At 40.9% G+C, this 144,179-nt stretch overlaps 2 protein-coding genes across 3 annotated transcripts; both read right to left on the reverse strand.

Moving 5' to 3' along the window:
* Positions 1-2,709: 2,709 nt before the first annotated feature.
* Positions 2,710-93,884, reverse strand: NLRC5 (NLR family CARD domain containing 5). 2 transcript variants are annotated; one of them, XM_075188970.1, is made up of 45 exons: positions 93,665-93,884; positions 88,073-88,365; positions 85,485-85,550; positions 83,707-85,411; positions 82,482-82,565; positions 78,352-78,435; positions 76,190-76,273; positions 73,191-73,280; positions 73,061-73,108; positions 67,174-67,233; positions 66,465-66,545; positions 65,847-65,930; positions 64,055-64,144; positions 63,093-63,158; positions 61,642-61,725; positions 61,455-61,538; positions 58,926-59,015; positions 58,796-58,843; positions 57,005-57,070; positions 55,202-55,285; positions 53,598-53,681; positions 53,349-53,438; positions 51,882-51,944; positions 48,597-48,680; positions 47,534-47,623; positions 44,027-44,092; positions 42,080-42,163; positions 40,731-40,814; positions 39,440-39,526; positions 38,723-38,782; positions 37,877-37,912; positions 37,412-37,495; positions 33,598-33,681; positions 29,964-30,047; positions 24,525-24,608; positions 23,608-23,694; positions 21,505-21,588; positions 19,609-19,692; positions 17,489-17,572; positions 11,573-11,656; positions 10,411-10,494; positions 8,783-8,866; positions 6,951-7,034; positions 4,816-4,899; positions 2,710-3,137 (listed from the first exon to the last, which is right to left on the reverse strand). In XM_075188970.1, exons 2-45 carry the CDS (start codon positions 88,356-88,358, stop codon positions 3,062-3,064), a joined length of 5,283 nt encoding a protein of 1,760 aa, XP_075045071.1. In that variant the 5' UTR covers positions 88,359-88,365; positions 93,665-93,884; the 3' UTR covers positions 2,710-3,061. The 2 variants fall into 2 exon arrangements, with proteins under 2 accessions (XP_075045071.1, XP_075045070.1); XM_075188969.1 differs by lacking the exon at positions 93,665-93,884 and adding an exon at positions 88,706-88,898.
* A 17,177-nt stretch (positions 93,885-111,061) lies between these two features.
* CETP (cholesteryl ester transfer protein) lies at positions 111,062-140,193 on the reverse strand. The gene is made up of 16 exons (XM_075188971.1): positions 140,006-140,193; positions 135,926-136,040; positions 134,671-134,802; positions 132,537-132,607; positions 131,351-131,438; positions 131,164-131,233; positions 129,038-129,098; positions 128,424-128,515; positions 126,095-126,274; positions 122,328-122,378; positions 120,022-120,174; positions 114,542-114,609; positions 114,359-114,401; positions 113,859-113,928; positions 112,126-112,211; positions 111,062-111,654 (listed from the first exon to the last, which is right to left on the reverse strand). Exons 1-16 carry the CDS (start codon positions 140,127-140,129, stop codon positions 111,580-111,582), a joined length of 1,479 nt encoding a protein of 492 aa, XP_075045072.1. The 5' UTR covers positions 140,130-140,193; the 3' UTR covers positions 111,062-111,579.
* Positions 140,194-144,179: the final 3,986 nt, after the last annotated feature.

Below are 144,179 nucleotides of genomic sequence, written 5' to 3' on the forward strand. Positions count from 1 at the left end.
CTCTATCCCTTCGTGTTAATAATCGCTCCCAGCAAAATAAAAACTCATTTTTGTAAAGGTATGAAAAACTAGGCTCCACTGAGCTCCCCCCTTGTGTGCGCTCCCCCGCAACCAACGCTACCTTGCCATTGCTTATATCACAAACCCATGCCTTTGTACGTATCTCGACGGGCATTGCAAAACAAACAAATGCGACGCCAAAGAGAATTTTGCACCCCGCCTCAGCAGTTTTTCACCTCGTTAAAAGGCCTCCAAAGGTGTCATCAAGTTTCTTTTCAATAACATGGAACAATCAAATAAAGTGCCCGTCTAGCATAATATGAACCTGGCAGACATTTATACTAGAACTGGTAGAAGATTCTGCCAGATAATCTGAGGGGCGTATCAGTTCACTGAATGCAGGGAAGATGGGTTTTTTTTCCACTCCTGTCACAAAAGCCTCTTCAGTATTATCCAACCATAACTTTTGTGCACTGGCTACTGAAGTAAGGGCAACTGTGGCTTTGCAAGATGTCTGAGGTGCGACATAAACCTTCAAGTCTGATTCCAACTTCCTACCCACAATTAAATAAGGAAGAGTCGTGTCTGTCCTGTGCCTTGTCTACCCCCGATGTCTGTGATATTTTTGGGGTTAATGTCACGTATAAAAAGAGTGTATCCCGTGCCACAACAACTGGGGACTTACGCAAGCTCAGTTACAAGAAGAGAGCGGAGAAGGCAGGAGGAGAGCAGAGAAGGCAGGAAGCCACTTGACACGGAACAGTCGAGCACCAAATGAAGCTGTTAGATAACTATCATCATCATCTATTTAAATAGCGCCACTAATTCCGCAGCGCTATACAGAGAACTCACTCACATCAGTCAGACATTTATGGGCCCCACAGCTAAAAGGGTTTGTAAGGGCCCCCATGTACCTTCTAATGGTCAGAAACTCACTTGACACACGGAGCTTTGACATGGAAGGCGGGCCCCCTCAGCTGTGGCCCCATAACAGGTGCACCTATGGTAGCTACACACTTTATGGAGACGTAGTAACTAGAGATGCTCAGGCTCGGTTTTCTGAAAACCGAATCCACCGGAACTTAGGGGATCCCAGTAGGCTCACGAGCCGGCTCGTTACTTTTGCGCATCCCTGGATCTGAATCGAGGCAAAACGTCATTGTTGCATTGTCGGATCTCAGGAGTTTTGGATTCCATAAGTATCCCCCCAGGAGATCCAGTGACATTGCTCAGTGACATTGCTCACACAGAAACAGGGGTAGCAGTGTTCTTGCCACTCTCCAGTGTCATTGCTCAGTGCCATTGCTCACACAGAAACAGGGGTAGCAGTGTTCTTGCCACTCTCCAGTGTCATTGCTCAGTGCCATTGCTCACACAGAAACAGGAGCGGTAGCAGTGTTATTGTCACTTGGCAAAAACTGACTGGAAATGACTGGAAATTAATGTTATTGAGGTTAATAATAATATAGGAACAAAAAAAAAAAAAAAAGAGCCAAATTATGTGATTTTAGCAAAAAATAAATAAATAGGGATTTTAGAAAAAAATAGGGATCCAAAACGAAAACACGGGGGTCAGTGAACATCTCTAGTAGAAACCTTCCAGGTTTTTCATGCATCTTGTACAGCTCAGTAATACACAGCCTTTGATATATATTAATGTAAAATACTGTTTTAACTTTTTCTTTAGGTGCAAAAACAGTATGCAGTTTTGAAAATCAATGGGCTGTTTTATTCCTAATTGGTCACAAATAGCAGGGTGATTGGGCCAAATAAGCAAACAATCAGTAATTAGCCTGCTGCTAATTAGACTATAAAAGCAAGTGCAAATTTTTCCACCTCAATGAAATATTAGTAAAGGAGTCATACTCCGGGGCGGGCTGGGCCGGGGGTCAGGCCGCTCAGTCTGACCCCTGTTTGGGCCGGCCGGCTGCCCCCCCTCCCCCCGGTGCAAGATTTCCTTAACATTAACGGCAGCCGCATCACAAAACACGCAATGCGGCCGGCCGCGTCGCATCGCGTGTCATGTGATGCGGCCGCCTGTGCGCCCCCCCCCGGGCTGAGATTTGCCAGCCCGCGCCTGGTCATACTGTGCGCTAAAACAATAGTCTATAACATGCGTATACAAAAGCTGATCTGACCACAAATCAAAGCATAGATTCTAAAACTACCGCAGGTTCATGTACACAGGAGGATAGCTGCCAATGTTTATAATCTCTATTTAAACACAAAGGGCCTGATTCATTAAGAAAAGTAAAGCAAAATGAGTAACTTTGAACCTTGGCAAATCATGTTGCAGTGGAGGGGAGGTAAACTTATAATGTGAGTACAGATTTATACGAGGGGTAGAGCATGTCCTAGATCAACTTTTAATATCAGTGTAAAAATAAAGCTATCAAGGATTTGCTTTCTACATGAAAAAGCAGCCAGGATTTTCCTTGTGTGCAAAATAATAAACACATTTGCACCCCTTGCATTGTAACATGGTTTTGCCAAGGTTCAAAGTTACTAATTTTTTTTGCTTTACTTTCCTTAATGACTCAGCCCCAATGGCCCTGAGTCATTAAGGAAAGTAAGACAGTAAGACAAAAAAAAAAAAGGAGTAAATGTTCTCCGGGATAAACCATGTTACAATGCAAGGGGTGCAAATTAGTTTATTATTTTGCACGTAAGTTAATACTTGATAGCTTTATTTTTACACTGACATTTAAAGTTGATCTAGGACATTCCCTATCCCAACTATAAATCTGTCCCCACATTTTAAATTTACCTTATCTCCAATGCAACATAGTTTTGCCCAGGTGCAAAGTTACTCCTTTTTTATGCTTTGTTCTGCTTAATGACTCAGCCCCAATATAAGTGTAATCTTGTCACATACAGTTGTACCACAATTGTACATTAAAAGTGCAAATGCTCTGCCTAAAGTACAGTTTGAACAAAACGCATGCTCATTACTATTCAGAAGAGTCTACGTCTTCCCTGAGTTTATATTTAATTTGAATTAAGTTACTATTTATTATTATTATTATTATTATTATTAATTAATTGTTAATTCTTCTACTATTCAATGGAACTTTAGTCTTGGACTTTGGTTCTGCAGCGTCCTTTCGGTCTCTTTTGAGATTGAATTGTTCCACAAACTGAAAAATAAAGAAGAACCATAAAACAATACTGTAATTGATGTTATCAAAGATATACATGGGAGAACACATCAACAAATGGGAAACATTGAGAGATGGAAAAGGATTTAGAACAGTGAGGGGCAATGTAAAAGAGGAGGGGGGGGGGGCACGGGTGAGGCCCTCCAGCCATCAAAGGGGCCGCATAGAGGAAGAAGGGAGAGCACAGCGCACGCCAACCTCCTCCGGGGACGTCATGTGACCTCCCTGCACGGTGCAGGAGAGGTCACGTGACCTTGAAGTCGGCTGCCCGTGTTCTGGTTAGATCAGAAACAGCTGACTGGTGGGTCCGCAGGTGAAGGCTCAGTGGGCTACCTGTTGCCCACTGCTGATTTAGAATTAATAATGATGTTAGCTGAATAGTGGCACTCAATGCCAGGCAGTTGCTGAAAAGGCTAATACAATCTTGAGAGCATCCAGGGTGACATTGGATTGATGTGATGTAAACATAATTTTACTACTGTATTAGCTACTGGTTAGATCACATCTCGTTTATGGGGTAAACTTTTGGGCAACAAGAAGGATATAGGAGATCGTGAGAGAGTCCTGAGGCAGACAACCTTAATTAACGAAGTAATGGAGGCGTTACACTATAGAAACATATTAGACAAATTGGACTTGTTTATATTAATAACAAGGCACATTAGTAAGTTAACTCAATGGTATCCATGGTCAATGCAAGTATTTGTCTAATGAGTATTTCACACCCAGGACTGGCAATGGAATGACAGGAGACAATGGGACATCCACTTTGACTAGAGAAAAGACACAATCAGCACATTGAGGATTTTTGTATCTCAAATATCTTTAGCTCTGATAGGCCCCTAAACGTTGTACATCTGTATTTGTGAATGTTATGGTAGTTCTTTTGTAGAAAACAGTTAACATTTTATGAGTCTTTTAATGGCTCATCCAGACTAGCGGTCACTCTCACCGCATTCCAAAAGGAACACAATGTGAGAAGACCGCAGGTGACACAGGACGTGAGCTGCTTACATCGTTTACATGTACAGCAATGACGTCTCTGCTTCACTTTCTCATGTTCTCTCTGCACAGCAGATGTAAAGACGGATTAAGTGAGCCAGCACTGATCTTTTAGGCTGGGTACACACTACAGAAAATTTCTCCCGATGCAATATCGTTAATGATTTTACCAACGACTGAAAGTCCCGATAAGCACGCTGTCATGTGTACACTACGCATTTTACACGATTTACCTTCAGATCTGCGCTCTTTATCTGTTGTAACCATTGGCTAAAAAGATCGCGACTCTGCAAACTCTATAGAGATCTGCCTACACTGCTGGTCCTGAGTGCATACACACTGCAGAATATGCATCGTTCTATCATTGAACAACATTTTTAGTCCGGTTTAAAAATCAAATGAAACGATACGATGAGCTTTGGACCGATAATCGTTCATCATTGGAGTGTACACACTAATGTGATATCAGGCCGCACGGTCGTTTATCGTGTAATCGGGTGAAAACACTGTAGTGTGTACCCAGCCTTACCTGCCGTAGGAACACACCCCGAGTACTGTGTGATGAGGCGCTGGTCTGGGTGAGCACTATGCTTAACTTACCTCCAGAACTTTACTTTATCATTAACTATAACAATGATCAGCATTAATCACTTACCGAACTTCTTTTATCCAAAGACAAACACTTAGCGCCTCAGCCACTGCTTCAGCACCCGGTGCTCTGATCTGGTTCCTCTCAAGACTTCAAGGAAAAATAAGAATGGCATATAGTACTTAGATGGTCTCCATTCATACTCCTACTACCTTACTGTTCCTATTCCATGTTTAAGCCTCTGCTGACTGTTAGCTACCATGATGCTCGGTCTTTACCCCTTTATTAAAGTTCCTTTACTTAATGTTTTCTGTGTACATAATAAAGAGATGATTGTGTACAATTTAGCCAAGAAATGTCACTGAGTAAACGCTAGCAGGGGGTGATTGTGTGCCGGGGGTGATTGTGTGGTTAGAACAGGCTCAAGGCACAGGCCCCAACAGCTGAAGAACAATACTGACCATATTAATGGGGTTGAGGTCTATCTGGCTAAAGTAGGAACTGACCTTATATGACAAGATCAACTCCTCCATATAGCTAGTTCGTCCATACAGCATTGATCATTATATTTCTGTACACAATCCCATAAAGTAGGGTTACATGTGGTTTAAAAACATATTTGGCTGTATGTATTAGGTAAAATAATAGCAATTTCTTGTACAGTTTACTGAGTCTTACAAAAAGAGGACACCAGGCTTGTAATGGTTTGGCTGGAAGAACACTCTTAGGGGTATGTTTACTAAACTGCGGGTTTGAAAAAGTGAAGCTGTTGCCCATAGCAACCAATCAGATTGTAGTTATCATTTATCTAGTACATTCTACAAAAAGACAGCTGATTTGGTTGCTATAGGCAAAATCTCAACATTTTCAAACCCGCAGTTTAGTAAATATACCCCTTAGAATCAATATCTTTTAGTGCTCTTTAACGTTCCGAAATTGACATTACTAACAAACTTCAGACTTGACACATCTGAAACAAGAGAGTTATGTGGGGGTCTTAGACATGAAAAAATACTATTATGCTTCTTTGTTAAATAGGACTGCACAGGTTTCAAAACATAGTCCACAAACTCTGGGCTTCCATTGAACAATCAGTCTTAGAAGGTGTCCCCTACTTTCTAAGATCCCAAAGAACGTGTTGTAAGGTGAGGGTATGAGCCACGGTGTAAAGTTCTGACAGTCAAGCAGGTAATCTCACCCCTATAAACCAGGTGTAGGAGGTGGCCCATTTAAATGGAATATAACCAGCAAGCTGGCTCATGGGGTATAACCTGTTTAAGTCTTAGGAGTAGATTTATCAAACCTTTATAAAGAGGAAACATCTAGGTGTTACCAATAACAATCAATCAGATTCTATCTATCATTTATCTAGTACATTCTAGAAAAGGATAGCTAGAATCCGATTGGTTGCTATGGCCAATAAATCCTTTAGTATGTAAGATATTACAAGCAGGGTCCTCTTCCCTCCTGTCTCTATACCAATACTTCTCCTCTAACCTCACTGTAATTGCTAAGCTTGGAGCTATTGGAGTCTTGGTATTACTCGGGTTTTGTTCTGTACTGTTTTACTCTGTATGGTCTACTGTTTGTATTCTGTAATCTTGTCGCGCCTTATAAATATATGATAATAATAATAATAATAATAATAATAATAATAATGGGCAACACCTCTACCCTTTTCCTATTTAGAAGTTTTTACCCCTAAGCTTTTTTTGTCTTTTAGGGTGCAGAAAACATGGGCCTTTCTTGTTATATATGGGGTGTATACGGGGGTATGTCATACCACCACTTCTCTGGCTGCCTTCATTGTGAAACTTTTTTCACTTACATTCACATTACTTTTCTCATACTGCCACTTCTAAATTCCCATCTCGACCATTGTTTATACTAGAATATACAGCACATTGGAAGATATCTTTATTTGTGATTGATGTGTAGAGAAACACAGGCTAAAAAGACCCCATCGCCACCCCCCCCCCCCCCCCCCAATATAATATTAAATCCACTATATCAGTTCTGCATGGATCTATAAGTTGTGCTCTGCATGGGAAGCTGTGATTATAGTGACATATATAAACTGCAGTATGACACCACAAAGCATGACATTAATATACTGCATACACAATATAAGTAGCTAAATAAGGCCCTATGTATGTAACAATATCTATACCTAACATGAGTCTGCTAATTGTGCCACTTACTCCAGTGTCTTCAGTTTTCGCATTTGTTTCAAAACAGCAGACAGTGCACACGCCCCAACATCACCGATACTGTTCCAAGATAATCTAAAGTAATAAGATTTTTATTTGAAATCAGTGACTTGAACAACCTAACCAACATAATATTGTCAATAAATAATGCATTCTGTTGTCAGATAGCACACAGAATGTACATTGCAGCAAGGTAAGTAGCTCTTCCTCGCTTCCGGGAGATAGTGGAGGGAGGTGACGAACAAGTCTGGAGGGGGCGGATATCATATAGGCCTCTCCATGTCATGCATTTGCGGCATTTTACTGTGCGGGCGGGGTTGGAGCAAAATGTCGTGATTCACCGCAAATCGTATCATGGAGGCCCCATCCCTCCCACTTCACTAGGAAATGGACAGGATGCGGGAGAACGGCCTACCTAGAATTCAGGATTCTCCAGGACAATAGTAGTTAATCTAATCACTTGATACAACTATATTTTTCAATACCATACAATGGATTAGTCCATGTCAATAAATACTTTTTGGGGTACTTTTACTGTAAGTGTGGTCTAGTGGAACCTCTGGTTTTTTTTTTTGCGGTTTTTAAACTAGTAAATTTACTAAAGGCCAAACCACTCAAAAACCGCCGGTTTTCGAATTGCCACATTGTACATCGCCGTCCCAAGCTTTTTTTTTTATACAGTTTGACAAAACGGAGAAAGCACCAAAAAAGAGAGGCATGTAATCTGAGCTATCTGTCCTTTAGAAGGTTAGAGGGGGCACAATACACTTATTAATTATGAGGACAATCATTATTGATTAATTAAAGGGCCAAAAATGAATAATGATCTTACTGGGTCAAAATTAATGTATGAGAATATTAAGAGTGCAACATTACTGGGGCAATAGTATTTTACAGTTCTGTTATGGGGACAATACTATTTGACTGCTAATAATAATAATTAATTTATGACAGGGGCAAAACTTATTATTTCATGATGTGCCAGTCTATAAGTACTCAATAAACATGTATTACCAACACTCTAATTGGTACAGTTTTACAAGGAAATATGTACAAACCCACCTATACATTGATGTTTTATTAAAAGGTGAGAAACGTGATTTTGCTAAGCTGACACCATCTTGTTGCCTGAGAGCCATTTTGTTCTCTTATAGCTTAAAGCCAGATTAGATACTGCTAGTTTGTAGGAGTAATTCATTATTTTCAAGAACCATGCTTATGACCTTGGATATAGCAGGTGGAGATAAAAACCAACTCCCCCCTGGGGAGTATTCCTGTGTGAAAATGATAGAATGTAACAACATCTGTGTAAAGGGAGCATGAGTGGTTAAAACCTTTTGGGGCGTAGTTTTCCGTAATATGTGATTTTTGCTACATAGATATGGACTTGTAACTAATAAAGCAGAGCTAATTGTACATGCAAACCATGCAGTGTATTTAATTCTCTCCAGCTGATGAGCTCATAACTGAAACTGACACTTACAGGTGAACAATCTGAATTAGAATCGACAGCAAGAAAATCTATACCAATTTGTGATTCAGCTTGAATCCTGGTAGTGTTTTGTGGAACACTTTTTGCTCCATTTTAGTGCACATTTGAAGCAATACAATGATTTATAAAACACTAGTAAAAATGAACATCAATCACGTTTCTAACGTGTATGCATTTTATATCTATATTTTTACCGTTAAAACATATATATAATGCATGCTAGCGGGCACTTGGCCTTATAGAGCCTGTGAATTCAGTACACACCAAGATATGAAAATCGTTTTAAGTAAACAACTTGTTCAATTCTCTGCACACCGTCCTCTACACTTACATGATTTCTTCCAAATTTTGACAGCATACAAACGCCTCTGCCAGAGATTTGCAAACACTGTCAGTTACTCCACATATATTTAAGCTAGGGAGACATAGAAGAAAAGTTACAGTCGATTCAGCAATACATACAAAATAGACTCAGTGAAGCATGTTTAAACACAAGTTCTACTGCCGGCACGTCTGCAACTCTGGAGCGTGAGATAATGTAACTGTCACATGGCTTGTGGGAACCAACCACCCGCTGTTTACACTGCAGCCAATCATGCTGCAATTCTTATATCGCTGTTATTTTGATTACAAACAAACAATGGAAGCAGTAATGTGCTTGCACTGATCAAGGCGAGAGTTACAGCAGTAAGGAATACTCACTCCTAGAACCTAGAAAAGTTTTTTGCGGGAAGTTGGCGATTTAAAAAAAAAAAATAAAAATGGACATCTGCTTGAGTGGTAAATGTGCCCACAATGTGGTTATAATGAGCCAACCCATTATTCAACACCCTTTAACTAAAACTACATTTGTTTTACACCAACATAACTACAATGACTACATGTTCCCAAATACGTGTTTATAGATTCTTGAAACGATAAAGAGATTTGCATTGGACTATGGTTTACGGCAGATGATTTGTTTCTGCACAAACCATACTCCCTATGGTACAGCCTTATAAAAAGCACAACCAAATATAATAGTATCTACTCAGCTAAGACACAACTGCTTCACTTATGCCAGACATCTAGGGCCTGATTCATTAAGGATCTTAACTTGAGAAACTTCTTATTTCAGTCTTCTGGACAAAACCATGTTACAATGCAAGGGGTGCAAATTAGTATTCTGCTTTGCACATAAGTTAAATACTGACTGTTTTTTCATGTAGCACACAAATATCAACTTTAAATTTCAGTGTACAAATAAGCTATCAAGTATTTGTGTGCTACATGAAACAACAGTCAGTATTTAACTTATGTGCAAAACAGAAAACTCATTTCCACCCCTTGCATTGTAACATGGTTTTGTCCAGGAGACTGAAATAATAAGTTTCTCAAGTTAAGATCCTTAATGAATCAGGTCCCTTGTCCTGATATGTAGCATCTACTGTACATATATATTTGTGAATGTTAAAAGAGATCTTGCATATAGGACCAATCTGTGCTTTACATTCATTGGCCTGTGTCTCTTTTATTAATATATTTTTGCTCTCTTTTTAGTGCATGTCATAGTAATCTATGACATGATTAATGGTGCGCCACTATCAAAATTGTGTGTAACATATATTTATGTTTCAACACATCTTAAAGGACTGTATTAATCTATCTGGTGTGATTAATATTTTGCACCAAAGTCTCATTTTAGACCGATGTATTATTGGATTAAGGTGCCCATCATTATACTCTGTGATTTGGATAGCCAATCAGTCTCACTCAAGTAAGCAATGATGGGATTATTTATATGATGATTACATTTGCACAGTATGCCTTTTGCCTCTCATTTTTTCACACACCTTGACGCAGTTTTAGTGCAAGAGCAGATATTAGACACGCACCGCGGGTGGACCATCTAGGCGCACAGGTGGGAAATGAAAGCGTTCTACAGTACAATGACAGTTTAACAAGCGAAAAGGTACTTACTTAATTTTCTTTAACAATTTAAAATGCGGAAGCCCCTCTGTAAGTTTCACTAAGCAGTGTTCTTTAAATTTGTTGTCCGATAAGCTGTGCAGAAAAGTACAAACCGTATTTCTTTACATTAAAAACAAAAATGACAATACACCTTAAAACTAATCTAAGCAATATACAGACTCAATTACACCAGCTATAGTGCCCTGTAGTTGGTGGGGTAGGGGGGCCTAGAGTGTTTACTCGTTGCTAGGCTTTCCATATTTCATGTGCCTATCCAGGCAAGCAGCAACTGAGCTTAAGACACGAGCAGCAGCAGATAGAGAAAGCTGTATGAACAGGTAGGAGAGAGCAGGACAGTCTGCTGACTGTACTCATTCTAGTTAGATAGTCCTGATTTTGGGTGACTTTTCCACTCAGTCAGGACTTTGTTCCGACTGTAGAGGACAGTTGGGAGCTATATGCCATTTCACAGTGCTCTACTCATGAAGGGGAAGCTGCAGACATCTAACAATAGTGGACATAGCCTTGTCCCTGTTTTTGATGTGTATAGGAAGGGGTTGGAGGGCAGCCTAGCATTGTATAAAATGATAGCTTGGTCCTTCCATGCCTACTTTGGAGGCTTGGAGACCCCCCTGTAGAAATCCTACGTTTACTCGAGGGTGGTGCATGTTTAGAGGAGATATTTCTGCCTGACTGTCAGAAGTCAGTGTTGCTATTTAATAGAGGGCTAGGAGTTACAGCGGAGGAGAAAAGTTAGAGCCAGGGCCCTAAGGCTTCCTCAATAACATGCCGCGCAACTAATAGGATGAACTCATAGCAACCAATCGGAGCTTAGCTTTCATCCGTCTTGTACACATTTTATTATACTGTCCAAACAGCGTTATCAACATACTGTAATGAGCTGTATATTCATTTAAACTTCTTCAGGGTGTCCTGTCCCGGAGAAGGGATAGCGCCAGTAGAGGTGAGCGCCTTGAGAACTGCAGAGGTTTCAAATATTGGCCCCCATTGGGAGCTCTACTTTAATAGCGACATGGCTACTTAAATGGCTCCACCAAGGAAAATGTCTCTAATAGCTTTTGAATTATGCATCTCTCAACATATTGGTTTTGTCAGTCTGCTCAATTATGTTTCATAAAATAAAGAAGAAGAAATACTTTGATGCGTTTACCTGATGTCTTCAAGCTGCCGACAGGATACCAGCGCCTCCATAAATGAGCTTTCAGAGCTCTCCCCCAGACCGCAGGACCCCAGGCTGCGTACACATAGTGTTATATAATCTTACAATCCTTGTGACAATGTTATCGTTAATTAAACAGGAACAATCTTTACAAACACAGGATAATCTACAGAGAATTGCGGAAACCGATCCCTCCCATTAAGCTCCAGATAACATACTGGACACCAGCAGCTGACACATAAACACCACAAATGTACAACTTCCAATGTTTAATTCAGCTGTCAGATTTCCATTTACACCCACACAGTTCCATTTTACAAACACTCCATTCATAAATGATTACTTGTACATGGTACACCTGTGCCAATTAACCTTTGGTTCCCCAACTGTTGCGGAATAACAAGTTCCAGCAGGCTCTGTCTGGCATGATGTGACTTGTAGTTCCACAACAGCTGGCTAGCCTAAAGTTGTCCGAACACTTTTATTCAAACATTGTTTGAGTTTTATTAATGCGTAATATACAAATTAACTCGTTAGCATAATACATATATGCATTGTTCTCTGTATTATACAAATACACACCTGTATATAATATTGACATACTGCTGTGTTTAATACAGGTATGTTTGTTGTTCTGCATAAATTACATATAAACACATATATGCATAATACAAATATTGATTACTTTGTGCTTAATACAAATGCAAACAGTTGCATAATCTAAATATACACTGTTCTATATATAATATATAATTTGTGCTCTGTTATATAGATGCACACTGGTGTATAACAAATATACGCAATGCTCTGTGTATTGCACATAATATAAATACATTATATGCGGTGTATAGTACAGACACACACTGTTCTATGTTTAATGCTAGCACAAACGCTGTTATGCTCTGTGAATAATGCCGTACATATAATCACACATCTCTGATTAATACAGCTATACATCTCTGTGCATAATATAGTTACAAACACTGTTCTGTAGATACAGATATATACTTTTGTATAATACATAGACATGTTTGTGCACTGTATGTATACAAAAGATACAAACAGATCTATGTATAATTCTTATAAAACAGCCCCAGAGGACCCCATTTACGCTTTGGTTTTTGCATAGATGTCAGATTCAAATTATCATTTGTTTAGAACATTCTACAAAATGACAGCTAGAATCTGATTGGTTGCTATAGGCAACATCTCCACTTTTTCAAACCCGCATATTAGTAAATATACCCCCAGATGTCAAGTCAAAGTCCGACCTTCTATCACTTTAGAAACCCACATTTTATTACCAAACAACTTTTCTGATTTTCTCCTAAAATATTGCTCATTTCAGTAGCATATATGACTTAAATTATTAATGACAGGACATTGGGACTGTCTTCATCAAATGTGGCACTGTTGTGTATATCACGTGCTCTCTTTACCTTGGGCAAAGTATGCTTCTCACCAACATGCAACGGGAAGCCGCAAAATGCATGTTCTTTAAAGTATAGATCTCCACCTGCAAAATTTAAGGTGCTTTGGGGAATGGAAATGGCTGTGTATCCCCTCCAGCTGTTTTATCTAATTTCATCTCGTCGTTCTTGAACTGCTCCGTAACATTGAACGGTACTTGGCAAGGAATACCCGTGCTCCACCCAACTTCTCCCATCAGCCAATGAAAACTTCTGCTCTCAAGGAAAACACGGCCATATTGCTCCACAAGCCTATGTGCAAGAAATGTAGCTGCACACGTGCAAATTGAGGCACACGGGGCCACCAAATGGGATTTTGTGCCTTGCCCACCTTGTGCACCATAGATGCATTCTGTAGACTGTCTTTATAATACTGGCCCAACACACACTTCTCTTGGATCAGTTAAGTGTGCACACTACTTTCTAATTAAACAAGTATATACACACTCTAATCTTACTTGCCAACTTCTTACAGTTGGCGTCTGGGAGCTGCCGGGGATGGGGGGAGGGTGGCTCAGAAAATTGCGTCATTTTGGCCCCAGTGACGTAATGACGCAAACGCGGCATTTTACAGCAGGGCCTGAGAATTGCAGCATTTTAGATCTAATTCTATCCCCTTCACTAGGAAGCGGGCAGATGCGGGAGGCTGTCATAACCACCCGGAATCCGGGCGTTTCCCGGACATTAAGGGAGAGTTGGGAAGTATGAGTCTAATGCATATTACTCAGATACAGATGGTGTATCAAAGCCCTGTATATAGGACTAATAGACTATGCTGTGTGATCTGTGTGGAGTTTATATGTTCTCCCCGTGTTTGCGTGGGTTTCCTCCGGGTGCTCCGGTTTCCTCCCACACTCCAAAAGCATACTAGTAGGTTAATTGGCTGCTATCAAGTTGACCCTAGTCTCTCTCTCTCTCTCTGTCTGTCTGTCTGTGGGAATTTAGACTGTAAGCTCCAAAGGGGCAGGGACTGATGTGAGCGAGTTCTCTGTACAGCGCTGCGGAATTAGTGGCGCTATATAATTAGCTGCTGATGATGATGATATACACACATTCTGTAATCCAATATACAAAGTGTACACTATGTAATACACACGGCTGCAAGGCTGTGCGGCATAATTCTCAGTGAATCATTTAAGTCACATTGACAGACGCCTGGTGCTGGGTGCAGTCTGCACTTGGCAAAAACATAGGTCAGCACACAGGATATTAGCGCTGGCATGCACAGCTAACAAAATAAAATGTTCTTTTCACTTGCTGCTAAAAAGGAAGTTGCTATGGCAACCTGTCAGTGCCTGGCTGTGTCTACACCTCGCTGGTGATGTCATCACACGCCCCAGGACTACGAGCCCATGAAACAAACAGCAGCTGACAGGGGCGAGCTGCTAGGAAGTGTGTGGGTTGTAGAAGCTGCCCTGCAGTGGCTCTTAGTTCCACTATCGTACACAAGGGGTCACTGGCAGCCCAATTCTGAGCAGGATAATAGTCATGGAATGGAAGCGACGTGTTCATTAATAGCAGCGCTTTTATCCACAATATATATATATATATAAAATTATTTTCTAGGCATTTAAGGGATTAGCTTATACTGTAGTTACCAGCAATATAAAATAACTTGCAGGGACATATCACGTGTGATATGTTCTAGGCAGGCGTGGAGGACTTCTGTGCACATTATGCTTATTTGCATTGTCAATGAGTTATAAAGCCCAGAGAATAGATAGATATAATAATACATGGACAGTGGTATTTGCATTCCGTATACAAAATAACAGAAATTGTACTGTGTGACCCCCCGCAGCTCTGCAATCTTTACTTACTTTTAAACCAAGGCATATTTGAGCGAATGTAGTGTCATGGGCATTTGCTCTGCAGGTTTGCCCTGTTCTCCTAAGTATAGTAACTAAGGTGTCTAGTTATCATTGGTGGATAGTAGATAGTACTGTATGCATCATTATGTATTGTTGTATGCAGCAGTGATGCAAAATATACTGCCGCTGGTATTAACCAGTCCAGGGCTCATTGGCGAGCCATGGCAAACCCCCCTTTCTAAAGTAATTAAAAACTTGCTGTCTGCGAATGGAGGCTCCGACCTGTTATAATGTACCATGCCCGGGCTACTATGGGAGCCCTGGCGTAGACCCCCCTCCGCCACAAAGACTGTTTGCCATTCACCGCCAGCCTAATACCCAGGCACTCTCACAGGAGATGCTCTGCTGGATCCCATTGTAAGATACCAGTAACCCTTTTGTAAATAGAAAAAAGCAGTGAAAGAGCCTACTCCTGGCATACCGCTGGCACTTTGGTTCAGCACCACTACCCATGGGTAACAGAACTCACACAGAGTCACGGAGAATGACTATTTCTCTAAACTTAGAGACGGCGACACTTTCAATTTTTGTTCGACCACCACTGGGAAAACATTTTTTGATAAGGATGCAGCTTCTAGAATTCTTACCATACACCACACAAATACATAATTGTTGAATCATTTTGTAAATGACACTATCTGCACTATATTTTGGATTAAACTCTTTTGAATAGAATGTGCAGATGTGCATTAATTTAAAAAAAAAAAAACCCCAATAAAAGTACTGGATTGACCTAGACGATTCCACAGCACTGCGGTTCCTTCCATGGGAGGAGTCATGTGACAGTGGCTCAACGTGCTCTCTCTACTGTCATTCAGTGCAGGGACAGACTGATCTCTCTGCAGAAATGCAAAGCATCAGATGCAGAGCAGCCCATATGTAGACACCAGGAAATATACATTTCTTGTGGCTCCATAACAAATGCAGTTTTATAGGGAACAGGAACTCCATTCCTGCTTATTTAGTTTATTGCTATTATTCATCCCTTATGGAACAGTACTAGGGTAAATAACCAAATCACTGTGGCATTTAATGATAATTTGGTTGTTTTATCCTGTGCTTTTTTCATAAGGATTTCCATAAGGATTTCTTTATATTGCTATGGCACAAGCCCCATCAAACTGTTCAGGCCGCCTACAAATAGTGTTAAAGGAGTCTCATATCAGTATTCTGTGCTGCTTGGAGACCCTGCATCCTTCTACCATGTAACTCTCAGTCCCCAGCTTCCTGCTTGCTTCCATTCCCCTCCTCACATAATGACACTGACATGCAGCCCTAATCTGACCCACAATCAGCAGACTCATATCATGAAATATTGTGTGCATTATGATGGACCGAGTAGTTACAGGTTGTTCTTGCCCTGTCCACATGAACACTGGTTACAAACGGACTTGTTGTAGGTGGAGAGTGGATACTTCAGGTGCAAAGGCACTTAAACCAATAAAAAAATTACCCAATGGAGCTCATTAACTAACATTGCATTTACGTTCAAACTTTGCACTAAACAACAGCAACCAATCAGACACTTAGAGCTAGATTTACTAAGCTGCGGGTTTGAACAAGTGGGGATGTTGCCTATAGCAACCAATCAGATTCTAAATGTCATTTTGTAGAAAGCACTAAATAAATGAAAGCTAGAATCTGATTGGTTGCTATAGGCAACATCCCCACTTGTTCAAACCCGCAGCTTAGTAAATCTAGCCCTTAGTGACATTGTCTAACTTCTACTAGACTTATAAAAGCTGATTGGCTGCTGTGGCTCAGTGCAATATTTGCACCTAAATGAAATGGTAGTACATGAGTCCCAATGAAACACAACAGAGTATTTGTTAAGTGCGAAGCATCGTAATACCATCATCATCTATTTATTTATATAGCACCACTAATTCTGCAGCGCATCACATCAGTCCCTGCCCCATTGGAGCTTACAGTCTAAATTTCCTAACACACACTCTCAGACAAACAGAGAGAGACTAGGGTCAATTTAATAGCAGCCAATTAACCTACCAGTATGTTTTTAGATTGTGGGAGGAAACTGGAGCACCTGGAGGAAACCCACAGAAACACGGGGAGAACATACAAACTCCACTCAAATAAGGCCATGGTCGGGAGTCGAACTCATGACCCCAGTGCTGTGAGGCAGAAGTGCTACCCACTAAGCCACCTAAACTACAGGTCAGGACCCAAAACATGGGGGCCTTTACAGAATGCAGTGGAGAGATGTAGTGTACATCCTGGGACAGCACATGCAAACAAGAATCAGCAGATGTCGCGAGAGGGGCCCTGCTGAAGCTATGTGTGGCTCGCTATTGAACAAAAAAGTATTGTCTAAAAGTCTCCAACCATTTAATAGTAACACTGTTGGTGGAAAAACAGACCAATTGAATGATCATTGTTTTCAGCTTGAGGACCATAATGCTCTTAAGCACCGTACGGTGCGGTATGTCTCAGTGTGGTACCTCTCTAATACATATATCAATGTATCATCAATCCCTTTAGGAATAACATATTACTGTAGAAGTGTGCATTGTGAGCCAATTGACAGGACATTAATATTGTTGACTTACCTAAGAACCTTTAACTGGGACATTCGGGGGAGAGCTTTTGCTAGAAGAGCAATGGCTTCATTTTCAAACTTAAATCTTAATAAACTGATAAGAGAAATGGAAATATATTAATACATTATTATCATCATTATTTATTTATTTATGCAGCACTGGACAACTGGAAACAATACAGTAAAACACAAGACTGGGTATTACTGATAAAGAGGTAAGAGTTTGATGCATTAGGTTAAGTGCCACCTACTGCATATTGGTCAAGCCAGATTGCAATAGGAAAAAGGTGCTTATTTGATGCAGTTACACAGCAATTTTAGTTTGGGGTAAGAGGGTTGTTTTGAGAATAGAATAGAATAAATATAAGTTTTGAGTGAACTGTGTAGAGAGGTAGTATTCAGGTAGAATAGCCTTGGAGGGTTAAGATGATAGCTCAGGAATTTAATAAGCTTGCCTAAGAAGTCAGTTTTCAAAGAACACTTGAAATTTTGGCAATTAGGGAAAAGGTCTCGTTGTTGAGGGATGGAGGGAATTCCACTGAATGGGCTGCAGGTGTATATGGTAATGAGAGCATACAATCAGGGAGGATAAGAGGCACAGATTTTAGGCAGAGTGGAGGGGTCGAGTTAGGAGATATTTTTAGACACGTGAAGACATGTATGTTAGTGCAGTTTTGTTAATGGCTTTGTAGAAGTATTTATATTGGATTTGGTAAAGTACGGATAGAAGTAGCATAACTTTTTGCAAGTAAATTTAGTCTAGCCACTGCATTCATAATAGAGTGTAGGTGTGAAAGTCTGTTTAGGGGAAGACCAGTAAGAAAGTAATTGCGAGAATACATGCACCAGAGTATGAGTGCATGAATTAAAGCTTTTGCAGTGTCTTTTGTGAGATATTTTCTTGAAATGTTTCTTAGATGCATATAACAGGATCTGGGCACAGATTGCATTTGGGCAACAAAGGCAGTTATGAATCATTGATGACACCTAGGCAGTAAATTGAGGGATAGGGTTTATTGTCGTGTTGTAAACAGAAATAAAAGATATCAGGTAGGTATCTTCTGTTGACTTGTGGAAATACTATCAGCTCATTTGTTTTACAAAATTGTGCCAGGACAGTGATTTTGCAGTGATCATTGAACCCCTTAGTCAGTGCTGTCTATGTGGAGTACAGTGGAGGATCCAGGGGGGGAACGTTCGGGGCAATCACCCATCCCCCTCCAGCAGCACAAATCCTACCTTTAAAATGCATCCTAGATGGCAATCAAAACGGGAGAGGGGCGGGGCCAAACACGGACAGAGCCAACCAGGACCAGTCAATCAGAATAAAGGAGGGGCCTAACTATGCTAAATCGCCCCCCCCCCCTAAAAATATAGTCTAGGTCCGCCCCTGGTGGAGCGTTGAAAACAAAAACCTGACTGACGAAGGTCCAGTAGGTTGTGTGAAGAAAGGAAATGAATGAAGGAAATGTAGGGCAGGCAAATGGAGAGTATTGGTTACTTCTATATTGAACAGAGAGATCACCAACTTTAAATTATTTTGGCCTGTGTTACAAGTTTTACAAATGTATTCTACTTAAAACAATGAACTCAAAGAACAACTATGAAAAAAAGTCCTCCAAGTAGGAATCTCTATCCTACACTGATGAGCTTCAACACAGGTGAAACAGTCTGTCTATATTTGGGAATGTTTCTCAGCATTGGATAGCGTCATACTCTGAATAACACACAGGTAAAACATTGACTCAAAAGTACATCATATACATGGTATACACCGAAATCAGTGACCTATTGATTGCAGCTAAAGTTTTGATACAGGATTTTTGGACTTTGTGTATAGCCTACCTGGCTAAGGTAGAAACATGAGCTGTGTGTCCTTTTGTTTTTTTTTAAAACCAAGGGAATAACGACTGTTGTATGGGGTTTCAGTTTAGTAAAAAGTGGAAATAGGGACAACTGATCCTCAGGAGAAGATGAACGGTCTGTGTAGTCTGGCATGGGGGTAACCAGACAAGTCTGGAAAACTTCAGATGTGGTGAAAACAAAAAGCAAAGTGTCTGATAATCAATGGATTCACAGTATATAAAAACCCAACAGCCAGACAAGATGCTACAACCAAGGCATACTTACTCTATGCTCTCCATGTTGGTATAGTGAGACAAATTCTCTGCCAGGTAATGAACACCTTCATAGGTTAAATTGTTATTGCCAAGCCTGAAAAATAAAGCATAAAAAACAGGAACGCTATATGTGTATTTCATGACTTTTAAATAAAACAAGAATATGCCCACCCCTTAGGCATGTTTTATTCAAAGGAATCACTTTATTAATGCCAAGCACTCTGCCAGTTCAGTAATCTGATCCCTTGGTGCACTGTTCAACTAAAGATGGTTTAAGTCTATCTCTAATGCGCACTTGGAAGCATTTACACACTGCTTCATAAAATACGAAGATCAATAATGTTCCCTGTGTAAATTGCTACCGATTCTTTACAGCGGAACAACATGAAGACACAGCCTTCCTTTGGATGAATTGAGTTGACAGGGTGATATGAGGTGAATGGTTTGCAGGAAAAGAATTTCCCACATGATCCACAGGCCATTTAAATACCAAAGCATATAAGAAAGTGTGAGCATTTTAATATTAAACAGTGGAGGTGTATATTTTGCATATTTTGTGTGCTAAACCAAATGAGGATTCAGCCTATATAATTGTTAGGAACTCCCAAGCCAGTACAGTGAAACTCGGGGACTACTCTGAAGGCCCGGTGTTCGCTGGAGCCCCTAGTGGTGGGGACAGACTGGGCTGCAGGCCGACCGAGGGTCGAGTAACGTATACTGACTTAAAGGAGTTCCCAGAAGTGGAGTGATTGGTGGACTGTAGTATAAGAAGAATCCTAGGTCAAAAGATCACAGGCACAGATGCAATATCCAAAGGCAAGCGAAGGGTCAAACTCACAGGCAGAGAAGCAAAATCCGAATTCCAGGCAAAAGGTCAAGGTCAGAAGAGAAGGGTCACAGGTCCAACAACAAGCAGGGGTCAAAACACGGGTAGTCAAATCCAAGGTAGCAGGAACCAAAATGGATAGCACAAGCAGGCAGCAGAACTGAGGACAGAACGCTATAACCGGCAGTGAGGCTGCAGACCTCACTGCCTTAAATACCAGTAGTGGCCAATCAGAGCCTAGCTCTGACATCACATGGGCAGGCTCAATCCTGCCATATTAATCAGCCCACAGGCTTGTGGGCGCTTCTGCGCATGCGCCCGGCTGTTCCCAGCTGCCGGGATGCAGTGCCCCTGTAAATAGCGTCCGACCGTTGCCCTGGCAACGGTCGGGTAAAAGCAGGAAGTGACGTCCCGTTTGCCATGCAGGAAATAGGTGAGAGTCGCGGCGGTGCCCGCGGCCGCCGCGACTGCTATCAATAATCCCTAGGAACCAATGACATCACTGGTTGCTAGAGAACTATCTCAGTGATATCATTGGCTCCTAGTAAACCAATAAGATGCATTCTCATGAATATTGGAATCAACACACAAAATGGCTGCCTCCAAGCAAATGGTGCACTTTACATCAACCTCTTGGTCAGTAAGGTTAATATGAAGTTCTATCTCCTTATAAATACTTTTGATCTCTGTTTATAAAAAAATTGTTTGTCCAGCTGTATATATTTTTTTCAATACTTTTAAAAAAATCTTCCTTGTGTTCCTTATTGGCATATTAATTGCTTTCGACATGCAAATACAGCCAATGAGCCCAGCTCAGATTATTTTTATATTGGAGTTTCTGCAGCAAAAATGGAATTTTTATAATTCAATGCAATCTGTGTTAGTCAGTGATGGTGTTTCTCTAATGCAGGTCTGTAATATGAAAGAAATAATATGAACACTACCAGTTTTATGGCCTTAAATACAATTAATGAATGATTTAGCTAAAAACGACCTGCCAGCAATTCCTAGCACCTTCCATGATCTTCCATATAATAAAATTCCATCATTTCTACATTAACAGAATTGTGCTGTACTTACATTAACTTCCTTATTGATAACACCTGTGGGAATCCTTGGAACAATGTCAGGAGACAGGCATCGTCCAGCGACATAGATTGTAAGCTGGATGAAATAGAGAAATAGAGAACAGTGTCACAAAATGTTCTGCCACTAGTCTTCACACTGGGGTGAGTCAGCAGGGTTTGATGGGCTATATACACACACACCTATACGCACTTATATTTCCAAATATCTTTCCAAGCAGGGGTTGGCTGGGCTGGGGGGAAAGGGGGCATATGCCACCCGGGCTGGTCACATAGTGGACTACCTTGGGCTGAGTCACCTGCATTTTTTTTCCCTTTAAAATAGGCTGCTGAGTCGAGTATTCCCCCCTACGCTAAGATTTGCCAGCCCTTCCCTGTTTCCAAGCATTAAAACACAGCATTCAGAAAGCAGCCACCTATGGGAAACACAGTATCCATTTCACACTAAGGGGTATATTTAGTAAACTGCGGGTTTCAAAAAGTGGAGATGTTGCCTATAGCAACCAGTCAGATTACAGCTGTCATTTTGTAGAATGTACTAAATAAATGATAACTAGAATGTAATTGGTTGCTATGGGCAACAGCTCCACTTTGTCAAAGCCCCAGTTTACTAAGCTCTTTAGCTTTAAGTATACCTAAGATACTTATATTTAAGTTCTTAATAGCATCCCCTGGTCAGTGTAATATATTGTGCACAATTAACAGAAATCAATGGGGTATTAGCTTAAGTAAAGCAAGTTATTTGCGTCTCTTTGGTCATGCCCCAATAGGCAACACATTGCCGATTTATAGTGCTAAATTTGTGGCCTACAACTACAGGGATGCAAAGACTAGAAAAGTTAGGTCAATTTGGACATCCTACTTCATTCATTTGAAATATGTCTTTGTTCTAATCCGTTGCTCAATTGACCCTTATTTAACGTATTTGTGATTTAGGAAAGAGACGGAACAGAATAAACGTCATTGAGGTTAGAGAACGAGTAGTAGATAATGCCAACTCCGCGCCAGTCTAACAACTCAGGAGCGCCTTCAGGAACGCATTGCCACCGATGCAGCTAATCTGAATATCTTGTCAGCTAATAAAATGTGTGCTTAGCAATTTTGTCTCTTAATGCGGTGCATGAGTTTGAATGTATAGAACACCCTGTTAACACCCGATCTTGCCATCATTCCGGGGATAAAAATTCTCTCCTCTGCAAAAGGGACCATCTTGCTCCATACCTGGAGGTAAGCTACTAGCTGTCATCCTGAACAGGAAATCTAAAAAAATAATTTTTCTACATAAATATATTCCACAAGGAAAAGGGAAAGTTGTGTATATTTGTGTATCCAAAGCACAGGCCATATCCAAGGCCTAGAAAGAACAGTAGTGAACCATGTAGGCATGACACCAGGAGCGAGCACATGCTATGGCTCCACACCCAGTATTTATGACAAGTAGAGGGGTGTGACCAGTGTGGGGAGGAGAGGTAGGTACCATGTGGAGGGAGAGTTGGACTGGAGATTTTCTGGGTGAATGGCTATGATTGGCTTCCTGTGTGTTTAACCAATGGCGCTTAGCCCACCCTCCCATCAAGTCCCTGGCATTAGTGGCCAACCTTGTTTAGACCGCCGATGGCATGGTCACATGGGGTGAGGGCTTATCTATGCATCCATAGTAACAGAAACAAACAACACAATCTGATCAACTATGGAGGCCTAGGGGACTAAAATAGTACAAAAGTCAAAAGCACACAGCATGAAATGACACAGATCCAATATAGCATACTATTTAAGTGAGCTACTCAGACTATGTAGGGATTTTTTTGCTAAATTAACTCATTCCTTATAAAGAGCCATATGACACATGTGTCTGAGTGATTGGCACCACCCAGCACCTATACTGCCCGGAGTATCTGTACCACCTTCTAAGCCCATATTATGCCCCCTACTGGACATTTGAATTGTTTGAAGTTGGATTTTCCCTTTAACACATTAAAACAAATAATTTAACACCACTTCTGTTTTAAAATATTAATTGTAACACATGTACAGGTATCGTACAGTATGTAAGTAAGATATTGCTCCATTATCTATGTGTAACGAGCAACTTTCTTACTGTATCTCCTGTAGCTCCGGACACTTGGATAATTCTGCAATAAATTGTCTTCCTCCATCAGAAGTCACCAAAAAACAACTGGATACACTAAATAAGGAGATGTTATTGAATTATTTTTGCCACAGCCCATATAGGTTTACAGTTAACACTTCATTGTAGAATATAATTATATATAATTAATGAGCACAAAATCCAGGGTTTAGTTCAGGATTCCGATTAATACTAAGGAGCTTTAGTAACATTTGGATTTATCCATCGGAATACACATTCTGAATTCTTTGTTATTTATTAATGTACAAAATACAGAGTTATCACTTCCAAGTGCCAAAATAAGTACAGTAAAATGGTGGTCTTACAAGCCCAACCTGTTTTACTTTAATATACAAATTAAGGGTTGAATTCGGCAGAATATTTGCAGTGAAAAATAACTAAATAAGATAGGGACATTCTTACATAATTAAAAGTAGCAACAAAGAAAAATTTATATTCTTTACATTTTATTTAATTATATTATGTTGTTTCGACTTTTCTTAAAACTTTCTTTGGTTGATTATGACTGGTACTGCCTGGCTGTACAATCTAAGGCACTACACACACTGAGATTGACCATTGAGAAACATGTAGCCAAATTGCATTGATCCAGTTGATGAAGGATTTCCTGAACAACCCAATCACAGTGAAGGCTTGGACTCCTGTATGTCTGGTTCAGACAATGATAACATACACGAAAGTGGGGTCATTGTTTGTTGTTTCTTGGCCATGCATAAACAAATCTGATTGAATTACATACAAGCGCCAATCAGAGAGGACTTTGATCATGTATGACCAGCCCACACATGGTACAATAGCCAAACAATTTAGTGGAATCGTTCACATTGACCTGGAATAAATATCCATGTCCTGTTTCATAAACTCACTTTATGACATTGAGATTCCTCTTCTGAGTAAGCAAATGTGTGAGAGACAATGCTCCCCGTTCACCAACAGGATTACTGGACAAACTGGAGAAGAAAAAGGATTTGAGCATTAAAGCTTATTAATACATACCATTATACTGAATCATATACAACACATGCTATATTTAGGCTAAATCTCAGATTGATTTTTTTAAACAGTGAATGCATGAAAAATGCATAAAATTCATGTCTATAAAACTGTAGCAGCTGACAGGACAGACCTCAGGCCTCAGGGTAAGGTACAGTTACAGACCTGAAGTCTCAGGGTGAGGCACAATTGTGATCAGAGACCAGCTAGTGTTTAGAAAGGGCAGGAAAGGTGCAAGGTCAGAAAACTAGCCAAAGGTCAGGGTCACAGGAAGGCAGGCATGGTCAAAAATAGGTTAGGTCAACAATGGAAAATTAGAGTGACAATTAGACAGCAGGGCACAGGGATATTCATAGACAAGCCAGATCAGTAACAGGTAGCTAATATAAATATAGCTAAACGCAGAAGACTTGATGTTAATGCACGGCAGTGTGACTTGTGCTCTCCTTTATTAATATTTATTTAACTCTGGCACAAGCAGGCACGGGCTGGCACAGTTTAGCCCGGGGGGCACACAGGCGGCCGCATCACATGACACGCGATGCAGCCGCATCATTGATGACGCAGCCGCATCACATGACACGCGATGCAGCCGCCTGTGCGCTGACGCGGACGCATCGCTTGTTTTGTGATGCGGCCGCAGGTAATATTGAAGAAAAACATGCATCTCCGGGGGGGGGGGGGTGGCGGCCCGAACAGGGGTCAGACTGAGCGGCCCGGGGGACCGATGCCCCCTGCCCCAGCCCGCCCCTGGGCACAAGCCTGACCTGAGATCCATAACGTGAGCAATGGCTGAAAAGTGATCAATAATAAATTATCAATAATAATTTGTAAATCCCAGGAAATGTTGTGAAGCTTTCAGAACAGTGGCTAGTGGCCAATTAAGAACTGCTGACACCTAACTATAATTCCTTGAGCGCTGCAAATCCTACCAACAGATTATTTTAATTGACCAATTTAGATAACCCAGTGACTTCACATGTGCCTGAAGTATTGTGCCAAACCCACGTTCTAATTAATATACACTATAGAGACACAAAGGTCCTGAATCGTCTTCAGACTTAAGTCCCGCTGTGCTGTATCTTGCATGAAATTGCTCTGTACATGATCAGAACAGACTTTACATTACACCACTGATGGCAATTGCATCCAAATGCAAATTACACTTCCGATTGGCTACCAGTTGAAGGGTGGAACGGGGGGGGGGGGGGGGGGAGTGGAGGCACGTAGATAATGTACAAAAAGGGCGTCAAGCTTCAATACATGCACATTCGTCCAATTCAAGCTATGCATCTCTTAGGTTATGTTGTTTCACTTGCACCAGCCACAGGGCAGGTGTAAGTGCCGACTGACAGTGATGTCTGACACATAACCGTGTCAGAACGCGTGTTTGCAAAAAACTATAAAAATGCATTTTATGTACTATGCATTAACATCCTGAATTATGTATTTCATGTAAAAGAAAATAAAAACAATTTTTACATATAGTTTTAGCAATAATTATAGTATTAATAGTTGTAAATTAATTTAATGAAATCTTTTTCTTGAAGCATTGTGATGTGACTAAATATTTCAAATATGCATGTGCGTATCTCGGACTGTGTTCTGTCTGCATACGGTAAGTAATGCATAGGCAGAGCGTGTTTATACCTAGATTTAAATGGAAACAATTGTTGAGATCTGCTTGTACTTGAATACGGGCATGTAAGTTACGTCTGATTTTTTAAGATGAAAATTGCCTTCAAATTGTGTTCAAAGATGAATCAGGCCCAAAGTCTCTGACACTGTTAATGTTTAATACTTAAAACGACAATTTTATTAAAGGTAAAAGCTGACGAGTTTTGGCTTTAATAAAATTGGCGTTTTAAAAATGGCAGTCAAAATCGCTGAAAATCTGAGGTTTGACAAACCTATGGGTTAATACATTTACCCCATGGTCTTCGAGAATGGTCTTTCTTCTGTACAAAAAAAATGAAACTAACATCAGGTGAAATAGATTTTTAGATCAATCGCTCCTGCAGATTCTCCTTTACATAATTTGGCATTGATAGGAGAGGCAAATGGGAGAAGAGATACCTGGAAGTTGCTGACACAAAACAAATGGATGGTGGGTAGAGTTTTGGCCATGCATTTACAGAAAACATTGCAAATTCAGAATATTCTCAGGAAACAGAACGTTGAATAACAGCCAAAGGAAGGGAAGGAGTAGATTTTATTTTTTCAAAACATGCACAAAAACATGAAGAACTCTAAGACAGGAATTGACTGGACCACCCTACTTTATAAATTAAGTGGAACAGTTCAAGCCAGATACATCCTCCAGGAATAACTCATCCATCAATGGTTGTAACGAGGAGAGGATTTGAGAGGAAACAGTGGTTTTCATTCAGATCTTCAAGAAACAAACACAGAGAAAAATCCCCCAGCACACTGCTATAGCCTGCAAAGGACCCTATTAGCAAAAGCGCCGTGAAGTGGCGGGTGGCTTAAACATACATTTGCAAATTTGTGCAATTGAGACTTTTGCATTTTTATGTACAAATAGAAATGGAAGCTCCTTTGCTGGCTATAGCAGTGTTCTGGGGGATTTCTCTCTGTGTTTGTTCCTTTTAGGATAACCCCACCCTTTCAAGCACCTGCTATGAGCCTATCGATTGATTGAACAACTTCCACTTTTGTATTGTTCATTCAGATCTTGTCTAACAAAATTACCAGCATTTGCTAAACCTAAGGTGGCCATGAAAATAAATTATAATTCAGAATATAGCATTAAAACTGAAAGAGTAAATTTAGAAAAGAGTCCACTCAATAGTGGTCAATGCTGCCTATGAAGGCCTCTCCTGAACCATCTAGGCTGTGTTAGGATCTATTAAAAGTGTGACTACTACATTTGTATAAAATCCCGATATACTTCTCTCAAGTTGAAATGTTTTTTTATATTTTTTTTTTTTCCATTTTTTGTATTTCCTTTACTTGCTGTTTTATACACTAAATGAGAGAACAATTGTGTTCCTATGAAATGTTTTCTATCGTTTTTTATTGCTATATATTCTATAGTTTTGATTAATTGAATATAAAAACTGTGCTTTAGTTTTACAATACCCAGATGTCTAAAATTAGACCAGTCAGAAATGAAGGAGGGGTATAAATAGTTAAAAAGAAAGGTCTTTAAACATCTATGAAAAAGATAGCCTTAGTGCTGACGAATCGCGTTAGTTGCATGTAATATCTTGTTGCATGCCTGTAACTGCAGACCCAATTGAGCTATAGACCTGATTTTGTACTTACATGGATATTACCAGGATTCTATCTATTTGAGTCTACCAGCCTTAATATCACCTGACCTATCGGAGCGCACCAGACGGAGCTTGATCATCCATTAATACTTATACTGGAGCGCACAAGATGGAGACCGTAACTTTTCTTCCAGCTGTTTGAACCATATGGGAGATCTCTTCTTCCCTAGCAGCCTGGACGCCCACATTGTGTACAAGTAAGGATACACCCTCAAGGGGTGTTATATGTATACCTGCTTCTTATGCTCCTTACAGAGGAACTTTATCTGAATGCTCATCCATTATAAGCCAGGTGCCACGAGAGGGGTGAGACTCTAGGAACCACCCTTTTCTTTTTAATTGACCTAAGTACTTTTATCGCTGGCAGGGCCGGATTAAGGGAATGGAGGCCCCTGGGCTAAAGGGGCCTCCATTCCCCCGTGAGGGCCCCCCCCCCCCGTGATCCGAGCCGCCCTCCCCGGTGAGCTGAGCCACCCACAAGGCACTTACCTCCTTCTTCTGGCATTGTAGTCCTTCCCTGGCGCGCTGTACGCTCTTTACTGAGGAGATCTCGTGAGAGTGAGACTTACGAGATCTCCTCAGTAAGGAGACTACAGCGCGCCGGGGAAGGACCGCAGTGAAAGTGCTCAGCAGCACTGAACGCGCCGGGGGCGCCCCCGCCCCCGACCGATCAATAATGCTGCTGAGCACTTTCAAGGGCCCCCTGGATGCCCGAGGCCCCTGGGCTGTAGCCCAGTTAGCCCTAGGGTTAATCCGGCCCTGATCGCTGGTAATTTTGGCAAACTATAAGACTTTTAAAGAGCTCTAAGATTAGTATACCTAGTGTACTGGCCACACACTCAGTTTACCTTAAATAATTTGCACATTTATTATAGAGTCTTACAACTTCTATTCTTATGATTGGTCGTTTGTTACTAGACATGCATAGTATTATTAGCGTGGAATGTGATGTCTTTAATATACACTATTGACATGATATATGCTAATATTATCCTTATATGATCTGTGTATTTACATTGTATTTTGGAAGAAGCCATCCATCTCTCTTTTTTTTCCTTTTCCTTATGAAATGTTTGGTCTTCTTGGCGCACCTAATCTTTCAGATATTGTACCATCCAGGCTTCTGACTTTCCCGGTTTCAGAGTTTTTGGTTGACAAAAGTGGATAAAGACTAAAATATCACCATTCATCTTCGTTCCACCTACATAGATTTTTCTGCAGGAACGATTAAACTTCTCTGGGTACCAACGGGGAGGACCACTTTTAGATGCATTACTTTTCATGCAACCACTGCCTAAATTAAATTAAGAATTAATATACATTACAAAGGTTTATGAGGTCGTGAAGGGATAATAACTGATAGTCATGGAGTCCTTGAAGAGCTTGAATTAAGTAAACCTGTATTGCCACCTGCTTCTCCCCATGACCAAGGAGGTCCATATCAGTCAAGTTATTAATGGGACTCCCGCATTCCGGGTAGGTCTCCCGGACCCCCACGAGAGCTGACAATTCTCCCGCATCTGCCCACTTCCTAGTGAAGTGGGCATATTTGAAGCCTTCATGATGCGATGCTCCGGGAATCGCATCATTTTGGCTCACGACCCGTGCTAAAATGACGCATTTGCATCATTACGTCACAGGGGGCGGGGCCAAAATGACACGATTCGCGGAGCCCCACCCCCCTCACGGCCACCTCTACACGGAGACTCCCAGAGGCCGATAATTAAAGGTTGGCAACTTTGGATGTCAATGGGGTACATGGCCTCAGGTAACTCACAGACTGTGGATGATGTTGCTGAATGAGTGTGGACCCTCTGTGCTGCAAGGGTGAGGCTGGCTCACCTGGGGCGCAGGGTGATTGATTTTAACTAGGGACACCCACAATGATGGCAATGGGGCTTTGTGACAAGGCACCTACAGGTCCTAGGTCTCAGGATCACTCTGCTGGACAGCACCAGACACAAGACAAAAATTCGCTCTGAATAGATTGGAGTCTAGGATTTAAAACAAACTTACTCAATATTTTGGACTGAACTGCAATGCCTCAGGCCGTCTGTAAGAGATGTCATGCCAACATGGGACATTTGTACAGAGGCCAATCTGTAAGAAACGGGAGAAAATTATCAGCATAACTAGAGCTACAGAATAAATGTACAAAAGCAAAGGAGGTAGGGGTGATTTTGCAAGCACAATAATTAAAAAAAAATATCTCCATCTATATTTTTTATTAAATAAACTCCAATCCTCCAGTTAGCTTATCCATGGGGTTGCCATGTCTCATGGTTTGGGAGAAACGCACCCAAACTGTCATCTGCAAAGCAAAAGTTAATTTCAGCAGGCAAGCCCATATGGGTCCATCACAGGCCCATTCCAGCAGACAGGCCCAAGCTGCCAGTGGGATATGGGCACACCTAAAAAGATGCCAACAGGTAAGGACGTAACATAGAACAGCCTGCAGCCAATCAGATCATGGGAATGATCTCTGCAGTGCATGGTCAAGAGTGGTCAATGATTAATACAACAGTATGTAATATTCCTGCCTCTCTTGTAAGGCGGCAAGCAATAACAATATGTAGCATAATAAATGGATAATGATTGAAAATAATTTATAATGAGTACCAACATTCATTCAACAGAGTTCTATTCACACTGCTGATATGTAAACATCAAGGGGTATATTTACTAAACTGCGGGTTTGAAAAAGTGGAGATGTTACCTCTAGCAACCAATCAGATTCTAGTTATCATTTATTAGTATTCTACAAAATGACAGCTAGAATCTGATTGGTTGCTATAGACAACATCTCCACTTTTTCAAACCCGCAGTTTAGTAAATATACCCCCAGGGCTCTTTTAGAAATGAATAATCCCAAGGTAAAAGAACCACATAGTTCCTAGAAATGCTTCCAATTCATAAACCACTACAATGTTTTGCATAAAAGTCTTGCTGCTGATTAAAAAGAAAAAAAAATTCTCCATGGTAGAATTTCAATGGTATTTAAAGTGTGCAGATTTATAGTAGCAGATCATTAAAATGTATATAGACATTTTAATAATCAGACCAGAGCAGTCACAATTTCAAAGAAATCAAAGCCGTCCACAATATAGTAGCTATAGTTGTTGGTTTGCACAGCAGTCCGAAACACCATCTCATTGAGATCTGCAGAGACCACAAGAAACTAGCATAGCGGATAATGAATTGAGCCGCGGCTGCAGCCTTTGATCTCCGTGTGGCTGGTGTTCTCTGTTAATAGACTTATAGAGTGAGCAAGATTCTTTCTCCCCAAGACAATAAGGTGTTTCTACAAACAATATAAGTGGTAACTAACAACTCTATCATACAAATGACAGACTGTCAACCTTGAAAATGTATGCGGTCGTTGTCACCAATGAAAATGCTGAATTTGCACTTATATTACATCTCAGTACAAAAAGAGGTTAGCTATACATATAGTGTTGTGTGAGGATACCACCCTTAGCTGGGACAGCAGTTACCCTCTGTGGGATTCAACTCACTCAGGCAGGCCAGAATATATCCAAAATAAGGCTCTATTACGGCAGCACAACACCACAAGACGTTCACAAGATACAGGGTAAATGGTAGCATGTATCCTCCAGCAGCCTCTTGCAGTCAGCACTCCAAAGTAATAATCTCAGTCTCTTTCAGAGTCTTGTCCTCCCGCAATATTACCACTACCGATTAGCTAGACGGTTACTAGCCTGGGTTACTGACTCACACAGACCCTGTCCTGGTAGGGTTCCCTCCAGCGGCACTACAATGACTGCCCAGAGTCCTTTTCGCTGATGTCTTGTACACCAGGATCCTCCAAGCTAGAATAGCTCTATTGGCATTCTGCTCTACTTATATTCTTGGCTGTATACACAGGGAGTACGGTCAAATGTCTCAATCTTCCCCCTTTCAGCAGGGGTCTATCAGGGGACACTAACTGTTAGACATACTGTCTCTGTTACCTTGATTATACAATGAAATGGCTTGACTCAATTAGTTATTTGGCTGGATTCACTAAACAAAGGGTTACAATATAACATCAAGGAATGACACTTCACGCTTGCCTGAAACAACAAGATATTTGACACATTGTATCTGCCACATTACACAATCTGATTCTGTGATACAACAACATTTATATTGATACATTTCCCAATGCTATTTCAGACAGTATATTACTGTGGAGGCACTGCATATCATCTAGAAGTTCTAACCTAATTACCACTCAGACTACCTGTTGACCGAGCTAATTAACGTGGGCTGCCAGCTAGCTATGTCAAGTCACTCAGACATTGTTCTGATTACAGACCAGGGGCTAGATTTACTAAGCTGTCATTTTGTAGAAGGTACTAAATAAATGAAAGCTAGAATCTGATTGGTTGCTATAGGCAACATCCCCACTTTTTCAAACCCCCAGCTTAGTAAATCTAGCCCCAGATCTAAGTCACACCTCATGACAATGGACATTTGAGACAAATGGTAATTACCTTAGCTAACACAAGCAAACACAAGCAAAATGACTTCTGCTGTCCTGTTATTTTCACACACTATAGCAATACTCTTTATTTCTAATACATACAAAATTGCAGATAATAGCAAGGGCAAACTGTACCTAATACCATGAAATAATAATACACATAATATACAGATGCTCTGGTGTATATACTAAGACTGGGCCAAGGATTAAAAAGTACATTAAACTGTGAGAAACAGGTGATGAATAAAAAGTTCTCAGTCCAGTACCACCTCGTTTCCTCACATGTTGGATCACAGATAGAGTTGAAATCACCTATAGCATTTCTCCACCTAATCTTTTGGTTGTTCCATCAAAGGAAGTATGCCATATTAGAATCCCCGAGTTTTTCAAAGGACAAGAACCTGAATGATTTCTAAATTAAGAGCAAATTAAATACAACCAAACTGCACTCAACTTATAGAGCAACATATACTATAACAACATAACATAAGAATATAACAATAATATAATAATTGAATATACGTGTAAACAATTGTATACACCAAAACATATAAATACTAATAAATAAAAATACAGGGTGGCTCAAAAGTGTGGAAAACCCTTTTAAAAATGTTAAAAAACAGAGTTACATCCAAGAAGGCCGACTTCAAGATGGCCGCCATACTGGTCACATACACTAAAAGTTATCCACCACACCGAGATCATGTGTGTAGACAGTGGATTAATATTTCCTTACTCATTTCCATTTTAACAGGGTGTTTCCACACTTATGGTCCACCCTGTATACAAGAAATAATATAACATGAACAATGGTAAAGAAAGACCAGCTGTCCTATAATGACATAATCACAATTCAAGACAGCGCATAAGTTGTCCCAAGCTACAAAGAGATTGGGAAAAGTATAAGACTATCCAGAAAACAGAAGATATAAAAATAATGAAAATTACAAAAATAAACACAAATCTAATAAAACACAACCATATAATACAGTTCTTTAGTCCACTCATGTGAAACCAAAAGTAATAAATAATCCAGAAACAATTTACAAATATTGTATGATGCTGTTATTTCATTAAGTAATCCAAAAAGCCAAAACCGTCTAGAGAGTAGATAATTAATAAATGCTTAGGTCACAAAGAAAGAACGAAGAATGAACTACTCACTTAATCACCTTCAAGGTTGGAAGTGAAAGCAGAAAACTTGCAACAATCTGGACTCCTCTATCATCAAGACTGGTGTGTGATAAACTGTTAAGAAGAACATGAATGGAAGATTGTTACTTAGAAATAGTATGTGACTTCAGTGTTGCAATGAATGAAGAATTGGGGTCGGGACATGGCCAAATATTAAAGAGGATATTTGAAAATGATCTGAAAAAGGTGAAATTCCTGCTTTTAACTGTACTTCACCTATTTAAAAATCATTAAAAGTATTTTAAATTTAATTAAAATTATTAAAAGTCTTCATAACGTTCAGACTTTTCAACTTCCCAGTGCGTAAAGTGAGTTTTATGGACAAGGATAAACCACTTGTAAACCAACAGAAAATTAAAAATGTGGAGGAACCAGTGGATATTTGTTAGAAAAAAAAAAGGAAAATCATTGGTAAAAATAATGAAAAAATTACATTGCCAAATAAACAAAAACTTTTTTGACTCCCCAAAAAATACATGTAAAGAATAAAAAAAACTCTGAATGGAAACACTTTATTTATGCTACATTTACAATTCCTCTTTAACAGACCCCAGAAAGTAATGATTCCAAGGACTATAGTAGTAGTACTTCCCCTATAAGTAATGGGATGCACTCAGTCTGGGCAGGCAAATACTTTACAGGGAGCACAGTTGCGGAAAAGCTGGCATTAACAATACATCTATGTCTCTTAAATGGGTTAAAAATTGGCAAAGTAAATTTTAAAACGTAGTCCTAATATTCTGGTTAAAACAATCAGAGTCAGTAAACCTGGTTGATATTTGCACAGTACACTGCAACACAATTCCATAAATAGGTGAACAATCTCTTTTGGAATGGTTGTCAACAATATTTTAGTTTTTTTATTCAACCAACTGAATAAGAATCTTGATTCCCGTCATGTTAAAGTGCCATTGGAGTTAATCTGATTGTCCACCTTGTACCCCCACTTAAGAGATGTACTTAATGAGTAGCGATTTCTCCAGAATTCTTCTACTGGGACTCTCAGTCATCTAGTATTTAGCACCATTCTATCCATTTTACTCAGTCACAGGTGACCACTTTCAATAAGAAGCTCAGACGGAGGTGGGTAATGTTAGGAATCCCAGTGCATTCACGAAGAGCAACGGAAGTGTAAAGCAGAGTGTCTTTATTCAGGTAAATACACAAACAAAGATAACTCAAATCCACTGATAAGAACAGGTTCCTAAGGAGACTGTATAGTATAAATGGCAGGAACAGGTATTATAAGTTTTACCCCAGTCCAGAAGACACAAGGCTGTCCAGGAAAGCAGACAGAGTCCAGGGATCAAACAGAGATCAGACAAACAAATCCAAATAGCCAGGCAGAGATCAAGCGAATAAGCGAGGTCCAGAAGTCAGGCCAAAAGATTAGGGCAACAGGCAAAACAGCGTGGTTCAAGGTACAGGCAAATGAATCAGGGTCTCAGGCAAGGTCCAAGGTACAGGCAGGGGTCATACACAGAAGTTCAATCCAGAAGGTAAATACCAAACAGAACAGGAGCAGGTTAGCAGCAGCCAGGAACAAACAGGATGAACTGCACAGAGCACAGCTTGAGGCAGGTATTTGAAGCAGTGCGACAGGTGCAGTTCTAATTAGCATCAGACAAGGAGATTAACTCCTTCAGGCACATTGCAGATTTCAGGAGCAGGACAGCAGCACCTCTGATGGATTATAGGTACTGCTGCCAGATACAAAACAAAGGCAGTCATAACAGGTAATTTAAATCTTGAAAATGTATATACTCTACTGCACGTAGAACTTGATAAAGCAAAAAGGGGGTGCATCTCAAGATGAATCCAGGTCAAAAACAGGAGCATTTGTGCCAGGGGTATATCAATAGTAAAAAAGTGTGTATACTTATGGCTCAAAATAGCATTGAGAAAGCAGAGAGTTTGCGAAACTGGAGAAGTCACATTTTCAGTATAAATGGAGGGATCTATTTCTATATATGCACTTCTGATTCAGAAGTCTGGATTATGGAAAATACACATTCTGAATTTTGGGATGGAAAAGAAGGGAACTGTTGAGTAAAGGAGGACACATGTAATATCAAGATGGAAGGGGGGAAACAAACAGTCCCAATAAAAGTATGCAAAATCCAAGAAGTATAAAGAAACAGATACATTATATAATCTGGAAGCAATGTGACAGGCCTGAACAGTCCCTCCTAGAGGAGAAAGAGAGAGCCCTTCATCAAAGGAACATTGCTTCCATGGCTTCCACAGAGGCTACCGGCTGTCACAGGGCTTCCTCTGAGATTACCGGCTGTCACAGGGCTTCCTGTGAGGCTACCGGCTGTCACAGGGCTTCCTCTGAGGCTACCGGCTGTCACACGGCTTCCTCTGAGGTTACTGGCTGTCACAGGGCTTCCTCTGAGGTTACCGGCTGTCACAGGGCTTCCTGTGAGGTTACCGGCTGTCACAGGGCTTCCTGTGAGGTTACTGGCTGTCACAGGGCTTCCTCTGAGGTTACCGGCTGTCACCGGGCTTCCTCTGAGATTACCGGCTGTCACCGGGCTTCCTGTGAGGTTACCGGCTGTCACAGGGCTTCCTCTGAGGTTACTGGCTGTCACACGGCTTCCTCTGAGATTACCGGCTGTCACCGGGCTTCCTGTGAGGTTACCGGCTGTCACAGGGCTTCCTCTGAGATTACCGGCTGTCACAGGGCTTCCTGTGAGGCTACCGGCTGTCACAGGGCTTCCTCTGAGGCTACCGGCTGTCACACGGCTTCCTCTGAGGTTACTGGCTGTCACAGGGCTTCCTCTGAGGTTACCGGCTGTCACAGGGCTTCCTGTGAGGTTACCGGCTGTCACAGGGCTTCCTGTGAGGTTACCGGCTGTCACAGGGCTTCCTCTGAGGTTACCGGCTGTCACAGGGCTTCCTCTGAGGTTACCGGCTGTCACCGGGCTTCCTCTGAGATTACCGGCTGTCACCGGGCTTCCTGTGAGGTTACCGGCTGTCACAGGGCTTCCTCTGAGGTTACCGGCTGTCACAGGGCTTCCTGTGAGGTTACCGGCTGTCACAGGGCTTCCTCTGAGGTTACTGGCTGTCACCGGGCTTCCTGTGAGGTTACCGGCTGTCACAGGGCTTCCTCTGAGGTTACTGGCTGTCACAGGGCTTCCTCTGAGATTACCGGCTGTCACCGGGCTTCCTGTGAGGTTACCGGCTGTCACAGGGCTTCCTCTGAGATTACCGGCTGTCACAGGGCTTCCTGTGAGGCTACCGGCTGTCACAGGGCTTCCTCTGAGGCTACCGGCTGTCACACGGCTTCCTCTGAGGTTACCGGCTGTCACAGGGCTTCCTGTGAGGTTACCGGCTGTCACAGGGCTTCCTGTGAGGTTACTGGCTGTCACAGGGCTTCCTCTGAGGTTACCGGCTGTCACAGGGCTTCCTGTGAGGTTACCGGCTGTCACAGGGCTTCCTCTGAGGTTACTGGCTGTCACACGGCTTCCTCTGAGATTACCGGCTGTCACATGGCTTCCTCTGAGGTTACTGGCTGTCACAGGGCTTCCTCTGAGATTACCGGCTGTCACCGGGCTTCCTCTGAGATTACCGGCTGACATGGGTACATTTGAGAAGTTATTTTATCATGGCAGCACAGTAGGTCCACATATGAGACAGAAACTGAATGTGATATATTGTGGGACTGTTCAGTGTAGGGGTGAGCCAACAGGCTACAACTATTTATGCGTTATGCGACAGTGACATACATCTTCTCATACAACAGTTCATATAAAAAATGTATTGTAAATGTCCAACTTACTTCAACTCTGTGAGACATTTCAATTGCTCAATTACTGGTTTTAGAGAAGCCAAATTATGTGTTTCCAGTCTGCAGCGAATTAACCTAGAGAAATACAAATAATAATGAATTGATGATTTGGCTGCACTCTTCTGGTCACTGGACACTCTTCTCTATAAGTATTATTTACTTATGTTTCTATGCTACGCTTTCTGACATTACTTGATTTATAATACCAAAAATCTATTTTCTATGTGTATTGTATAAATAAAACATGTAATAAAATATATATTTTGTAATAAAGCATGACTGTAATAAAATATAGTCATTTTTCTAATGATTTCTAATTCTTAATAAGGCCCCATCTACTTTTAGCTCCAAGCCCATTAAGACCTTAACCAGTATATGCAATCATTATAGATTTCACACTATATATCCGTATGAAGTAACAAAAATAACTGTACCGTGATGATCATAACAACATACCTTAATGATCCCAGTGCTTGAAAATGTGAAACTATGCTGAAATTGGAATATAATGAGAGAATGTTTAAAACTTCCATCAAAAGACGTGTCTTTATTCATACTAGCACACACCATGTTCGTTATGACGCTTTAGTGCCTTGTGATGTTTTTAGCGATATAGAGTAACATGCGCTGGATGTGATTTGGTATAAAAAAGCTGTTTGTGGTATGTGTCTGTTTGTAGAGTGTTTATCTTTATTTGAACTGGAAGTCCGAATCATTGCTATGTAAAGCTTGTATGACCATTCAGCACCAAAACTGTAATTGTTATTCGATATAAATCGTATTAGATTGTAAGCTCATTTGGGCAGGGTCACCATTACCATCTGTTTCATGTCATCGTACTTTATTTGTTTGTATCATGATTCTATCAATGTAGAGCTCTGATTAATATGTTGGCGCTTTATAAATAAAAAAGATAATAATGTAGGTAAATTACTTTGATCAGTGTCAACATGAAATTTTACTCCCTATCCACTCTATTGCAAACAACTGAAGCTTCTACCACTTGGAATTTTAGAATACAGTCCCGATGGCATATAATGCAGTTCAAAAAAGGCCCCTGTATGTGAATTAACCAATCACTCTCTGCCTGTTTAATTAGAGAAGCATCATCCATCTAACATGGCAACATGCAGGGGGTAAAATACAGCAAGGTGATCATAGTTAACTAAGTATATAAACACTCCAGTTATGTATATTATCCAGCTCAGTAATATACATCCATTTATATATATTAATAACAATTATTAGCTTTACTTGCTCTTCAAGCCCGTATATGGTTTATATATAAAACCAATTTCTTACCTACTGTCATGACTGTCCACCCGAGTATTCAACTCTATGGTAATTTTAGTGTCAAACACTCTAAATGACACAAAAAAGAAGCATCAATTTGTTAAATTACCATTTTTTTTTGCCTTGTTTCTATCAAACATAAAAATAGTTTTACAAGGGCGAATGAAGCCCTTGAGTGGAAAACGAGACCTCATTTGTACAAAGCTATTACATTTATCTTGCGCTGTGAACCCAATTCTTCTTTATTTCCGTAAGAGCAATAGAAAATGTAGTTTAGTAGTAGAGCTTGTCATACATCACTACTTATGAACAAAAAAGATGTGGTCATGATACCTAAATAAATCACAAATAATGCTTGTGGATTGGATTATAAAAACTAAATCATATAATGGAGGCTTCCGATATTATCAGTGGGGGTGACTGCAACAAAAAACATCTTTCAAGACTTGATGGTGACACCCATTCAGACAGCACTGATTCCGAAATATGGTTTTGGAAAGAGCTCAATAGAGTGTAGCATTTGGAAAGAGCTATAATATTTGGAAAGAGCTCAATAGGTACAGCTATGATTACACTGCAGGAAATGTGAATGCAGAAGGACATACACTGCTACCAGTTAATGACCAGTTCATGTAAGTATGTTGCATTACCCTCCATGACAAACAATGCCTGCCCTTTCCAGAAAGATTACTTATAACATCGCTACATCTTAATGGTTCCACTTACCTGATAACCTTTATGTATGCGGGAATCTGGGTGATATAATGGACGAGTGACAATAAATCTTCTCCTCCTACCCATGGCTCATCAATACTGAAAGACAAAATATTGTTCTGTCAATTTGCCAGCATCATAATACATCACAAGAAATCCCACTGAAAGTTAAATGTGCAAATCTTCCAGTAATACCACTTTCATACTGCCGCCCCTACAATATCCCGGGTTTTTGAAGCCGGGTTTTTGCAGGGGCTCGGAGCGTCCCAGCTTAGAAACACCATTCATACTGCACCTTGGACCCGGGAATTTCCTGGGTTGACCCCATTTATACTGCACAAGTCTGTGCCCTGGCAATTTTTCGGAGTCATCACCAGAGCATTTTTCATTGGCTGAAAGCTGGAATATGGGAAAACTCTCTCTCTCTCTCTCTCTTCTCTCTCTCTCTTCTTTCTCTCTCTCTTCTCTCTCTCTCTCTCTCTCTCTCAAAAACCCCTCGATAAATCCCGGGTTGAAGACCCAGGTTTTTAGACCCGGGATTTTTAACTTCTACCATTCATACTGCACCAAGACCCGGGTTGTTTGAGCTCGACCCAGGAAAAACCCGGGATTTTGGTGCAGTACGAATGGGGTATAACTAGGAACAAAAAGGATTGTAAAAATAATACAATTTGCCTCCATAGGCAGAAAGAGGAGATACAATTAAGCCCATCCCTATTTGATATGCTGTCAACATTTGGCAGGGTGATCATTTGTTCTAAAGTTAAGTATACATAGATTAAATTGAGCACAATAATGTTTTACTTGCTTTCATGTGTTTTTGTAATGGAGGAAACATAGTACGTGGAGATTATTTCGTATGCACCACCCTTATTTGCACTCTGATTGTGAATAGTCGTGTCCGGCGCTGTTCCATTTAAGCAGTGCACTCTGCTAATGAAAGTGGTAAAAATTTAATCTAATGAGGTTCCTACTCTGATTGGTGCGTGGAAAATGGTTCCTGGGGGTAAATGTATCAAGCTGAGAGTTTTCTGCCGGGTTTGAAAAACCAATCAGATTCTAGTTATCATTTATTTAGCGGATTCTACAAAATGACAGCTAGAATCTGATTGGTTGCTATAGGCAACATCTCCACTTTTCAAACCCGCCGGAAAACTCTCAGCTTGATACATTTACCCCCTGGTTGGGTGGATCTGGGCAGTGGACATTTGTTGCCCCAAAACCCCCATCACTCCCTGGAATGTTTGGAGTGACGGGAATTGAGCTATTTTAATAAAAGGAAATGTAATATTTCTCAACTTACCTTATGATTAAATCATGAGGTTTCTTTGATTGCACTGCTAGACAATCCTTTACAACATCCAGAGACAAATTGTTCCTCTTTGATCTGCGTGAACACAATTTTCTTTAAATAATTTCCATTGTGTTTTTATATTAATATTAATGTTCCCCTCTCTCTCTGTATATATATATATATATATATATATATATATATATATATATATATATATCTGCACATAAATGTTAGAAACAAATTGTAACAATAATTACAACAGTGATTTATGTATCATAATAAATCATGTATAAATTCCTGTAACTAATATATTTATTATACACAACTGATGTTAATACTGTAGTTGTTTAAATATATACAGTGCAGTATTTGTAAATAATAAAATAATAGCTATATAAACATTGAACTCTGATGTCACTGCTTCACTGCAATAGGAAAACATGTGTATTACAAAGAACACTATTGTGCATTATTATGTATGTCAGAATTCTATGGTCTGTATAAAAGCATTCACAGTACGTGCATTATCCCACATATAATCAAGAGGTAGTGATGTAATTCAGTATTCATCAGGAAGACTATTGTGTAATGATAACTTACATGCACCATGACACAGATTATAATAACAAGAAGATGGGCCTGATTCATTAAAGAAAGTAAAGCAAAAAAAATGAGTAACTTTGCACCTTGGCAAAACCATGTTGCACTGGAGGGGGGAGTACATTTAAAACGTGATGACAGATTTATAGTTGGGGTAGGGCTTGTTCTAGATCATCTTTAAATTTCAGTGTGAAAACTATTGCTAACAAGTATTTGTGTGCTACATGAATAAGCAGCCAGTATTAATCTTATGTGAAAAATAATAAACTAATTTGCACCCCTTGCATTGTAACATGGTTTTGTCCAGGAGAAACCGTACTCATTTTTTTGCCTTACTTTCCTATATGAATCAGGCCCGGTAATTCATCATGAACATTTATAAGTTCACATTATGGATTTCCTTGTGACTTCTAATATGGAAGCAATGAATTCTGTACAGCAGATTATAAGTATAATAAGTATAAGTATAGATTATAAGTATTTTAGAAGTCACTGAGGAGTTGCTTGATCATATACAAGGTACAAGGCTTGAAATACTACAATCAATCAGCAATATATTAGATATAGTTTTGGGTGTAATACGATGAATTAGAAACCAAGTGAAGCTGCTGTTAGCTACATTTAAGAACATTCTTGTGAGACTAAAAGCAGCAGTTATAGGAAACAAAAAAACACAACAGTTGTTGAGTACAAATCACCAAAGCAAAATCACAACAGTATCAGACTCAACATAGCTGAGATCTATATAAGACACTCACATAAACTGTGTGATATTGTAACTATTGTCCAGGATGAACCAGAGCTTTGAAAGATGTTCTGCTTGGAAGTTACATCCAGCTAATCTGAAATAAGATGGAAGAGAACAAGATGATGTACAGAACTGACAGCAATTTCAGCCTCTCCAATGTAATATGCATTAGGTTGTACATGAAACACGATTTTTGGTACGATGCAGTCCTGCCCGTGCACCCTTACTGGCCCTTTTCCACCCTAGGATGACAGTGACATGGAGGGGATTAGCCAAGCCTAGGGCTGGGGGTTGGTCTGGAGTCTGATCCCCAACACCCACTGGCTGCCTCCTGAACCTCCGAGGCCACTGACTGCAAGACAGTCCCAAGTAGAGCACCATCTACTTCCCCGCATGTGCAGACAGCAAGTGAGGCAGACACAAGAGTCTGCCTCCAACAGCTTTGTATGGAAGAAGGTGTCTAGCGAGACTCTTATGGGGGGTGAGGGGTGTGTACTATTAATTTAATAATCTATTCATTTAATGCTGGGTGGGGGCAACTCATTTTTTTGGCAGTATGATGGCGGTATCAATGCTATTAAGTTAATTTCAGGACTTGTTGGGGGAAGGAGGACCAATTATTAAATGTGGGTGCTATTGATTTAATTTTAAGGCAGGTTGAGGGGAGGGAGACCTAGAGTGTTCACTATATTGCTCGGTTTCCAGGAGGTGAAGAATACCAATCCCTTTTCCAAACAGGGTCCCAACAAACCAGGATCCAGTCAAGCAGCAACTGAGCTTAAGCCACCAGCAGCTGCAGGTAGTCATAGCTGCAAGAACAGAATTTGGGGAAGTAGGTGTTTTGAAGAAATCTAACTCTTGTAAAGAACTAGACAAGTCTCCACGGTGTGTTGGTTATGGAAGTGCAACAGCGTTCTCACTTTCCCAGGGAACTAAAATGTCTTGTTAAAGCTCCGCCGCTGTGTCATCATAATCAGCCACCAATAATATCACACGTAACTAATGTACTAGGCCATTCCTCTAAGCTACTCTCTTATGAGAGCATTGTCACATACCTAGATTGACAGGAGAGCTCTGGGAATTTAAGTTATTATGGAAAAGAGAAGGCAATACGTGGAACTGTACTAAATAGCACCATCCCAGAGCTACGTAAAGTTTTACATTATAATATGTATATATGTATATGTGCTTTTTTTAAAAAAAAAAGAGCAAGTAATTTGTTGCGTACACGTGTCCGTCCATATTCAACTCCAAGCGCATCTGAAGAAACGCGTCTTGCTGAATATGAGTGTAGGTACGCTCTGCTTATATGGCACTTGCTGTATTGAGACACACACAATACACTGCTGGACACCTACAATACATATGTGCAAGATAAAGTCCCAGTAGAAATTAGTTATTGTCTCATGTTAATAATATAGGGCCTGATTCATTAAGGAACTTAGGCAAGAATTTGAGTTTTTTCATGTAGCACACAAATATCAACTTTAAAATTCATTGTACAAATAAGCTATCAAGTATTTGTGTGCTACATGAAAAAACAGCCAGTGTTTTCCTTATGAGCAAAATAATAAACTAATTTACACCCCTTGCATTGTAACATGGTTTTGTCCAGAAAACTTAAGTAAGAAAACTTACTCAATTTCTTGCCTAAGTTCCGTAATGAATCAGGCCCATAGTCATTAATGAAAAATCATAAAAAAAGTTTTTTTTTCAGTTTTGCTCCATGACATTTATTATGATGTTACTAATATCTCTTCTACATAAAATGTATTTGTACAGTTTCCCTTGATTACAAACACATGTTCAAGCATGCGATACGTGACCGTCATCACTATCATTCGGCACCTACACCTGCCCTGTAGCTGGTGCAAGTGATCCCCCCTCTATTTATTCACAGAAAATATGCAGAAACGGAATTAGCAATGGTATTTTATTAGCGATTATAAATAATTACCTTAATTTCCTCAATGAGTCTCCAGCTGGTGAAAATACAACATGGACTGTTTCTTTCGGACTTAAACTAAAAAAACATTAAAGTTGGACAGTAATTAAGGAACATATAAAAAAAAGCTGCAAATTCTTAGCAAACTAACATATTACTAAAGACTAATAACACATTCACAGCTCTCCATCCAATATATTGCTTTATACCTCAACCATGGCTGTCTACATATTGCCTTGTTCTGGGATCCTGTGGGCTTATAGAAAAAGAATATTGTTTCCCACCAAATGGTGAGTTAATATATTTATTTTTTGTACACAAGTTATTTAGTATTTTCAAGGGGGATTAGCATGCTGCGCACCTCCCTACATTTTAAAATAATCAAATTGGGACACTCTCCGGGACAATAAGCTACACCGGATTTATTGAACTATGCCCCCAACTGGATATATCTCTTTTTGTATTGTTTTAAAAGATCTTTTTATTAATTTTTGTCAATCATATAAGAGGTAGTACAGGAGAAAAAAAAGAGGGAGGGGAGGTAAGAAACCAAAAAAGACAATTGGTGGGTAAATTATACAGCAATCAATAAGATGAAGAACTTCTTTCCATAAGGGGACCAATTTGGGACAGTGCCCCCACACATTGACCAGAGTACCTTCTCTTCTGCAGTCTGCAGCAAAGGGGGCAGCTATTGGGGAAGATGGAATACAAGGTACCAACACTAATATATTTTGTCAGCGTTCTCAATAATTTTAACACATATAGAATTTATGTTAATTCTAATTTGAGCCCAGTCCTCAGGAGTGAGAGTTACACCCATCTCTTCTTCTCCTCTTCATGTTTTTTTTTTGGTGATTATGTTTTAACATTATGTGATAAAAGGGTGATATATGTCCCCTAGGAGAGGTCCCATTTGAGCATAAACCTTCCAGAGGGGGGCTGCTGTAAATCAGGATGTAAGCGACAAACAGAATTATAAAAGTGTCTAAGTTGCAGATGCTGAAAACATAAAGAGGGTATTTTGGCATTTTTATAGGATTTACCACCTGTCCAGATCTACCTTAACCCTCTTTGGTGTTTAATTGTCAATAAAATGGTGTTTGTTACCCATTATTTGCATATTTTTATGGGTAGTGTTAGGAGGAACATGGTTCTGGAAGGACTATGAATACCGTGAAGAAAAGAGGGGTCTAAGAGCTGAATTGTCAGCAGACATGATTACAATTATCGTAGTTTGGACTACTATCAGCTAAGGTGGTGGCAGATAAAATATATCCTATTATCAGAGGACAACATGCAAGGCTTCTGTCTGCAAATCCTCACAATCCTAATTAATTTTGTCAATTAGGAAGTCATTGGTGTGCAATGATTTACCATCTATACATCTGTACGCACACTCTACAGGGACATTCCACTATATGGTGCACTCTCTGCATTCTAACTTCTCCAGGCTGTCAACCCTGGATAAACATTCACCGCAGAGAGTGGTGTGGGGTGAATATCCTCTGACCTGCAGAGTTCCTCCCTCACCTAAGGACACTTCCTGTTCTCCTGTTTGCAGCAATAGGTTCAGGGGGGGGGGAAATAAATAAACTTTGCATGCGGTAGCCCTTTAATAATGTATTTCTATTGTGCTAGCATCTCTCACAATAACTCAGTAAAATTAAGGAGACAACCTCTATTTCAGTTACTTTCTTAAGAAATAGACTGTTAAGGCACATCCTAACTAACTAGAAAGACCAATATCCTCCAATAGACAGTGACTTCTCGGCTGATTGAAGGGTTAATATGCAATCACTGTCCGCACAGTACTATCGGTGCAAATGTTTCTCACTACTCTTGGCCTGTTACCAAGCTCATTAGCAGTCTCATATTAGGCAAAAGGATATTAAATAAGTATAGTATGTGCATATTTATTAAACCCATTTGGTTGATGAGAACTCTCTCTTTTAGTTTCACAGTAATCGTACAGGCTTCATATCACAAGGACAGATATCTATTTCTCAGTATCACAAAGATTAGTGATGTCTCACTTATATATAATTAAGGTCAAAGGAAGAGCATACTGCAGAATACATTTTATAACATACATTATATTGTGTGTCAAGAAAGTAGTTAATGTTGCCATTATTTGGGTGAAGTGTTTCTCCACCATGATGACCAGCTGAAGGATGAGGGAATACACATAGAAGAATAGCACGGTAATACACGGAGAGAGTGAGGAACACAGAGAAGAGGGAAAGGGTAAATCAGGAAAATAAACCTTAGTGTGAACCTGTTGTCTACACACGGGAGGCGCTCAACCAATATTCACTTTGCATTCGCATGGATATACTCACAGTCATTGTGTTGGAGTGAATTGGTTGTTTTCCGTGCTGGTGCTACTATTAGGTGAGCTAAGTAGGTGGCCTGGAGCGCCAACACTTTAGTGGCGCCTAAACCACTGAATGATTGACATCATGTGACTTATCTAGGCCCTTATTAGAGCTACTTGGCTAAACCATGTTCCTCAGGAAAGCGGGTGGGGGGAGGAGGGGAGCCAATTTAAAAAATGTGCACAGATTTGGAGTTGGGATGGGGAAGCATCCTAGCTCAACAGTAAATCAGAACATTAAAATGAACCAAGTATTTGTGTGCTACATGCAAATGCAGACAATATATTTCATGTGTGCAAAAAAAAAGAAAGCATGTGCAAATTTGCACCCTTCGCTGGGCTGGGCACTAACTCTAAATGTCGCCCTTAGTTTTATTTTATCCAGCGCCCCCGCTCTGAGTGGCGTCCGCCCTGACAATGGGAGGCAGATGTGTTTAATTATTCAAATTAACTTGAGCATGGATACTAGCTTGAGCAACAATGCTGTTGGCTACCTCTTCTCTGTGTCAGTGATAGACAGCGTCATACTCCTAGTCTGTCACTAATATGAAGGGAGAGCAGATGGCTGTAATGGCTCTGACATCTTCCTCTGCCTGCTGCTCCTCCCTCCATAGGTAAGAAATGGGGGGGGGGGGGGTGAATGCAGTGCTTGATGGGAAGGTAGGGGCAACCCCATGCGGAGTAGTTTGGGCGAACGGAACCCTTTCATCGGCCCTGGATGCATTCTCGTAGAGATTTTGTTCTCAGTCCACACAATGGCTGCCTCCATTGTTTCCATTAACTGCCGCCACTATCTTCAGGCAACAGGTCCATTTAAAGGGACAGCAGTCTGATCTTTTTCTATTCCTATATATCACAGTGTACTACTATTTAAAAGAAACACTAATGTAAAATAAAGTTACTGCCATTCCTGACTGATTCATCATTGAAAATACGTTAACCTATCTGTATATAAGGTTTATTTTACAATATGCCGAGTCTCTGTTTCCATTGCCTTCTGAAGCTGAAGATGTGAGACACCTACAGACAAAAAGTAGGTACTACACCACATTAAACATTACACTAACAAACTTCAACATTCCAAACGCATAATGAAGAAGATAGTAAAGAGTAAAGATATATTGTTCTGATTTGGATCTTACCAGGCATTAATCTCTGTAACATTCCTCCAGGAACAGAGGGAAGAGAGTAGCAGCAGGACACCATCCTCTGATAAATGGTTCATGCACATGCTGCAAGAAAATGATAGATACTCTATATCGGTACTGAGCCCCACAATGACCAGAAGTGTTTCACATGTTAATGAATAACTGTGTAACCACTGTGTACCCAAGTAAATATTAGATCATGTGTTTCAACAGGGCCTTTAAGAAGCAGAGATGACGAAAATATGTATTTTACTTAAGTTATGTAAGAAAATAATGCATAATTCTGCCTTTTTTTATTTTTATACATGTAGTACAACCACAACGTCTTGCCCCTATATTTATTCTGCAACTTCTAAACTTTATAGGCACCAAATATGTATTGTTTGCTAGGGGTGTAATGTCTCTTTGTGGATCATAATAAATGAAATATATAAAGTATGAAATATATAAATGTATGCATGTTACTTTTTTTGTTTTTGTTTAGGAGTGACACATTTATTTTGTTGCTATGATGATGATGATGATGATGATTACAGAACCGTGTTTACATGGCTAAACATGAGCTTAGAAGTCCCTGACACATGCTGTACTACTGACATATCATGTTAGAGTCATGTTGGGTTTTATTGGACCCATGGGCTCACCCCCCCACACTCCTGCAGTCTAGTGTCTACACAGAAGTTTACAATGCCCTCATAACATCTAATACATATGAGATTTATTACCTGGAAACCCATTATTCCAAAGGTTCCAAACACTAGAAAGATGAAATTAAAATGTGCACATTGCTGCTGTCTGTCATATACACAGATATCAGTCACTATTAGGAGCACTGCTAAATTATTTAAGAGGGGGTACCAGGGGCAGAGTAGGAAATAATAGGGGTGATTATTGAATTTAATTCATTATATTTTTGACATGGAATACTAAATCATGGAAAAGAAAAACCTTATCCTTAAAAGCATATTTTATTTGTTCATTAAGACAACGATTACTCGTGTCACATAGGTGTCATAGTGACATTTAGGTCGCAATGCTCTGTCGCTAGATCACTCACCTTAATTCCAGTAGGTTCGGGTTCCGCTGGAATATTTTCGTAAGGTGACCCACATCATTCTTGCCAAGTTTACAACTGTTTAGTCTGAAAACAAAAGACATTTTTACCTAGAGTGCCAACACAGGGGGGGGAAAGAAAGCCCTGGATGGTGGGACAGACCCCACAAATCGGGATTGTCCCGCCTAAATTGGGACTGTCCCGCCTAATTGGGACTGCCCCGCCTAATTGGGACTGTCCCGCCTAAATTGGGGCTGTCCTGCCTAAATTGGGACTGTCCCGCCTAAATTGGAACTGTCTTGCCTAAATTGAGAATGTCCCGCCTAAATTGGGACAGTTGGAAGGTATGTGGCAATTAATATCCATATAAAGAGAGAGTTATGATGTCATCACTTCAGTCTTCATTACAAAATCTTGTGCATTATAAAGAATAATACACCCCGCATTGTAAAATATAACATATTAAGGCGAAGTCACCTCGGATTTCTGTGACCTCTATAAAAGCACAGACGTAAGTGACTACTAATATCCACACAAGTCATAATAGGCAGTTAATTATTCCGTATATAATGTACCAATGTGAAATAAAGATAATCCCAATGAGACCTTACTCTTGTTACTTATATAAAACATAACAAGGCTACAAAACTCTGTATTTTAGGAGAGAAAAATAAAATGTTTAATTAAGAAGGTTGTGAAAAAGTGATCACCCAGCTGCCTGGAGACATTTACTTAATAAATGACCGGATAAAAGATTTTCTTAATAAATACACCCCCCAAATATTTTATGAATATCTGTGACTATATAAATGTATACATAAAGATCATCATCATCATCAACATTTATATAGCGCCAGCAACAGGGGCGGGCTGGCCCAGGGGGGCATCGGTCAGGCCGCTATTAGGGCCGGGGGTAGGCCGGCCGGCCGGCCGCCCCCCGGCTGCAAAATACTATGCTTTTCCCCGCGGCCGCATCTGATGACATCAGATGCGGCCGCATCCCTTTTCATGGGATGCGGCCGCCGGTGTGCCCCCCGGCCACGCCTCTCCCAGCCCGCGCCTGGCCAGCAACTTCCGTAACACTTTACAATTGGGGATGGTTAATGTAAACATGATCACTATTTCTTTGGATGAACTGGAAGAAATCTGATATTTTTCTAAACCGTTAACATATTGTTGATTGTGATTTATAGATATTGAAATCCTGCATAATAATTCTCATTCCAGTGCGGCTGCCACTTAATAAAGTACAAATAAAGGTATTTATCTCCCCCTAGTGGATGTCCAGTATCGTAAAAAAAAATAATTGACAAAGACCAAAGCTATGTGCACAATTTTAAGTGGTTGTGTAAACCTTGGTTTAATTAAAACTAGTAAAGTATTATATATAATTATGTATTGGTTATAATACTTTTACATTTATTATTGATCTTTTGAAATCTTTAAAGGGACATCCTCTCCCTTTGCAACTTCAGCAATATGGTAGGGTGCTTCCAACGCCACTTAATAAGAATTACTGAGCTGTTTCCCAACATTAAGAACAGAAAGGTTTTAGTGTTGGAGGGATAGAGCAGTTCTGTAAAGTGCTATGGATTGGAAGAGATACTGAATACGGCATTCGATTGGCAGGGTTTTCAACTCATTAAAACATTCCCTGGCTTGCCAGTGTAGTGGGAGGAGTCACCAACCAGCTCTGGCCCCGCCCCTTCAGGGACTATGAAAGGGACCCCAAGAAGTTGCTGTACCAAGGCTCGAAATGTACTAGTAACATCACCACAATGATACAAAAGCAATATATGACTTACACCGATGAGGGCTCTCTTACAGCATACTTGCCAACTTATGGCAAGTATGATCCGGAAGCTGCCGGGGGCAGGTGGGTGTGCAGGGGGCGGGGCTCCAAAAATCACGCCATTTTGGCCAAATGCCGCGATTCCCGGTGATTCACAGCATTTTGGATTTAATTCTGCCCACTTCACTGCGGGAGACTGTCATAATCTCCCGGGAGTCCGGGAGACCCACCCAGAATTCGGGAGTCTCCGGGAGAGTTGGCAAGTATGTCTTACAGTCTTTCTCTGCCTGAACCTAAACAATTTCAAATCGTTTGAAAAGTTTCCAGTCCAGCGGGCAGAAGTGATTCCCACTCTCCAGCAAAGTTTCCAGGAAGAAGTGCACAGAGCAACTAAATATCTTACAGGGGAAAAAACTCATACAAGTTTAAATTATTTTGTTTACTTTAATATGAATACCTCAAATGATGGAGGATGCTCAGACACATAACTACATGTTAGCAAAAAAGTCGAATATAATTAAAACCTATACATGCTACTATATTTAATATTGATTCTATTAATACAGACTATACCGGAAGCTCCAGAGATTTACTCTGATCCCTGAGAGATCGGATCTGTGGATGAACAAATAACACAGATCTGTGGGTTCAGGGGTCATACTGAACTAAAGCTAGATCCACATATAGGTCCAGATTCCTCAAGGCGCATACTGAGCGCAACCAGCGTTTAATTTAAAACGTACGTATTTCGGCTTTGCGCACGCCCAAATTCATCAAAATACGTGCACCGTTGAATTTTGGTGTAGGTCTGCTGTGCTCTACCACACAAGACACTGGAGGGTACGTCCAAAGCCTTTGTGGATTATACATCCGCAAAAAAACGCACAAATATATATATATATATATATATATATATATATATATAGCAGTATGCTGTTAATGTTTACTGAACATAAAATAGATTTTACAGTTGCCTCTGATATCAAACACATGTTATAGCATGCATAGGAGACTGTCATCACTACTGGTCAGGACTTAGACTAGCCCTGTAACTGGAGCAAGAGATACGGCAGAAAAAGAAGTAACTGGGACATTCAGAGCTTGATTCGAACGTGGCTGCTTGTGTCTGGCACATCTTTCCTGTACATTGACTACAGCCAAACGACCCTTCCCCAACCCAACCACTCCCCGCAATCGTAAGCTGAAACAAGAGTCCTTTGCATTTACTGGCGTATTTCCTAGTTCTGGGCATGCACAGACTGATGTTGGGTACAATACGGTCAAAATCATCAGGCCTATAGTGTGGTTGGCTGATCTTACCACTCACATTAACAGCCAACCAGATTTTCATCCTAACAGATCCAATCAGATTGGACCTTATTTATGCAGGACGGGACCACAATGATGTGTCAATGTAATTGAAATCAATCAAATCTATAAAAAAAACCTAAATCAGCTAGACTGATGTGACTGATGTGTACGGCATTGTTCCATACCTGCAGATAATCCTGTCCGCCTTGTGTTGCTTCTGCAAATGTAAGTGGATGTGTTCAGCAGACCTGAAGAGAGGACAGCCGTTAATATATGCACAAGATACACAATACAGACACATGGAAAGCCTGAGATGGAGGAGTGGATGGAGACAGGACTGACAACTTGACATCAGGTAAGTGGGAAGTGATGTAGTAACTATCCAGGATACACTGGACCATACCATGTACTGGAATCAGAAGGGGGAAAACGAGCTTCCGTTATTATATCCAATGACAATTAATAAATGAAGATACACATTGACCCAGTGGATCGGGCACATACATAAGCAGAGTATAATATAACCCAAACTACTGTCAATATTTGGGTACTATAATCATATGTTATGTTACTGACCATGGAGAGTACGCTGTAACTGGATCAGGTTCTGTTATTACTGAACCATTTCACACTGCTTCACTATCGCTATTTGCTGGCTGTAATGTAATTTTGGATACTAATCTGCATTATGCAGTCAACTCTTATACATACTTACCAAATTTTGCAGCCAGCTGTCCGGGAGGGAGCTCCATCTTGGAGGCGTGGCCATGTGAATCGCGTCATTAGACCATGCCCCCTGTCAATTTTTGCCCATTTCAGCCTATCGGTGGGTGAGGGCGGGACACGATGACGCATTTAGCCCCGCCCCCACCCACTTCACAAACAAGGTGAGCTGGACCCGGGATGTTGTCCTGCTCTCCCGGGAGTCCGGGAGAACTCCCAAAAATTTCGGAGTCTCCTGACATTCCGGGAGAGTAGGCAACTATGCTCTTTTACCGCATTCTATTACTCTACTATATGATATACACAAGTGAGGACAAGGACCCTGATACTGGGCTTAGAGAGGAAATACAAAGAGAAAGCATTGGAAACATGGAAAATATTGATAATAATGGGTCAGGTGTGGAGCAATAGGAGAGAGAAAAAAATTAATGTATATATGTGCAGCACGGTGGCTTAGTGGTTAGCACCTCTGCCTCACAGCACTGGGGTCATGAGTTCAATTCCCGACCATGCCTTATCTGTGAGGAGTTTGTATGTTCTCCCTGTGTTTGTGTGGGTTTCCTCCGGGTGCTCCGGTTTCCTCCCCCACTCCAAAAACATACTGGTCGGTTAATTGGCTGCTATCAAAATTGACCGTAGTCTGTGTTTCTGTGTGTGTGTGTATATTAGGGAATTTAGACTGTAAGCTCCAATGGGGCAGGGACTGATGTGAATGAGTTCTCTGTACAGCGCTGCGGAATTAGTGGCGCTATATAAATAGATGATGATGATGTGTATCAGGATGGGCTAAGATGACCTGACTAAGGGGAGACATAAATAATGTGGGTAAGCAAAGAAAACATCTATGTGGAAGATAAATGGATATAAACAAGTACCAACAACAGAGAGGAAGGATGAGAAGATGATGTAATCTACATTTTACTGCTTACCTCACATCCACTTCAGTGATACGGTCACAGAGGTTGATTGAGTCGGCCAGTAATAAAACACAGTTCAGGGAAAGATCACTTTTACTGATGCTAAGGAAGAGAGCAAAGAAATGATCAGAAACCCAAGAAAATCATCCTTTGTCTATATGTATGAACTGCGTGAATAAGGGACACATGAGGGATAGGAAGGACGACAAGCACACTTGTTAAGCAATCAAGCTTAACATTACAAGATTGTGAAACTCTTACTTGAGAAAGGTCAGGTTGGGAAAACATGGCAAGTGTTTCAGCAGGTTTTCAAGCATTTGGTAGCTCAGAGCATTGTCAGAGAAACTGTGGAAATAAATAGTGTTTGTTGGCTAACGATAAGCTGGATATATGAAGTATTACATGGTTGGGCGTTTGAAACCACAGTCTTTGTGCAGTAATATGACAGATGCCTACCATCACTACTCTGTGCTGATGGGGGACCCTGCTCCTTCCACTATCTAACTTTCAGTCTGTGGTTTCCTGTCCTCACACAGCCCGGTCACATGCAGCCCTCTCCTCACTAACATAATCACACGAGTGGACCGGTCACTTCCTCCTACAAGATCAGCACACTCATATCCTGCTGTTCTGGGATATGAGTGTCTAGGACTCTGTTTGTCACAAGGCTAAATGTATGGGCCACTGAGATCAGGTAACCAATAGCTAAACATATTGGGCCTGATTCATTAAGGGAAGTAAGGCAAAAAAGGAGTACATTTGCTCCTGGACAAACCATGTTAAAATGCAAGGGGTGCAAATCATTTAATATTTTGCACATAAGTTAAATACTGGCTGTTTTTTCATCTAGCACACAAATACTTGATGCCTTTACCTTTACACTGAAATTTAAAGTTGATCTAGGCCATGCCCTACCCCAACTATAAATCTGTCCCCACATTTTAAATTTAGCTCCCCCTCCAATGCAACATGGTTTTGCCCAGGTGGAAAGTTTTCCTCTTTTTTCCTTTCCTTTCCTTAATGACTCAGGCCCATAGGTCCTGCTGCAGTACAACTTAATAGTTTACTGTATAAAGCCTTGGCCAACAGTGCAGGTGGTATCATTTATAAAAAATAACCCTGGCTGGATAATATGGCATTATGATATAATGTTATTTTCCAAGTAATAAGTTATGTCCAGCAAATAGGGACAATTTTCACAAACTTCTCCCAAAAAAACGTAAAATTATTATTTTGCGGCTGACATTGCCAACTAAAAACAATTTGCCTAATCTTAACTGTTGTTTTAAATATAATCTTTCAAAAACACATGGGGTCACATTCAATTACGATTTGCTACCGTAATGACGCTTTATACGCGCAGTAATCGCTGCCGCGAATTGTAATTGAATATGCCCCATGAAATGAAAGCATATTTTGTTTTTAGTAATAAATTGTATTGCAGTTACTACTGCATAAGGCCTTATACCCACTTGTGTCTAATTTGTTGTTTATTAGTTGTGGAGGACAATGGAAAACACCCCATTGACCTCAATGACTGTATTGAATGGTGCAATAAACATACTTAAAAACCACTCTGAAATGTGAATGTAATGCCCCTTTACACAAGTAAATACGGTAGTGAATACGCCGGCAATGGTTCCTATGTAAAACATGATAACATGCACTGTACTGGTGCTAAAACCCTAGTACATTTATTTTAATGGCAGTGGGTATGAAGTCTAACATGGTACAAAACTAAAGCTTTAATTTTAGACTGTTATGTCTTACACCTACATTCTTGTGTATTGAGTAAGGGACATGATTTCTATACAATATTCTGGATTCAAACTGAAATCAGGAATCATGAAATCAGAAGTACATACTTTATTTGTGTGAGATGAGAACATGGCACCAACGCCACCAACAGACTCTGCAGATTCTGGGAGGTCATGCGGTATTCTGTCAGGCTGTCAACACAGGAGAAGGAGTTAAAAAAAAAAAGATAAAATATGTACAAAGATGTCTTTTGTGATTGCATGTTCTCTGTTCACATGACTGTATAGTAACAGAAACACAGTAAGATTAAAATAATTTCCCCTTAGTACTTGTCTAATGGATATAAAGTATGTAGTGATAACTATTGTAATATGATTATCATCACCATTTATTTACACAGCGCCACCAATTCCACAGCGCTGCACTGGGAATATTTGCTACTCACATCGGTCTCTGCCCTTTGGAGCTTACAGTCTAAATTCCTCCTCACGTAGCCCCTCCTGCCAGTCTTATTCACATGTGAATGCTACAGTGGTGGAAGCATCTGATTTCAGATACAGTATATCTCCATTTAGACGCTCATTTGGGCAAGTCTGTAATATTAGATTTGTGTCCAGCGTAATTTAGATATGATCAATTGAATGTGACTATGGTATCATTGGGGGTGGGGCACAATACTAAATCTTCTCATAGGCTGTAAGGAGGAATAGCATTAAACTGTACTATGCAAAAGAGACCATTTAAGTTTAGAGCAAGTTCAGGGATTATTTGAGCAATCGTCAGCTCTTTACAGATCCCCAATCATACACAAGGGCACAAGGGTACAGCCAACATAGATGCCCACCTTCCCTGTCAAAGCCCTGTCTATACTGTATGTGAGTTTTCCACCATTGGGCGGTACTGTGGGGGCTCTTAAACAAATTTGCCGTGTCTAGTTATTTACCCTTTCCTTCTCTTAATATGGGAACACACATCATTTTTTAAGTTGTAAAACTAGGCATTAGTGACTATTAAGCTCATTGAGCATTACATGCAGTTTAGAGATCTGCAGAGATGTCTCAGTGTTCTATATAGAACTTTGTCATCTGATGAGATGTCTCAGTGTTCTATATAGAACTTTGTCATTTGATGAGATGTCTCAGTGTTCTATATAGAACGTTGTCATCTGATGAGATGTCTCAGTGTTCTATATAGAACGTTGTCATCTGATGAGATGTCTCAGTGTTCTATATAGAACTTTGTCATCTGATGGCCAGAAACGGATCTTAAATTACGCAACAGCGACATGTTCATAGGACTGGCTGGCTGGGATCTGCACAGTGAGTATATGTACATAATGGTCATCGCTGTAAATACTGTAATACAATTTCAAGAAACACTAAACTGCTCAGCAGGTACATTCATGGTGGCCTCTAACTCTCAGGATTGATCTAAGATGTAAATTAATCTAAACCAATCAGCACTAGTTTGGACTTAAGTATTTATATTTTCAATCTTTCCACCATACGAGTTCCTGGGGTGGATACAGAAACCCACCAAACTATGTGCTGATTTAATTTCCGAGGCAACTCAAGGACGGTAAGTGGGCGGGCCCCTTGGAATGCAGATGGCAGAATAATAAGTGTATTATGCAGTCCGTAACTGGGCATCAGTGTGTGTAAAAGCGTGTGATCTGCGCTGTAAGCTGCCATCCTATATGTATGTACTGTGTGCATGCATCTTCTTATACCTTCAATAGAATCCAGGTCAAATGACTTGTTCTGTGTAGTCCCCAAAATACATTCTGTGTCTTTTTTATTCATCCAAACACATACCAATTCTATGGATCTGTTCCAGCAATCTATTGTACTCCAGAGACAGCCAGAGGTGGAGCCTCGATTATGTAACTTGTGTGAAATGAGAAACCTCACCTGAATGTTTTTGATGGTTGAGGTGGGGCTGATCTGTTGTTGCTACCAATCAGGAAAGATTCTTCTCTGCAGAATACATCAGAACAATTATTGGGATGCAGCCCTACCTGGTTACAGCGTTCCTGTGATCAGCGGGACCTTCGATGGCTCTATTGGTGTAACGCTGATCTCCGCTATTCTGTTACAGGGTGGTCTGTTTAAGTCATACAACTGCCCCCCACCGGTGAACCACCCATTCTCATGAGTTAGCAGCAAATTCAGCCATAGGGTGCAAATTTGCACCTGGACAAACCATCTTGCAAATCAAGGGGTGTATTGTTTAGTATGTAGTACTCAAATACTGGTCACCTATATTTTCGGGATGCAACCCCATCCTAACTCTAAATCTGCCCCCACATTTTAAATCCCCCCTGCAGTGCAACATGTTTTTTCCCAAGTTGCAGAATGTACCATCTGGCTGGAGTTCCTGCTAACGCTAGGTGATGAATAGGACAACTAAGTAGCCTGCCTAAAAAAGACTCTCTTGACACTCTGGAATAGATATAATTAAACATTTAAACTAGACCCAGCTGCCTGTTCCATTATCCCTATCTTTGACAATCCTAGCTTCCCTACGGGTTGTAACTTTGTTTCCTTTAAATCATGGAAAGAGAGATTGATAAAAACAGAAAGACAGTTGTTGTCAGCGCTTATCCTTAACACTGCATATTTGTGTGTATCTAGCAGGATGAAAACATGAGGTATTAGTTCATATTTTGATCAGAACACTTAAGCCTGCATCCCAGCGTCAAGGGCACCTCATTATATGCAGGTCCCACACTGACCTATATGCTTCAATCACTATAAAAATGCAGTTAAAATCAGATGCACTCACCTGCCAGGTATAGGGGCTTACATCTAGCAAGGGCCCAATAGCTACCAAGCACCAGAATAAGCTGTTTAGACATATGGGTCTGATGCATTAAGGAACGTAAACTAAGATTTTGGGCTAGGTTTACTAAACTGCGGGTTTGAAAAAGTGGAGATGCTGCCTATGGCAACCAATCAGAGTCTAGCTGTCATTTTGTAGAATGCACTAAATAAATGACAGCTACCATTTGATTGGTTGCTATAGGCAACATCTCCACTTTTTCAAACTTGCAGTTTAGTAAATATACCCCATTGTGCATATAATCCACACAATTACTCTGCGTATGCCCAAAATCCGCTCATACCTCACAGAACTCAGCAACATTCAGTTCAGCTTCAAGCATAAAGTATGCACTTAATACAGCCTACGATTTCAGGGAGGGAACGGGGTGTGGAAGGGGTGTATACCCGTAGTCAATGTACATTATGGTCATGATAAGCTCAAGTACACACAGCAGTGTCCGATTCAAGCTGTGGGCATCATTAAGGCACTTATTTTCCAGTCTCTTGCTCCAGTTACAGATCTAGTCTGATTACTAGTGATGCCAGATCACACCGCCTCCCTTATTCTCCCGATACTCTTTTATCCTTTATCGTGTTGCTGATCGTTGCATTAATAAATTATTATTTAAAGAAAAAAAAAAAAACTTTCCCAAAAGGCAAATGGAACGTTTTATTCTGTGTCCAGAGTGTCAGTGTCCTAATACTGTCCGGGTGATGATAATCACTACTCACCCATCCAAACACTTAACCTGAATGTACACTGATTATAACAATACAACCTGCAGTAGGTTCTCACATTATTATCATTACTCGTGTGTTATATATTTCCATACATTGCAGTTGTGTTAAAGGTTGAAAAAATTCTATATAGACAGTTACCTGTTTCTGTCCTGAAATTTTAACAGCACCCTCTGACTGCTCCCCAGGCTGCAGACAAAGTAGAAGACACTTGGTGAGCTAGAGGGAAGGGTAATATAATAAATGTGGATATAACAGATCATGCACTTGCCTAATGGTGACATCAGTCAGCTTCTCCACCGCAGATAAAGAGTTAGCCAGGTATATAATCCCACCCAGAGAGATACCATTACCACTCAGACTGTAAGGCAAGAACACAATTTTTTATCATTTATATAACATTACATTTTTTTAAGTGTTCTGTTTAGGATGAGTATGAAAACCTCTAAATTTATGGTTCCCACTGCGGATTTCAAAGTGATACATTATACTACAGATGAAGAGGACGTTCAAAGGATTAGGACCTTCCTTCATGTTACCATTCTTTTGGAGCAAGAACTCATTATAATTTTTAGGTTGCAGTACAACTACTCACCCCTTGGTGGACTCTTACCGCACATTGTGAAATTACATTATTTATCATCATCATCATCATTTATTTATATAGCGCCACTAATTCCGCAGCGCTGTACAGAGAACTCATTCACATCAGTCCCTGCCCCATTGGAGCTTACAGTCTAATTTCCCTATCATACACACAGACAGACAGACAGAGAGAGAGACTAGGGTAAATTTTGATATTAGCCAATTACCCTACTAGTATGTTTTTGGAGTGTGGGAGGAAACCGGAGCACCCGGAGGAAACTCACGCAAACACAGGGAGAACATACAAACTCCACACAGATAAGGCCATGGCCGGGAATAGAACTCATGACCCCAGTGCTGTGAGGCAGAAGTGCTAACCACTAGGCCACTGTGCTGCCCATATTTACTATTATTATTATCTTTTATTTATAAGGCGCCACAAAAGGTCTGCAACGCCGTACATGACATATACAGTAGTACACAGTAAACAGACAGCAATGATCCATAACACATTAAATAATAAATGAAAAACATAATAATGCAAGAACAGACATCTACTAATTAAATAAATAAATGCACAGATAACTCGGTAATGCAGATCAAGTTATTTACAGGACAGTGCGTGATAGTGATGTCCAACGTGAAGTAGGCTTGGGATCAAGAAACCAGGGCAAGGGAAGCAGGCCTAGAGGTACAGAGGGTGATCTAATAGCAGAAGGAAAACACAAGAGAGGCGGGCCCTGCTTACATCCGAAAGGGAAGAGGAAGACACAAATAGAGTGGTACTGAGTGAGTGAGTCGTGGTGATAGCCGTGGACAAGGAGTTAGAAGGAGGCTGATAGGCTTGAATAAAGAAATGAGTCTTAAGGCCACACTTGAAGCCTTGGAGAGTAGAAGACAACCTGATAGGGTCTGAGAGATTATTCCACAGCTAAAGAGCAGTTCGGGCAAAGTCATGGAAGCAGGAGTGGGAAGAGGTAATCGGTGAGGTGGTGGTCATTGGCAGAGCGGAGAAGGAGACAAGGGGTGTGGGTAGAGATGAGGTTGGAGATGAAGGCGGTGAAGATTGGTCGTGAGCTTTGTAAGTGAGGGTGAGGAGTTTAAATGTAATTCTGTAGGCTACGGGAAGCCAATGTAGTGACCGGCAGAGAGGGGCCGCAGAGACAGAGCGGCAGGAGAGCAAAATAAAGTGGGCAGGAGCATGGAAGATAGACTGACGAGGTGTAAGTCGGAGTTAGGTATGCCAGAGAAGGAGGTTACAGAGATTACAAGAGAGTGAATAAGAGTTTTGGTGGCTTCCATGGTAAAAAGGGCTGGATTTTGGATGTATTCCAGAAGCGGAGGAGGTAGGATCTGGAGACGGAATGAATGTGAGGTTTGAAGGAGAGGGAGGAGTCGAGGATGACCCCTAGGCATCAGACTTGAGGGAAGAAGAGAGAGGGGGGAGGTGAGGGAGCCCTAGAGGGGGCGAACACGATTATTTCAGGTTTAGAAATATCGAGTGTAAGAAAGCGCTGGGACATCCAAGATGAGATGGCTGAGAGACAGCAGGAGACACAGTCATTCCAAGGTTTCGTTTACTGGACCTAACAGCATAATAAATAATTAAAACCAGGGTGGCTTTCCCCCAAAATACGTAGCCAGTACCAGCGTTAGACAGCCTGGGCTGGTTTCTACTAAAACATGGGAACAACGGGTATGAGGTCAACATGCTACAGTGTAAACCAGCACCAGGCAGTACAGACTGTGAATCCTGCAGTGTGGGGTCCCCAGTCAGCAGGGAGCTGGTGCCTATATGCTTTATATGAACCTATCCCCATCCCAAAAAAAACAATTACCCCCTTTCCCACCCAAAGTCTACCCACACGGTGTGAAAAGCTCTGTGGATCTGATCTTCCTGCGACTCAGGGGCTGTGAGAACTGGGGGAAAGAAAGGGATCCCAATGTCATGATATAGGGGGTCCCTAAGATTCATGCCCATAATACAATCATAAAATACATTAGTAAATAAACACACGCACACACACACACACACACACACACACACACACACACACGTCTTAACATTTATTTATGTAAATAAAACCACTTCCCACAATGCATTTGTTCTCCACTTTTTAATTAAAACATAAAATCTTTCTTCTTTCTCATGATAGGTCAATAAGTAATTTCAAGTTGTAAGCACACTGCATAGCACATACATACAGCAACTTACTTGACTGAACGCAGCCAATTTAGCTCAGGAAGGACCCGAGTTATTTGATTTATCCCGGCGTTTTGTAAACTGTTGTCAGACAAACTGAAACAAAAAAACTGAATTTAAGGATTCTACATGGTATCAAACACAGGAGGATTACAGTGAAATATATATATATATGTGTATGAAGAGCTAAAGGACTTACTCCAAATGTGCCAAGTTGCTGCACTGTTGAAGTATTGTGCACAGTTTCTCCAAACTCCTCCGATAATATTTAAAGCCCGTTATCCTGGAACATGATATGAAAAAAATCAACGGCAGAAATATAAGTGTGACAACAAATGTGCCCAGTACAATGTACATGTAGCCCACCGGGGAAAGCAGGGGTTCGTGAGTAAGCGCTCCACTAGAAGGGGCGTGACCAGCCTGCTGAGGGGGTGTGGCTATCACTTAACTAGTCCGTGGTCAGGAGAATTTGGGAGAGATCGAGAGAGAGTGGGAGAGAGAGAGAGTGAAAGGGAGAGAGAGAGAGTGGGAGGGAGAGAGAGTGGGAGGGAGAGAGAGAGATAGTGGGAGGGACAGAGAGAAAGTGGGAGAGAGAGAGAAAGTGAGAGGGAGAGAGAGAAAGTGGGAGAGAGAGAGAGTGGGAGGGAGAGAGAGAAAGTGGGAGAGAGAGAGAGAGAGAGAGAGAGAGTGGGAGGGAGAGAGAGAAAGTGGGAGAGAGAGAGAGAGAGTGGGAGAGAGAGAGAGAGAGAGAGAGAGAGAGAGAGAGAGAGAGAGACAGAAAGTGGGAGAGGGAGAGAAAGAGTGGGAGGGAGAGAGAGTGGGAGGGAGAGAGATTGGGAGGGATAGAGAGACAGAAAGTGGGAGAGAGAGAGAGAGAGTGGGAGGGAGAGTGGGAGGAAAAGAGAGTGGGAGGAAGAGAGAGAGATAGAAAGTGGGAGAGCGAGTGGGAGTTAAAGAGAGAGAACATGGAAGGGAGAGAGTGGGAGTGAGGGAGACAAAGTGGGAGGGAGAGAGAGAGAGAGGGAAAGGAGAAAGTGGGGGAGGAAATAAAAGAGGGTGAAAAGGGAGAAGTCGGGAGCAGCATAGAAATGTTTTTCGTTTTGTTTATATACTTTTTCCTACTGATTTTTCAAATACCCACTTTTCTAGTTACCTATTTTTTCAAGTAAAAATACCTGCGGAGGGGGATATGGACAAAGACACATGAGCATGTTGGATGCACAATTACGAACTTTGGGTCTGTATTCACTCACAAGGCCAACATTAAACAAGCCCTGTGCCCAGGCACAGTACATTTATAGAGCCCTCAAATTTTATTACCCCTGTAGTTGAAATCACAACCTGCAGTGTAGTTTGCTGTGCAGCATATATTTTAGTCTGAGCTATGTTAAATGACAGCCATGACAACAGGTAATAACACTGGAAGCTGATATTGAATATTTGGCTGCAAAACTAGATTTGGACTTAGAAATTCAATAAAACGTGCTGTGAGGCAACAGAGTTTAAGCAATTTTAATTGTTTTGACAAGCACTTCCCCCTACCAATCCCTGGGCAAAGACTGGTTATGGGTTCATGTACATTAGCTATGGGTAACACATCTGCTGCCCATAACAGTATATTTATAATAAAATAACAAGAACAAAAGTTACCTGACATCTCTCTGCAAATCCTCATTGCCAGTGAAGAAATTGATCACTGCCGTCTGCTGTAAACCGCTTCACCGAAATATAGACAATGAAATATAAGGTAAAATGTTATATTTGTTTTTTATTATAAATTAGTAGAGTGATCAACCATTTGTCAGCTGCAACCCTGCATGTCGATTTTGGGACCCTAAGCATTAGTGGCCATTGTTTTAGTGACCCTATTGTTAGGGGCATGTTTAATTAGGTTTCCGAAAGGGCGCAGTATTGACGGTATTACGGTACAGCAATAACGCAGATTTTCCTACACAACCCTATGGGGTGCACACGAAAATCCACTTTTTTGCGGTACCGTGGAGTGACTTCATGGCCTGTTCCGGTGCGTTAGCGCGGACCGGAAACCTATTTGAATATGCCCTTTAATGTGTTACTTCATCAGGAGACCAGGGGGTAAATGTATCAAGCTGAGAGTTTTCCGGCGGGTTTGAAAAACAAATCAGATTCTAGCTATCATTTATTTAGTACATTCTACAAAATGCTAGAATCTGATTGGTTGCTATAGGCAACATCTCCACTTTTCAATCCCGCCGGAAAACTCTCAGCTTGATACATTTACCCCCAGGTGTTAGGGTGACATTGTTCTAGAACCACAAAAGAGGTTGATTGCAGCATAATCTACTGCATATTAGACAATCAGGCGACCCCAAATAAGATTTTGGATTCCCACATTAGGTCCCGAATCAAAGATTGTGCACCTCTTCTTTATATTAAAAGAAACAAGCAACATATGTTTTATAATGAGAAATTTTATAATTTTATAATAAGAATATATGAACTCATTATAAGTAATTATATTTATACATTTAACAATACAGATAAATTAGTTGTATTCAACTGCAATAGCAAATTATTACTTTCATCACAGTTTTTTAAATAAATACTTTACATTATAAAATGATAATTCATACCTGACATACACCTGCTTTACAGCGAGACAGGTCAGCATGGAAGAGACAAGGTGAAATATTCCTTCTTCAGATAACTGGGTCTTGTTAAGCCTAAGAAGAAAATACATGCTCTGGGCCTGATTCATTAAAGAAAATAAAGCAAAAAAAAAATGAGTAACTTTGCACCTTGGCAAAACCATGTTGCATTGGAGGGGGGAGATAACTTTAAAATGTGATGGCGGATTTATAGTTGGGGTAGGGCATGTCCTAGATCAACTTTAAATTTCAGTGTACAAATAAAGCTATTAAGTATTTGTGTGCTAGATGAAAAAACAGACAGTATTTAACTTATATGCAAAATAATAAACTAATTAGCATTTCTTGCATTGTAACATGGTTCTTGTCCAGGAGAAAACGTGCTCATATATTTGCTTTACTTTCCTCTATGTTACCTTATGTAAAGTGGGACTGTCAGCTGCACACAGTGGGAGCAATCATTTTGTGGGCTGGCCTACGTGTAGCCTATCATTTCACTAGGGACTAGTGACATCACAGAGGTACAAGGCACTTTGTTTCCGGTAAAATGATAGGCTGTGTTTCTGCCCCCTTCAACTGAGCAGGTGACAGGGACACTTTAAGATGGAAGTTATTATAAGGCGTGATAATATAGACTGTAGTGATAGATAGAATACTATATTCATATCTCATACCTCCCAACCGTCCCGATTCAAGAGCCCTAAAATGGGCGGGGCCTACAAAACAGTTTGTTCCTGGGAGGGAATTGGACATGCATATAGAGGAGTGGCTTATTTTGTCCAAATCTCTGGTCGGGAGGTATGCGATCTTTGCCACTCTCTGCTAATTAATAGTCAAAGATAATATGATTTATCACTACAGTGCCCATTATCAGACATACCTCGCCCCTGGCATAGAGTAACAACAATGATATACTTCACAATTGTTCATTCACTGTATTTGTAAAATATCTGCATCTTTTCTGCTCTCTTCCTTCATGAAATTTACCTCAGCAGACATTACACTGATCACAATACACCCAGCGCCAGCCATCCACACGGCCCCCTCCATCACCTGGCCTGGGGGCCCTGGCTACCTGTGTAGTGGGAGGAGCCACTAACCTGGTATGGTCACACCCCCTTTGGTGGGTATGGAAGGGGCCCCAAGAAGTTGCAGTACTGGGGCCCAAAATTCCACTTGGCGGCCCTGCCCCCACCTAAGCAGCATCCTGTCCCATAATTATCTCATTAAACAAAGCTGGGTGACAGGAGACAACTTTCCTTTCTCTCAGTAAAAAAATTAAAATAAAACAGCAAATACTATATTATAATTAATTATTAAATACTAAAATGTTGAATTTCTTTGTCAAAACTGCTACTTATGTACTATTAATTATAACACACACCCCTGTGAAACATGAAGATTATAGACGGCACCTTGAGATCTGTGCCGTGTATGAGATCCCTGTATAAACCTTTTATATGGGTACAGAACGCGTCAGTAACTTGTAACACCCTGATGTGTCACAGTAGAGAATGTGTTATCCCATATATCTTGGTTTATCTGTGATATAGGAACTATGAACACATATTAGCACTGCTGGTGCACTATATTTTCCATCATGCCTTAAATCCAATACACAGGTACGTATGAGAACCACTTAAAATAACCAACCTATTGTATTAGCAATAGCTTATAGTACACAAAGGGAAGGCTGGTGATGTGCCCAACAATTACAATGAATAGAGGTATTTTATGAACTAGATGAACAATTACATACACAGGAAATGTGACTTACTCCAGTTCCCCAGAAATGTGTATATCGGGAAGGCCCTCAGTCAGCACCTTACAGCCACGATCACCAAGAGGATTACCAGACAGACTGCAACAGGCAAACTAAAAGTTAGACTGTTACATTTTTCAAAATGAATTATTAGGACTAAAACTTCAGTCTATTTTAGCCAAGTGTCATGTGAAGCACATTGAGGAAAATCATAGATAAAATATATGAAATATAACATTTTAAAAAATAAAGATTATGCATTTCTGCACTGTCTAAATAAAAAAATTGTAAGTCAAAAAAAGAAAATGTGCATTACCACTTATGACCACCAGATGTCACTCTCCTCTACTAAAACTATACATTCATTTTATGATTTATTCAGTTCACTATACCAGGACAGGTTTCATACTATATATAACATAATCGGTATGTATGGTATTTGTATGGTTTGCAATATCGAACATTTGATGTGGCATTTGACAATCAGTAAAGTGTTTGTACTCATGTGATAATATTATACCTTACAGTTGGAATCCACCTGCAAAATCCTGTGATTACCATTGTAATCTGTGGCCAGAATAGAATACTAACAAAGAGATCCAGTTACGGATTTTGATACAATATTTAACGTACTTTAAGTGAGAAACTTGTGAGCCTGTGATTATCTCAAGCAGCCAAGGAACGTGCTCAGAGGTCAGGTTACAGTTTTGAAGACTGGAAGAAAAAATATAAGTTAGTTAAAGTGTCATCAGCGAACAAAGGTTCTATCAAACTTGCTTTAAGAAAATATATTAAATAAGTCTTCCTGTATGACTCTTTGGACCAGGCCTGGACAACCTGTGGCTCTCCAGGGGGTATATTTACTAAACTGCAGGGTTTAAAAAAGTGGAGATGTTGCCTAGAGCAACCAATCAGATTCTAGTTATTTATTTAGTGCATTCTACAAAATGACAGCTAGAATCTGATTGGTTGCTATAGGAAACATCTCCACTTTTTTAAAATACAAGTCCCAGCATGCTTTGCCAGCCAATAGCCAGCTGATAGCTGGCAGGTTATGCTGGAACTTGCAGTTGCACAATACCTGGAGAGCCACAAGCTGTTTAAGCCTACTTTAGAGCATCAATGTTTCTAGAAAGATTAAGAGGTTAGCTTGAAATGTGATTCCTGGTAACGTAATGTAAAAACGCTGCCTATGATAATTTGAGGGGTACTGTTCTACAATGGGCTATATTTCATATTTTGCATCCAGAGAAGATGACATATGGCAGTTTACATTTATAATAAATACTTTTATTTTGTTTCTGTCTCAAAGTACTCCCACAATTCAGATAATCGGGTTTACCTGAGTCTTTTCTGAGTCATTCCAGTAGTTTCATTTCTAGCTTTTTTGACCTGAGGAGAACTGAATGAAACACTTTATTAGTTCCAACTGCAAACTGTAACAGAATACCATATTGGGACATATTCAATAACATTGTCCAGTGAACACAATAGTACAGTAACTCATAGCAAACAATCAGATTGTCGTCATACTTACAAATTGTTATATCTGGGAGATGGCGAGTCCTGGTATATAAAGAAGAGGTGGGCGTGTCATGACGACGCCATTCGCCTCACCAAATGGGTGGGGCAAGGCTTATGGTGAGGTGAATGGTGTCCCCACCCCTTCATGACATTATTTGCATCATCAAGTGGGTGAGGCAGAGGGTACGTTGACACGGCTTGTGCAATTTTCGGCACATCATCATCATCATTTATTTACATAGCGCCACTAATTCCACAGCCCTGTACAGAGAACTCATTCACATCAGTCCCTGCCCCATTGGAGCTTACAGTCTAAATTCCCTAACATACACATAGACACACAGACCGAGAGAGACTAGGGTCAATTTAATAGCAGCCAATTAACCTACTAGTATGTTTTTGGAGTGTGGGAGGAAACCGGAGCACCCGGAGGAAACCCACGCATACACGGGGAGATAATACAAACTCCGCACAGATAAGGCCATGGTCGGGAATTGAACACATGACCCCTGTAAGGCAGAATTGCTAACCACTAAGCCAACAGGCTGCCCTGTCCACTTTGGAGCTGAGCCTATTCCCTGGGGAGGGGGGGTCTCCCAATACTCCCAGAGAAGTAGGCAACTATCGCTATAGCTGTTATTTGTCAACCACAGTTTAAATGAAAGCTAACATGGTTTGTAACCGATATAGACTGATAACATAAACTGCAGCCTCAGGATATGCACCGGCTGTGGAGAATCCCCATTGTCTGGAAATAGGAAATTTGGACAGGACATGGGCCATGGTCTGGAGGTGAAGTTTGTATTTTTTTTGCTTAAATGCATCTATTTGTGTGCTCTGCGCATTCACAACAGTGTTCTCCCCACTTTGTATTTCGTCTTGAAGTGCATCTGCACAGGTAATTTGCAATTAGCAAGACTGTGGTCTGTGGAAGGAAGGTGCAGGCTGGGAAATGTACGAACGGCACTGCCTGGACCATTCCCTAATTAATGACTTGTTATAAAATACAGCACCCAATAGGAGACAACCAGCTGGTCATGACCGCAGCAGGGAGCCTGGTCCCCACCACCGCCCGCTGGGTAGGGGTGATCTTGTTCGGTTTGGATGACAACAATATTACCCTTGTTGGGGAAACAAGTGTTAATTGGCTTTCAGAAGCCCGGCATTAAGGAAACCACAAAACAGGTTAAGGAAGGAGAAGAGGTGAGCAGTATCTGGGGGGCACAGGCGTATATAAATTTACTAGGCGCCCTCACCTCCCCCTCTTTCCGCTAGAATACGCGTAGCTAATCCCACCCGGCACACCCAATCAGCATTCAAGAGGGTCAGGGTGTGATTTTGTATAGTAATATATTAATTATATGTTTTATATTATGTCTTGTCAACTATGTTCATTTTCTTGCACGCAAAAAAAAAAGAAAGAGAATATAGCAAAGATGGAAATTACATATTTACGTGATAAAATAATAATACAAAATAAAAAAATAATAAACAAAAAGGAAATATAAAATGAAATCATGCAAATAAAAAAAGAAAAGAATGATGATGAAACAATAGGGACAAATAAGAGATTGATTGTTCATGTTATTTAACCTGGTTTGTCACAGTCTGTGTTTTGGTTAAGGGAAATGGGCTTATTGGTTGCCCCTGAGAAACGCAGGACTGTATGGTTATGGCTTGGGGGAAGCTCCAGGACCAGGCCGGGCAGCAGTCCAAGAGGGGGTTCCCGTCCTGCAGTGTGAGCCGATACACCCCAGGTTTGATTGTCACCGAGACAGACGGTGGTTGGTTTAGTTGGGCACATGGTACATGACCCTTGGTTTCGGTTGTTGGCGGGGTTTCCCATGGCCTTTTGGTGGCCCCTGGTTGCCTGGCAAGTCTCACCCTTCAAGGTTATGAAGGAATAAATAAGCAGCATATGATGCAATAAAGGGATTGGTCTCCTGCTCCCAATTTCAGTATTTATGGTGCTTTGAGTTTTCCATCAGCTTTAATGCACTAACCCCCATTCACCTAACCTGCAACTCCCCTCCCACTGGAAGGACTAGAATGGTATCATTGTCCTTTATGTGCTCCCATGTAAACATATACAAATCTGCAGAACAGGTGCATGACACCACAAAGAGGAAGAACCTGCCATTGTGTAGGCTCTCCGCATTTTTCCATATTCATAGAAGACCTTTATAGAGCAAATGTTAAAAATTCTCCTACGTACTTCTGAAAGGAGTCCCGGGCATACATATCTCACTTAATATATGCTAAACTGCGGGTTTGTAAAAGTGGAGATGTTGCCTATAGCAACCAATCAGATTCTAGCTATCATTGATTTAGTATATTCTACAAAATGACAGCTAGAATCTGATTGGTTGCTATAGGCAACATCTCCACTTTTTAAAACCAGCAATTTAGTAAATATACCCCCTGGAGTCCAATGCTTTATGTCATAGATATAACAATTGTGCAAATGGTTTCATATAATCATTATCGTGTTGTGCTAGAGATACCTTTATCATGGTCTTATGACATATTGTTCTACACTCTAAACTTGCCAGGGTCTTTTTAGATACTAACAGGAAGTCATGTAATAATGCCACTTATTGCAGCGTTGTTGACCACCAACTGATATTAATATGATCTTTATTTTAAAATGAACAATGAAAACATACATTTTATAAATTTCAATACTTTCACTAAATTCACCTGTAGAAATTAATGTAACGTCATTTTAAAACAAGAATTTTCATTTGTTTTTGCTTAAGATGTATTTAAACATTTGTACAACTAGTCATAAAGGTGCTATAATAATCATCATTTATTTATATAACGCCACCAATTCCACAGCGTTGTACAGAGAATATTTGTCATTCACAATGGAGATTACAGTCTAAATTCCCTAACACACACAGACTAAGATTAATGTTGTCCACAGCCAATTAACCTACTAATGAACCTCTGAGGTGGAGAAACGCGTCAATTGTTTGCTAGTGGCAAGGAAATAAACCTCTCCAGCATTTCAAGCCTAATCACCATCGTGGACTTCATGTCTTATGGATTCTTCCTAATTGCGTATAAATTGGATGCTCTTTAGAAAGTAAGGTACAACACTGAATATTTTCTGTACAGTAAGATACAACACTGAATACTCTCTGGACAGTAAGATACAACACTGAATACTCTCTGTACAGTAAGATACAACACTGAATACTCTCTGGACAGTAAGATACAACACTGAATACTCTCTGGACAGTAAGGTACAACACTGAATACTCTCTGGACAGTAAGGTACAACACTGAATACTCTCTGGACAGTAAGGTACAACACTGAATACTCTCTGGACAGTAAGGTACAACACTGAATACTCTCTGGACAGTAAGGTACAACACTGAATACTCTCTGGACAGTAAGGTGAAACACTGAATACTCTCTGGACAGTAAGGTGAAACACTGAATACTCTCTGGACAGTAAGGTACAACGCTGAATACTCTCTGGACAGTAAGGTACAACACTGAATATTCTCTGGAAAGTAAGGTACAACACTGAATACTCTCTGGAAAGTAAGGTACAACGCTGAATACTCTCTGGACAGTAAGGTACAACGCTGAATACTCTCTGGAAAGTAAGGTACAACACTGAATACTCTCTGGAAAGTAAGGTACAACACTGAATACTCTCTGGAAAGTAAGCTACAACACTGAATACTCTCTGGACAGTAAGGTACAACGCTGAATACTCTCTGGAAAGTAAGCTACAACACTGAATACTCTCTGGACAGTAAGGTACAACACTGAATACTCTCTGGACAGTAAGGTACAACGCTGAATACTCTCTGGACAGTAAGGTACAACGCTGAATACTCTCTGGACAGTAAGGTACAACACTGAATACTCTCTGGACAGTAAGGTACAACACTGAATACTCTCTGGACAGTAAGGTACAACGCTGAATACTCTCTGGACAGTAAGGTACAACGCTGAATACTCTCTGGACAGTAAGGTACAACACTGAATACTCTCTGGAAAGTAAGGTACAACGCTGAATACTCTCTGGACAGTAAGGTACAACACTGAATACTCTCTGGAAAGTAAGCTACAACACTGAATACTCTCTGGAAAGTAAGGTACAACACTGAATAATCTCTGGAAAGTAAGGTACAACACTGAATACTCTCTGGACAGTAAGGTGCAACACTGAATACTCTCTGGACAGTAAGGTACAACACTGAATACTCTCTGGACAGTAAGGTTCAACACTGAATACTCTCTGGACAGTAAGGTACAACACTGAATACTCTCTGGACAGTAAGGTACAACGCTGAATACTCTCTGGACAGTAAGGTACAACGCTGAATACTCTCTGGACAGTAAGGTACAACACTGAATACTCTCTGGAAAGTAAGGTACAACGCTGAATACTCTCTGGACAGTAAGGTACAACACTGAATACTCTCTGGAAAGTAAGCTACAACACTGAATACTCTCTGGAAAGTAAGGTACAACACTGAATAATCTCTGGAAAGTAAGGTACAACACTGAATACTCTCTGGACAGTAAGGTGCAACACTGAATACTCTCTGGACAGTAAGGTACAACACTGAATACTCTCTGGACAGTAAGGTTCAACACTGAATACTCTCTGGACAGTAAGGTACAACACTGAATACTCTCTGGAAAGTAAGGTACAACACTTAATACTCTCTGGAAAGTAAGGTACAACACTGAATACTCTCTGGACAGTAAGGTACAACACTGAATACTCTCTGGACAGTAAGGTACAACACTGAATACAATTGTGGACAGTTAAAAAGGAAAATCTTTGGCTTCTTATTGTTGCCTAAAATGGACTGACTCAGCTGTTTCCTAATATTAATGTTGAGAAGTGTTCCCTAACAGTGATGTATCGGATTTTAATTATTTATTCCTAAACAGAGACTGCTCCTTAAAGAGCATATATTTTGTATTGGATCCAGCAATGAATTGCAGTTAAAAGGCTAAACACATTGGAGCTGTGTGACCTGTATATAAATATATAAAGTTTCATGTGGATTCACTTGTAGATGATTAAATATGATTGCATAACAACATTTGGTTTTGGATATACGGGAAGATTGGCCGTATGAGTGTTTGGAAGAAAGATAAAGCTTACCCGGGTTCAGATGATAAATGAACTTATATGATCCGGCTCATTATTTATTGGGAGGTTTTATGTTTCATTTATTGATCATATTTTATGCATTCTATTGTTTGCCTATACTACCGTATTGAATGTGTGTCGTTTTATTTTATCTTAATTTAATAAATCAAGACATACAAACATACAACTTTTTACTCCAAATAGCGCTCATCAATGTTCTTGTATCTATTACCCTCCGATTAACCTACTAGTATGTCTTTGGAGGAAACTGGAGCAAACCCACGCGAACACGGGGACAACATGCAAACTCCGCACAGATAAGGCCATGGCCAGGAATTGAACTCATGACCCCAGTGCTGTAAGGCAGACGTGCTAACCACTGAGCCACAGTGCTGACCAAAAGTCTTTCTCCCCACATGGGTACAGTGCAGTATAAGATATGACTGCAAACCATTATGTTTCCTACTTGGGAAGTAATTGAGACTAACAGCTTATGAGAACTGTAAAGACCTTAGTGACAACGTGTTTAATACACTATTGTTAGTACAATTAATCTCTGACTTTTGCAGTTACCTTTGAGGTTTACTGTTTCCTGAGAAGATGGTTGTAGACGTGTCCCCTCTATGGAACAGAAATGGAAATATAATGATACACGTTCATATAACTGGCTCATTATAATTAGTATACAGCTGCTATTACTCACATTATCTGCACATCTGTTATGCTGGGGCACATAGCAGCCCCCTTTAGCAAGCTAACAACACCCATCACGTTCATATCATTGTGGCTCAGGCTGGAGAAGAGAAAAGCAATTCTTTGTTATCACACTTGTGTATTATAATGAATATTGTTACAGATTTCACCGCCATCACACTTCATAATACAGTTGTCAACACAAGTTATTTTATGAATGTCTAGCTCAGCTGGGACAAACTGCTGCAAAAAAGAAGGAATCTGATTACTGTACAGGGATGACAGCTGTCATGTCATAAAAATCCTTAGAGTCCACATCATCTTCAAATGAAAAACCAAGACAGTCATGTGACTGGAGATTTGCTCAGCCAAAAAAACCCAAAATCCAGCCTGTAATTCCTGTTGGATTCTTAGTAAAGTTACCACACGGTGGTGATGTCTCTCCCCTTTATTTTTCGGAGTTCTGTGTACCGTAGCACAGGGATCCTATGGAGCCTTCCGCAGTACTGAATCTCCCGTTCCTTGTCTACCCCCTATATTATCACCAATTCCCCAGAGGACATCAAGGAGGAAAACAGTATCTTGGACCACTTTAGGATCTGGAAGAGATAGGACTGAGTATCGTAGATAAGACCCAGGAGCTATTTCTTCTCTGAAGTTTTGTCTGTTCACACATTTGGAGGAACTAGAGGAACAGAGGTTCTTAGTGAGGACCTCAAAATGTTAATGTTCTCTGGTTATTTAATCTAGCTAATGGGTACGGTCAAGAAGATGCTAAATCCCTTTGACCTCCTGAGGACAATGAAAATTATATTGTTAATAGTGGCAGGTTCAGGAAAAGTGCTACAGCTTTAAAATGTTATGGGCTCATTTAGATTTGGACATACTTCCAGGCCCGGCGCTCCCATTAGGCAACCTTAGGCAGTTGCCTAGGGCGCCGGGACCTGCAGGGCGCCGCTGACTAGATTTTCTAATCTAGTCAGCGGCTCAGGAGAGGGTTGCAGCGGCGGCGGGGTGCCGCCGCTGTTTTTCAGTGTCCGCGGGGCATCTGTGAAGTATCACACTGTCTGTCAGACAGACAGTGTGAATAAAGTTCTTTCCCGGCGCCCCCCTCCCCTCCCAGAATGCATCACTCCGCCTCTGCGTGAAGAAGGCGCGGATCAGCTAGAGAAAAGGTAAGTAAACTCTCCTTTTTTTTTTGTGTATTCGCGGGGGGGGCGGGGGCGGCAAAATTTTGCCTAGGGCGCCGTGAACCCTAGCACCGGCGCTGCATACTTCAGTTCACCAACAAAGGCATATGCATATATCCCTACGTAGATTCTGCATATTGGTGGACGGCGTCTCCCTATGTCTGGAGAGGCGTGATGGGGACCGGGAAGGATTAGGTAAGAGTAGAGTAAGGACATGTTCACGTCAATGCAGAACAATTCTGTTTCATATATAGAAACAACGTAAGAAACAGTACGATGACAGACAGTAATACAACAACATACAATACAACAATACAATTCCAGCAGCTGATTTACAGAGAGAATAATAAGTTGGAGCCTACGGTGGTCTTTCTGTGTACGATAGATAATGAGTGGACGGTTGGATAAGAGTAGGTCTGAAAGGTCTTGGATTAGGTTATTGTGGGAAGTGTACAAGCACCACAAGTACCAACTAGAGTGAATTTGTTACAGTTATTATTTAAGTAATTCTCTGACTTCTCAATAGCCGTTATGTGCCAGATATTACTATACAGTAGATGTAATGACGATGACTTCAGGGCACTTCTAATGACTGTCTGTCAGACATTTGGCTGCATTGAGCATCTGTGAGGTTAATTTGTCGTAGGTCTGTCAACCAATCCATTTCTACAATGTGCTAGATAAATAATAGCTAGAATTTGATTGGTTGCTATGGGCAACACTTCCACTTTTCCTGTTTAAAAGGTTTGATAAATCTACCCCATAGTTACCTACTTTCCCAGAATTTCCAGGGGACTCCCTATAGCAACCAATCAGATTCTAGTTGTCTTTTTGTAGAATGTACTAAATATATAAGAACTAGAATCTGATTGGTTGCTATAGACAACATCTCCACAAACCCGCAGTTTAGCAAATATACCCCGCAGTGGAGGAGTGTGATTATGCTATGGTCTCCGTGTGTACTATATGGGCAGGGCTTGAGAACTTAATTGTCCTATCTACATTTTGTCACGGACGGTATAATCAGGCCATGCCCATCTCAGATTTCCCAGAAGTAAGGTAGGTAAAATTGGTAGGTACGCTTTCAGTGCAACCAATACAAAAGAGTCATATCACAGTAAGATCTTTTTGAAAATGTTCTTTTATTCTGAATAAATATTCTCTGAGTCCGAAAAACTTAAGCTTTTAGGGGAACTCAGTTACTGCAAATAATTTCATACAGAAACTCAACTATTGCTTGCTCCTCAGCGGCGCACGGAGGATTGTCGGGGGGGGGGGAAGGTTTCCCCCCGCCGGCCCAAAAAAAAACAAAAAAAACCAAAAAACGAGAGAGAGCGCAGCAGCTCCGTTTCGCCAGCGCTGTCCTATACAGCAGCCGCGGCGCTGTCTAAGAAGCGTCTGCGGCGGTGCTGTATACAATACAGCACCGCCGCGGACGCTTCTTTGACAGCGCCGCGGCTGCTGTATAGGACAGTGGCCACTTAGTTAGCGCAGGGGGGGGTTTCTAGAGACTCAGAAACCCCCCCTGCGTGCGCCACTGCTCCTCAATTCCAATCTACTGTTTAGAGTCTGTACCTCTAGCCCATTCTAATATTCCGTTTAGCAGGTTGGCTTGATAGTAACTGTCTATATAAGGGAGCTAAAGGCCGCCCCTGTGCCTACATCTATAGCGTTTCTTGTGTTATGGTTACTAGATTACTAATCTCTAATTGCCCTATTAATGATATATGACAAAGCAAATGAAATGAAAACATCAATACAAAAGCAATAAAAATCATAAATAATAACGACAATATGATAATATAATTTAGCCACTTACTCCAAAAGCTTTAACTGCTCCATCTTGGAAAATAATGTGAGTAACGATAGCATATCCTCAGTTTTTAGGCGGTTACCCTGCAAGCTATGGGGGGTGTAGAAAAAGTAACATTATCAGAAGTAGCATATTAGAAATTACAACTATCAATGCTCATCTATAATCATTTATAAAAAATTGCCATTTATAATTATTCCTTCTTCACCATTAATGATTTTCAGCAATCTTTATTATATATACCCCCCTCCCCCCCAACAGTCCTGATTTTAAGGGTCTGTCCCACCATCCCACCTTTGTCCTGACTGTTGGAATTCTGGGAGATATGACCCGTTCACCGCTTTTCGGCACAGTGGCTGGTGCACACGCGCTGCATGTAAGTATTTAGGGCAGGGGCAGAGCCGTAACTTACAATTTTAGCGCCTGGGGTGAGAAACAAAAATGCCGACCCCCTAGCCCTCAATTTTAACCAAATGAACCTAAAATATTCCTAAACTACACCCCCTCCCCCCCTTCAGCGTTGTGCTCTGGGCGGTCGCTCCGATCGCACAACCCTATTTACGGCCCTTGGCAGGGGGGTAAGTGGTAGCTTTGGAAGTGCTAGACACGCCCCTGTGATGTGACCACTCCCAATCTGTATGATGACCACGCCCACTTGTGATGTGCCCATGCAGATTCACACATTTAGAGCCATCATGTGTGCTCTACTTTCAATGCTGGCGTACAGCATGTGAAATATATTTGTTATGGTATTTACACCTGATCTTGTAACCCTAGTAAAGATGGCCCAACCTGCCAAGAGCAAGTTGTCTTTGGAAAATAAATGAAAATCTTGGCAGCTATATAGAAGCTATCAAGTAACACAAGAAAATGACCCAGAGACCAGGCCCAGACTAGGAACCTGACTAGAATATACGAGTGGCTGGTCTGGGTGGCAGAGAGGGACTCTTCAGTATCACGACTTCCTAGCCCTGCACATGCTACATACAGCCCCCACAATGTACTGTGCTTGTGGTGAAGCCAACTAATGAAAGGTGGAGCCATCTGTTGATGTGGGATTTTCTATGCCTTCAGACACATGAATCATTGAGGGCTGGATTTTGCCAAAGACATTAACATAAATATGCACCCACGTTGTCTCCTATACAGATCGTAACTTTCTGATATTACAAAGCATTTCCTCTCTCTGTGTGATCTTACACATATCAGTAATGCTGCAGGGTAATGACACAGGAAGCTGTGAGTTGATAGAATGTTTTAAACAAAAGAGTGATATCGTGACTGATGTCTCAGTATCTTACATAATTGACAATATTTGAATGTAATTTACAGGGTGCATCTTTTCATGTCCTATGCGGTACTCGTAGAGTATATTGGCGTTCCTAGCAAACTAGGTGTTAGGGACACTAGTGTGCTCACTTTTGCACTAACATACAAAAAATATATATATATTTTTTTACAGGACAGGAATATTTTAAAAGCGATAAAGGGATAGAGAGCAGTCCCTGCTTTGCTGAATGGCACACAGCCCCCGTGTCCCCTCGAATTCCCTGCCATCTCTGATGTCTCATCTCTATGACTATACTAATCGTGTGCATTTTACAACCACTTGCAATTCTGCAGTAAAGTACATTTTTGGTTGCAGCAATATAATGAAATGCTTCAAACCCACAAAAAAATAGCACATGCAATAAAAACAGTCCCTTCGCACTCACAATAAAAGACATATATCAAATTAATCTGAGCAATAGTTTAGGAGAAAAGCGGAACAGTTTAAATGAATAAAGGGTGGAGCTAGGAATTTTATGTTACTTTTTTTTACAGTTTTCACCCTGCGCATTTTCAGAAACACCCTCCAACACGTACACCTAAGCGCAGATTACAGCGGTGTATCCAAAGACCATGAAATGGCCGTGCAGCTTGGAATGCGCTAGTTGGACATAAGGCGCACTTAGGCGCATTAAGAAGTATTGCTGGTCTTTGCAATTCATAAATGACCATTAATGTTAATAAAATAAGGACATTTCCAGGAAACATATTTCCTGAAACAAATCTTTAAAACCTAGGAGTGTTCTGGGGGTAGATGCTCTTATTTACTTTACATCCGAATATGAACAAAGGTTCGCTCTAAATGACATCACACGCCCCCATAATGCACGGAAAGTTACTTTATTTCCTGCAGCGCAGGACAGCAGAGGAAAGATCGCATCAACACCTCAACTCCCCCGGTTGTGAGCCGTCCGGTTGTCAATCTGAGGAACAACAGAACAAAGAGTGAGCCTGGAAGTATGCTGTCTTACTATGTATTAACAGGGATCACAATATAATTACAGATATCATTTCAATGTAATCAGTCTTATTATGTTTGTACAACAGCATATTCTCTATACATAGATAGAGCTGTGTGCTAATATACAATATTATATTACATGTGATGCCGTATATCTGCACAAATACACAAGTGATATAGATGTAACACATACATAAATAAACATTAATATAGGTATAAACTCCAGTAAATAATATCTGTCTATTCGGTGAATCCTGATGCCATCACTAGTGACCATTAGGAAATTTGTGTGTTATAAGGAATAACGCACTGTGACTGGATGACTGATAAATAACTTTTGGTATAAATTTATTTAAAGGAAATAGCGCAGGCCGCTTCTTTATATAAATTGCCAATGCACTTATTTTTAATATTGTGTATATTTTGAGATAGGAAATCGTTATTTCTGAGACCAGGGTAGAAAATTAGTTTTTTCTGTTTAGCCTCTCTAGAGGAAATACATTATGTCTGATGTATATATCTGATACAATGAGCCTTTGTTTACCAAGCCTTTGGTGTATTGTGATGTGGGGAAGTGGCTTGTTTTGTGGGGTTTTTTTTGTTGTTGTTCTGTGGGAATGTGTATTCGGCGACTGTCTGAAGTATTCATGCCAGTCAGACCTTTTGACTTGCTAGTGGGTCTCCTGCCTCTGAAATAAGATCCAGGAAATCACACCAAGGTTTTTAAGAATTTCATAGCTAAGTTTAAATATTAGTGGCTTTGCAATGCATGTAAATCCATGTTTTGGTAAACAGGGCTACATCCTGATTCTACAAATAGCCTGTGTCCAAATCTGTATAAAATGCACTGACTTGTACACTGAAATGTATTCTTCTGATTTCAACAACTGACCTGATCACTGGTACCACTAACTAGGGAGAGCAAATAAACATCTTGGTTCATAGACCTGCTTGAAAACATCTTTAATATTGCTGTAATCCTTTTGCATTTTTATCTACAGTAGAAATGGCAGATCTGTTGCTGGCTATAGCAGTGTGCTGGGGGAAAAAATGTTGTGTGTATGTTCCTTGCAGGATAACCCCACCCTTTCAGCACCTGTTATGGCCTATAAATTGATTTGAGCAGCTTCCACTTTTGTATTTGTCTGAGATGCATGTTGGTGTCAGTAGCTGAGGGGGAGTGCTGACATTGGATTGCTATTTGGAGGCTTCTGGGGTACCTCTTTGGTAAGTTAGCTCTCAATTTAAAAACACATATGTATGGCCCAAATATAGGGACTCTCATTGTTTAGAGTAGGACCATCCTATATGCAAAAGCGCCTTGGCGTGGCAGGATGGCTTAAACATACATTTGCAAATGTGTGCAACAAAGACTTTTGCATTTTTATCTACAGTAGAAATGGCAGATCTGTTGCTGGCTATAGCAGTGTGCTGGGGGAAAAAATGTTGTGTGTATGTTCCTTGCAGGATAACCCCACCCTTTCAGCACCTGTTATGGCCTATAAATTGATTTGAGCAGCTTCCACTTTTGTATTTGTCTGAGATGCATGTTGGTGTCAGTAGCTGAGGGGGAGTGCTGACATTGGATTGCTATTTGGAGGCTTCTGGGGTACCTCTTTGGTAAGTTAGCTCTCAATTTAAAAACACATATGTATGGCCCAAATATAGGGACTCTCATTGTTTAGAGTAGGACCATCCTATATGCAAAAGCGCCTTGGCGTGGCAGGATGGCTTAAACATACATTTGCAAATGTGTGCAACAAAGACTTTTGCATTTTTATCTACAGTAGAAATGGCAGATCTGTTGCTGGCTATAGCAGTGTGCTGGGGGAAAAAATGTTGTGTGTATGTTCCTTGCAGGATAACCCCACCCTTTCAGCACCTGTTATGGCCTATAAATTGATTTGAGCAGCTTCCACTTTTGTATTTGTCTGAGAGGCATGTTGGTGTCAGTAGCTGAGGGGGAGTGCTGACATTGGATTGCTATTTGGAGGCTTCTGGGGTACCTCTTTGGTAAGTTAGCTCTCAATTTAAAAACACATATGTATGGCCCAAATATAGGGACTCTCATTGTTTAGAGTAGGACCATCCTATATGCAAAAGCGCCTTGGCGTGGCAGGATGGCTTAAACATACATTTGCAAATGTGTGCAACAAAGACTTTTGCATTTTTATCTACAGTAGAAATGGCAGATCTGTTGCTGGCTATAGCAGTGTGCTGGGGGAAAAATGTTGTGTGTATGTTCCTTGCAGGATAACCCCACCCTTTCAGCACCTGTTATGGCCTATAAATTGATTTGAGCAGCTTCCACTTTTGTATTTGTAATCCTGTGACCTGCAGATTAGACCCTAAATCTAATCCGTTCACCGGCTGTTCTGAGGTTTGGTCCCAAGCTTTCCAGTACCACCGCTCTGCTTGCTACCCATGCAGCCCTGGTCAGTGCGATAGACCAGGGGGGATCCATCCACAGCAACCCTGATCTATCGTGAGAGGTCAGGGGTACCAGCCCAGGTACACCAGCAATGAGGTACACTAGCAGCGTCAGTTACCCAGAAGGAACGTGGTTCTGAGTGCCATAGAAGGAGCTCAGTGGTGGCAGCATTGTACACCCCTCCTACTGCGGCAAGAGGGTGCATTTGGGATAATGAAAGGAAATGGTGGCAAAGTAAGCCCAACCGGTTCCCAGCAACAACAGACAGGGTGGCATAGGCGGTCCATCCTGTCACACGCACCCTCTGCTGTAAACTATTACAGATATTAGAAGTCACCTCAGATTCCTGGGAAGAGTATAAAAGCCTGCAAGCGTTGTGCATTTATTTGAACACTTAACTCCTTGGTGACTTCTAATATCCATATAATTTACAGTAGAAAGTGACCTACCCCATATACTGTACAGCCAGGCTGTAACTGGTTAGTTCAGTACAGATGTCACACCTCCAGCAGCAGGGGAGGACTGGCAAATTTTAGCCTGGGGGGGAAAGGACTCAATTCAGCAGCCTATTAGGGACATTTTAAATGAAAAAAAAATGCAGGTGGAGGTGGCCCACCCTAAGGAAGCCTATAATAGGACCAGCCCGGGGGTCAGATCCCGAGCCTGCCCCTGTCCATTAGGTGGTTAATGCATTTGACTAGATGTTTTCAATTTTATGTTATTATGATGTTTGTACTTTCTAACAGCCTTTAGGTGGTTCCATAGACCATGGGCATGGGCCTTGATATTTATGTATTACTTGCGACACATGCTTGCAGCCCGTGGAAGGCTGTCCGCTCCCACTTTATGGGAACGAGTAAGCTCACGGCTATGTTACAGCATGATGTTGTAGGTAATAATCAGCGCTTGTTTTTGCTTGCACCTCATTTGTCGGTAATGTGAGCAGGAGTTAGCACGAAACCTCACGGCTTACTGAATCGGCCCCTGTGACTTGTCCAACCAACTCACAGCTTTATTCTTTAACATCTGCCTATAACTCAACCCATTACATTTATAACTCCGCCCACGTGGATGGGAAGTTGGTTCCCCCTCCATAAGCACAAATACCATGCTCACCGCTTGAAAAACATCAACATATTTCTTTTGCAAGCAAACACTTTCATAGACAGATATATGGTCACAACAAAACAAAACAATGAATGCAACAAAAATGTCCTAGCTAATATACATATGGGCCAAGCATGTGAAAATAAAAAATGTAATACAAACTGATTTTTTGTGTAATAAAATAAATGTAACATTATATGATAATTAGGTATAAATAACATATGAACGACCATATGCTGATGTTAATTCCCTTTACAATAGGGATATGTTAGGCAATTAGGGAATTTAGCAGCCGGTTTATTATCAAATAACAAGCAACATAAATTGTTTGTTTTTTTTACAGATGTCTCCATAAGCAGTAAAAATACTTATTAACTCCTCGACAGAATAAAGGTCAAAAAAATATCCTTTGTTCTCTGACTATTCATAGTATGTTTGTTAATGTATAAAACATGTTCCCTGGGAAGTACCTGATTTTCTCCAGATACTGCATGCCAGCTATCACTGGGGAAAGTGCCTGTGCAAACGAATCTCCATATTTTTTGCTTCTGAAACTAAAACAATAAAACATCGATAATGTACATTTTGCATTCAGGCATGCACTGCTTCACGTCACTTTTAGTATGAAAGAAAAGCAGACAGAGCAATATCAGCTGATTGAAAAACAGGTTCTCTCTGGGTCCACAAAAACTGTGGGTGAGCTGCACATGTTTTCAGACACCATTATGCTTACTTCATGGCATAGCGCTTATAGGTGTCAATATTTCATAGTTGCTACTCTCCCTCCCGGAATGTCTGCGACATTCCTGAATTTTTGGGCCTCTTTTCTCCCTCTTAAGTGGCGGAATGAAAAATGTAAGTGAACGGAATTTAAAATTTTTACAATGAAGGCAGTAGGAGAAGTTGCAGTCTGCCACACCAGCGTATATATATATATATATATATATATATATATATATATATATATATATATATATATAATATAAATGTCTAGTGGCGTGTGTTAGTCTGTCTGTGTGTGTGTGTGGAAAAAATAAAACCAAGCTGCAGCGCCACCTGCTGGGCGGAGTTATACACTGACCTACTTAATTCTTAGTGTGTGTGGAAAAAAATATTCAGAAAGGGCTGAAATTTGGTATACTAAGATGTTTTTAATTTGTTAATTTAATTTGTTAATTGTTAAAAGTGTTTATAAAGATTTAAAAAAAATATATATATATTTCTTGAAGGAGAAGTGACAGTTGGGAGTGGTTGGTGGTTGCCGGGGGTGACAGTGGGGAGTGGTTGGTGGTTGAGGCCTGGGCTATGGCCCAAATGCATGACAAGAACCTTTATAACACCTTAAGTAGCTTAATTAGACTAGAATGCATGAGTATCATGCACGGGTTAACTTATATATATATATATATATAGTCAACATGGTGCAAACAACCAACAATGTAATGAAACTTATACCAACCAATGAGTCTACCGCAGTAACTAGTGCAAGCTCACATCCAATTGGTTGCCATTGTGAATGTAAATAATTGCTCTTTATACCATTTTATTAAATGAGCCTGTGTATACAATGGCATGGTTAATAATTTGAATCATTTTGAAACCCCAACACAAACAAAAAAGTTATGGGCAAGCGAGCAATGTGCTGTCCGCTGGTTATTCTATGTTGCATTAAAGTACTTGAAGTCACTACATTACCTTAAACGTTGTATGTTTTTACAGGCTCCTAAGACCTCTAAGCAGTCCAGCTCCATTGGACATCCTGCAAAATCTAATGAAACTAAGCACGATCCATGTTTAACAACAAACATCAGAGCAGTCATATCAACCGGGGTAATCCTGAAATTTTTCAGCTCATATTTCTGTGCTAGATGCTTTCCAACGTGCTGTGCCAGATCCCGATCCTGGGTTTCATACGCGCAGTGACACAGCTCGATCATTTTGGGCCCCGTGAGTTGGGTGTCTGCCAATCTCACAAGAGATTCTAGAATGTGTTTCTGTTTCGTCAGTATCAGGTTCTCGCTGTGTTCCGTTAACTCGTACAGAAATGGCCGACAATCCATGGATGACAGCCCGGAGAGGAATATATGAAAATTATCCGTGAGTTCATCCTTTGTCTTATGTTTCAAGTTCCACTTTGATTTTAGAGAGAGTCTTTTGTGTAACGCGGCCGCTGTTACTGTCTCCTTTATCATCAAATACAAAGCGGCGAAAAACTCCTGGGAGCTGAGGTGGACGAAGGAATAACCCACCTCTGTGCTAGAGTCAAACTTCTTGACATCAAACATTGACAGAAGTTCGTGAGCGTTGGCAAAGTTCTGCAGCTCTTCAGAAATGTCTCCCACGTAAAACACAGTCTTGTTTTTATCAAGTCCAGTAAGTGCGAGATGAGATAACTCACAGACCAGAGTCCTAAATGTTTTCAGCAGGGTCGCCTCATCGGTCAAAGGCAGCCTTTTCCGAATGAAGATCTTCAGCATTTCCACGTAGAACTGCGTTATCGTCTGAGGAAGACATGACTTCATCGATGACGTATTTAGCAAATATCCCAAGCACACACAGACAATGTGACATAAAGCAGGAACAAAACACATGTGCATTAAGTTGTGATTGTCTCGCAAATGGAGCAAAACTTCTTCTTTCAGTGCATTCATTTGAAAAAAGTCATCAACGTATTGTTCGACTTTCTCTTTGTCAAAGCCCAGCACGTCAGCGACGCGGTTTACAGAGTCTAGCGGAAGGCTATTCAATAATTTAGATCTGCAGGTGACTACGACAGTGCATCCTCGGAGGACCGCCCTGTAAAAGATGCACGAAAACAGCCGAGAGATGGTGGTTATTTGATTGATGTCAGGGTTAACATTGAGAGGACTCGTTGCAAATTGCCCAATAAACTCATCCAGTCCATCAAATATGATAAGAACCTTCTGGGGGTTCTCAATAACATATTCATAGACTTCCTCTGAATCTAATTCCGGCATAAGAAACAAGTTGAACAGGAGTTCCCTTAGAGTAAAATGTTTACTGATTAGATTTAGCTGTCGGAACTCAAAGAGAAACGTTAGCGTATACTGGCTGTGCTCCCCTCGCGCCCACTCGTAGCAGATCCTATGAGTCAACATCGTTTTACCTGTACCTGGCATTCCCACCAGTAAAATAACATGGGTTTTCTGGAGACTGGTTCTCCTAAATAGATTGGTTATTTTTACAGTGTCAAAACTTTCTTCTGTAGCTGAAGTTTTGTCACCTTTGCTTCTATGTTGATCCTTGGACATCTTAACTTCTTTGATTAATGGCTCAACAAACATGGGATGGAACTGTCCTTTAGGTTCTCCTGCAACCTTAAACCCATACTTTTCCAGCAAGGAAACTCTTATCTGCTCTTTGTAACGCTTCGCAGACTCTGAAATAAAGAATATTTATTTGTATATGGCGTAAATTAAAATGAGTCTTTGATATCCATGCATTTGAATTACCTTGTATCCTCCGTTTTCTACTCTCTTCATTTGACAAGAAGCTTTTCAGGGGCATTTCAAGTGATCCTAAAACACAAATATTTCACTTTACACATTAACTGCTTACTGATGTTATATAACGTAAATTGTATTCTGCTACCAAACCGTCAATTAAAAGCATCCTATTTTCAATAAACAATAACCTAAAATGCTGCTAGTTTACACTAAATGGCCAGTATACTAGGAACAGCTGTCTGTCACATGTAATTGACTGCTTACTCAGTGAAAAGATCACACATGCAAATAATGATATTTAATAATATTCAACACTGATTGGGTTTTTATACACTACGGGCCTGATTCATTAAGGATCTTAACTTAAGAAACTACTTATTTAAGTCTCGTGGACAAAACCATGTTACAATACAAGGGGTGCAAATTAGTATTCTGTTTTGCACATAAGTTAAATACTGACTGTTTTTCATGTAGCACACAAATATCAACTTTAAATTTCAGTGTACAAATAAGCTATCAAGTATTTGTGTGCTACATGAAAAAACAGTCAGTGTTTAACTCATGTGCAAAACAGAATACTAATTTGTACCCCTTGCATTGTAACATGGTTTTGTCCAGGAGACTTAAATAAGAAGTTTCTTAAGTTAAGAATCAGGCCCTACATTATCACAGAAGGAGCTATACCCAAATAATGTCCATCCAACGGCCGTCCTGTGATAGGTTATAGACCATTGAAGAAAACTCAGCGAAGGTTGACATGCAAAGTGTTGTACTAAGCCCAGCCCATTGGAAGGTGTCATGCTAACTGTTTGACATGCTATAACCCTCCCCTTACTGGGGTTACATATAGCAGACAATTGAATCAATGCAATGTGCAACAAGCATACTGTGCTCCAGTACTCATGACTGTCCAAGCATAGACTTGGTAAGCAGAAAACCTGTTTTAGACTTGTTTTTACAGCAAAAACGATGAATCATCATCGCTGTTTATATATGAGGTGCCACAGGTTCTACTGTGCCATACAGTACTCAATACAAGAACAGAAAGAACAACTAATAGATCTTAGAGCAAGAGAACAAACAATAGCAGAAGATACAACTTAGAGCAAAAAGACCCCTTAACAAGACGTTTTCTTATATGTACACTAAAAGTAATACACTGCACACTGCAAAATCAATTATCTAATGCATTATGGCACAAAGCAAACTAGCAATCTTCAGAATGGAGTGAATGGAATTTAATAGTTCGACAATGCAGGCAGCAGGAGAAGTGGCGGTATGGCACGGAATACTAAAATAATTATATATACACCATACATGCCAACTTTTAAGATTTCTCCCGGGGGAGAAGTCATGTGACATGGGGTAGGAGGAGGGCGTGTCACTATAGCCCCGCCCCCACTATAAAAAGCTAAATTCATGGCATTGAATGGAGGAGTGGGGCTTAATTTACGTGATTAAGCCCCGTCCTCTCCATTCACTGCCTAGTCTTCACGGACTCACCGAAATTTGGGAGGCTCCCGGGAATTCCGGGAGAGTAGGCAAGTATGATATATATTTGTTTAGCACAGTGAATTTGTAAATATTTAACCCCTTACTACTGAGGCATTATTCCCCCCTGACCTTATATTGGCAGTTTTGGACTCATCACATTCCGATTTCACCATCAGTAGCCTTTCTCTGCATTACCCACACATATCATAACTTGTTTTTTTTCAGAATGATATTTTCTAACCATACCATTGGTTTCTTTATAACCCAAGTATAGAGTGCACCGTAGTTTCCAGAATATGGCACAATATACCATACTGATCAGCTGCAGGTTTCCCAAGAAAACAAATACCACAAATGTGTATAATTGTACTCCTCGTACCACCTACACTAAGATGCTATTACAAAGGCGTAGAGGTCCAACAACCAAAATACAGGACATTCAAAAAGCAACATCGGTTAAAAACAGTATCCAGTTTAGAGAACGTGAGAGACCCAGACAGATCTGCCAAGCCTCCATGCAGTTTGATACTTTGTTGTCCTGAAAAGCAGGATGACATTGGGCTTAGTCCCTGCCTTTCTAGCAGCATAAGGCTGCCTCTGGCGGACCAGACAGGCTGAATAGCCAAAAGAGTGAAACATTAGCACAGTATCCTCATAACGAAACCTTAATTAACAATAGATGCTACACATGTTTTGTTTTCCAAGGTAGTTAAAGAAATGAATACCACATAGTTCACATCAGAGGTGGAACAAAGCATCGCGACCACACGTACTTTCCTGCAAGGTCTGGGAGACCCCCAAATTTAAGACAGTTTTCCTGGACTCCTGGAAGAGTAGGGCGCCCTGCCGAATCCTGCCCACTTCCCTAGCGACGCCATTCCACCACTTTGTTCTCAAACGTGCAGAGCAGGGGCCACTTCTGAGCAAGAGCCGGTCTGGAACATGGTCAGAAGAGACCTCCACACTACACTTTGAGAGCAGAGGGCTTGAAGGGGTTCGGTAAATCAACATTGCTTCCCTTCCCCCCCCCCTTAATCTTGGTAGCAGCCTTTTTCCCAGAAAATGTAAGACTCCAGAACTTAAATTAGTCCAGGACTCACCCACTCCTGTCAGGCTGAGTAGCGGCACCTCAAGCTCCATGGGAAGGGGACATTCCATACAGATGCAGTCTATAAGAGCCTCCCACACTGTAACATGAGACTTCCGCAGCATCTGGATAATAGCTGAGACTTTTATTCTCTCATCTGTTATCTGCAGAACAGACGTAAGATCTATGCCGGACAGCAGAGCCTGGACCTTTCTAACTAACCAATCTACATCCTGGCAGAGGAATTCCACCAACTTTGGGATGATGTCTTCTATATCTTGTACATCCGCGTCTTCCATCCTAATACTGTAAGAAAAATATTTTCAATCAGTCCAAGGAACTATATTTTTTATTTTGATATTGTATATGTGAAGCAAAAAGATTAAGGGGTATATTTACTAAACTGCGGGTTTGAAAAAGTGGAGATGTTGCCTATAGCAACCAATCAGATTCTAGTTATCATTAGTAAATTCAACAAAATGACAGCTAGAATATTACTGGTTGCTATAGGCCACATCTCCACTTTTTCAAACCCGCAGTTTAGTAAATATACCCCTAAGAGTTAACTGTATACAAATATTACTGCTATAGGACCTGGTTTCTAATTTTCTATGATGGTGCTAGTAAGGCTGATTGCAGAACTTACCATTTAGTACAGTTCCATTATATGACTTCTCTTCCCAATAAACCAATCATCCTTCTCACAAATTCTATTTTCAATCCTACTGAATGTGTGAGATGACCGTCTCACAATGCATTAGCTTTGGAGCCAGACCTATTGGCAGGTGGTATAACATGATCGAGGGCCCTGGCTTGATGTAATCAGGGCGGGGTCATATCCAGAGAGAGCAGACAAATAGATGGCAGACACAGTTCCATACTTTTTCTCATAACCTGCATAGAAGAATATCATAAATCTACGACTAGCCTATACATTAATCTGTGCCAAATATTATTGTGAAAATATTAATACAAAACAATACTGAAAATGGAAAACATTCATGAAAGTATTATATGATGAAATAGCATAGATTTAAATCATACTTGCCAACTTTTCCTCGTTGGTTTCAGGGAGATCCCGGGGGAGGTGGAAGTGCAGGGGCGGGGCATGATGAATTGCATCATTTTGGCCCTGCCCCTTAAACGAATGTCCCAATTTTGCCCAATTACAGCAGGGGGTGGAGCTAAGATGACGCAATATTCGCGTCATTAAGCCCAGCTTCCTCCACTATTCTATTGCTGGGGCGAGAACCGGGAGGTTGCCTTGCTCTCCCGGGAGCCTGGAAGGTCTCCCAGAAATGCAGGAGTCTCCCGGACATTCTGGGAGAGTAGGCAACTTTGCTTTAAAGAAAGGCAGCTAATAAATCTCTAGAGACACTTCAGTCTTTTACATCTCTGTCTCCATTACTGAAGTCATGTTGTCTTACCTATCAGTCTTTGATTAAATCTTGGTCTCCATGATAATGGCCACCTCCATAAGCATCAATACATGGACATAGGACACAATTTCTGAACTGTGTCATCATGCCACAGATGGCGAAGCCAACCACGTCTTGTACTGGCTCAGCATCAGGGAGAATGCCAGACTCTTCAGGGAATGAGGGAGATCACCCCTATTTCAGGGAGTCTTCCTGACATTCAGGGAGAGTTGGCAAGCATGATTTAAATTCATAACCCTTACTATGAAAAGGAGGACTTGGTACCCCACTATGGGTAAGTGGTTGCCATTCTGCTCCCAATAGATGGATATGCAGTATACCTTCCAACTGTCCCAAATTATGTTGGCTATTCCCAATTTGGAGAGCCAGTATCTGAGACATGACCAGTAATGACCCCAAAGTAATTAGGCCACGCCCCAAGGTGACATGACCACTCCCTCATTCATCTATACGTTGCCATTTAGCACACTGTGTTTCGATTGGAGGTTTACAAATATTGTGAACATGTGCAGTTATAAAATACTGAAAATGCTGTATAGTCACCCAAAAGTGATTACTATAGAAATAATGGAAATAGATGTATTTTAAAATCAAAGCCATTTTTTAATAATAATATGAGCCAATGTAAGTGACTGACCATTTTACTACAACACCTATTACATATGTTATGCATTTTTAACCTTTGTTGTATTTATTCATTTATTTATATATATTTTTATCTATTTATCACAGCCCACTTATTCACGTCACTGGGCCAGTTGTCATACTGACTGTTGAATATTTTATAATATCTGCATATTCACCTATTTGGAGCAGAAAGACAATCACTGTCCCTTAGTGTGAGAGCCAAGTCTTCATAGTAACAGTGTTGAATTCAAGTCTATGCGATTTCATCATATTCAATGTGACTTTCAATTAATAGTTTCATGCATGTTTTTCATTTTCGGTATCATTTTTATTACTCCATCAAAAAAATAATTTATTCACACTCAGTGATCAATATACCCATACTTGCCAACTCTCCCTGAATGTCAGGGAGACTCCCTGTAATAGGGGTGATCTCCCTCACTCCCTAAAGAGTCTGGCATTCTCCCTGATGCTGAGCCAGTACAAGACGTGGTTGGCTTCGCCATCTGTGGCATAATGACACAGTTTAGGAATTGTGTCCTATGTCCATGTATTGATGCCTATGGAGGTGGCCATTTTCATGGAGACCAAGGGTTAATCAAAGACTGACAGGTAAGACAACATGACTTCAGTAATGGAGACAGAAATGTAAAAGACACTTCAGTCTCTAGAGATTCTTTAGCTGCTTTTCTTTAACGCATGGTTGCCTACTCTCCGGGAGACTCCCGCATTTCTGGGAGACCCAGAAATGCGAGCAGGGCAACCTCCCGGTTCTCGCCCCCGCAATAGATTAGTGGTGGGGGTGGGGCTTAATGACACAAATATTGCGTTATCTTAGCCCCGCCCCCTGCTGTAACTGGCCAAAATTGTGACAATCGTTTAGGGGGCGTGGCCAAACAGATGTGATTCATCAAGCCCCGCCCCGCACGCCCACCTCCCATGGGATCTCCCTGAAGGCAACGAGGAAAAGTTGACAAGTATGAATATACCCCAAAAAAAATAAAAAAATTAAGATAAGCTTAATGCCATCAGATTACTTAAATGGGATTCATTTTCCCCATGAGTTTACTTATATAAGGTACTTTGTAAAAAAAAACATCCTTACATCCCTTACTTCCAATGTCTGTTCCCTCACCCACTTTGTGCGACCGATTCCGTTCATTTATAACTAGTAGTATTTTCTGCAATGCAAAAGCACAAAAACAGAATGGTGGCTTCTCCACCCTCATAATTTATGGGGCAACCAGTTGACAAGATCGCCTTAACACCAATAGTATTTTAACTTCAATTTGCCATATATTGAAATTAATTGGAAGGCTTCACGCAGTTTAAGGCATAATCAGTGCTCACATTGGAAAGACAAAGTTGAAAGACAAAGTTGAAAGCTGAAATAGTTGTCACTGAACATTACACATAGCTTATTTGTGCCCTCCGACCTCTGATTTGTTTAATCACACCATGAGAGGCAAAAAAATCAGTTATATTAACATAAATGGGGAAATTCACCGGTAATACAAGGAATATGATACACAAAATGGCCGCAACTCCCCTGACCAGTATTATGCAAATATTTCTTTACATTAACTTTCTTTCCATGGTAAGTATGCATAGTTTACATTCTATAGGGACGGGTAATGAAAGGGAGAACAATGTACGTTCATGCTGTTAGACATAGTGTGTGCGTATTGTGGTTTCTGATTTATTTTAACCTTAATATACATGTTACACAGTAAGTTGGCAAGTATGATATACAGCTGTCAAAGTGGGCTGGTATACGGTGGTATGCCATACAGCCACTTCTCTTACTGCCTTCCTTGTATAACTATACCATCCACTTACATTTTCTATACCAACACTTATAAATTTCCACTTCCACCACTGTACATACTGTGTATATATATATATATAATATATATGAAATCTATATCAACTAATCCAAGACATTTTCAAGGTAAGATCTGGTAAGTGGCCAATACAGTGTCTGTCTCTCCACATCTATTTATCAGAAGGGGGCTCTACAAATGATGAGCCCACTGTGTTGTTTAACGCAGTGAAGTCAGTATCCTCTAGTGATAGCTGAAAGTGATATATTGGAATGTAAAATGATTTTATGATCATACGTAGATTATATCAGCACATTTATAGGAAAGAGAAACTGAAAATGAAGCATGTGCTGGGCATTGTATCACTGCACACATTAAACATATTGCATTCACTGGATCGTATGGTTTGAAGTTTGCATACGAAAAAAATTTTTGTCTTCAACTTTTTAGCAATATTAATTTTCACTTTTAAGAATAACGAGTCTATAATTTAGCTGCAGTGCAACAACTATCTATATTTGGAGCATATTATATACTGTAATGTACATCATAGGGCCCCCCAATCCAGTCCTTCTCTCCATGCTACCATATAAGAGTATATGAGTCAGCGCAGAAACGGAGGGAAACTAGCATTAGAACTGGCAAAAGTGGGGGGCACAAAACTCCTTAACAAACAATTGTTTCTTCCTTTTCGCTAGATTTCTACATAAGCTGCTGCATTGCCCAAACTTTACATATGTCTACAGGGTCCAAATTATATTGTAAACTTCAACCCTTGATTTATTTATTATCTATCTATCTATCTATCTATCTATCTATATATATATATATATATATATATATAGATTCCAGGTGAGGCGGCACTCAAGGATTTAAGACAAATTGTAGTTTGTATCAAAAGGGTGTATATAAACCATTCTAACGTTTTAGTATAGTACTTTCCTCAGGGACATCATGAAAAGAAGGAAAGTACTATACTGAAACGTTGGAATGGATTAAATACACCCTCGCTTGGAATCTATTTATTGTACTATCCATACAAGTGAAGTACCAAGAAAGGGTAATGTACACATGTCATTTATGGGTGCCAAGACCTGGATACTATATATATATTATACATATATATATATATATATATATATATATATATATATATATATATATATTGACACGTATGCACACACGCATATGTATATATAATTATCTATCTTAATGTCTATCTATATATGTGTGTGTATATACGTGTCTCTCTCTCTCTCTATATATATATAGACATGTATACACACACACACATATATATATATATATATATATATATATATATATATATATATATATATATATATATATATATATATATATATAGAGACACGTATACATGCACACACATACATATATATATATATATATATATATATATATATATATATATATATATATATATATATAGACACATATATATATATATATATATATATATATATATATATATATATAGACACATATACACACACACACTATATATATATATATATATATATATATATATATATACACACTCACACAAACGTACGCAGTCCTACACTCTGCATTTTATATTTACCCACAAAATTTGTGTCTCCACTTCTATCTATCCAATTCCCACATATGTAAAATAAGTATCTTTCAATGTTTCATACGTTAGACAGCAATCATTACATAAATGCAATTACTTACTATTAAAATGTAAATGTTTCACAAGATCTGCGGAGCATGTCTCTATCTTCACAACCAAATCCACGTTAAATTAAAAAGAAAGTAAATGATAGCTGGAAAACCCCTTCCTGGGGGTAGGAGTGTCATCAGAAATTGACAGATGCAGATTGGCATAAACTAATCCCGAGTTTGAGTTGAATTTCTCCAGTTTTGCAACGAAAAGTTTTTGTTTTTTTTAAAAACTGTATTTTTTTTCGTATGCAAACTTCAAACCATACGATCCAGTGAATGCAATATGTTTAATGTGTGCAGTGATACAATGCCCAGCACATGCTTCATTTTCAGTTTCTCTTTCCTATAAATGTGCTGATATAATCTACGTATGATCATAAAATCATTTTACATTCCAATATATCACTTTCAGCTATCACTAGAGGATACTGACTTCACTGCGTTAAACAACACAGTGGGCTCATCATTTGTAGAGCCCCCTTCTGATAAATAGATGTGGAGAGACAGACACTGTATTGGCCACTTACCAGATCTTACCTTGAAAATGTCTTGGATTAGTTGATATAGATTTCATATATATTATATATATATATATACACAGTATGTACAGTGGTGGAAGTGGAAATTTATAAGTGTTGGTATAGAAAATGTAAGTGGATGGTATAGTTATACAAGGAAGGCAGTAAGAGAAGTGGCTGTATGGCATACCACCGTATACCAGCCCACTTTGACAGCTGTATATCATACTTGCCAACTTTTCCTCGTTGGCTTCAGATAGATCCCGGGGGAGGTGGGAGTACGGTGGCGGGGTTTGATGAATCATTTTTCCAATTACAGCAGAGGGCGGGGTTAAGATGCCACAATATTTGCATCATTAATCCAACCCCCGCCACTTATCTATTGCAGGTGCTAGAACCGGGAGGTTGCCCTGTTCTGCCAGGAGCCCGGGAGGTCTCCCAGAAATGCGGGAGTCTCCCGTACATTCCGGGAGAGTAGGCAACTATGCGTTAAAGAAAAGCAGCTAATGAATCTCTAGAGACTGAAGTGTCTTTTACATTTCTGTCTCCATTACTGAAGTCATGTTGTCTTACCTGTCAATCTTTGATTAAATCTTGGTCTCCATGAAAATGGCCACCTCCATAGGCATCAATACATGGACATAGGACACAATTTCTAAACTGTGTCATCATGCCACAGATGGCGAAGCCAACCACATCTTGTAGTGGCTCAGCATCAGGGAGAATGTCAGACTCTTCAGGGAGTGAGGGAGATCACCCCTATTACAGGGAGTCTCCCTGACATTCAGGGAGAGTTGGCAAGTATGGGTATATTGATCACTGAGTGTGAATAAATTATTATTTTGATGGAGTAATAAAAATGATACCGAAAATGAAAAACATGCATGAAACTATTAATTGAAAGTCACATTGAATATGATGAAATCGCATAGACTTATATATATATATATATATATAGTTATTGATTACAGAACTAATTTATGCACTTTATCACTTTCTCTATTTCACTAGTGTTAGCGAGAAACAGGACTAGTTTTCTAGAATACTATGACATAAATGTCACGAAGACACTTTCATACATCCCATGGTCTGATTCCTCTACTAATCCCAGGCAGCACACCTTTGCAGGGCACACATTAGACTGACCAGACGGGTCCCATAACTGCACTGTTCCCATACAAAATGCAGAGAAGTGGTGCTTGCTGCAAGCATTTAGAGCATATCACCCTAGACAACCTCTCATCTCACGTAACCGTCAGGATGGATAATACATTAATGAACAAAAGAATTTGGGTACACCTGTTAATTATTGAAGTGCTTCAATTAAACCCGTTGCCAGAGGTGCATAAAATCAAGCACCTAGCCATGCAGTCTCCATTTGCAAAATTTGTGATACAAAATGGGTTGTTCTGAAAAGCTCAGTGACTTTAAGCGTGGTACTGTGATAGGATGCCACCTTTGCATTAAGACGGTTCGTGCAACTTCATCCCTGCTGGATATTCCACGGTCATCTGTAAGTGATATTATTAGAAAGTGGAAGCGTTTAGGAACAACAGCAACTCAGCCACGAAGCGGAAAAACATGTAAAATCCCAGAGTGGGGTCAACAACTGCTAAGGTGCTTTTTGTGTAAAAGTCGCCAACGCTCTGCTGATTCCATAGCTGAAGAGTTCCGAACTTCCACTGGCATTAATGTAGGCCCAAAACTGTGCAGTGGGAGCTTAATGAAATGGGTTTCCATGGCCGAGCAGCTGCATGCAAACCTTACATCACCAAGACCAAAGCGTCAGATGCAGTGGTATAAAGCTCACCGTCACTGGACTGTGGAGCAGTGGAAACGTGTTCTGTAAGTGACGAATCACACTTATCTGTTTGGCAGTCAGATGGGCGAGCCTGGGTTTGGCGGATGCCAGGAGAACGTTACCTACCTGACTCCATTATGTCAACTATGAAGTTTGGTGGAGGAGGGATAATGGAATGGGGCTGTTTTTCAGGGTGTCGGCTAGGCCCCTTATCTCCAGTGAAGGGCAATATTAATGCTTCAGCAAACCAAGTCATTTTGGACAATGCTATACTTCCAACTTTGTATTAACAGTTTGGGAAAGGCCCTTTTATATTCCAACATGACTGTGCCCTAGTACACAAAGCAAGGACTACAAAGACATGATTTGATGAGTTCGGTGTGGAGGAACTTGACTGGCCCACACAGAGCCCTGACCTCCACCCCATCGAACACCTTTGGGATGAACTGGAACGGAGATTGCGAGCCAGGACTTCTAGTCCTACATCAGTGCCCGACATCATAAATGCTCTACAGAATGAATGGGCACAAATTCCCACAGAAACACTCCAACATCTTGTGGAAAGTCTTCCAAGAAGAGTGGAAGCTGATGTTACTTTCAAAAGGTGGACAAACTCCATATTAATGTATATATATTTGAATACAATGTCATTACAGTCAGTCCGTTGGTGTAATGGTCAGGCGTCCAAAAACGTTTGTGCATATAGTGTATGTATGGTACAGAAATCTAGCTTGAATCATACGATCACTGGAAGAAATTGCCTCTCCATGTATGAACCTATCTCCCTCTTCCAATCATCTTCACTCAAATCAAGTATATCACTGCTCCACTTAGTAGCAGATACTGACTGATACACCAAGAGCCTATAAATGAAAAAGTGCCTTTATTAAATCAGAATCAATAAGTTATTACTCCACAGAAGTGAGTTTAAGCCACAGGATCGGACTGAGCCATAGAGGCATCTCAACTGCAGGTACCTACAGAAACTAATTTTCAAGACATCATATTCACATTGAGCTGTTCAAAGTCATTAAATAAATTGTCAACATACTAACGACCTCACCTGATATATGTCTGATGGTATCAGGGCCGGATTAACACGAGGTCTAACTGGGCTACAGCCCAGGGGCCTCGGGCATCCAGGGGGCCCTTGACAGGGCTCAGCAGAATTATTGATCGGGACAGGGGCGGGGGCGCCCCCAGCTGGATCAATGCTGAGCTCTGTCACTGCAGTCCTCCTTCTCCGGCGCTCAGTAATCTCCTTACTTAGGAGATCTCGCAAGAGTGTCACGAGATCTCCTCAGTAAGCAGCTTACAGCGCGCCGCGGAAGGAGGACTGCAGTGACAGAAGGTAAGCGCTTGGGGGGGGGGGGGCGGTCGGCTAACAGGGGGGCCAGTCTGCTAACCGGGGGGGCCTCACGGGGTAATGGGGGCCCCCTTAGCCCAGGGGCCTCCATTCCGTTAATCCGGCCCTGAATGGTATACTAGATAGTGAATGAATTGCCCTAGATCCCTAGAACCTTCACCTCTGCAAGGACCTCCGCTATAAATGGAGTTCCCCAAAGCCTCATAGGAAGATGCTTCCACAGCTAGAGAAGCAACAATGACATCACCAAGGATTCGCACTTCCAACAGTGTGGGCAAGTTGTGACGTCCAATAATACATAGAGACATCTGCCAGGCCAAAGCCACAGAAGGTTTTGGAAGCCTGTAGTATCCTTCTAGTCATAAGGAGAGGATAATAATAATACGATAATAGTACGTTAATAATAATAAGGAGAGGAAAGGAGGCGACACATCTATTAATAGTTTAATTGATGATATAACAGTGGAAATTATATTATGCAGCAAATATAACAATTTTATATTAATTACACTAAGTAGATGTAGTGGCAGCTTAGACCAGAGTACAACCTAGTCCACAAAACTATTAATGACTGGCTGGATTCATCTCTGGTAACCACCTCTCACTCCCGCCTACCAGACTTCTCCCGTGCTGCTCCTCACTTATGGAATTCCCTACCACGCTCAATCAGACTTTCCCACGGCCTTCAAATATTTAGAAGCTCTTTGAAAACCCCTCTCTTTTTTAGAGGTGACCTTATCCCCGATAACACTATTCACACTAATGCACCCGGCCTCACAGCTATCCCAATCTCCACTCTGAGCCACACTCGCTCCTCTTGTTTCAGTTGTACCCTCTTACACTTAGATGTAAGCTCTCTAATGAGCAGGATCCTCCATGCCCTTTGTTTTCATGTCCGTGTTTATTTTGTCTACTGTGTAGTGTGTATGTCCCTGTTTTATGTGTGTACTGTTTTCCTTACTGTACAATTTTATATTAATTACATTAATTAGTATTTTTAGTGGCAGCTTAGACCAGAGTACAACAAAACTATTAATAGCTGGCTGGATGTTTGTCATGTGCACGCTAATTTTTAGATATATAAATCTGCCAAAATGTATTTGTGAATTTATTCCTAGAAATAGCGTGACATGGCTCAGAGGAGCTGTTTAATTCAATGTGTTTGTTTATGTTAAACTACCCAGAGGTTGCTGGTAGATGAGAGCCTAGATCCATTGTAGAACCTTGTATCATTTAGGACAGGTGAAAGCCTTTGAAAATATCTCTTTCAGGACAGTGAAATTTACTACCTCTCTGGGAAGCCTCAGACATGCCGACTGCAGAGACAGGGTTATATGTGAATGACAAATTCAAGCTGAATAGGGTCACAGGAAAATATCATATCATTTTCTCCAATATCATACTTACCAGAGGCATGTGTGGTATGCAGATGAAGGGGAACTTATAACCTGTTGTGTGGAGGTAAAATCATGTTTGTACGTCATACTGGTGATAAGTGGGGACAGGGTATTTAAAACCTGACTTAGGAGCTGTGTCCACAGGGATCATAAAACCATAATTTGCATTCACACAGACCTTAGATCTGACATCACAGGAAGGGGGGCTGTGGGCACTGCAGCTTGTTTTTAAAACTGCACAGTGACTGTAAGAATTTGTTCCCTTTTGGGCGTCAATCTGATATTGAAGAGTGTCCCATTTTCCTGCTTCTCCCAGCACATAACTTGATTTTACGTGAGTTATCAATTCTGTGTTTTATCCTTTTTATTTTCTAAGAAACAATTGCATTATATTTCTATGTCATTTTACTAACTGTTTTATCTTAATCATTGTGGATGTAGATTCCATATTAAATTACACTTAATAAGTACAAGTCTCTGTGTTCTTACGAATTCATGCGACAGTTTGGTCAAAACGCTACGTAATTGAATACCAGGGAGAACGTTGTGGTTTATGTTAACTCTGATTAAAGTAAATTGTGTTAGATTAGTCTAAGGAAGAACTGAAGGCTTCCTAAATAAGAGTGTCAGCTCTTCATAAAAAAAAAACCCTGGTGGTGGCAAATATGGTATGGCAAAGCTAGTGTGTGGCATAGATAGGGAAGGATTTAATCTTTTTAGACAGACCAGGTGGTTGTTTTTGGTTAACCCTTTGTCACACACATGTCACGCAAGCTCAGGTGAGTGCTGTTTGTGACAATGACAATGTAATGTTATGATATAAGCTTGTAGTATCCATACAGTCAGGTATTTATAGAAAGTTACTGGACCAAGGGGTATAGAAGGCGTAGGTGATGGGGCTTCCATATCAATTGCAGATATGAGAGTTTTGCTCCAATTCAGCTTACTGTCAGGAAATCTACCAATAAGGTCTACAAGGGTAAGCAAAGTGGATCTGCCAAATATACCAGAGCTCCTCCACATTCCTAACCCTGAGTCCGCTCAGATCTTCGGATTGTCAAATAATAATTGCCAGTAGCTGAGTTGCCAAAGCAAAAGTGTGTTGGGTAAAGCGTGCAACAGTGTTACCTCCCAAATGAGCAGGAAATTAATAACCTGAGAAAATATGTAACCACTGTAGTCTTACAATAGGCAATGGCCAGTCTATCCACCAGGCAGTAAGTGGGGCAGTATTAATGTATCAACTAAGAAAGGCAAGTGGTATGTTTATATGTATATGTTTATCAGGCAAGATAAATAATTGTGTAATCATTATGCAGTTAGCTTATTTTAATGACATGTTATCTTAACTCCATGACCAGTCCCTTCTCTCAGTCCCTAAGCAACTATAATTATCACACATAATTCAAACAATGTGTGGCTCACTAGTTATTTATATCTACAAACATAACATCAACAATTATAGATTAGTGCGATACCATTTACTATGTAACAGATCGTCTGTGTTTGCTGCAACTTTAGTAAGTTTTCTCCCACTAGACAAGTATCTCTACTAGACGAAACACATAGCATGCAAGTCACAGAAACTGTGTCCACAAGAGCCTTACACACTTATAATATAAATTGTTTAAATTCTAGTAATGACGGAATCAGTTGCACTGATTATATGGTCAAGGTGTTCCCAACACACTTGTAGCTATATTACTGATGTGTTATTTAGAGTTTCACATTTTATAGGGCTTAATTTGCTGATTGAATGAAAACTGTCTTTGTGGAAAATATTTATTGCTAATAGTTAATGGTTTTTGTTTTTTTTGGGTGTTCTCTACTTTTTTATGTTTGAAGTTTGTGGATAAAATAAAGTTGTCTGTCAGTCAAAAGTTTTTTATAGATTACATACTAGTACGATGGTGGTTCACTGAAGCTGTTTTGTTGATTAGACCATGAGCTGAAATGTCAGCCTACACAGGAAGTCATGTGCCCTCATACTAACCATGTAAACCACACCACATTCTTTTGAGACATAACATTACATCACATGCAGATGGAGAGAAGTACAACCCACAAGGTAAAGGTAGAGACTAAAATAGCAGATATGGATCTGATGATCCTTGAAACTGATCCAGAGAGAATAATAGCCAAACAGAGTAGCCGAGGTCAGGGACTGAAGAAGGCAGGTTAATCAATGCAACAAGCTGACAAAATTTCTGGAGAGATCAGAATGATCTAGCTAAAGTTAAGGGTTGGAGAAAACAGGGTAGTCCAGCAGGCCACAATAGCAGGCTGCACAGGCAGAAGCAAAGCTAATGTTCAATACTAATGCCTGACAGTTTACTCATAATGTTCAGTGTGGATGATCCGTATGAGATTCTAAATCTAGTTTAATAAAGAATTTGGCTTATCGTAGAAGGTCAAAAAACTCAGTAATCAGAGAAAGCTATTAAGATTAGTACTCTATAGTCTACGCAGACGCGAATTGTACCATCTTTTTTTTAAAAAAAATACGTTTCCTGGCTCTGCTGGAGAAACAGAGGGTATGGATAATATTTTTTCAAAAATCCAACACCTATATTATTTAGGACACCTGCTATGTTCTATTTCATTCTTCCCAACAAGGTCAGATTTACATCATTGATTATATCAGACCTTCTGCAGCTACTTATCTGCCAAAAGTGATGCAGTGAGCATAGGAAGATTGTGACCGAACTGACCAGTAGGAAGCAATTGGTCTGTGTAGTCACTTTCCCCTGACTATGATCTGATCCAGATGGGGCTAGAGTCACATCCGCCCGCACCACGATCACCACCGCCAGGCTACCCAGGTCTGTTATGCCCGCCTTACCCCCCCCCCCCCCCCCCATTAGGCACCACTGCCTCTAAGCCCTTCCCTATACAAAAGCCCAATCTTTTACACAGAGTATTGCTGTCATCCAACGGAATATAGTGACACTATCCGGCATGATTAGGTCTGTCCATAGATACCCCATTTCTTTTCCATGCATAGTTTAGTTTCTCACATTTCTTTAGTTAGTTCTACTTGCTGACAAAAGAAAAAAATATTTGACATGCAGACTGCACACAGGACTACTGGGCTTAATGCTAACTCTAGTCCAGGAATGTATGTTCCTACTGTACTAACACTTTCAAAACCATTATAATCCAAGCTGTCTGTGTTTTACCGTCTTCCAGCATTGATTTGTGGCATTAAGTGCAATACATACATCTGCATGTGCTGTATTGTTATGTCCAATACCTGACAATTTATGACTCATATATAAAAATAAGAATGCTGGTGGGGTTTAGATAGTTAGTATGAGGGCACATGGCTTCCTGTGCAGGCTGACATTTCAGCCCATGTTTTATAATCATTGAACCACGATTGCACTATTAGCAATAAGACCATTTTCATTAGCAAAATGAGCCCTATAAACTGTGAAAGTCTAAATAACACATCAGTAATATACTACTTCCCCTTTAACAACAATAAAAAAAGGGCTATTGCTGAGCACATGACAACAAGGGCCAATTAGGGGCACTGTATTACAGCACAACAAGTATCTAAGCATATTTATAACAGAAATGCAGATTTCTGTGTTTTATATAAAGGGTCCAAAAAGTACCAAAAGACAACGAGGCTTAAATCCTATACACAGAACAAGAGATTACCCCTGCAACTTGGTCAGTATTAAAAAAAAAACAGACATACCATGTATAAAAGAGGTCGGCAACCTGTGCCTCTCCTATTCTTGTAGAACTAAGAGGATAGCAGGTCATGCTGGGATTTGTAGCTCCACAACGTCTGGATAGCCACACTGTGCCTACTTCTCACATATAACATAATAACTTTCAATGACTCGTTGTCTGTGGCAATAGCACCATGTGGGGGGACGTAGATAGTGAACATACAGGTAATATACAATGTATCTATATACTGTGTACTGTAAAGGCTGTGCATCTCACTGCACTGAAGTACAAGTACGTGTGTGGGTCTACAAGTGCTGGTACAACAGCTCTAGAAGCTCTTCCATATTCGTATTTTAAACTGCATTTATTATAGACGATTTGAAGGGTGGGGCTTGGAGTCCCCCTGTAAGGGTTAATTAATCTGAAGTCATTAATATGAGCTCCTGTGGCATCCCTAGCAGTGTATATTAAGGAATAAGTCAGTGCACCTCTTACCTCTCTGCAGCCGCTGCATTACAGGAAAACGAAAGTGAAAGAGATGAATCAGGAGTTAAATTTGTACAAAGACAGTGAATCTGGGGGAGAGGGGAATAAGGGATCACCAAATAATACATAAGAGGATAGTAATGATGAAAAGTGGATTGCTAATTCTGAAAGAGAAGGTTAGACAGGGGAGATCATTAAACCACCAGTAAACCTAGACTATACATCTCATTATATATAAGAACTGTAAAATAACTTAATTTATTTTAAAAGGATCGAGGCTAAAAAAAATAACTCCATTTATTTATTTATGTTTAGCATTTTACAAGTGTGGAAAAACACAGTAAATAAACAAGACTGGGTATTAACATAGATAAAGTGATATGAGGACCATCTTTGCAAGTTTATAATCTATAGGAATTTGATAAACGAGGTTAAATGCCACTTATTACATATTGGTTTAGCAATAGTAAAAAGCAATGAGGAGTGTGCCTAGTGGGGCTCCGTGATCTGATCAGAGGGATTTGGAAAATAATTGTAAATTTGAGCGTAGAGTTGTGGTGATTGGGTAGAAGATCCTAGGGAGGTTAATAAGATCTATGCTCCGCCAGTCCCCTTTCTCTTTCTGTCATTTTACTACACCCACCGCCCCAGGGGTGCAGTAAGAGCCTGAGCTGGGTCTTCCTAGAGGGGGGCCGACGCCTTTTTATGCGGACCCCACTCCTTACTGAATCCAGCCCCATGCAGAACAGCCTGTAGTTGGTCTGTCATAATGGCAGGGGGACCCCTGCCTCGTGTCCCCCTCCTATAGTTCCACCCATCTCAGCTGGTTGACCTAGCGCTAGTTAGTTTTGGTGAAATTGGGGGGACCACATGCATTTTTTTCCCCAATTTTGCTGAAACCAGCGCTAGCCTGGCAGCACGAGGCACTAGCCTGCAAACACTAGGGTTAAGAGAGTAGTCTACTTTTGGGGGGAATAAATTTGATTATTTTGGGGACTGGGGCTAAGTTAAAATCACATAGAATGATTAGGTTGCCCTTCTTCAGTTTTTGAATTTCCTCACAGCTGCCCCTTAAAATTGGTATTTAACGCAAATTTGGTACATATAGAGAAAAAAACAGGATTGGTGGCAGCAAAACACTTTAAAATATATCAATACCCCTAGAATAACGATCATCAAAGTAATACATAGGGTAATGCTGTTATACGAACAGCTCAAAGATACCCTCTCAATAACAAGGACTTATAATAATAATAATAATCCACAACACATAGTAGGTAACTGACTACAATGAATTCTCAAATATACAGTGAAAAACAAACATATGTAACATTAAAACATTGCAAAAAAAAAACCAGGAGATTCCTAACCCTTCATAACCAGAGGTAACACAGACCTTTATGGCTAGAACACTTTTCACAGTTTTGTTATGTGTTGATTAAACAATGAATAGACTTTGAACAAATGTGTGCAACCAAGTGAATTTCAGGTATTATTGTGTTTGTGTTTTTTCTTCCGTTTTGTTTTGTTTTGTTTCAGGCTTTTCATTAAGTAGGATGACTTTTTTTTGTACTTAAAGCATTGTAAGGGAAAGAAAGGGATTCTTCTTATAGTTCCTTTGACCTAATTAGTGAAACCCCTTAGAAAGTTACCCCAAAATTGAATTGATAGCTACCCTAGAGTACAGAGAGGTCACCTGTTTTACCATATGTGAGGTTTAATCCTACATAGTTCAAAATGTATTTTATAGAGATGTTTAGACTCGGTTTTCCAAAATCCGAATCCCCCCAAACATCACCAATCTGGGTACTGAGCTCGGCTCGGTACTTTCCCACTTCCTCAGATCTGAATCGAGGCAAAATGTCATTGTTACATTGTCGGATCTTGCGGGTTTTGGATTCCATAAGTACCTCCCTCCCCAGGAGATCCAGCGCTATTGCTCACAGAGAAACGGGTAACAGTGTTATTGTCACTCTCCATTCTCCAGTGACATTGCTCAGTGACATTGCTCACACAGAAACGGGGGTAGCAGTGTTCTTGCCAGTCTCCAGTGACATTGCTCACACAGAAACGGGGGTAGCAGTGTTCTTGTCACTCTCCAGTCTTCAGTGCCATTGCTCATACAGAAACAGGGGTAGCAGTGTTCTTGTCAGTCTACACCGCAATTGCTCAATGCCATGGCTCACACAGAAACAGAGGTAGCAGTGTTCTTGTCACTCTCCAGTGACATTGCTCAGTGCCATTGCTCACACAGAAACAGGGGTAGCAGTGTTCTTGTCACTCTCCAGTCTCCAGTGACATTGCTCAGTGCCATTGCTCACACAGAAACAGGGGTAGCAGTGTTCTTGTCACTCTCCAGTCTCCAGTGACATTGCTCAGTGCCATTGCTCACACAGAAACAGGGGTAGCAGTGTTCTTGTCACTCTCCAGTCTCCAGTGACATTGCACAGTGCCATTGCTCACACAGAAACAGGGGTAGCAGTGTTCTTGTCACTCTCCAGTCTCCAGTGACATTGCTCAGTGCCATTGCTCACACAGAAACAGGGGTAGCAGTGTTCTTGTCACTTTCCAGTCTCCAGTGACATTGCTTACACAGAAACAGGAGAGTTTACAGAAAGTTAGTTTACAGATTGACATAATTGATATTCTTCTAAATATGTACAGAGAAAAATCTATGTTATTTTCAAAATATAAAATGAAAAAAATAAATAAAATAAAACAAGAAAATAATCACAGCTTCTGGTGCAGAGACCTCAGTTGGGGTGATTCACATCTTCCTCTTCCTGTGGGTAACACTACCGGCGATATCTGACAAACATGAATCATTTGTGTATTAAATGTATATGGCTGATACTAGACAGATCGTTACGGCATCATTAAAGGTACTATAAAAATGACAAACAACAGACAACAATCACCTTCATCGGATTCTGTGATTTCACCGGACGTATTCATCAATAAGTCGTCTTTTACCAGCAATTGTTTCTTCAGGGGCTGCGACCTGAAATATATTAATGATCTGTTAGATTTATATCTTCAAATATCCTGTTAAAATTGAATGAAACTCTGATATAAAACGCAGACATAAAGGTTACATTATAATCATTTATTACATCTACGTTTGTTGGTTTTGGGGGTCTCAGATGGAGGATGAGTGTCAGTGTCTAAACCTTGTAAAAGTTAACAATTGTGCTCTATAAAACAGTTACATTATCATTATATAATGTTTCCCAACCCCCTCCCTCCGCCACAAAAAATAATTAGTTAAATAAAAAAAAAAGTTTTGAAATATCTTTGGTGGAAAGAAGTGGAAACAAATGAATAAAATGAATATGGAATGTAGACACTGCAGTCCTATAAGAACTATTTAGTTACGTTATGCATTACCCTCAGCGGTTGATGTTTTACCTCGTGTTCGGGGCAAGATGTTTCTTTGTTGTTTTTTACCTAATGATAGTAGATAAAAATAAGCTATGTTTTTGATTGTATGGTGTCTGGGTGTGTGATGGCAAAGGGCTGAGCCGAGTACCACCTAAATGGGCATTTGTCTTAAGTGTTGAGCTAGGGGGGCAGTGACCAGTGCTGCCAAGAGGAATTTTGGGCTCCAAAACAGCAACTTCATGGGGCCCTCTATACCTAGTATCAATTAACCTATCAGGATATTTTCAGACTGTGGGAGAACATACAAACTCTACACAGATAGGGCCCTAGCGCTGTGAGACAGCACTGCTTACCACTGTGCCACATCTCAGTGGTAAAGTTCTGTTGCGAGAACTCCGTTATCTTCATGATGAGAAGCATTGCCCCATAATTTAAGTTAAAAGTAGTCACTGTTGTGTCCTCACACGTCATTGGAGAGCAGCCAGCGTGGGCCAGAGGTAGTGTGAAAAACCGTGAAGATGATGCCTGCACCAGGTAAGCTGTAAAACTGCTTTATAAGATCTTTTATTGTCCATGTTATAGCGAGAATAGATTGGTTTACTCATGGCATTGCAAGCAGGGAAATAAATTGGACTCATATTCATGTAATATGAATACTAATTATATCATGGGAAGCAGAGTAATCGATAAGCGCTCCTTATGGGGTTGGGGGAAAGGATGTGGATGCTGTCTCCATCCCAAATGCGGGAAAGCCTGCTATTTCCCAAATGGTAGTAACTTGAAAAGAACAACAACGCAAGTCCTTTACCCCCCTAATGTTTATGTTCCCATGTTTTGTAAACTTCCCTCCACTTATTTATTAAATACGTCACAATATTCTTTGTCACTGATTTCATTGTCATTGCAAAATCAGAACTGTATAGCGGAACGGAGGTATGAACGAGAGCTACTGAGAGAGAAGATGTGAGGGGTCTGTCACTCCTACGCCTGTCGCCGTCCCTGTCTCTCCTACTTAGTTATTCTCAAGCAGCGGCCAATGATGACTCAGTGTCTTCAACCATTACCATGGGAAAATGTGAAGATTAAAACCTTCTACGTCTTTCTTTCATGCTTTCTTTTTACTTTGGAGAAAAAATATTATCTTATATTTTAAATTAATTTTAGTTTATACCTCTCGGTCACAATTTAGTACCCTAGGCTGCAACCTAGTCAACCTATTGGATAATCAAGCCCTACTCGAACCTCCCACTCCCAATAAAAGTACATATAGTAATTAAGAATAGGTTTGTTTTTTTTATGAGCTGTAACAGTGTACATATAATGTGTACTAGTAGGGCCTTTATTATTATTATTATTATTATTATTATTATTATTATTATTTGTTCACTGGCTGGCTTGTTAGTATATATATAATGTTATGTTTACTAGTAGTTATTTTTTATTGTGCCAGAAATCCCCCTCCCCTCCCCTCTGCCTGTTACTATGACAGGCTGAGCACTACAATAAGAAGTGTACTTACATATTTCATCATGAACCAGCTTAAACAATATCTTGAAATGTAAAAGGAACTTCACCCCACAAGCGAGGTAACTGACTCCTCCATCGTGTTCTTTAAGTGGTCTGTTCGCTCTTCAATTTCTGAGACTTCCGATTTAAGGTTTCTGATTGCCACCCTCATTTCGGAGGTCAGTTCTGCCCTCAAGGCTGAGGGCAACTGATGCACAGATCTAATGGTGAGAGGCGCGTCCAAGTCATGATTTATGCCCCAGTCTGTCTCTTTGCGATTGGCTAGGGAATATATATTGCTTTATCGCACTGATAGAGGGTGGTGAATCTTCTCCCAGGCTTGGAGCACAGCAAGGGAAGCACACTGGGGGAGGCAGTGCTGTTATCTTAGATTTTTTTAGGTGGCATATTGTAAGATGGCCAATTACTTGAGATTTTGAGGAATTAGGACCTAAAGAAGTTGTCGAAGGTGTAGGGCCTGAGTGTTGGTGTCGATGAAGAGATTGCCACACAGGTGGGTACAGTAGATATTGAATTTGAGTGACACCGATGCAAGCAGGTATGCTCAATAGATGGTGGGAAGTCTATGTAAGTACTGTGGTGGAACTTTCCCACTAGTCAGAAGGACCGATAAGTACGTAGTCCTACTTTGTAAGGTACAGTGGCCTCTTAGGATAGTAAAGCCCAGTTGGTCAACTAGAGGGTCTTGGCTTATATTGTCTGTTAAAAGAATTTCAAAATGCAGATTAGACCTATGCCAGCAGGTGGTGCTGTTATATAACAGACAGACAAAGATATTGCAGGTATACAGAATGTGTACAGATGTCTGTGTGAAATTGATATTACCAAACTGAAGGGCCTCTGATAGGGGACAGGTCTGGCGGTCCCACACGGCCGGATGAAGCCCACACTGGGCCTGTTTCACGTATTCTGAGATATGATGCCTCTAGTATGGATTTGCGTGCGCCCAAATTCATCAAGCCACGGCAGCGCTCCCATGACAGCGTGGGAAACCCGCGTACAGTATAAATAGACCTTGCGTCTGTTTATTTCTCATTCAGCATCATGTGCTTCTCCATAGAGGAGCAAAAGCCCATTCATTTGTCATTGGTCTGTTTCTTTGCCAAGCCTGCTCCACTGGAATATTGTGGGGTCCTTTGGACTGAAGAAAAGGATGCTTTTCATGGACTATTGGAATATTATTCTTTTTGGACAGCTACAGGACCTTTGGGAATATGATTTTGTTTGGTTATGGTTACAAGCCTTATTGTATTGAAAGCTTGCAAGATTGGATCTTATACAGATGAAGAGATCCGATGGTAAGTATTTGGGGCTTTATTATTTTTAATATTATTATTATTATTAACATTTATTTATATAGCGCCACTGATACCACAGCACAGAACTCACTCACATCAGTCCCTGCCCCATTGGTGATTACAGTCTAAATTCCCTAACACACACTCACATACACACACAGACTAGGGTAAATTTGTTAGCAGCCAATAAACCTACCAGTATGTTTTTGTAGTGTGGGAGGAAACCAGAGCACCCGGAGGAAACCCACATAAACACGGGGAGAACATACAAACTCCTGACAGATAAGGCCATGGTCGGGAATTGAACTCATGACCCCAGTGTTGTAAGGCAGAAGTGCTAACCACTTAGCCACCGTGCTACCCTTAATAAAGAGATGTGGTTATAAAGACGGAGTTATGTTTTATTTAAGATTTTTTTAAGCTTTAGGGTTAATAGCATTAGGAGGGGGGGACCCCACACGGTTTTATTTGATAAATTCTATTTTTTAACACTTTAGAGAGCCAGCGGATTGCTCGGCTATAATGCTGGCCGACCCACCGGCTAAGTTACACTAGAGCTGGAGCAAGAGATACGGCAGAAAGACAGGGTTACTTCCACGGCCGTAGAGCTGGCTATGGCCGTGGCTGTGTGCGCTCGAGTTTGGAACGCCCACACTGTACACTGCCTACAACCACACGCCCCTTCCCCACCCCGCTCACTCCCCTTTATTGTAGGCTGAATAAGCCCTTTTCTGTGCATTAGAGCATGGGCAAGGGCTATGTTGATGCCAGTATCTGCCGTTTCTGAGCAGGAACAGAGTGATATTGAGCACAATACGCTCAAAACCGGCAGATACGTGTCCGAATGAATCAGGCCCACTGAGTCTCCCGACAGTCTAGTGCAGGGGTGAGTGTGGAGTGAGGTTATGGATAAGCTTCTGAGTCAAGCCTGTTTGTACCATGAGGATCCAGGTAGGGTGGGCCTGAATGCGATGGTGTCTGATGGGGTCACCAGATTGATAAAGGAGTCTATTTACTCCCTGTCCACAGTGGAAACAAAATTTGAGAGAAATATGAAGGTTAGGGAATGGATGTCCCTGATGAACTTAGATTACTAATCCAGGCCACAGGAGCTGAAACAAGATGCGACTACTCAAAATGGCTGCCGAGACACGCCCCCTTCCCCCCGAACCTCCAATTAGGTCAGTTTTTGAACGATTGACTTTGAGGTGTCGTGAGGACATCCAAGAGGAAATAGCCGAGACATTCCCACGACTATAACTAATTCATGCTGTAAAGCTTTACATGGAACATTTCTGCTTCTTTGAGGATTTATAACACTAAGCAAAATACATTATCTTTTTATATACAGGCTGTTTGGAGGACTGAAGGCCACATGCCTGAAGGAGTACTAGATGAACGCGTTGGGTACCTCCCATAACGTGGCTTTCTATGCTTCAGAAACAACCCTATGGAGAAGGTGACACTGCGTAGAGCTCTTTTCCAAACCTGATAGCTGTAACAGTTGTGATCTTCTCACGGATAGGATTGTTCCGATCAGATAAGCAAATTATGTTTCTGTGAATGTACAGGTTTTAACTTGTGTTTTTTATGAGGAATAAAAGGAATAAAAAGAACTTACTGCACATTGGGCCTGTTATTTTGGTATTTGATTGGTGTGTGGTTATATTGCAGATCCGATAGCAGACTGAATGACATTTTCAAAAGTCACCGAGAGTGGCAATTGAGGGATAAAGACTCCTACACAGCAATTTCAGATAAGCCGGCCTATTTGTGATTTTTTGTACAAGTATTACTTCAAATAGTTTATCTGAATTTTATGATCTGCTATGTGCTCTCTTTTCTGGTTTATATGTTTTTTGTAGGTCTATTTGTTGGTAGAGGACCTTGTGAAAGAAGCAGCCGACTCCTCTTTGTATACAATTTAATAGAACTGGTGACTACTTAGCAGTATTTTGTCTTTATTTAAGTGGTACGTGTGCACAATTGGGTTTGAACAACAAATCTATGCTTTCCAGTGCACTGCACATGCAGGAGCCAGCAAGCCGCAGGTTGGTAGAGGTCAGAATTATCTCTTACCTCGCTAAACAAACTTCTGAACATGCTGAGATACTATGTAATGGTATATTTCTACCACCCCATCTTTTAAGAATATAGAGCAGAAGTGATGTGATGTCCTTCTACGAAATGCTACAGTCTTCCGGGTAAGTTTACAATAATATAATCTACAGTCCTATATTGCCATCCAGCAAGGTCAAACAGCTGATGAAACTCAGCACACAGCTGCTTTTTAGATTTCCATCCCATGAAAATGAGCAGAGACTGTTGGTTTTAAGTTCGCCATATGCTATCCAGTCATTTGACACAGTTTAATGATATACTTTAATGATACATTTTTTACTTTGAACTCCAAAGTCTTGTGATGCTGGGCAACGCTTTGGTTTTTTCGCTGCTTTACTTAATCTTCTACAGGGTCTTCTTCAGGAAATCCACAAGCAAATGATGAGGAAATCCAAAATCCAACTGGACTACTAAATAACCCTAAAGGAAAGAATAAAATAATTTCATGTGATATAAGTACATTGAGCCACGGAGGTTATAGGTTATGTGATGTATTGTGCATTGCGAGTGCCGCTAACTTGAACTTATTAGGCCACGCCCACTTGCAGTAAAGCTCCAATCACAATCCAGTATAATACTTGGACGTCCACTTCCTCTTTAAATGTGCATACCCCATGTATAGTATATAGGTTGCCCCAACCCCCATCTGCTCTAGGAACCGTTACCTGAAGTACCAGCTAGGACTGAACTGCGCTAAATTTCCCTGCAGAGCTATGGCTGGAGTGTGTCCTTTATTGCAAGTTGGCTCTCAGGTCCAGGTAACAGTGAGGGGGACCTTTCTATGTCCTATATGTGAGGTTATATTGAAGTAGGTGGCGCTGTGGAGCGTAAACATCCCCATTAAGAAAATATTGGTTCCATCCAAAGCACCATGTATGAAATTTTCTTTACCTCGTGTGGTATTATTTCAGGATTTATAATTTCAAATAAATTAAGTCCTTTACTGTTCATCAATGATGTCAGAGCTGGCTCCAAACCTGCAAAGAAAATCAGTGTTTTAATTGTAAAATAATGACCTGTAATATAGAGAATCAATGTAAGCGCAGATCTGATTCCTGGCCACCTCAGCCACTAACTTAACTGAAACCTTTCCCACAGAAGCGGACACTGTTTGGATGTTATTGTACTTCTCCCTATTGTATAAATTGCTTAACCCAGGGTTTCCCAAACCCAGTCTTCAGGGCTCCCCAACAGTGCAGGTTTTCTGGATCACATGTGATATAATTAGGACCACCTGTGGATCTGTTACAATGTGTCAGTCAGTAATGCATACACCTGTGCTCCAGCAAGGAGATATGGAAAACCTGCACTGTTAGGGAGCCCTGAGGACTGGGTTTGGGAAACCCTGGCTTAGCCTGATCTCCATGAGCACTGCGAATTGTAGTGCCACAGCTCCCCCTCAGTTGCCACTTGACCTCCCCTCTGGCGAGTAGGATTTATTTGTTCTCCTGCAACTTTTACTAAACATCCTAATTTACCTTTCTTCTCTGTTTCTCAGCAAATGTGGTCTAAACAGGACACCTAACTTACAGCTACTGCAGATGTGCTGTGCATATTATTGTGCCTTAAGTATGCACACATGCACGCCTCCATGGCATTTTTTTAAATGTATCCTTCATTACCATCATCATCACCATTTATTTATATAGCGCCACTGATTCCATAGCGCTGTACAGAGAACTCACTCAAATCAGTTCCTGCTCCATTGGAGCTTACAATCTATATTCCCTAACATACACAGACACACACACACAGACAGAGAGAGAGACTAGGATCCATTTTGATAGCCAATAACCTACTAGTATGTTTTTGGATTGTGGGAGGAAACCCACACAAACACGGGGAGAACATACAAACTCCACACAGATAAGGCTATGGTCAGGAATTGAACTCATGACCCCAGTGCTATGAGGCAGAAGTACTAACCACTAAGCCACTGTGCTGCCCCTTGCAGCCTATTTGCAGTTATGAGGTCTGTGATAGGAATATTCATGCAGAAAAAAGTAAAAATGTCCTTTAAGGTTCTGCCTACTAACACTTTTGGTCCATTAGTTAATTTTTTTCTTTTTTTGTCCTACATTACCAACTTTTTACCGCTCCAGTGGCTGACGTATTTACATGCTACACCACTTATTTATATGCCCCCAAGAGCGGGGGGCAGGTACAAAGTACCTGGGCCTGATCTCCCCTGGGGAGCCAATAGTGGCTAGTTGGGGGGAGGATGGGGCTCCACCCGTGGCCCCATCAGAACTGGACTTTGGGTGCTGGGAAAGTGTCTGCACAGACCGATAGCTTCCTATTGGTCTGTGGGGACACGCCTATCTAGACTGCAGACACAGGACAGGCTTTTGTCGAAGCTGCGGGCAGCCTGGACGTGGTCACATCCCCTAGTCTGTGCGGACAGCAGCGGCTATTGTAGAGGCTGCACACTTAGGGCATTAAAACCAGCTGCACTGGAGATGGGAATCCTCTTGTCAGACCTAAATACAATGGTAGGTGGGATTACTGCTGCATGATCCAGTGCTTTGTTTGCAGTTTGGGGATAGCAGATCATGCCCTACTCCCCAACAAAGCATGTTCTATTTTTATGCCCTCCCTGTCACTAACATAATACACATACTCACGTTTTATAACAACTGGAATCCCAAACTCAGACACCGTCCTTTGCAGAAATTGCTTCACCGATTCCTCGCTCTGTAGAAAAGTCTGCGTTATAAGGTCTGAATTATTTTACACATGCTACATGTTTCCTGGACAGTAACTAACAGCTTCCTATTCCTGTGCTGAGAGCTAGAACCTAATACAAGTATGATTGTATATAAGTGTGGCATATTCTCTAGTCATGTCTGAAGTGTGAAGGGTCAGGGTCATGGTGTCCGATACTATTGAAGGCTTCTCCACCATTGATTTCTTTTGCATTTTCTGACGCATGGTCAAGAAATACTTCATCATCACGAAGCTGAGAGTCACACTAAACAGCGGATTTAGCTTCACCTTTCGTATACATTTTAATTGTTTTAACCTTTACATTTACAGTGTGTTATTTGTAGTAACAAACAATAATACTTGTTTGAAGCTGCACTTTATAGGTCTGGTTTGTGTGCTTTGTTTCTTGTGTACTTACCAGAGAAACGGACAAGGAGCTTCTAAAGTCTTTAATGTGAACTCTGATAGGGAGAAATAAATAATAGTGTTATTACGTGTGGATTCTCTGGCAAATAGTTCATAAAACGGTAACTCCATTAAATCCTCGTTGTAAAATAACAAGCAGGTACAGATTGATGTGTTACCTATCACTCAAACTCACATGGAATCAGTTGGGTGTAACATAAGTTTCTTGTCTGCATAGGAGGCGTGGATTGTGGTAACAGTTTCCTGCAATAGAATTAAATATGGACGATGTTTTCATTACATAAAGCAGAATTTAACACATTATTGTGTTTCTAAAAAAAAAATCTCATTTAGATCTATGTTTCTTTCTTTCATTTTTGTTTCATACAGAGGTGCGTTTGACACCACTGATCTCCTGCACTTACTTGATAGTAGCCTGACCTCACTTCTCTGTGCTGTTGGAGTAACCTGTTCCATCAGCTATACATCTCTCAGTCTGTGGCGTTCCGCTTACCTCCATTCCCCTCCTTACATCATGACACTGACTGGTCACGTGCTTGGCCGTTGACTGGTGGCCATGCATTGTTTAATTGTTTTAAGCTTAACATGAGGACATTTCCATTCTGTGTGGGTCCAATACTGAACCACAATATACCCCAAGGAACAGAGTAGGGGCGTCCTGCCTAATCGGCTCATCAAGCAACTCTACAACCGCTTTGGATGGTAGGAAAAGTAAGTCAGCATCTGTTTTATGGCAGTATTGTATGTGAGAAGGTGGAGAACCCAGATAACCCAGATAGAGCAGCCAGAGCCGTAACTTAGAAATCTAGTGCCTGGGGCGAGAAATACAAATGCCGCCCCCCTAGCCCTCAATTTTAACCAAGTTAGCCTAAACTATTCCTAAACTGCATCCCCCTTCAGCGTTGCGCCCTGGGCGCTCGCCCCCTATCGCACAGCCCTAGTTACGACCCTGAGAGCAGCAGTCTGTCTAGTTGTATAGGACAAGGCCACAAAATTCAGGGTTCATGTGTCTAGAGCAGAGGTGTCCAAGTTCAGTCCTCAAGGGCTATCAACAGGTCATGTTTTTAGGATTTCTGTCTATAGAAACAGGTGGGATAATTACTGACCCAGCCCAATAGATTATCTCACCTGTGCATGATTAAAGAAATCCTGAAAACATGACCTGTTCATAGCCCTTGAGGACTGAACTTGGACACCTCTCGTCTAGAGTAATCCTTGTAGATAAGAAACCATGACTCTACACCTCATGGTCTGAACTCCACCTTCTATAACAGCAGCAAGAACCATTGTTATGCCATGAAATTACTCTCTTACTACTGGGCACTGTTATAAGACAGTTCAAATAAATCCGATATTTATTACAGATTATATATGTGAATTAGCTGTGCAGCCCACTGTTCAGTTTTTATTTCTAATTATTTGTGCATTACCCTTTAATTATTGTTAAGTATGATGTTGATATTCGAAGTTGGGAACATTTATGTAATATTAAAATATTAATAATAATTATTTTTTTTAGTTGGGAGTATACAAGTAGAGAGTTGATTTGTAAAGAGAATAATTTCGATTCACCCTAAATTACTTGGCAACTCAGGTATGTGGACCCAACCCATAAATTAACATCCTCCTCCTATCAAACAATTTTTACTGAAACCTTTTATGGCCACTTTTAATGGAAATATTTTTTAAATTGGGCTTAATAAAAATTGTCAAGAGTTTCATATACTGTATATTAGTAATGGTAATGAGTCGAATTCAGGATTCTGTGATTTGGCTGAGATCCAGAGCCGTAACTAGGGTGGTGCGGGCCTTTCACTCAAGATGTGCCTTTGACTTCCTGTCTGTGGAACGCATATGCGTTCCACTGCGGAAGTCAAAGGCACATCTTGAGTGAAAGGCTCCGCTGCGTCCTGTCTGCACTCTCCTCCAGGTTTGCTGTTTGTCCCCTCCCGTGTCTCCACATCGTCTATTAGAAATATATTCCATGTATCTATTAGGTGCTTCTGTAAAATACATCTTAAAATGTTGCATGATTCCCTTTGGCTTCTAATTATGTCTGCCTTCTCTACTAATCTGTTTCTGGATTCTGGAGGAGTAAATCCAGGCTCTTAATAATATAGAGGGGATTAAAAAGAAGTATCACTGGAACTGTTTTACCTATGACTAATGTGAAACGCTAATATATTGTGACCGCAATTCTAATAGGCAGTTGAACACACCAGAAAGTGAAGCTGTTGAATAGTCAATGTATTTTTTCATTTTTAAACTCCACAAAATAATTTCTGGACAGATGGTTCCAAATATTATTGATTAAGACAAAAGGTCAACACTGGAGGAATAACAATGCCCCTTAGAAGATGCTGGTTTCATCCAATTTAACACCAGCTGCTACTTAGCTAATTAAGTACTGTATATTCAGGATTTTCCTCATGAGGACTATGTGATGGATGGTGAATATATTTACATTTCTGCTATTTTAACTAAAATCATATTAATTTGTCTCATACTAGAATCCTCAGCAAAGTAAAGAAGCATATTAATATTATATTTGTTTGAAAGATTTAACATGATTTTAATAAGGATGAAATGATTTACAAAGATGGTTTGTGTGCATGAATTGCAGAGCACCTATACATGTTGTCCATGTGTAACGAAAGAAAAAAAATTTGCATTAAAAATCATTACTGCCGACAACACAGAGCCGTAACTAGGGTGGTGCAGATATGTGTATATATATATATATATACACAAACAAATTCTTTCAGTAAAGTGCTAAACACACCCACATTAGGTTGGCCACACCCACTTGTCAAATGCCACTCCCACTTAGATGGGGGGCGCCGGTGCCATGTCTCGCCCAGGGCACCAAAATGTCTAGTTACGGCACTGCTGAGATCTAAGGACTATTACCAAGATTTGGTCAATGCATTCAAAATCCTGATTGCTCTGTGATTTTAACCCTTCTGGGACATTTAATGAAAGGAGAAAGAAATAGTACTACTATTATAAGAGACACTCCTTCAGAGCTAGAATTGACATCTTTTTTCAGGAACTGATATTTAAATCCACATATAGTCCAAACATTAATACTATAACAAAACTTAACTTTTAGTACGTATCCATAGAAATAGTTTAAAAAGGAAAAAGCGAAATATTAAAATATTTTAAAATGAGTTGAGCGAGTATAATCAGGCTGTGGCCTTTAATTGTGCTATTTTACTGAATAGTTGGAGTATCATGTAACATGTAACAGGTTTTTACCTTACAAAATTGTCCAAAGCATGAATTGGTCAGTTTGCAAAATCAGACCAGAGTAGTTTAAATTCCTGCTCATTGAAATTTCAATAATTCATCAAAGTAGTTCAGTTTTATTTTCCAACTCATTATTTTCCACATGGCGAACTGTATATAATGGTCAGATAAGTACATAGATAATTAGTGTCTTTATGTTTTATCTTGAAATAGTTGGTATACTGAAGCTGATGAAATAAAGGAATTGACTCTTGGGTATGTTTACTAAACTTTGAAAAAGTGGAGATGTTGCCTATGGCAACCAATCAGATTCTAGCTGTCATTTTGTAGAATGTATTAAATGATAACTAGAATATGATTGGTTGCTATAGGCAACATCATACAACTTGGTATCTTTACAATAATAGGGCCTTATGCTGAAAAAAAGGAGTACATTCTACCTTGGACAAACCATGTTACAATGCAAATTAAGATATTCATTTATTTTTTGGCGTGCAAGAAAAATACTGGCTGTTTTTTCATGTAGCACGCAAATACTTGATAGTTTAATTTTTCCACTGAAATTTAAGTTGATCTAGGACATGCCCTACCCCAACTATAAATCTGTCTCCACATTTTAAATTTACAATGCAACATGGTTTTGCCACGGTGAAAATTTACTCCCTTTTTCTGCTCTGCTCCTAACTCAGCATATGGCCCTATCATTGTAAAGATACCAATTTGTATGATGTTAGCAATTATACATTAATCAGTAGATAGATTTGCTCATTTTTATTTTTTCAGTTTCAACACTAGATATATATATATATATATATATATATATATATATATATATATATATTTCACGGTGCAACAAATTGATAGTCCCTTCCTAAATTGCCTGTAGAGTATGTCATCAGTACACTGACTTGTTAATAGCATCCACTGAATTAAATCAAATGGCTCGTGATGTCATAGCATTTAAACCAACTAGATGGACTCTTATTACTGAGTCAAATTAAATTGTTCGGAATGTATCAGAATCCACTGTTTGTAGATACAATGTTGCACTGCGTTATAATAAGGCGCTATTAGTGATTGATTGTTCTTAAATATTGCAGTTGTAAAGAAATCAAGCTGTGTGATGTTAGTTATTATACATCAATCAGTGGATAGACATATTTATTTGCTGTTTCCATTTTCTACACCATGGGGTAAATGTATCAAGCTGAGAGTTTTCCAGTGGGTTTGAAAAGTGGAGATGTTGCCTATAGCAACCAATCAGATTCTAGCTATCATTTTGTAGAATGTACTAAATTAATGATAGCTAGAATCTGATTGGTTTTTCAAACCCGCTGGAAAACTCTCAGCTTGATACATTTACCCCATGGGTCTGATTCATTAAGGAAAGTAAAGCAAAAAAAATAAAAAAAAATGAGTAACTTTGCACCTTGGCAAAACCATGTTGCATTGGAGGAGGAGTTACATTTAAAATTTGGGGACAGATTTATAGTTGGGGTAAGGCATGTTCTAGATCAGTGTTGGCTAATCTGTGACACTCCAGGTGTTGTGAAACTACAAGCCCCAGCATGATTTGTTAATATATAGCAGCTTATTGCTGGAAGAGTATGCTGGGAGTTGCAGTTTCACAACACTGGTGTGCCACAGGTTAGCCAATACTGTTGTAGATCAACTTTAAGTTTCAGTGTACAAATAAAGCTATTGAGAATTTGATAGTAAAAAAAAGTAAGGCAAAAAAATTGAGTACGTTTTCTCCTAGACAAAACCATGTTATAAAGCAAGGGGTGCAAATTAGTTTATTATTTTGCACATAAGTTAAATACTGGCTGTTTTTTCATGTAGCGCAAAAAAACTTGATAGCTTTGTTTGTACTTTCTTTTCCTTAATGAATCAGGCCCATTATGTTTTCAAAATATTTTCCTTCGTCTTGACAATAAGGTTTAAAGCAAATCAAGTCAATTAAGGGTTAATGCTGACAATAACCCTCTTTTTTGTAATAGAATAGAAAGCTTAAAATAAATACTGTTTTTCTTGCATTGAACAATAAAATTGTACCTCTAACATGATGATTTATAAATTAAATTTGTAATATTTTAGTGTTAAAGTGCGGAGGCAACCATTCTCAGGAATGATCCAATATTCACCCAATAAATTCACTAGGAACCCACTGATTGATAGGCTGCATCCTCATGAATATGGGGCTCCGCCTACAACATGGCTGCTTCCACTGTAAGCTACAGGTGCAGTAACACCACTTGGAGCAATTTGCCTCGTTAAGCTTATATCATGTTTAACCAGCAGCAGGATTTATATTCTAAAAATGAAGAACTGAGACTGATTCATTTCCTGGTAAAACATATATATGTTGTTTAGTCAGGTACAGAATATATCAGATTAACTTACCATTTCGAAATATAATTCTGCTGAGGAAGACGTGTTTATTTGGACGGCTACAGATGAGGTAACAATTGTCCCATTAAGGTTGATTTTGATTCGAGGAGGGGCGAGGCTCCACACTTTTGCAACGGTTTGGTTCACTGGAAGTTTATGCAGGATCTTTAATATGGAGCAAACACAATGATTAGTGCAAATGAAATGGTTCTGTGGAGTGTATAATGCAGATATATCTAAGTATCTGTAACTTAATTTAAATCACCAAAACAGAATATATATATATATATATATATATATATATATATATATATATATATATATATATATGGCCTATGTATATCTTACAGGGTTAGTCAAGTCCCCATCTACAATCAACCATGGCCAATCCATACCTCCTAACTGTTCCAACTTTAAGGGATAGATCCGCTGGTACAAAATACCCTGGCCCGGACCTTCCTAGGGGACCCGGTTTTTGTTTTTTTTTTTAAAGTACTTTTTCACCTTCAGACGCCAGGTGTACAGGTCATGTGACTGCAGTGGTCACATGGTACTCAGTGCCGGCGGGCTGCTGGAGGTCTACCCATTCTGTGTGCTGTGCAGTGGAGAAGAGGGTAAGAAGAAGGTGTGCTGGAGAGGGGGCATGTGTGACTAGGTGCTGGGCAGAGAGGGGACATGTGTGACTATAGGTGCTGGGCAGAGAGGGGACATGTGTGACTAGGTGCTGGGCAGAGAGGGGACATGTGTGACTAGGTGCTGGGCAGAGAGGGGACATGTGTGACTATAGGAAATGAGCAGAGAAGGGGCATGTGTGACTATAGGTGCTGGGCAGAGAGGGGACATGTGTGACTATAGGTGCTGGGCAGAGAGGGGGCATGTGTGACTATAGGTGCTGGGCAGAGAGGGGGCATGTGTGACTATAGGTGCTGGGCAGAGAGGGGGCATGTGTAACTATAGGAAATGAGCAGAGAAGGGGCATGTGTGACTATAGGTGCTGGGCAGAGAGGGGGCATGTGTGACTATAGGTGCTGGGCAGAGAGGGGGCATGTGTGACTATAGGTGCTGGGCAGAGAGGGGGCATGTGTGACTATAGGTGCTGGGCAGAGAGGGGACATGTGTGACTATAGGAACTGAGCAGAGAGGGGGCATGTGTGACTATAGGTGCTGGGCAGAGAGGGGACATGTGTGACTATAGGTGCTGGGCAGTGAGGGGACATGTGTGACTAGGTGCTGGGCAGAGAGGGGGCATGTGTGACTAAAGGTGCTGGGCAGAGAGGGGGCATGTGTGACTATAGGTGCTGGGCAGAGAGGGGACATGTGTGACTATAGGTGCTGGACAGAGAGGGGACATGTGTGACTATAGGAACTGAGCAGAGAAGGGGCATGTGTGACTAAAGGTGCTGGGCAGAGAGGGGGCATGTGTGACTATAGGTGCTGGGCAGAGAGGGGGCATGTGTGACTATAGGTGCTGGGCAGAGAGGGGACATGTGTGACTATAGGTGCTGGGCAGAGAGGGGGCATGTGTGACTATAGGTGCTGGACAGAGAGGGGACATGTGTGACTATAGGAACTGAGCAGAGACCGGCTATGATTATTAGAGATGCTTACTAACCCCCGTGAACTGGTTTTGGTTTTGGATCTGGATTAGCTTTGTGTTTTGGTTTTGGATTTTTTTAGGAAAAATGCTAAAATATATTAAAATCACATAATTTTGCTCTTTTTTTGATCCTACATTATTATTAACCTCAATAACACTAATTTCAAGTCGTTTGCAGTCAATTTTGACCACCTCACAGGTCACAATATTATTTTCATACACTTTTGGACAAATACTGCAGCGACCCGGCTGGATGGTAAGCGACAGAGCAATGACACAGACACACCACAGTTCCTAGCACATCTAGGACACATTGGCACACAGCAGTGGCAGAAAAGAAAAATGGGGGTCCACCCGCCCTCCCACTCCCCCGTTATGTTGGATCTTAAAAAGGAATTCAAAACTTGCAAGACCCAAGATCCGACGCTGTAACAATGACGTTTTGCCTCATTTTCGATTCCGAGGGTGCGCAAGAGTAAGTTCGGGTGTGTTCGGTTCTCGAGGAACTGAGCCTGAGCATCTCTAATGATTATACACTATTTACATTGGTTTCAAATGAAGGGGTACAGCCTAGAGAGACCATTAAATTCAGGAAACTTTTTTTGCTGACTTTCCGGGCAAATAGTACATCTTATGGCCTGAAATTTACTGTATATTTAACAATGATACAGACACATACATACAAGTTATCAGTACTGTTGACACGTATTCTGCAGGTTACCTCCTTTATGATTTGCTGGTGTGATTCTGTATTATCATCCTCCAGGATATCCTAAGCACAGATAGATCACATGTCAGGTGATTGCCAATTATTTCATGTGTTCACTGCAAACAGGGCCGGACTGGCCATCTGGCACCTCTGGCAAATGCCAGAAGGGCCGATGTTTGGATGGGCCGGCCCGACTCCTCCTGTCTACCTGGTGGCTGGTTCCTCCCCGGGAACCAGCCACCTCTGTTGCGCGCTCCTAAACTCCATCCCCCATTATACTGTGACACTGGTGAGTTTTCTTTTTTTTCCCTTCTCTGAAGAGGGGGTCACGGGGGTGCCGCGATTTTCGGGGGGGGGGGCTGGTCGCTGGGGTGCCACGAGGGGTGAGAGAGCCAGGTGGTAGGGGGTGCTGGGAAAGGCGGTGAGAGAGCCAAAGGGGAAGGGGTGCTGTGAGGGGTGAGAGAGCCAGGGCTTAGGGGGCGCTGGGAGAGGGGGTGAGAGAGCCAAAGGGGAAGGGGGTGAGAGAGCCAAAGGGGAAGTGGGCGCTGGGAGAGGGGGTGAGAGAGCCGAAAGGGAAGTGGGCGCTGGGAGAGGGGGTGAGAGAGCCGAAGGGGAAATGGGCGCTGGGAGAGGGGGTGAGAGAGCCGAAAGGGAAGTGGGCGCTGGGAGAGGGGGTGAGAGAGCCGAAGGGGAAGTGGGCGCTGGGAGAGGGGGTGAGAGAGCCGAAGGGGAAGTGGGCGCTGGGAGAGGGGGTGAGAGAGCCGAAGGGGAAGTGGGCGCTGGGAGAGGGGGTGAGAGAGCCGAAGGGGAAGTGGGCGCTGGGAGAGGGGCTGAGAGAGCCGAAGGGAAAGTGGGCGCTGGGAGAGGGGCTGAGAGAGCCGAAGGGGAAGTGGGCGCTGGGAGAGGGGCTGAGAGAGCCGAAGGGGAAGTGGGCGCTGGGAGAGGGGCTGAGAGAGCCGAAGGGGAAGTGGGCGCTGGGAGAGGGGGTGAGAGAGCCGAAGGGGAAGTGGGCGCTGGGAGAGGGGGTGTGAGAGCCGAAGGGGAAGTGGGCGCTGGGAGAGGGGGTGTGAGAGCCGAAGGGGAAGTGGGCGCTGGGAGAGGGGGTGAGAGAGCCGAAGGGGAAGTGGGCGCTGGGAGAGGGGGTGAGAGAGCCGAAGGGGAAGTGGGCGCTTTTTAACCATCCTTTCTTGAACTGGGGACACTACAGGGTATTCACTAATGTTTAACACTATGGGGCATATTCAATTGTCCGCGGGATTGGCGAAAATCCGTAATATCGGTAATCGTGCGCGGAAAAACATGTAATACGGTAATTTACTCGCTGGATTTCAGCTCGCAGCTCCCTTAGCCGCGAGCTGAAATCCAGCTACAAATTACCATATTACATGTATTAGTTTTTCCGCGGCGGGATTTTTTGGCGATCCCGCCTACAATTGAATATGCCCCTATGTATTGCTCATTATTGCGCTGTAATGTTTGTTGCATATTTATCTGTACAGAGATTTTTAATTAAGAGGAAAAAAAATTGCTTGTCATAAATTTTATCTGTGATTGTGTCAATATATCTATTTTGTTTGCATTGTAAATGATGTATTAAGCTGCTCTTGGGACTCACACTCAGTATCTGATATGCTGTACCAATTTTTATTTGTGAATGAGTTTTTGTCTGGGCACTACTAATGATTTAGGGGCACTACTATGGCAAAATGTTATTTAGCGGCACTATTGTGGCATAATATGACTTAAAGGCACTGTTGTGACATAATATGATTTGGGGACACTACTGTATGGTATATGTTTTGGGGGCACTACTATGCCATAATATGGTTTGTGGGCACTTCTGCATGACCAAATATGGATTGAGGGTAATACTATGTGGCATAATATGACCATGGGGTACTACGATGTGGCATAATATGAACTGGGCACCCTACGGTGTGGCATCATATGAACTTCTGCCAAAGGCAAGTCTTTCATTGTTGAATATGATGGGAGCCAAGAGAAGATGCTGTATCGGGCCCAAAATTCCTCTTGTCAGCCCTGCCTGTGACTCAAAGGGGTAGACCTCTCCAGGTAAATAATCTAAATGTTTCCTATCTAATCAAACTGATGGATTACATCCAATTATCTCTCATCCACCTCCTATATCCCCCTTAAGTTATATACTGTGTTATTTAAAATGAATAGAAAAGACGCATATCCAGTTACTGTAGTAAAAAAATATATTTTTCTCTGACATTTTGCTGTAGATGGAAAAACTTTTAATGCGGAAGTGGGTTCAAATGATCATTCAATAGTTATGTTTTTTTTAGATATATGTTAGTTTTATTTCATGTGGAATGATTCATGAAAATTCTGCCATTACTATTTAATTGAGGGAAAAGGGTACCTGTTACCTATATGTGTGTAAGTACTCTGTTCGTTGTTGCTATTTTGTGGGAGATTTGAAAAAAGCAAAACATTGGTTTTCTACAGTGGCGCCTGTATAATTGGTGGTATTGCTGTAGTATGGGGTGGCGTGGTGGTGGCACTGTTGTAGTGTGTTTGGTGCTAGTATTGCTAATAAGTAGGAGAGGGTATTGCTATAATGTGGGGGGTGACGCTGGACGCTGTAATGTGGGGGGGGGGGTGATGCCGGTTGCTGTAATGTGGGGGGGTGATGCCGTTTGCTGTAATGTGGGGGGTGATGCTGGACGCTGTAATGTGGGGAGGTGATGCTGGACGCTGTAATGTGGGGAGGTGATGCTGGACGCTGTAATGTGGGGAGGTGATGCTGGACGCTGTAATGTGGGGAGGTGATGCTGGACGCTGTAATGTGCGGAGGTGATGCTGGACGCTGTAATGTGGGGGGTGATGCTGGACGCTGTAATGTGGAGGGTGATGCCGATTGCTGTAATGTGGGGGTGATGCTGGTTGCTGTAATGTGGGGGGTGATGCCGATTGCTGTAATGTGGGGGGTGATGCCAATTGCTGTAATGTGGGGGGGGTATCGATGTAGTATGAGTGTGTGTGGGGGGTTATTTATTGCTGTAATTTGGGTACTAATAACGCATTGTCATGGTATTTATTGATGTAATTGGGGTGCTAACAATGTAATATTGAGGGTCATAAGGAGAAATAAATACCCCCCCACACACACACACTCATACTACATCATGTTGTATTGCACCAGCAACGTGCACTGCCCCAGCATCAGTGTGCAACAATATAGTGCATGGAGCCCACAACACGAAGGCCTGTGTGCTTTAAATGCCAGGGCTGATTTTTAGTCCCAGTCCGGCCCTGACTGCAAATATATATGGTTGACATACTGAACAGGCTTTGAGGAGCCTCTTAGATAACAGGGTTGTAGACAGATAAGACTAAGTAAACATAGCTTATCCTTCTAAATGTTTCCTTAGAAGCTCCATGTGTATATATGTTTACCAATTAACGAGTGCCAATTGTTTTATATATGATAAATATGTACCTACTTAGTAATTAAGATGCCTGAAGAGGCAACTGAAATCGTGCCCTAAGAAACAAAACACTATAAATATTTGTATATGAATATTGTGCACTATTAAATAAAACTAATTTCACTTTGATCATTAGCAAACTGAAAAAATCACTAATTTATACAATTATGGCACAATTGTTATTTTTTTTAATTCATCCCATATATTTTACCAGCACAAAAATAGGTCGCCTCATTATAGGGACCCCCCACCCCATTGTAGGTACTTTATCTAAAAATGTGGGTCTGTAACACGGGTCTGTGGTTCTAGCCTTGATCTTACCGTCAGTTCAGCTCCTGTGAGCGTCAGGACCAAACGCTCATCCAGGAAATAGGCCAACACTAGCGAGTCCAGAACATGTTCAGAGAACCAGAAGTAGAGCATCCTGTTGTCTGTTAACAGGGAAGGGGAGAAGGTGGAACTGTTATAATGAACAGTGAGGTTCTTATAGGCCAGGAGTCCCTGAGGGAGAAACACACAGTTCTCTTTGAATGAGATCATGATCAGCTGACGACAAACCACTTTCACGTATTCCATGATTAACATCTATTGGCAGCTTCTAGAACCTACGTATTGGTGGATTTCATACTTTTTAGCCATCAATGGCTGATAATAGAGGGAGGCAGCTCCAGAGGATCCTATCGTCCAGTCAGATTTGTTTATTTGAAGTGCCCTTGGGTATAACACGTACAAGCATGTGCACTCAGGGCCGGATTAACCATAGGGCTAACTGGGCTACAGCCCAGGGGCCTATGGCATCCAGGGGGCCCTGGAAAGGACTCAGCAGCAGTATTGATCGGTCGGGGGCGGGGGCGCGATCAGTGCTGCTGAGCACTTTCACTGCGGTCCTTCTCCTTCTCCGGTGCGCTGTAGTCTCCTTAGTCTCGGATCACTGGGGGGGGGGGGCCCTCACGGGGGAATGGAGGCCCCCTTAACCCAGGGGCCTCCATTCCCTTAATCCGGCCCTGTGTGCACTCAGTACAATTGTGTCTACACAGCAGATCTGTCGTATCTAAGAGCAGCGATGATAAAAGATCTGCCTGGCATATAGAATTCTCTGAATGTGGAGGTCCCCTTTAATTTACATGTGCGTGTTTTGTTTACATTTTATTATGAACAATGTAAATGTTATTTCTTATTATAGGGTACTGTCAGCTGTGTAGAATGACTGCAATGTTGGTAAGTAAAAAGGATAAAGACAAGGCTACTGAAGGGAACCTTACTGCCCGTACAAGCCTAAAAATGGTCTCGATAACATGTTTGTTAAAAAATATAATGAACACATTTTTGTAAACTAATTAATATTTCCACATTTGGGGCCTGATTCATTAAGGATCTTAAATTAAGTAGTTTCTTATTTAAGTCTCCTGGACAAAACCATGGTACAGTGCAAGGGGTGCAAATTAGTTCTCTGTTTTGCACATATGTTAAATACTGACTGTTTTTTCATGTAGCACACAAATACTTGATAGCTTATTTTTACAATGAAATTTAAAGTTGATATTTGTGTGCTACATGAAAAAACAGTCAGTATTTAACTTATGTGCAAAACAGAATACTAATTTGCACCCCTTGCATTGTAACATGGTTTTGTCCAGGAGACTTAAATAAGAAGTTTCTCAAGTTAAGATCCTTAATGAATCAGGCCCTGAACTTCATAAGTAACTTAAATGAGGTTAACAATAGAGTGTGTGAGTTACCTTCCTTATACCAAACGCAAAAACTACCATAAACATGGGACAAGGTAGTGAATGATTACAACTGTGCCACAAAAAAAAAAAAAATAGAAAAAGTTTATTTCTGCATTAAATTTTATATATCATTCCATCTATTTAAGAACGATCAAAAAAAGTCTTCCTCAAAATTGAATGACATATAAAAAACCCTCAGTGCAGTGAAAAGAGACTTTTCATCTTTCCCAGTCCGGGACTGATTATCCAATAGGCTGCAGCTTAGGGTGCAAGGATTTGGGAGGGGGGGGGGGCACAAGACTTTTGAGGGTACAAACTTGTGACAGAGAGAGCTATAAACCGAAATTAATTTTAAAATATAAGAGAATTGTTGTTCTCCAAAGTATCGTTAAAGAAAACATGAAAGAAAAATGTAGTAAGGGTTTCATCTTGACGCATTTTCATGGTAAATGCTGAAGACAATGGGGCTGATTCATGAAGGAAAGTAAAGCACAAAAATGAGTAACTTTGCACATTGGCAAAACCATGTTGCATTGGAGGGGGAGGTAAATTTAAAATGTGGGGACAGATTTATAGTTGGGGTAGAGCATGTCCTAGATCAACTTTAAATTTCAGTGTAAAAATAAAGCTATCAAGTATTTGTGTGCTACATGAAAAAACAGACAGTATTTATCTTATGTGCAAAATAATAAACTAATATACCCCCCTTGCATTGTAACATGGTTTGTCCTGGAGAAATCTTACTCCTTTTTTGCCTTACTTTCCTTAATGAATCAGGCCCAATTAGTCATCATTGACCTAGCGCTTGAGGATAAGCGAGTAGGAGAGACAAGGATGGTGCAGGCACATCGGTGGTTTATAGATAAGTCAAAATGCATGAAGTTTATATGAATAATGGACTTTCATGCTGTTGCACTGACCTTGTGATGGGATTCCATATAATTGTCTTTTATAACTGGAAAAGATGTGATATCAATATTCACTCCAATATCTCCATCACTCAGGAAGTTCTCTGCAAGGAAATTTGAGGATAATTTGCTAAGCAATATTTATGCATTTAAAGCAGCAATCCCACATAGGTATTTTTTTTCTTTACATGGCACGCTATGTACCTTCTAAGCATGCAACTGATTTTTCTTAGCTGTCCTCCTACAAATTATTATATCCTTTTTAAAATCTCTCTGGAGGGCTGACAAGTATGGCAGCCAGTAACAAACACAGACTCCCAGCTCTCAACATATCATGTGAAGGCAGAAGCGATAGTAGGAAGGGAAGGATTTTACAATGCAGACAGAGCTCAGAGTTGTGTTCCAAAGCCTCTCTGCTCCCTACACCATGTGCCATGTGACTGTGGCTGCCATGGTAGTCTCATGACACTGAGGGAAACCAATCACTCAAAGCCCTTCGTTCAAACGTCAGTTAACTTTACACAACATTTTTAAACATTACATTTTGACAACCATGGTTGAAATTTTTTTGCACAGGCATAGAAAATACAAGTAATTTGTAACACTTTTTCCAGTGTATCATTTACCTGCTCTGTCCTGGATAAAATCAGCAAGCAGGTTGGCCACATAATTAATCTCTTTACAAATCTGTAATAGATAAACAAATATATAGAACTTCCAACACAACGGATCTCTACAATCTGGGCTGTTTGCCGGAACCATCACCCAGCTGAAATTGGATACTTCCTTATTCATTATACAAATCATACAGACTTTTCCTATTGTTAAATACTGCTGTGTGCCACCTACTGTTATATCTAATAACACCAAACTCATTAAAAAAAACAGAGGAAGCAAAACCTAAAATAGAATCCAAATGCAGTTAGCAAACAGTCATGCACAAAGCAGTGTTTTGGGTCAGACAATGAGATATTCTCCATCATACTCCAGACTCAGCAGGATCCACCGAAACACAAACCAAGGCACTAAATACAGGATACAACCTGAAAAGTTGCTCCAACTCTTTACCTCAGGTTATTGTTTTTAATTAGCAAATATTTTTGTTTGCCGTGCACAATCCCCAAATATCCTAATGTAACTCTGGCCCAGCATAACAGCATAATCAGGGAAATAAATTAGGAATACAACCTTTGTAAGACACTCTAAATCTAATGCTTCTACATTGCTTTCATTAGTAAATCATTGATTGACTGAGCCACCTTAAGGACAACTAAGGGCCTGCAGTGAATTCTTCAGATATAACCCAGAAAGGTAACACACATTGTTACAGTAATAACCTGACATTCCATCTGTTAGAAAGTGACATCGGTTTTACTCGCTCTTTAAATAAATGTGGGTTCTGAGTTTGGCGCAGTAATGGGGAGTCGCATCCCTTATTTACGTTCTTGTATTTGGTATCATTAGATTCTGCTCAGCCAGAAGTACACATTAACCATACTTGCCAACTCTCCCGGAATGTCCGGGAGACTCCCGCATTTTGCGAGAGTCTCACGGACTCCCGGGAGAGTGTGGCAATCTCCGGGATCTGCCCACTTCCTAGTGAAGTGGGCAGAATTAGGTCCCAAACACCGCGATTGCTGGTGAATCGTGGCGCTGTCAAATGATGTGGTTGCGTCATGACTTCACAGGGGGCGGGTCCAAAATGACGGGCATTTTGGACGCCTGCCCCCTATGACGCCCACCTCCCCCGCAGGCTCCCGGATATCATCATTCCAAAGTTGGTAAGTATGACATTAAGTCAGGCCTGGTCAACTTGTGGCTCTCCAGGTGTTGTGGAACTACAAGCCCCAGCATGCATTGCCAGGTGAAAGCCAGACTATAGCTGACAGGGTATGCTGGGACTTGTAGTTTCACACCACCTGGAAAGCCACTGGTTGGCCAGGCCTGCATTAAGTGATACAATGCAACGTTTAGCTATAATAAGTGCAGTAACTAACAGGTTTATTTGTGTGACTAGTATATTAAATAGTGAATACTGGAAAAGTGTCTCCTTTCAGCTGGATGGGGGCCTCCTACCTAGACCATACTAGCCAACTCTCCCGGAATGTCCGGGAGACTCCCAAAATTCAGGTAGGTCTCCTGGACTCCCGGGAGAGCAGGCAGGTATCCCGCATAAGTCAACGCTCTTCAAAATGACGCGATTCGCGGTGAATGGCATCATTTTGGCCCCATCCCAGGACAAAAAAACGGCATTTTGTTTGCGGGGGGTGGGGCCAAAATGATGCTATTCACCCCGCCCCACCCCTCCCGCCCTCCAACCACGTCCCCCTGCCCGGGATCTCCTGGGAGTAAGTTTTAAAATGTTGGCAAGTATGACCTAGACTGATAGTCTCAACAATGATTATATAGCTATACATTGGAAAAATGTGCAACCTCCTCTGTCACTGACATACGAGATCATGTAGAGATTGTTTAAAACTGTTTCATCAGTGTCTTAAATCCCATTTTTAAAAATGGGCTCTTTTAAATTGAAGATATTTACATTTTTCTTTAAAACCGCAAGAGAACAAATAAAAGTCTGTATATTACCCCAAACATTAATAATTATAAAGAAGTAACGAGTTTAAAGCCAATGAGAGATTAGGAGAATCAAATAATTGTTTAGATAAAACTGCACCGATTACAAACACAATCCTACGTTTGCTACTAACACAATCTGTACACAGTGAAAACAACTTCAACACTTTCTCACCTGACTTTTAAGCACCAGTTTCAGTGTGAATGAAATAAAGTCTGTGAAAAGTTGCTTCAACCAGCCAGGCCTGCAGAAAACAAGATTGTTTTTATTTCTAGCAATAATAATGTTTATTTTAATGGCCATTATGTTATACTGAGCACTGAGTTTAATCAGTGAATGTCTATAGATCCGGACATCTTACTGCTTGTTCCCATGGAGGTGTAAGACCAGTTTATGAAACGTCAGGTAACAGTCGGACGTATCTGCAGCAACACGATTCTTCCCACAAGCTGCGAATGACAAGGATTTAATATGTGAGACATAGTACAAGAAGCTGACACTCAGAGAACATGGCAGGTCTGTCAAATGCCTGCGAGACAAAGAAACAGGATTGCTGTATGACGTCCATTTCTTATTAAGGTGTCTTACAAGCAGCAGTTGCCCCCCTCTTTATGAAGAGAACTTTGTGGGCAGCACGGTGGCCTAGTGGTTAGCACTTCTGCCTCACAGCACTGGGGTCATGAGTTCGATTCCCAACCATGGCCTTAACTGTGTGGAGTTTGTGTGTTTCCTCTGGGTGCTCCAGTTTCCTCCCACACTCCAAAAGCATACTGGTAGTTTAATTGGCTGCTATTAAATTGCCCTTAGCCTCTAGGTCTGTGTGTATGTTAGGAGATTTAGATTGTAAGCTCCGATGGGGCAGGGACTGATGTGAATGAGTTCTCTGTACAGCGCTGCGGAATTAGTGGTGCTATATAAATAGATGATGATGATGAACTTTAATTTAAACAAATCCCTGCTTGACACTTCAAAATTGTTTTTCCCAGTGGAACATCAAAAGTGGGCACACACTGACTTGGTATTGCTCCTAGGAACACAAAGCAAATTTTACTTTTTCCTCAAATTACTACTATGTTTTATTTAATCACTGAAGCTTAGTTGTTTCATTTACCTACTGTATTCTGACACAGCTGTGACCGCCACCCCTTACTTAGGTAAATATACTGGCCACTGGTATAGTCTTGTGATTGATAGAATGGCCGTGACCCTGTTATTAATGTTGCACAGAATACAATGCAGTAGATTCTGTGCATGCTCTCATATATGTATGATGAATTGTACAGTCACACAATAAATGATTTTAGTGGACACAGTGGCTTTTTGAGGCCTAACTTTTTATTTTTGGATTTTTTTTTTTAGATCCTTTTCTACAAAAAAAAACAAAACACATTTTCCAAGTGTTCCTTGATAAATCTCCTATAATCCAAATATTAGTATGGACAAAATAACACTGTCAGAATAATGTAATAACAAAATAGTAAGATCCCTTAAAACCTGAACCAACCATTGTCATTAGATAACATGTAATTGTCCTCATGTTCACTTACTTAGTTTTGTGTTTACTTGTAAATCAGTCGAGGAATAGATCTCAAAGTCAACTGACTGGCCAACCTTCAAGCTACAAGTGAAAGGAAACAATTTTTAATTAGATTACACGCAGGGCATGTGGTACAAGTGTGAGGCTACCAAATATATAAGATTTTGGACAGTGGTGGAAGTGGGGGTGTATACGGTGGTATACCATACCGCCACTTCTCCATCTGTCTTAATTTTAAAATTATCAGATTCCATCCACTTACATTCCAGTTACATTTTTCACTCCGCCACTTCTAAATTTTCTCTTTGATCACTGCCTCCAGATAAATAAACACTTAGCATTTCCAATAAGTGTGTTCTCTACAACTCAACATTAGTTTAGAAGACAACTTATGCCGTATAGTTAAGTCCTGTATTGGTTTGTGTACCCTTGTGATACCTGCTGTTATTGTAGTTTTGTGTATATAAACTTTTTCCAACGTTCATTTTTAATGCTCTTCAGGGAGAATTTAATTGCCGGCGATGAAGCACACAAATATCACGCCGCGCACATTGCCGGCATTACGGTAGAGATCTCCGCCCATTTTCCCTCGCACCTCTATGGGGTGTGAGGAAAAATAGGCAAAGATTTCTGTCAAATCTCAGCAGCAAAGTGTCTCGTGGACGTTCACAGACATTTTGCGGCTAATTGAATTCCCCCTATGTGTGTGGTGTTGTATTACACAAACTGGGGGTGGGGTCTTCTAGGGGCAGAATACAATATAAATTACTAAGTGGTTTACATATTAGTACTTTGGTTGGCTACTTATTAGTAAGAGCCCCTTGGTAAGGTAAAAAAATTCCCTTATTGTTGCAATGTATAAAAAAATAATACCTTAGATCTGCCCAGCGACACTAGCCTGGTGCAGTAACTTACAGCTTTGCTGTAATTGTGGACAGGCATCCTGATATAGTGATTGGCAAAGCAAAAACTAGCCTTACTGCCGGCAAAAGCACTCATTTTGGCTGGTAAGAAGGTTCTTCACCCACTGACAAATATGCCCCATTATTTTACACTAGATCTATGTACACTCCCCTGTCGGGTATTCTGGTCAGCTTTCCTAAGCACACATTGCCTAATGTAGAAATAAAAAAGATAGTCCTGGTGTCCCCTCACTCACATAATTAATTTAATCTTTAAATGAGGATAAACCGAGCAGTATTTTAGGAGGGAGATGGGTTGATCTGAAAGTGGTGGGCGCCACGTTTATACGTCTGAATTTTTCACCTTCTTACAAACCATCAGGAATCAGCGGTGCACCTTGACGTACGCTAATACGACCATTGTAGGCGGAACGTCAAAGTAATTTACAGAGTGCATTCAGCGCTCTTCATAAACCGTATCAGTGCATCACGGAGATCAGGGACTAGTGGGAAGCCGGACAGGAGAGTGAATGACTGTCAGTGTATATCTGTGTGTTAGTCTCTCGCATAGTGTTTGTACTGTACTGTGTACACTGATGCACAAGATGTTTTTAGCAGAATGTTCTACCAACAGCAATTCCAACAGATCATAATCAATCCTGGTGTAGTTCAGCTATCGTATCATGCTGTGTAGAGAACAATATACCATACTTGCCAAATCTCCCTGAATATCAGGGAGACTCCCTGAAATAGGGGTGATCTCCCTCACTCCCTGAAGAGTCTGGCATTCTCCCTGATGCTGAGCCAGTACAAGATGTGGTTGGCTTCGCCATCTGTGGCATGATGACACAGTTCAGAAATTGTGTCCTATGTCCATGTATTAATGCCTATGGAGGTGGCCATTTTCATGGAGACCAAGATTTAATCAAAGACTGACAGGTAAGACAACATGACTTTAGTAATGGAGACAGAAATGTAAAAGACACTTCAGTCTCTAAAGATTCATTAGCTGCTTTTCTTTAATGCATAGTTGTCTACTCTCCCGGAATGATAGATAAGTGGCGGGGTGGGGGGGGGGGGGTAAGGGGGCTTAATAATGCAAATATTGTGGTCTCGTGGCGATTCGTCAAGCCCAGCCCCCACAGGCCCACCTCCCCTAGGATCTCCCTGAAGCCAACAAGGAAAAGTTGGCAAGTATGCAATATGCGTGTGATTCTATTACAAGGCAAACTATCCACTTACAACCAGGTCCCATAGCCATAGTCCAAGGTTCCTTTGAAAGACGCGCTCACGTTTTTGATCATGATTTCAACAGCGTCATCTTCCTTCAGTTCCACTTCACTGTTTTCTATTGACATGTTACTGATCTGGATACTGAAACAGAATAAGAACAGGACATGACCAATTACCTCGGACCATTTGTTGGAAAACGCCCACAAACAAAACAGCAGCCGTATATAATGCAGACAATATGTCGTCAGTGTTACATTTGTAAGTGTTGTTGTCCGTTCAACCCTCATAAATCTCGGTATCCTGAGAGATGCCCAGAGGTTAAATTGGACTAATGTGCGCGCCATTGGGCTCGACTTTTGGCACGCCCTTACTGTACATTACCTACCTGCATACGCCCCTTCCCTGTCCCGTTCCGCACTTCAAACCATAGGCTGTCGGAAGTGTCCTTTGCATTTGAACTTGAATTGCATGCACTTGCGTATAATCCGTTTCTGAGCATGCGCAGAGCAATTCAATGCAAAATGCAGCACACAACGGGACTTACTTCCCTTAAGGAATCAGGCCCTCTATGTTTAAGCTGCATACAGGGGCAAAAATGCAGTGATAGCAGAAGGGAAAGCTGGTACTGTCTCCGCAGCAGTGAAGCTCACCTGCTGTGGGGCTGCAGACGATTTCACAATTTCTTCAGCTTACATATGCTCCCTCTAGTGATCAGGACATGCCTGGTCACAGTAACCAATAGAAAGCATGTGATTGGTTGGCAATGTAGGCTGCTACCTATTGTTTCCTATAACAGCAGATGAGGACTGGTCAATAGAGGGTGGGTCAATAAGAGATGAGATATTGTCTGCTACATGTACATAAAAGCCCTTGCCAAGTTTGGCTATTGGTCTCAAAAATGTATAATTCTGGCCCTTGCTAACTACCTGTTTAATAGTTGTAAAAATGCAGGAATTATAGCTTCAGACTGGATGATAAATGGCTAAATCTTTTAAGGGCTGCATAATATGCAGTCAAAGGGCTAGATTTACTAAGCTGCGGGTTTGAAAAAGTGGGGATGTTGCCTATAACAACCAATCAGATTCTAGCTGTCATTTTTGTAGAAGGTACTAAATAAATGAAAGCTAGAATCTGATTGGTTGCTATAGGCAACATCCCCACTTTTTCAAACCCGCAGCTTAGTAAATCTAGCCCAAAGTCTGTTAGGATAATTTTCTTTTATTGAACTAGCCACAAAATCATTTTAAGGCACAGAGGTCCTTACTTGGTCAAACCATAAGTTACTGCCCCCAGAAATCTGACAGCCTTCTCTCCGTTGATGTCAGGAAAAGACGCATGTCTGAACGCCGCCTGGATAACTTCGGTTGTCTTCTCATTCACTAAAAAAAGATCATGATATAGTGTTCAATCACATGACATAGAACTTGATCAACTTCAAATAACAAAAGATGTCTTTGGACACAAAAAAACAAATAAAAAAAAATAAAACTCTTCCTCTGTTACCCACTGAAAGATGCAATACACTGCAACTAGCGGTTTGTGCGGTATAATCTGAGTGTAAAGGACACCATGGCATTCACCGAGGACACTCACAAGGTAGTAATGGACTTTGCCAAAGGGAACCCACAGGTTACAGCCATCAGGCTTGTTTAGCCAGACAGCTGCTGGCTAATAAATGATCAGAAACAGGTCAAAGGCATGCCTGGTAGCCCAGTGTCAAGGTTAGAAACTGCCCCAGGTCAGAGTCATGCCTGGTAGCCAAGTGTCAGGGTCAGAAACTGCCCCAGGGCAAAGTCATATCTGGTAGTCAAGTGTCAGGGTCAGAAACTGCCCCAGGTCAGAGTCATGTCTGGTAGTAAAGTGTCAGGGTCAGTAACTGCCCCAGGTCATAGGCATGCCTGGTAGCCAAGTGTCAAGGTCAGAAACTGCCCCAGGTCAGAGTCATGCCTGGTAACCAAGTGTCAAAAGTGTCAAGGTCAGAAACTGCCCCAGGTCAGAGTCATGCCTGGTAGCCAAGTGTCATGGTCAGAAACTGCCCCAGGTCAAAGTCATATCTGGTAGTCAAGTGTCAGGGTCAGAAACTGCCCCAGGTCAGAGTCATGTCTGGTAGTAAAGTGTCAGGGTCAGTAACTGCCCCAGGTCATAGGCATACCTGGTAGCCAAGTGTCAAGGTCAGAAACTGCCCCAGGGCAAAGTCATACCTGGTAGCCAAGTGTCATGGTCAGAAACTGCCCCAGGTCAAAGTCATATCTGGTAGTCAAGTGTCAGGGTCAGAAACTGCCCCAGGTCAGAGTCATGTCTGGTAGTAAAGTGTCAGGGTCAGTAACTGCCCCAGGTCATAGGCATACCTGGTAGCCAAGTGTCAAGGTCAGAAACTGCCCCAGGGCAAAGTCATATCTGGTAGCCAAGTGTCATGGTCAGAAACTGCCCCAGGTCAGACTCATGTCTGGTAGCCCATTGTCAGGGTCAGAAACTGCACCAGGTCAGAGTCGGGCAGCAAAAATTCATAAATGGTCAACAAGGCGGAAGTCCAGGTCACAGACAGATAATTAAGTCAGACCAAGTTGGGTCAATAAACAGTAAATCAGACAAGATATATAGGACAATACACAAACAACTAATGGTAAGAAACCCGTTACAACCCCCGGGAGGACAGGCAGAGTAAGATTAGCTGTGTGTCCAAATGTGCTCCCGTATCATGAGATGGTTCTAAGGAGAGATACCTACAGAGGCCACATACTTATTCTCTGGTTCAGCACCAGGAAATGTTAGTTTTGCTTCTGTAATCACAGACCCTTCATGCGTTATGTTTTCAGATCCCCTCCCTCCCATATTTGGATGTAGAAATAAATAAAAGTCAGTCATGAAGGGGTTTCTGAGGCAGCTGGTTTTGGGGAGAGCAAAATGACCGGATTGTTACTGGGAGCACCAGAAATTATCAAGATAACTAATGAGGACCTGGCTGGACTTGTTTTATAACTGATTTCCTATGTTCTTTGCTACTCAAGCGATTTGTAATATCTTTGTGTTGTGATGGTCTCCTTCAATGCCTCAATTTAATCACTTCAGGTGATTAATCTCCTCCACAGAGTTTAAAGAGATGCGTGATTAATGGATGTTTAAAGAGATCTTAGGTGAGTCTAGGGCGGTAAGGTCATCGAATTAGAGAACACAAGAATATATTTTACCTTTGGATAATTAATCTCAATAGAGAAAATCATGTAGAATTGCATTGTGTTTTGCAATTGATCTCATGAGATTTAATGTCAGGCACTGAAAAATGCTCTATAGCCCCAGACTTGACATTATTGTACACTTTTCACTTTATGGTTATTAAATCTTACTGTCACTTACATTGTGCACTTTTATTTGGCAAGTCATAAATAAATACAGACAGATAATTGTCTTATTAAAGAGGCTTCGGTTAGAACCTCCAGAGAGACAAAAAAGGGGCACATTTATCATTATTCACATAAAGTGAAAAGTAGTTTTCAATCCTTATCGCAATGATAAGGATTGAACTACTTCTCACATTTATGTACAGCCCTGCACAGAAACAGCAGTTCCGAAAAACTGCTGTTTCAGTGATAAAAAAAAACATACTTACCCCCCTCTTCGGAAGCGCTGTCATCGGGTCTTCTCTTCACTCTTCAAGTGCGCATGTCCAGTTCCAAGAACTGGACATGCGCACACAGATCCCCTCTCTGTCTCTGCAACGATAGTTGCAGAGAGAGAGCGCTGAGTGACAGGGAGGGATCATGTGATCCCTCCACACATGCGCTGTCCAGCTCTGCTCTCCGGAGCAGAGCTGACAGCATTAGATTTCCTCAATTCGGATGATGTACGCCAGCTTCAGCTGGCGTACATTAACATGACAAGTTCCCGAAAAAAATGTTTTTTCGGGACTTGTTAGTTTGCGGCCAGGAGCAGTCACCATTCTGTTGAATGGTGACTGCTCCCAAAAACGAAGAGGAATGCAAAGCAGCAGATATCCATGATATCTGCTGCGATGCCCCCTTAATAAATTTGCGGAGGACACTGTGGGACCTTAATGACCCGTTAAAAGCACTATCGTGCTTTATTAAATATGCCCCTAAATCACTAATAGTCAAGTTGTATTGTCTCAAAACAACCAGCTCTTGCTCTAGGGTTGCTAACCTTTGTCATTTTTTTTTCAGACTGACAACTTCTATTTTTGTTTTTACAATGTAATAGGAAGATTTAATTATAAACCGCAAAAAAAAATGCACCCCCTTTCCCCCCATTGCTCCTCAATCAGTACTTGAACACCTGCTTGTCCACCAAAGTCATTTGAAGGTACATGCCCGGTTCCCGGTACGTGTCCTTGGCAAATCAATCTACAACTAGTTTTGCGGTTTTGCAGACTGACCTGAAAATGTGAGTGATGAACAGAACACTTTTGAAACCACCACCTTCATTAATTAAAACTTTTTTCTTCTTAAAATACTTCTAAGCTTCATTTATGATTTATATCTTAAATTGTGAGTGTGAGTGAACACCTAGGGCTAGATTTACTAAGCTGCGGGTTTGAAAAAGTGGGGATGTTGCCACCAATCAGATTTTAGCTGTCATTTATTTAGTACCTTCTACAAAATGACAGCTAGAATCTGATTGGTTGCTATAGGCAACATCCCCACTTTTTCAAACCCGCAGCTTAGTAAATATACCCCCTAGACTATAATTATCATATTAAAAAGATCTAGCCCAACACAGCAAAATATAATATCTTTTTTTTTTTTTGCATGTGATTGCAAAAGTAGACACACTTAGGTATGTAATCCACACTTCTCAAGGAATCTGTTCCATATACCCAACTCCTCTTATCAGACTGCAAACTTTCCCAACCTATGACATCACACCATTAACACAATAATTTTAAACTTATATAAGTGAGCCTTAGGGGTATATTTACTAAACTGCAGGTTTGAAAAAGTGGAGATGTTGCCGATAGCAACCAACCAGATTCTAGTTATCATTTATTTAGTACATTCTACAAAATGACAGCTAGAATCTGATTGGTTGCTATCGGCAATATCTCCACTTTTCCGAACCCGCAGTTTAGTAAATATACCCCCTTACTGTCTCAAAATCATGGGGTTGGTAATTCTACCTGCGGTGGCAGGAAGATGCCTGTACTGACCTGTGCTACTTTCTGACCAAGAGATGAAAATGTAATCAGAATTGTACTATCAGTAAATTTACTGACAGTCGGCAGCCCTGACTCACTACAAATAGCTAGAAGCATTTTCCAAAGCTGTTTCCCATTCAGCTATATATAATAAAAAAAGGAAGATGGAAAGATTAAGATGAGGCAAGTACTTACACACCAAGGCGGCTGGCTTCGTCACCCTGCAGACTATACCAGTCTCTTGAGAGGATGATGGCTTAAACTCGCAGGCTGATGAAATTCTCAGAAAGCAGAAAGAGAAGACGATTGTTGGCCACATTTTTTAAATGGTTCTACACAGCTCTGAGAGGGTCCTAGTGAGCCATAGTTCTTGAAATCCAAGAATGTTACACTAAGTACAGGAAACTACACATTTCCAGTCTATCCCCAACTTCCTTTCTGTGCAGAAAATGTCTTTTCATACAATTGCTGGAAATGCCAGAAAAGAAAGAGATAACATATCACAGTTCATTATAGGTTAGCGACCATGCTGGGACAATAACACATTGCAATGGGATTATGGCAATGTGTATTTAGATAGTTTGAGGGATCTTTTTTCTGAAAAGTACATTCGAAGGCATTCCTAGGACCTTTGTGTGCACTTTGATAATGTTCCCATACGCTTCCAAAAAAACAGGATAAACAGCTAGCAATTTAGAAAACATATTATACGATTTATCTTGTATTCTAAGCAAAGAGAGAGAAAGGGAGAATGATCATATGGGGCACTCTAAATGGATATTCTGAGTAATAGTATATAATAAGGTCTGTTAAATATATCTTTATTGAATGAATTAATAAAAAACTGTCTAGTAGCGAAATATTAAAAAATGCAATATTGTTCACACACATGAATATAAAATGAATGCTGTCAAGATAGACAATATTAACTGTCTAGCCGCGACACTGCTCTAAGATGATAATTTGCATAATCTCATTTACCATGACCACATGCCATAAGTAACAGATATTGGGGCACATTTATCAATCATCGGCAAAAATTAAAAATAGTTATCAATCTTTATCGCATGGATAAGGATTGAGTCCCACTGTTGTCCGAAGTGTGGGTCTCCAAGGGCGGATTTGACACATTGCTTTTGGGCGTGTCCCCCAATTAAACGATTCTGGACCCAGATTTGGAGATTCTCTATTACACACCTGGTAAATTATGCACCTCTGTCTCCGGAATGGGTGATATTTGGAATACTTCCAAGTACTTGTACAGTTAGTAAGGGATGTAAGAAACTACTAATAGCAATTTTGGCTGCAGCCAGGAAGAGCATACTCCAGGTCTGGGCCCAGGATTCTCCTCCCATGTTTTCCCTTTTTAAAGAAAAGCTCTATCACATATTCTGAATGGACTGGATAGAGACGTCTTTGCAGAAAGAGGTTAGAGTAAAGCAGTTCTTTGACACATGGGAGAGCTTTATAACTCTTTTACCTCATATCATACGAACACAACTTTGAAATGGTTTCCACAATACTGAATGGTACGGGTTAAGAATGGTCTCAGCAGACCCTCCGATTAATTTATCTCCACCTTCTAATAGTTAGGTCCTGGATAGGATGGGTTATTTGGGAAGAGGAGACAGGGGATGTTAGTGACTTATTGAATTGTATGAGAATTGTGATAATATGTATTTATTTCATAATGCATTCAATTGTATATGTGATATTTTATACATCAATAAAAAATTGATTAAAAATAAAAAATGGATCACAGAAACAGCAGTTCCGAAAAAACTGCTGTTTCTGTGATAAAAAAAAATCATACTTACCCCCCTCTTCGGAAGCGCTGTCTCAGGATCTCCTCCAGGTGTTCTTCACTCCTCTTCATCCTTCAATTGCGTATGTGCAGTTCGAAGACCTGGGCATGCGCACAAAGATCCCCGCTCTGTCTCTGCAACGGAGAGAGCGGTGAGTGATCATGTGATCCCTCCACACATGCGCTGTCCAGCTCTGCTCTTCGGAGCAGAGCTGACAGCATTGGATTTTGTCAATTATGATAATGTACGCTAGCTGCGGTGCACTTTTTATAAATATGCGGAGGGCTCAGAGGGACCTTAAGTTCATGGTAAGTGCACTATCGTGCTTTCTTAAATATGCCCCTTAATCACATATAAAACCCCTTCAACTAAATAGTATATCATCCTCTAATAATATCTTTCAGATCATCTGAATGTAAAAAAATCTGTATTCATCTCCTTGCAAATTGAGGAGACACTGCTAGTAGTTTTATCTGCTACTGAGTCAGTGTCACTTTCTGATATTAAACCCCTATAATAAGCGGAGTCTACAATGAAAGTATCTATTTCTGCCCGTAAGACTAGTGTGGATTGATCCCCTTTTTTTTTTCTTTTTCATAAATAGCAATTTTATCTATCCATTACCACGAGTGGAGACTTTAATGAATTAATAGATTTCTACCCTCGAGACTGTTCGTAAAAATTATCCTCCTTAAGTACCTATTAGCTCTAATTGTGGATATCTGTTTTAGGAGCCACTGTCCCTCCCTATAGCTAAAGTACCGCTGTTTGACCCTAACAATATTCGAGGCGGAACGATACGGCACATTTGAGGTCCTCCCTAATCAGATAGAGAACTATCATCATCATTTATTTATATAGCGCCACTAATTCCGCAGCGCTGTACAGAGAACTCATTCACATCAGTCCCTGCCCCATTGGGGCTTACAGCCTAAATTCCCTAATATAGACACACACAGACATACAGACAGAGAGGTAGAGACTAGGGTCAATTTTTGATAGCAGCCAATTAACCTACCAGTATGTTTTTTTTGGAGTGTGGGAGGAAACCGGAGCACCCGGAGGAAACCCACGCAAACACAGGGAGAACATACAAACTCCACACAGATAAGGCCACGGTCGGGAATCAAACTCATGACCCCAGTGCTGCGAAGCACAAGTGCTAACCACTAGGCCACTGTGCTGCCCAACTATTGTGAGTAGTAATATAACAGAGGTTAGATAATGCAAGAGCAGCGAACGCTGCATCCGCCGACCTGCGTTTTGCTATTAGCTTTGACTAGTCAAGCCGATAGTAAGGCTTGATAGGCTATTTAAAGTGGAGAGCCCTCCCCTATTGTGACGTCTTTCTTGGCAACGTTGTAGCAACTAGATTAGCTAGTTCTTCCGCCGGACATAAATATTGTCCTTGCAATCAGAAGCAACTGTAAAAATGTCTTATGTACAGTAGACATTAATAACATCCTAATAAATGTATTTTATGGAGAAAAAAAATGAATTTTTTTAATGTTTTGTCATTAATAACTATAACAGGTGACTGACTGTTTTTTTTTTTTTTAAGGTGCGTGACTTTATATTCTTAATATGTATTGGACGTATCCTGCAGTGTATTGTCTGGCAGAGCAGAGCAGGCCTAGTCCCTTATTCATTAACAGAGCCGCCACAACCCTGTACCGCTCATCACCCTGAACCCCCTCCCCAGGTGTTCTAAAAGTTCCCTCAAAAGGAGGTAGATAGAGCTGTTTGGAAGCAGTAAAGGTCATCTATAGGGACACAAGTTACCACAAGATGGGGTGGGGTGTATTTCACAGTATAAAGATTCGGAAGCCAGTCAGAAATCAGGATTGAGCCAGGTGGACGGTCAACAGCAGCACCATGTAAAGAACCAGGTTAAAGTCTGAATTCCTTGTTCTCCACTAGATGCAGCGACATAACAGCAGTATCAGCAAGTGGGCCAAGAGCTCCCCCTCCTCTGCAATCCTTGTATACTACACAGGGTCAGGTGTCGGCTTCTGCCCCCAGCACAGCATCGTCATAGGAGGCTTCTGTTCCCAGCACAGCATCGTCATAGGAGGCTTCTGTCCCCAGCACAGCAGCGTCATAGGCGGCTTCTGTCCCCAGCACAGCATCGTCATTGGGGGCTTCTGTCCCCAGCACAGCATCGTCATAGGGGGCTTCTGCCCCCAGCACAGCATCGTCATAGGGGGCTTCTGTCCCCAGCACAGCATCGTCATAGGGGGCTTCTGTCCCCAGCACAGCATCGTCATAGGGGGCTTCTGTCCCCAGCACAGCATCGTCATAGGGGGCTTCTGTCCCCAGCACAGCATCGTCATAGGGGGCTTCTGTCCCCAGCACAGCATCGTCATAGGAGGCTTCTGTCCCCAGCACAGCATCGTCATAGGAGGCTTCTGTCCCCAGCACAGCATCGTCATAGGAGGCTTCTGTCCCCAGCACAGCATCGTCATAGGAGGCTTCTGTCCCCAGCACAGCATCGTCATAGGAGGCTTCTGTTCCCAGCACAGCATCGTCATAGGAGGCTTCTGTCCCCAGCACAGCATCGTCAT

The sequence above is a fragment of the Mixophyes fleayi genome, chromosome 10 (genome assembly GCF_038048845.1).
Source record: "Mixophyes fleayi isolate aMixFle1 chromosome 10, aMixFle1.hap1, whole genome shotgun sequence".
In the NCBI taxonomy this organism is placed as follows: Eukaryota; Metazoa; Chordata; class Amphibia; order Anura; family Limnodynastidae; genus Mixophyes; species Mixophyes fleayi.

Bases quoted from the DNA above. Each gene is read 5' to 3' on its own strand.
- NLRC5 (XM_075188970.1), bottom strand. From the start codon at position 88,358: ATGGAAGACGCGGATGTACAAGATATAGAAGACATCATCCCAAAGTTG. The intron at 73,281-76,189 runs GTAAGTGGCTAA...TCTCTTCTCCAG, and splicing joins GAGCAGTTAAAGCTTTTGGA to CCTGAGCCACAATGATATGA. The intron at 65,931-66,464 runs GTACGTTAAATA...TGCCTGTTGCAG, and splicing joins TCACAAGTTTCTCACTTAAA to TCTGTCTGGTAATCCTCTTG.
- CETP (XM_075188971.1), bottom strand. From the start codon at position 140,129: ATGTGGCCAACAATCGTCTTCTCTTTCTGCTTTCTGAGAATTTCATCA. The intron at 136,041-140,005 runs GTAAGTACTTGC...ATCTTTTTTTAG, and splicing joins GAAGCCAGCCGCCTTGGTGT to TGAATGAGAAGACAACCGAA. The intron at 134,803-135,925 runs GTAAGGACCTCT...ATTCTGTTTCAG, and splicing joins GTAACTTATGGTTTGACCAA to TATCCAGATCAGTAACATGT.